At 31.8% G+C, this 144,179-nt stretch overlaps 12 protein-coding genes across 17 annotated transcripts in view; 6 read left to right on the plus strand and 6 right to left on the minus strand.

Annotated features, from left to right (window-relative positions):
* Nucleotides 1-3,037: 3,037 nt before the first annotated feature.
* Nucleotides 3,038-4,666, plus strand: LOC130825145 (protein FANTASTIC FOUR 3-like). Its single transcript, XM_057690213.1, has one exon. It carries the CDS (start codon nucleotides 3,287-3,289, stop codon nucleotides 4,541-4,543), a length of 1,257 nt encoding a protein of 418 aa, XP_057546196.1. The 5' UTR covers nucleotides 3,038-3,286; the 3' UTR covers nucleotides 4,544-4,666.
* Nucleotides 4,667-13,312: 8,646 nt separating this feature from the next.
* Nucleotides 13,313-21,963, minus strand: LOC130825146 (mitogen-activated protein kinase kinase kinase NPK1-like). Its single transcript, XM_057690214.1, has 17 exons — nucleotides 21,461-21,963; nucleotides 21,324-21,368; nucleotides 20,294-20,359; nucleotides 20,108-20,218; nucleotides 19,916-19,996; nucleotides 19,718-19,795; nucleotides 19,535-19,617; nucleotides 18,756-18,834; nucleotides 18,546-18,646; nucleotides 18,362-18,401; nucleotides 18,080-18,139; nucleotides 17,951-18,000; nucleotides 17,645-17,864; nucleotides 17,349-17,567; nucleotides 16,981-17,249; nucleotides 16,835-16,902; nucleotides 13,313-13,918 (listed from the first exon to the last, which is right to left on the minus strand). The coding sequence occupies exons 1-17, from the start codon at nucleotides 21,794-21,796 to the stop codon at nucleotides 13,809-13,811; spliced, it is 2,016 nt and encodes a 671-aa protein (XP_057546197.1). The 5' UTR covers nucleotides 21,797-21,963; the 3' UTR covers nucleotides 13,313-13,808.
* A 2,278-nt stretch (nucleotides 21,964-24,241) lies between these two features.
* Nucleotides 24,242-30,273, plus strand: LOC130825147 (uncharacterized). The gene is made up of 5 exons (XM_057690215.1): nucleotides 24,242-24,655; nucleotides 24,965-25,819; nucleotides 27,369-27,560; nucleotides 28,232-28,450; nucleotides 28,719-30,273. The coding sequence occupies exons 1-5, from the start codon at nucleotides 24,509-24,511 to the stop codon at nucleotides 30,096-30,098; spliced, it is 2,793 nt and encodes a 930-aa protein (XP_057546198.1). The 5' UTR covers nucleotides 24,242-24,508; the 3' UTR covers nucleotides 30,099-30,273.
* A 2,462-nt stretch (nucleotides 30,274-32,735) lies between these two features.
* LOC130825148 (peroxisomal adenine nucleotide carrier 1-like) lies at nucleotides 32,736-37,921 on the plus strand. Its single transcript, XM_057690216.1, has 5 exons — nucleotides 32,736-33,083; nucleotides 35,416-35,647; nucleotides 36,365-36,511; nucleotides 36,609-36,760; nucleotides 37,235-37,921. The coding sequence occupies exons 1-5, from the start codon at nucleotides 32,941-32,943 to the stop codon at nucleotides 37,512-37,514; spliced, it is 954 nt and encodes a 317-aa protein (XP_057546199.1). The 5' UTR covers nucleotides 32,736-32,940; the 3' UTR covers nucleotides 37,515-37,921.
* A 726-nt stretch (nucleotides 37,922-38,647) lies between these two features.
* On the minus strand, nucleotides 38,648-40,644 carry LOC130825150 (uncharacterized GPI-anchored protein At3g06035-like). The gene is made up of 2 exons (XM_057690219.1): nucleotides 40,377-40,644; nucleotides 38,648-39,279 (listed from the first exon to the last, which is right to left on the minus strand). Exons 1-2 carry the CDS (start codon nucleotides 40,459-40,461, stop codon nucleotides 38,780-38,782), a joined length of 585 nt encoding a protein of 194 aa, XP_057546202.1. The 5' UTR covers nucleotides 40,462-40,644; the 3' UTR covers nucleotides 38,648-38,779.
* Nucleotides 40,645-42,907: 2,263 nt separating this feature from the next.
* LOC130825149 (clp protease adapter protein ClpF, chloroplastic) lies at nucleotides 42,908-50,089 on the minus strand. Of its 2 annotated transcripts, none has more exons than XM_057690217.1 (9): nucleotides 49,897-50,089; nucleotides 48,088-48,503; nucleotides 47,344-47,403; nucleotides 46,775-46,869; nucleotides 46,530-46,702; nucleotides 45,101-45,213; nucleotides 43,528-43,573; nucleotides 43,368-43,408; nucleotides 42,908-43,280 (listed from the first exon to the last, which is right to left on the minus strand). In XM_057690217.1, exons 2-9 carry the CDS (start codon nucleotides 48,403-48,405, stop codon nucleotides 43,125-43,127), a joined length of 1,002 nt encoding a protein of 333 aa, XP_057546200.1. In that variant the 5' UTR covers nucleotides 48,406-48,503; nucleotides 49,897-50,089; the 3' UTR covers nucleotides 42,908-43,124. The 2 variants fall into 2 exon arrangements, with proteins under 2 accessions (XP_057546200.1, XP_057546201.1); XM_057690218.1 differs by having other exon boundaries at nucleotides 49,679-50,012.
* A 787-nt stretch (nucleotides 50,090-50,876) lies between these two features.
* On the minus strand, nucleotides 50,877-65,364 carry LOC130825152 (ARM REPEAT PROTEIN INTERACTING WITH ABF2). Its single transcript, XM_057690220.1, has 19 exons — nucleotides 64,889-65,364; nucleotides 64,644-64,801; nucleotides 63,272-63,444; nucleotides 63,075-63,195; nucleotides 62,902-62,976; nucleotides 62,725-62,819; nucleotides 60,119-60,194; nucleotides 59,135-59,242; nucleotides 56,633-56,761; nucleotides 56,444-56,512; nucleotides 55,925-55,984; nucleotides 55,711-55,834; nucleotides 55,470-55,609; nucleotides 54,832-54,895; nucleotides 54,621-54,700; nucleotides 54,131-54,195; nucleotides 53,932-54,049; nucleotides 53,713-53,837; nucleotides 50,877-51,728 (listed from the first exon to the last, which is right to left on the minus strand). The coding sequence occupies exons 1-19, from the start codon at nucleotides 65,124-65,126 to the stop codon at nucleotides 51,644-51,646; spliced, it is 2,103 nt and encodes a 700-aa protein (XP_057546203.1). The 5' UTR covers nucleotides 65,127-65,364; the 3' UTR covers nucleotides 50,877-51,643.
* A 5,919-nt stretch (nucleotides 65,365-71,283) lies between these two features.
* Nucleotides 71,284-77,518, plus strand: LOC130825153 (putative leucine-rich repeat receptor-like serine/threonine-protein kinase At2g14440). Its single transcript, XM_057690221.1, has 9 exons — nucleotides 71,284-71,574; nucleotides 71,659-72,208; nucleotides 73,358-73,809; nucleotides 74,539-74,674; nucleotides 74,959-75,030; nucleotides 75,109-75,180; nucleotides 75,410-75,481; nucleotides 76,864-76,935; nucleotides 77,025-77,518. The coding sequence occupies exons 1-9, from the start codon at nucleotides 71,502-71,504 to the stop codon at nucleotides 77,071-77,073; spliced, it is 1,548 nt and encodes a 515-aa protein (XP_057546204.1). The 5' UTR covers nucleotides 71,284-71,501; the 3' UTR covers nucleotides 77,074-77,518.
* A 1,882-nt stretch (nucleotides 77,519-79,400) lies between these two features.
* On the minus strand, nucleotides 79,401-81,436 carry LOC130825154 (uncharacterized). The gene has a single exon (XM_057690222.1). The coding sequence runs from the start codon at nucleotides 81,146-81,148 to the stop codon at nucleotides 80,318-80,320; it is 831 nt and encodes a 276-aa protein (XP_057546205.1). The 5' UTR covers nucleotides 81,149-81,436; the 3' UTR covers nucleotides 79,401-80,317.
* Nucleotides 81,437-95,921: 14,485 nt separating this feature from the next.
* On the plus strand, nucleotides 95,922-115,218 carry LOC130825155 (chloride channel protein CLC-d). Of its 2 annotated transcripts, none has more exons than XM_057690224.1 (23): nucleotides 95,922-96,458; nucleotides 96,556-96,628; nucleotides 97,301-97,522; nucleotides 97,605-97,651; nucleotides 97,755-97,853; nucleotides 100,525-100,599; nucleotides 101,728-101,816; nucleotides 101,961-102,101; nucleotides 102,187-102,257; nucleotides 102,357-102,436; nucleotides 102,554-102,691; nucleotides 103,728-103,787; nucleotides 103,892-103,966; nucleotides 108,828-108,979; nucleotides 112,333-112,468; nucleotides 112,590-112,721; nucleotides 112,843-112,920; nucleotides 112,990-113,045; nucleotides 113,154-113,240; nucleotides 113,342-113,498; nucleotides 113,634-113,735; nucleotides 113,902-113,945; nucleotides 114,882-115,218. In XM_057690224.1, exons 1-23 carry the CDS (start codon nucleotides 96,282-96,284, stop codon nucleotides 114,970-114,972), a joined length of 2,382 nt encoding a protein of 793 aa, XP_057546207.1. In that variant the 5' UTR covers nucleotides 95,922-96,281; the 3' UTR covers nucleotides 114,973-115,218. The 2 variants fall into 2 exon arrangements, with proteins under 2 accessions (XP_057546207.1, XP_057546208.1); XM_057690225.1 differs by having other exon boundaries at nucleotides 113,902-113,940.
* A 1,337-nt stretch (nucleotides 115,219-116,555) lies between these two features.
* LOC130825156 (sugar transport protein 13-like) lies at nucleotides 116,556-126,879 on the minus strand. The gene is made up of 5 exons (XM_057690226.1): nucleotides 126,499-126,879; nucleotides 123,463-123,788; nucleotides 119,243-119,367; nucleotides 117,606-118,110; nucleotides 116,556-117,281 (listed from the first exon to the last, which is right to left on the minus strand). Exons 1-5 carry the CDS (start codon nucleotides 126,635-126,637, stop codon nucleotides 116,775-116,777), a joined length of 1,602 nt encoding a protein of 533 aa, XP_057546209.1. The 5' UTR covers nucleotides 126,638-126,879; the 3' UTR covers nucleotides 116,556-116,774.
* Nucleotides 126,880-140,279: 13,400 nt separating this feature from the next.
* Nucleotides 140,280-144,179, plus strand: part of LOC130825157 (protein TIME FOR COFFEE) — a 7,552-nt gene continuing 3,652 nt past the window's right edge. For 2 of the 4 annotated variants that reach the window (XM_057690228.1, XM_057690230.1), the window contains exons 1-10: nucleotides 140,371-140,822; nucleotides 140,901-141,317; nucleotides 141,417-141,592; nucleotides 141,680-141,962; nucleotides 142,049-142,442; nucleotides 142,563-142,623; nucleotides 142,707-142,805; nucleotides 142,998-143,232; nucleotides 143,788-143,860; nucleotides 144,173-144,179. The exon at nucleotides 144,173-144,179 is cut by the window's right edge and continues 60 nt beyond it. In XM_057690228.1, the coding sequence (XP_057546211.1) occupies nucleotides 140,717-140,822; nucleotides 140,901-141,317; nucleotides 141,417-141,592; nucleotides 141,680-141,962; nucleotides 142,049-142,442; nucleotides 142,563-142,623; nucleotides 142,707-142,805; nucleotides 142,998-143,232; nucleotides 143,788-143,860; nucleotides 144,173-144,179 (1,851 nt within the window). In that variant the 5' untranslated portion in view covers nucleotides 140,371-140,716. Of the gene's footprint in view, nucleotides 140,823-140,900; nucleotides 141,318-141,416; nucleotides 141,593-141,676; nucleotides 141,963-142,048; nucleotides 142,443-142,562; nucleotides 142,624-142,706; nucleotides 142,806-142,997; nucleotides 143,233-143,787; nucleotides 143,861-144,172 lie in introns of all 4 variants that reach the window. The other 2 variants (XM_057690227.1, XM_057690229.1) reach the window with 2 other exon arrangements.

Below are 144,179 nucleotides of genomic sequence, written 5' to 3' on the forward strand. Positions count from 1 at the left end.
AGTTTGTTATTGATGGTGAACAATGTCAGCATGCAGCTTATGATTAATTAATAATGAAATTAATAAAATAAAATGTAGACTTTAGAGAATGATGTTAACAAGAACCAACCTTGAAGTGAAGTGGGTTCTTAGGTAGATATCCTTAATTTATTATCTATTTTAAGGCTAACAAATGGGAACATTATATTTGTCTCTCTAATAATAATTAACGTATGTTTACTAGTCTTAATTAGTGGTATTTGTCATCTAAAATGTGGTAAACAAAGTTAAATTAAACAATTCCCACCTACAAAACGATCATGATCTCATCTCACTATCATCAAATTAACTTGTTTTCAATTGGATAATTAATTAATATTTAAGTATTAAGTCATCATTATTCAATTATGATTTATGACTTCCTTAATTTTACCGGAGATGTTTAATCATTGGGAAGTTATGCAAATCACTACTCTCTTCTATCTGTGACACGGTCCGTTTGGTTGATGGTAATAAAGTAATGGGAATGAAATGTTGTAATGGCAATAGTAATGAAGGAATGGATATGAGAATTGGTAATGAAGATTCTTTTGTTTGGTGTGCATGACTAAAGAATGGTAATGGAAGATAATATTCCATTGATTGCATTTGGTTGTTAGTAATAAAAAATGGTAATGACTCTTAGTTTCATTATTGTATATTTGTATTTAAAAGCATTATTGTATCTAAATTATTCTATCTAATGATTCTTTTTTTAATAATAATATTTATTTTGGATAATTACATATATTACCTTTTTTTTCTTCAGCTCGAAACAACATTACCTTATTTTATTACCACAGTAATACTTCATTATCATTACCGCCTAATACCATGTTGTTTGATGGTAATGAAAATGGCCTTTTTTGGTAATTTCATTACCTTATTTTATTACCATCCATTACCATTGAAGGCATCCAAACAACCAAAATTTTCATTACTTAATTTTATTACCATTACCGCCCTCTAATACCATGTACCAAACGGGCCGCAAATGTACTCCATATTTCTTTTAGTTTATTGTATCAAATTAGTCCACTAAATACGGGTCTGTTTTATAGCTTTCATATAAACTATCAAACTCGGCTTTATAACACTTGTTTAATTTAATTCATTCATGTTTAATTTTATTTACTTTATTTTATTCTATAGTGGATACAAAACTCAACGATCCGATATTTATCCGACATTGTAATCGGATTTTATTTTATTTATTTTATTCATGTTTTATTTTATTTATTTTATTTTATTCGAAATGAAATTAAAATATGTAAAATTTAATGTAGACACAAAAACCAATTTCAAACAGACCCAAAACATGTATTTCAAAACCAACTAAAATCTGTTTGAACTAATATAATTTGACATTTACTTTACTACAATAATTTACTTTAATTTAATTAATTTGTTTTGACATATTGAAGTAACTTTTCATCATGCCTGAAAGTAGAAATGGATCATGAATGGAGGTAAAAGAATGGACAAATCCCTATCAACAAATATTTGATACAAATCCTTTGTTTCCTGGCCGTCTTCTTTTTGCTTGGTTTTCTTTTTGAAAATAAAGGGTAATAAAAGTGCATAGTAACTCTATTATTCTTTGCATTTAAATCTAAAATTTTTCTCTCATAGAAAATTTAAAAAAGATAAACGACGTATAAAATTAAACAAGCATTCAACTTGTGAGCCAAACTAACATCTACCTTGAGTACATACACACATAATAATTAGGGTTGCACTTAAATAGTGAATGTTATATACTTTTTCGGTTTCATTATACTTGTTACATTTGATTTTTTTACGTAATGTGTTATTTTGATCATTTTTACATTGAAATATGCACATCTAAAAATTATAAAAAGTTAATATTATGAAAGTATGCGATTAGACGATTCAAACAAGATCCTACTTGACTATATTTTTTCTTACGTATTAGCCACAAAAAATAAAATAAGCTAAACAATAAATAGTGCTAATAGCTGTAATGTAGCAAGTATTTCAGAACGGAGGAAGTATGTTATACACGCAACCAAAATTGGCTCAAATTTTACCTAATAATTTCTGGTCCACTCTTGTTCAACTGCGCTAATTAAGTTAATAAAGCAACATATATAAACATGAAAAAGGATATATCATTATTCATTACCTAAAAATATTATGATAAAATTTTCTAACCTATGCATCACGATATATCCTTCACTGAATAAAATATATTATGCCGATTATCTTTATATTTATCCGTGATTATATATTTTATTCTCATTATTTCCTAACGGTTTATGAGTCTAATTCCATAATAATCTAAGAAAATCTTAGGAAATTTGTTGTGAAAGGAAAAAAATAATTAAATAATCTATGTAACTAGTGCATAACTTAAGAATATTCAAATAAAATTTCACTTGCGTACGATATTAATTTGTTACATTATTTACAAATAAATTTTTATTACAAATAGTTATGCATAAAGAAAAACATATTTAAATAAAATTTTATTGTATTTGAATCAAAATTATTTTTATAAAATATGTTTATAACTTTTATCTTTACCCTTGGTTATTTTTCCATGTTTGAAATAATATGAGTATATTCTTTACTTTCCCATGACATATTATTATAATGAAATTTTTTTATTTAATATTATTCAAGGATATTTTTTTAAAAAAAAGAGAACTAAATAGCAAAGAAAAAAATTTTGTAAATGGCTTTTAAGTTAAGATAATTAAAAAAGTTACTCCGGTTAGCTATTTTTGTTGACTTTTGACTAGTTGGCTCACATTTTTCTATAATAAACTGCCAACAACCAATAATTAATTTTGTCAAACATCTCCATAAATAGCTGACTTTTTCAGCTAACTTAAAAACCAACAAAAATCGACAATATTTTTAGCTGGTCAAACAAGTTGACTAAAAAAGCCAACAACCAATAGCTCAATAACCAATAGCTCAACAACCAATTACCAAACACCCCTTATATAAAGCTGTAGTTGCTCTCTAAGTGAGATGATCTGATTCTCAATATTCAATTATTTGGAAAGGCTCCTCAGCTCCCCCCACACTCCCTCATACTTCAATATCCTCTCTCATACGTTGCAAACTTTATGGGTACTTTTCATAGGCTATAAATATATAAGCAACCTCTCCTTCTTCATAACAACGCATGTAACTCAAAGCCCACTACTGCCATACCAATTCCTTCAATACAAAATTCCTTAAGAGCTTCAAATCACACATACACAACTTTTCAACATCATAAAGCTTGATCAAAATCATGTCAACCATTGTTTATCAAGAATTACAATTCTTAGAGTCCAAAACTCTTAGTCTCAAACTCAATAGCCCCAACAAAAATAACACTACATTTAGTTCATTTAATGAACTAAATTCAACACATTCTCATTCATCAAATTATTCAAGAAATTGTAGTTGGAGTGAAATCCAAAAACTCTCAACCAAAAAAGATGATCAAAAAGAGGAAATTTACATTCACCCACTAACTAAAAACTCATCATCCTTCAAACTAAGTGAAAAAGGCTTAGAAATGTGTACGGAAAGTCTTGGTAATGAAACAGGATGTGATTCCACCATGGATGACACCTCCTTCTTCTCACTCTCACCACCATTGTTAGAATCATCGAAGGTTGAAGATCAATCAATGAAATCCACCCATTTGGAGGATTTACACAAAAACAAGAAGAAAAAGATGAAACTTCCATTATTTACACATGGGGATTTTCCACCTCCGTTAACAACAATGAGTGGTTCAAACCCAATTAAAGTTAGAACACATAGAGAAGATGGTAGATTGGTGATTGAAGCTTTTGATTCTACTCCCATTGTTGCTTCTTGTATGAAAGCTGAAAGAAGTAATGGGAGACTTAAACTGTCATTAGTGAGTGATTATTATGATGACATTAGGGTAATCAATGATTATTGTTCTTCTTCTAATACCCAAGAAGTAGAAGAAGATTGTCGTCATCATAACCGATATACCCCGCTGGTAGAACAAGAAAATAATGAGGAAAACAATTATAATGGTGAATATTGTTCTTATTCTAGTACCCCAGAAGGAGAAGAAAATTATTATCGTCATAACCGGTACATCCCACTCGTTGAACAAGAAAATAATAGTCAAACTAAGGATGATTACGAGGAAAATAATTGTTCTTCTGGTACCCAAGAAGGTGAGGAAGATTGTTGTTGTCATAATCATTATATCTCGCTTCAAAATAAGGATGATTATGAGGAAAATAATTATAATGGTAATTGTTGTTCTTTTAGTACCCAAGGAGAAGAAGATTATTATGGTTATAACCAATATATTCCGCTTGTAGAACAAGAAAATTATAGTCAAACTAAGGATGATTATCTGGAAAATAATTATAATGGTGATATTAAAGGTATAACAGTAGAATTGGGTGTAAAATTGGGTTTAGAAAAGATACAAAGGACAGGCAGATGCAAGGAAGGAAGTCAGGCAGGGAATAAGAGACTAATCAACTATAAACCTTTTTGGGTGGCTACTTAAAAAAAAAGATAAAATAGAAAAAAAATTATGATACTTTTTTTAAATGTAACTTTGTCTCTCCTAGCTTTTTGTTCATTCATGTACTTGTTGAATATATATATATAAGAGAATTTTTGAGGTTAATTATTGATTTAATTTCTTGAGCTTTTCATGGTAATTGCTGACTCTTCCTGGTTGTTCTTGTTGTAAATAGACATGTTTATATTTTCCTTTAATACGGCGGTGAGTATTTAATTTGAAAATTTTTCTATTTAAATTGAGATATATTTTTTATGTCTATTTGAGAAAGCGTTATTTAATTTAAAAAACTTTTATATATTCAAATTAAATGGTATTCTTTTAGAAGGACTGAGGGAGTATATAGCAGCCATTATACTATTATTATTGAGTTCAATGAATGATTTTAAACATATATTTGTCAAAACTCAAAAGTCACATATAGATTCTTTGGTTTCTTAGAGTTTACGAGTATGATTTTTCTTATACTTTTTAAATTAAATTACTTATAAAGTTGAAAATAATTTTTTTTTTTGATGTTTTATTATAGTTGATACTTTTTTTTCAAATTCTAGAGTTTTTTTTTTCTTACATGGACTATTTGATTTGCTCTTGATCATAAGTGTATAAATATAAAAGAATAGTCGATGAATAAAACAAATAATAAGAATTAAAAAAAAAAATTAACATGCTACACTTTATTTAGATATTCCACTTATTTCATTGATTTCTATAATTAATTAATCACTTTCATAAATTCCTTGTCTCTCTCTAAAATTCATTCAAAAATTGCTTTGACTCTTCTTTAGTTTGATTTTAATTCCCTTAATTCTTTCCATCAAATTTAAATGAAGAAAACCAACCAATTAAAGAATAAAGTGATCAATGAAGTTTAAGTAAACTGACTAATCAACTAACTATACAGACACATTTTTTCTTTTCATTAAATATATATAGTTATTACGCACAAATATTCAATCAACTATATAATCCCCTTATTAATTGATTTGATTTGAGAAATCAGAATTAAATCCATTTTATGAATTAAGTTTACAATATATTTCATGTCAAATATGAGAAATTCTCAATTAATATTCATTCATGTAATTACGTATAATCTATTTCTAGTGAAATTATGTAACTTTGAAATCCAATGCACTTGATCTATGACACTTGAATGAGATCTCATTACCAATTAACACTTATTTAACTCTTATACAATCAAAACAACCGATATTTCACTCGTTTTTGGTATTATATGTAACTTTACCCAAGTAATTGAATCATATCATTATAGAGATGGTATACACACTTTATAAGTAATGTGAGCCATTCTTTCCATTGCTATATGGTTTTAATATGGTATATCCATATCTTATAAATGGTGTGCATTTCGTGTTTTCCCGATTTTATGCTGGTATTGACAAAAGCTCCAATTCAATTTAACACACAGGGGCAAAAATCCAACACAGTTCAATGCTGTCAATTAACAGCATTTAACAAGTTATATCTCTAAATATACTAATAAGTGTATTATTTAAGATGTTCCATTGACATTGTATCAGAGCCGACAGATTGATTAAAAACTAAATGGCATGTCCAAAAAGAATGGCGTTTCTACTTAATTGATTACTCTCACGTGGGAGCTTGATGAGGGTTCGCATGTGAGAGGGTCTTAGAATAGTTTGTCACACATCGATAAATTATATAAGTCATTGGAACTCTTAGTCATTTTGACATTATATGATTTTAAAACGGTATCTCAATGGCATAAGAATTGTGTTCATCTCGATATCTTGTGTTATCCTTATCATAAGAATTGTGTTCATCTCAACTTAGCTTTAAACTTACACAAAATCTAACTTTTGAAATATGATTTGAAATTGTGTCAACAAAAAAAATCATAATTAGTGAAACATACTTTATAAACATGAAGATCCCAAGTCATGATTCTTGCTGCTGCATGCATGGTTTTGTGTCAAGATGGTGTTTCATTTGTCTAAATATCGTCATCATTTTCATATCACATTGACAATCTGCCTCCAGACCCACTTTCCCTTCCCTTGATTCGCCACCAGTCATTCAATTAAAAAATAAAAAAACAGAAATAGTAAAAAAATGGAAAATCAATCTTTCCATAATTGTTTACACTATCTATATACTTTGACTTGTTTTCCACCTGCTATACTAACTTACTGTAGTAGAGAAAAACCGACGCTAATATTGCGCCATCCGCTTATATTTTTATTTGAATTTTTTTTATAATATAGTATTAAAAGTCAACATGATAAAAAAATCACGAGTTTGAATTCTATTCACTCCTTATTATTTAAATACATATTTAATGTTATATACAAGAGGAATTGTATTCCACTTATATTTCTAGTCCAAAAGGTTTTCTTGTAAGTGTCGAGATAGCATATAATATATTTTAAGGCGTCAACCATCAACTTAATTAAACTTATGGTGGTGGCATCTAATGTAAGTTATATATATTCTTTATCAAATAATTATCCGCCTTTTCTTTCAAGTATGGGCAGATCTACACTTAAACATTAAGTAGCATGTGCTACCCATTATATTTAAAAAAAAAAATTAGTTTTAACATTTTCATTTTCACTGTTTTAGGATTTAGGGTTTTTTTTCCTTTCTTTCTCACGATTTTGTCGGAGTATTATTGTATTATTTTGATTGTATGTAATGAATTTTAGTGGGTTATTCAATTTACAAATAAAACTCTACTAATTTTTTCTTTTAATTTTTTTAATTATTTACTTCAAAAAATCAGTGATATCCATGATTTTGAATCTTAGATCCGTCATTGATTCAAGTAGAATACTTTACATTAGGTACGTGAAGAGTATATATTGCATTTTCAATTTTAGCTCAAGAATTTTCGGTTGAGATATCATAAAAGTTAATAAACGTCGGACTCTAATAACAACTTTAAACTTTTAGCTCAGATGACTATTCGACAACCTTAGAATGCATTAACCCTTTAATGAGACGTTCTTATCGGGTAATTTCCTTCATGTTTAAGAGATTAATTCATGCGTTTTAAAAAACTTTCACGTCCAAAAAGTTTATTGATCAATCTTTTAGAAATATAAGCAAAGAGCATAAAGATACAATGAAAGGCCTCCAAATGATCCACTGAAAAGGGATATGATAGGAGGATTACATTGGTTGGTGAACCTTGTTTTTTGGTTGTTGGAGTTGTTACTAAGTGAGCTTGTTGCTTTCTTTCTTTTATCATGGTCTCACTAACTTTGTGGCAATGTCAATGTTTTTCACTTGACTCATCTTATTTCATTAATCATAATTGTACAAATCAAATTTGTTATTTTTTTCCTTGGGTGAGAATGAATTCAAAAAAGTTACAATCAAAGTGGTATCACATTATAATAATATTTGGTTTATCTTACTTTATTTTATTTTAATTTGTGTATGAACAATAAAGTACAATTAAATAAGAAACATGTACAACAAGATTTATATTTATAATATTTTATGTGTGTTATTTTCATTGTTTAAATTTTGATAATAATTCATGTTTAGAGGTGACTTATTGGTCTCAATATATAGCTCATTCAATAGTATGTATTGTTGATGAACAACATAAGGTGCAAAAGGAATCGAGTAGGCATTGTGATGAAACATCAGAAAAAGGCAAGTAGTGGCCTGACACAAGGTGCTCGAACAAGGTGCCATAGTGCTCAAAGGAGCACCTTTGGTCATAGGCATTCTGATGCAGTTTTGCGGTTGATGTTATTTTTGGGTACATATAAAGTCTTTTTGTGAGATTTTTTTAACTGATTTTATATGCTTTATAAGGGCTTAAAAACTTATTATGGTTAAGATTTGAGAAGCCATTGGCCCTTTAGAATGAGAATATAAACACAAGTGAGAAAGAGCTATTAAATTCCATGTGACACTTGTTCTTGTATTCGGTTGGAGGTTGTAATTAAACTCTAGTGGTTGAGCTTGCAATGATGAGAAATTTTATCTTTAATGAAAGAAAATCACTTTTGAGGGGGGTGTCTAAAACACCAGTAAACTTAGACTCCTCGTCAAAATTAACCATATTAATTAAAGATATAACAATACATAAATGTGATCTCGCATCATTGTAAGCTTTACCTTGTAAGCTCACCTTCTAAAGCTTACAATCTCCAACAATAAAGTCTCTCGTGAACTCAACGCAAGCCTCACTCTATTAAATAACTCACTCTCACTTGACTATATAATCACGTTAAAATCTTCAATTGTAATCTAATAGTTAACCCATATTGCCCAAAAAATCAAAATAAAAATTTTTATAAAAAAATATTACATGTCTCAAATCACGTACATATGTCTAGAAGCCAAAACAACATACCATCAAATACTCTTGTTCATATTGTAATGCATAATTTATATCCATTAATTGTGTTGTGCATTGTTTCTTCTTCCCCATCCCATCTCATATTAGCAACAATAGCAATCGTTAAAAAATGTATTTACCTGAACCACCAAGTTAAATAGCTAATACTCTCTTCATCTTACTCATTTTGCATTAATTATCATTTTAGTCTGTCTCACTTATTTTGCATTATTTTTATTTTTAGACAATATCTCACCACTTTCGTTTAACCTTATTAATACATTTTAATTCTCTTTTGATTTCATTCAGTACACAATTCATTATCTCAATTCATTTATTACTAATATTTAGTTTTTTCTTAAATAATATTCTATTTCCCTTTGATCCAAAATAAGTGGAGTATTGTACGGACATCCCATAATTGAACTCCTTAGATGCAACTATTATTGAAACTAGCAAGTAGCAACCCTAAACAAGCCAAATATATCAAACAACAAAAGAGCAGAGTAAATGAGTAGGAGCAAGTAGTGTACCAAATTTGTTAGAATTTGAGGTTCGGCAAGTTGCGGCAGAATTATACGAGTACTTCTTTGTCACTACAAAATTCATATACTTCCCATTTTAACTGGTATTTATAATTTAAAAGTATTTTTATTTTAGATAGTGTTAGAATATATAACATGAAATTTCAATCGTAAGTTAACTTTTGATTGAGTTGGTTTTTTGACATGATATTAAAAGTCAGCGTAACAAGAGGTTACGAGTTCGAATCTCAACAAGCCCTAATAGTGGAAAATTTAGCGCCATATATGAAAAATACATGGACTGCATCCACACTTTTAATCCAAAAGACTCTCATATGATGGAGCGCATTAGAGTAACATATCTTAAGACCTAAACCATAAGTTTAAACTTTTGATGGAATTGATTTCTCAACAAATAATATTCTTCATTTTTTCAAATTTTATTCACGCATTTAATCTCATTTTTTTTTTTATCATATCTATACAATTTAGTAATTTCAATTAATTTCTTAATATTATTATTATATGGACTGTGTAATTTGTTGGAAATGGAGGGAATTACAAATTTGTGGATAAATTCCAGTGGCTTGGATTGAACATAAGAGTATCTTACTAAAATCTTAAAGGCAGCCTTTTAACAAGAGTACTGTACTCTTATTGTCCTTTAGAGGCTCTGCTTTTAGGGCGTATATTTCTTGGGATATTCGTGCTTACTTACACTGCCCATTTTCAGATACGATCCTATTCCATCTTCAGCTTTTGTTGTCCAGTTGAACATAGATCACTTTTTTTTTTTTCTCAATTTTAGGGTTTACAGTGTCCAATCCAATGCAACACTTGCATGCTAATCTACATTGATATTACACGAAAGGGTTTGATTGCCGGTAATAAATGGTGAAAATTGCAATGAAAAGTTAATGATCGTGTTTGTTATATATTGGTTTTTTTTTTTTTTTTTTTTGCAAAATTAATTTCAATGTATTACCATTTGAATATGTGGCATTAGGTGATAATATAAAGTTTTGAACAATATGATTCTTTTGTGATTTAAGTTTTATTATCATAGAAATGACTGTTTCTTAAAAATTTATGCTATAAATTATTTTCATTACGATCATTTAGTACCAACAACTAAATAATATGTCAACCAGATAGGTGTTCCTCCCATCACTCCTATATTTTCTTATCACAACTTCTCTTTCCATTAACCATTCTTATACCATTTGATTAACTAAGCTTGGGGGGGGGGGGGGGGGGGGAGACAGTCCTCAACTGCCCAACAAAGGCCTATTATTTTCAAATGTTAATCACTTTTGACTACATAAGACCTTAAAATCGTTCAAAATTCATATGGGTTGAGAAAAAGTGGAAGATATAAGAGGAATACAGTTTAACTTTGTGGGATTAGATAATCTATCTTAATGAGTAAAAAGGATAGCTCAATATATAACACATTCCCATAGAGTAAGGGCTTGGAGAAAAATTCTTAACATACCCTGTATTTTTGCGAGAAATTACTTTCAAAAATTAAACTCGTAACTCTGACTTTACTATCAAACGCTATTTCAGATGACGGTTTACTTCTTCATACAAACCGTCATCTGAGTTGGCGGCTTCCTGTCGAAAAAAATAAAAAAATATTTATTCAATGTAGACGGTATTGAGGAAAATATAAATCTATGTTACGATAAAATGGAAATTGTTTTGTAAAAAAATAATATTATGGGAATAGACTCGAGGAAATAAGCAGTGAACCGTGGAGTTTTGATGTCCATTTAAATGAGAATCAAGTAGATTGGCGTCAGAAGTATTCCATTGGTTGATCAAGTAGACCAAAACTCCACAACATCTGAGTACACAAGCTCGTTATCCAATTGATCGTACAAATCTAATTTAAATCATACAAGATTATGAAAGATCATACTAAAATGAATATGTGTCGCATTCATTGTCCTCCTTTTTTTCCACACTAATAATTAGCTTTTTTTATTCATATTCCGGCTTTTATTTTAAAATTTATTTGAATTTTATTTCATAACGGGATATTTTATGGTAAAAAATATATAATTTTTTAAATTTATTGATTTGTATTTTCTCTGTTTGTTCTTTTTAATCAATAATTCTTATATAAAATAGTTAAATGAGATAAATTTGAAAACACAACATAAGAAAATGAATATAACAACTTTTATAGACATCACACTCGCACATTACAAGCTAAGGCTCCATAATTACTTGGCTTTATTTAGATTGGGCTAAATATATTTTAAATTTATATTATTATTATTTTAGCAAGGACTAAACTTTTATTTATTATTATGTTAGGTTTCTTAGTACAGTGTAGATTGAGGAAAGAAGAGATAGCGAGAATCGAATTCATGATCTTAGCTGGAGAAAATAGTGCTCCAATTGATACAAAATTCGATTTTATGATGATAAGTCTTGATAATTAATGTGTTTGTTGCTAACACTATATTATGCATTATTGTATTAAAGACTATGCATCATAAATATAGGATGAGTTCATGACAATGTGACACAAAACATTTTTATAAGAAGATGATGTGAGCGTCTTTTAATTTAGTTATATTTATTTATAGTTTTATTAATATTAAACATTTATTCATTTATATATATAATTAATCACATCACATATATTATAATATTTTACATGATTTATGCAATACTTAAATGTCACAACAATTAATAGATTGCTGAATTGTGAAGAATTGAAGTCAATTTCCTACTTATATGACATATCTATCAGGAATAGTATTTATCTATGATATTTCCTCCATTTCATAATACTTGCTACTGAATGAGACATACTGTGTAGGAAAATATCACTATCAGTAGCAAGTATAAAAATCACAAATTATAAAAATTTCTCATTTTGAAAAAACCCTTACAGTTATAATTTATTTTTATATAGTTTTCTATCAAGATGTCAAATATCGATTATTGGACTATAATTTTCTTTTTTGTCAAAAAATTGGCTGTTTGATCCCTCTTAATTTAAAATTTCTAACTTCGTCCTTGTTGATAATGCTGCGTACAAGAAAGAAATTCCTCGATCTATTTTTATTGATTATGCGCAGCATTCTGCACAAACATTGGTTCCCGTTCTATGCATTTCAGTCCCTCAAATATTGCTAATCAGGAAACCCTTAGCAGGTTAGCATGGGGCAGCAGTGGGCTAAAACCCAAGTCAATCCGAGACTACTACAACGAGCAGCACATCATGGTGCTCAACCTAGAGGCTGAAGCCCAAGATCTCTAAAAATAAGACAATTAAACAACTTATTTCCCAAAATAAGCTCCGTGAAAACTTATTTTCCAAAATAAGCTCCGTGAAAACTTATTTTCCAAAATAAGCTCCGTAAAAACTTATTTTCCAAAATAAGCGTCCGTACATCCAAACTTAGGTTTGGCAAGAGTCGTTGTTAGTAACAGCGAAAGAGAAAAAAAAAAATTAAAAGCCCAAAGTCGCTGTTACTAACAGCGAGTCAACTCCTTAAGTCGCTGTTAGTAACAGCGACTTTAAGGTTAACTGGTAACTCCTTCACCTCATCAGCTGGAATAAGGAAGTAACTGGGAACTAAAAACTTAAAACGCATTAAGTCGTTGTTACTAACAGCGACTTTAAAAAAAATAAATAAATAAAATAATTTTTTTTAAGTCGCTGTTAGTAACAGCGACTTTGGGCTTTTATTATTATTTTTTTTTCTCTTTCGCTGTTATTAACAGCGACTCTTGCCAAACCTAGATTTGAATGTTCGGACGCTTATTTTGGGAATTAAGTTTTCACGGAGCTTATTTTGGGAAATAATTTGTTTAATTGTCTTATTTTTTCCAAATTTTCTCTCGTGGGTTGATTGTAATTTGTCAAATGATTGATATTCAATCGAGTATTGTTCGAGTTTCAACCATTTAATAGAGTATGGTTATTAGTCCATAAAAATGAGAATCTGAAGCATAGACTAAGAAGTTGGCTATCCATGGTCACTACAGAGCAAGCGATCAGCTACTGGCGCCATTATACATCAACCGATATCAAAACCTTTATACATTGCTATAAATCTTCAGAATCACCAAAGAAAAATCCAGAATCGCACTCAGTATTCACGTAAAAACATACAAATTGCGGTTGAGCAATAGAAAATATAAAAATCAAAACTGATTAGATATTATGATCAGTTGCTCGTCATTCATACCCCCGGAACTCTCATGCAATTTATCAACTGGACGATCTGCTATTCATGGCTTGTTGGTTGGCTACCATATGAAATGAAGTTTTAACACAGCTTTGTAAATACATTTGTGCTTGCCTGAAAGCACGTTTCCTCGAATCATCATGGCTGAACACCAATATAACATGTCCTCATTTTGGCGGAGAAGCAAAAGGTAACCGTTCCCTTTGTTGACAGGGTACACGTTTATTTGGGGATGAGGTCTTCCCTCCTGCTTGACGTAATCGTTCTGCAAGTCTCTCTGCAGTGAAGAAAATTAGATGGTCAGGACCAAATATGTGAACATTGATTTGGCAGAGATTGTGCTTTTACAGAAGGACCCAACTTATGATACAAATTCAATACTAGGCAAATTAATTCCTTATGAGTGATGTAGAACATGATCTGATTATGCAGCAGGATTGAACTACTGAACTGATACTAATAGACGATATAATAGGCCGACTGAACTTGGAATATTGCCAAATCTCCAAGTTCTCGGATCGTGCTGTGGACTACACAATGAGGAACATTTTCCCAAAAATTGTGATAGTTTAACGAAAATCAACCCTACAACAAAAATGCTCCCCACTTCAATAAAAAAAAGGGAGTATGAAATACTTCTGCATCATAAGTATAATACTTCTGCAAAACTTCCCAACAATGCAATGGTTTGAATTGACATTTACTTAGAACCATCAAAAGTTTACTTGTCTACCTATGAATTATCTAGCAGCCTCCAAAACACGTGGTCTCCCTTTTATCTTTCTAAGGCATATTAAAAATCCGAAAAAATTCCAACTATAAAATATATGTGCCAAAAACAACCTCAAAATGTTCTTTGAAAAGCTAGCAGCATCTGAACACTAAGAAACAGAGTGTCAGGACATATGGACGAAAAGATGTTATTCATCAACATTCCGTTATCCCAATGTGGGTCCAACCTAGACGGGATTCCGGGGCTCGAATGTACACAACATTATACTTGTTAGTGGATTAAAAAAGCTTTTGATTGACCTTTGGGGTAGCAAACATCATCTAAAAGTTCACATAAACAAGAAGCGCACGTGATTTATTGAGCCAATTATAAACAAAAAAAACTGCAAAATCTTCGAGCCCATTGAAAATGGACAAAAAGAAAAGATATTATTCATTGTAAAATAAAAAATGAAATTCAAAAACGACAAAATTAGAAGAGATTAGCTTCTTGCGATGAACGAATTTGAAGACATGGAGGATAAAGATGAGTGTTAAGGGGCTAATTTTTGCCTATTTGGGTGCTTATAAAGTTGAATCGAAAAAAGGAAGACGTGAAGAGAGAGGAAGGAGAGGATTACAATCTACCCCTCTGTTTCGATTTATTCTTGGGATTTTGGAGTGCATATATTTCAAGATAGTAGAAGGGAACCAATTAAAAAAGAAAATGTAATGTTTTTCTAAATTATCGAGAGTTTTCTCTTTGGATCCCCATTTCCCTTATAAATTGTCATCCAAATGCAGACTACATCACTACAATGTGCCTTGTTTTATTACTACATGCACTCATATCAGATTAGTGAGCACATATTGCGTAACTGTCACCAATTGTTGTCCTCTTATTTTATGCTGTCAAACAATGTATAATCCTAGGATATTTGAGGTTCCTGAAAAAAATTTGAAATTCGAGAAAAGTAACCATGTCAGAGTGTGGCGCAAGTAGACAAAAGAAGATTGATGCATAAAGTGGTACTGGATTCTGTTTGCAGGCCTGATGAGTCAAACTACTTGGATAAAAACTACAGCAGAATATTTACCAATAATATCTTAAAAGAGTGGAGACATCCTCCTTTTCTTAGTTTTTATCACATTCTTCTTTCTAGTTGAAATCCATGGGTAAATAACAAGAGTAATTTTTCACATCAACTTTGGCAAAGTAAGTTGGTTTGTAATAAGATCAAAAGTGGGAAGTAGATTTTTGAAAAGAACTTAATTAGAAAAACAAAATGCTAAACTAAATACCCCCTGGCCCCTCAAACCTTTATCATTTGCACAACTAAACCAAATATGTGAGCTATTTCTTTCGTCAAATGGTGCAACAATAACGGATTAAGAGAGTATTCAAAAAGCAGACTTTCAACGATTGCTCTAGCTGCTCCTGCCCATTAAATCAGGCACAAATGAGAGCTGAGAAGATTTTCAGAATGATGTGCCAGCCTGGCATTATGTTTAGGCCTTTAGAGTGCTTAAACTTTTGATACCTATTAAAGGTAACTTGATATTTTGTGAAAAGAGAGTGAGGCACTTGCTGTATGGAATATGCCTTGCTTTCTAGTTTCACAACTGAATGATTTGCTTGTACGCCCTATTAGTGATATTTCAATGTCAAATGCTTTCTCAGGGTGAGTTAAACAAATTCCTTAGAAGAGGAATTGTCTTCATAAAACGCTCATGATTCTCTTCAGGCTCCGATGAATTCCCTAGCTTAGCAAGTCTCAGTGAAACAGGAAAGTCTAAACTATACTTTTCCTGGCATATCTAAAATTCCACAAAAGTATACAACAGTTTTCTATTCAAAAAATTTTCCTTAAAAGATAGAACTGAAAAGAATAATCTGTTTCCACTAGCAAACAAATTGCCATTGGTGAATCCTCTCAAAAGTAGTCTAGTTCTCCCTCAATCCACCTCAATTCTCCCCACTTTCCTAATTGAATTGTCCTCTTGTCCATCTCATTTAGTGCCCCTTTACTTAATTAGCAAAATTTTCCCTAATTACTATCTGTATCTCTCTCCTCTTATTACTTTCGTCCTCGCATTTTCCCTACCCTCTTAAAAAGGTAAGCAAGCCCAAGGGAAAATGGTGTTGGACAGAGGGTCAAAAATCGTTTGATTTGCTTCATTATTTATACTTAATAAAAAAAGGAAACTATAAATAATGAAAAGTTTGTCTGTAAAACTCCATTTAATTTCTAGAAAGTACATATGCTAATATCAAAAATGTAATTTGGCAATCATGATATCAAATCAAAACAACAGAAAGAAATGTATACTTAAGATGCCAAGTGCAGATTTTGAATGGGACTTTGACAACGAGTAAACCATTTTTTTATATTGGGGATTTTAAAACTTCAGGAACTAAACCAACTCAGTATTTGTGCCTACTAATTATTAATAGGAGTATAAAAGAAATTGTAATGCTTGCCTCTTTCCATCTCAAGTTCTTTGTCAAGTTCTTCCTTCCAAAGCCGTTGCCTCTCAGAGAAGCTTGGACTGCAAACATACATTTGTCAACTGTCAAAACTGTTCAAAAAAATTGAGAAAAACAAGAAACAAATCCCATAAACCAACCTTGAACTAGAACCTTCATTCTGTAGCTCTCTGATCTCAGGGAGCTCTTTTAAAGGTTGTTCTCCAGGACCATCCAGTTCTGGAACAGGACTTGCATTTTTGGAAACATCAGCTGTTGTGGATAATCGTCTGCTAGGTACCGGTGCAGGCGACTTACTTTTGGAAGACAAATTACTTACAGCATCACTTTCAATGACCCCAAAAGCTTTTGAAGAGGCCACATTTAAAGTACTATAGAACTCTTCTTGTAGTTTCTTGAGATCAAAAGCCTGAGTAATACGAAAAATGGTGAATAATGCAAAATCAAAGCCTGAGTCATTCAAGTAGTTCATAGAGAAACTAAGACATTTGACTAAAAACATTTTCACCTTCTCATCCAAAAATGCCCTAATTTTTGATTCCGTAACTTCTTCTTCATCGTCAGCCAATCCTTCACTTGAAAAAGAGAACTCATTTTCTCCATGACAAGATGCTTCAGCAGTTCCACAATCTTCCCTTGGAAAGTCTATGTTGCTTCTTCCAGCCTCAGGGCTATCATCGAATTTACAAGGCCAATCATCATTCGGCTCGCACATGGGGTTGAAACTCTAGTTTATTCAAAGACATGGTAAGTTCAAGATATTTTGAAATTTTTCCATAAAATGACTTTTGAAAACAGCGCTACCTTACAGAAGTCAAGCACTGAGTTATTTGATTGCGCTGTAGCATCTGCTGCAAAATCATCTTTATCATCTATCATACAAATGTCATCATCACTTGTGTTTGTTCCCCAAAGAGGACTTGTACCAAACTTCTCAGGGTAAACTGTTGAGCATCTCACGCTATCCATGTTGCATAGATCATCTTTTAGACCACCACTTATTGACCTCGTCACATTGCTACTCCTGCAGTATCAAATGAATCGTCAGACTGCATAATTTACAAGAAATGATATTGTTGGTTTGGCAAAGAGAAAAGCAAATTCATTTACGTCTTCTTCGGATCTACTGGTGTAAGTGCTGCTTGATTTCCACTATTTTCCTGACGTTGAGCAAATAATGGCTTGTTAAACTAGCAAATAGGAGAGTAAGAGAAATAAAAGTTATTTGAGTTAACTAACCATAACTGAACGACGAGAAACATGTTGAGATTCCCAGAATTCTGCAGTGACAAATGGATACTGCATAATATTACCAAAATCATAGTATGAGTGAAAAAGGAAAGAGACAATATACCAAAAATCTAGGTCAGTAGGTGATTGTGATGTTCAAGAGAGCAACAAAAATTATCATGCCTATCTCCAAGTGATATGACTGAATTTTGGCAGAAATGCATGCTATTTTAGCCACTCCTCTGCAAAAGGAAAGGATTTGACATGAACCACAGAAAGCATGAGAAATACCTGAAGAAGTTCAGAAGCAGATGCCCTTAAGCATGGTTCCCTGTCATCATAATTCAAAAAAGGGGGTAAACAGAAAGTAATAAAAGCAAAAAATTCTAGTTCTTAAACAAATGTTGAAACGGTTTATAAAAATGATGAAAAGCAGAAAGCCAGAAAGTACAGTGTAGGAAAAAGATATTCCTACTTCTGTAAACACTTGGACAGAAAATCCTTTGCTTCAGCAGAAAGGTGCTCAGGTATAGGAGGATGAGACTTGGTGGTCCCAATATGGAATAGTGCTTGCACCTAGATAGAACAGATATTAAAAGTGCAAACATTAAAAACAAACTAGAAATACACTCAACATACATATGCAAAATAATTTACAATTCTGCAAAATGCAACGTAAAGTTACCTCCTGATACTGGCACCAGGGAGGCTTTCCTGTGGCCATTTCGATGATTGTACAACCAACACTCCATATATCAGCCGAGCTGCAGTATGTGAAAGTGACAAACATCAGCTTGAGAGATCTCAGAGAAGTGTAACTTTTTTCTCTAGTAATAGAATATGCATATACTCTATAGATCAATATAAGAACTAGATGTTGATCAAGCACCATGAAATTTGACAAATCTTCATGTAAAGTATAATGATCAATGATGTATGCACACACATGCAGTGTAGAAAGAAAAAAAATATACAGAGTCAGGTCTTGTATTAAACTTCAACATAAGCAATGAAAACTGAAGCAACATTTAAGGTTACGCATTTTGGTATGTGAGTGAACACCTTGACCCTTTTCCATTCTAACAGAAATGTGTTCGTATTATTAACAACTTTAATAATACGTTACACTCTTCATTGCATCTCAAGCACCTGAGTCTAGTCCTCAACACTCCAGCATAGATGTAACACTTTGGGAGTTCATTCTGGAACAAAACTATGGAAATTTTCACAGTATAACCAAGTAGACACTTGATATGTCCACGACTCATGCATATGTACCAAAGAATCAAAGTAACATTGGTACAAAGTTACAAACTATTTAACAAATGTTAAACTTGTATGGGCATGTTGGAATGAACTAAGTTGAAGAAGAGCAATCTAAATTCTAAATAGCTTTTTTAGTAAGTTCTCTATACCTAGTGATTTTGATAAAAATTCAAATACAATAATGAAAGCACTCCTTACAAACTATGGCCAGTCTGAAGAATGACTTCGGGTGCCATCCAGTATGGAGTACCCTTCATTGACTTTGCCCCAGTCATAGTAGCCTGTTAATGCAAAATTCATACAGAATGAGATCAAAAATTTATCACTTCAAAATATATGCTAAAAATAGTTTAAAAGAACAGTAATGAAGAAAAAATGTACCAGCTCAACAACTTTCTTGGAAGCACCAAAATCTGCAAGTTTAATACATCCTTTGTTGTCAACAAGGATGTTTGCACCCTACACGATATGTATTTATTTGAAGACATATCAACAGCAAGCATAACTACCATACACTCAAAAAAACCCACAAAGAAAGCGGCAGCAGGAAGTAAAGAGCATCATGCATCAAAGCAATACCTTGATGTCCCTATGCATAATCCCATTCTTATGTAGGTATTCCAATCCCAGTAGCAATTGCTTTGTATACATTCGTATAACCTGGTCAGAAGGATAGGACAAAATGGATGTTAAGTTGTTCGATAATTCCCTCCTGTTTTTTGATACAAAAAGGAAAGTCTGGAAAAGACTAGAAACACAAAGACAACTTACAGATTCAGGAAAAGATCCGAACTTGCCGAGAAGTGAGGAAATGGATCCACCAGGAACAAATTCCAACAAGATATTTAATGCCTCCTCTTCTCTTGCAGTCCCCAAGTATCTCTAGTAAGAAGATTCAGTTCAGAATATAGTGATAACCTAACTTTTGAAGCAGCAGGAAAAGACACATGTACTTACAACTATATTTGGATGTGATAGATTCTTAAGAAGCTTCACTTCCTCTTCCAACTCCCTTATGTGAGCCTACTCTCACATTTCAACAAAAACAAATTAATTTAATTATGCAGGTAGAATACATAAATTATAATAAATTCCAGAAGAAGAGATTAGATTTTTGTCAAGAAAAGCTTTAGGTGATCGTTTTAGTGTGCATATCCATATACTCGATCATGCCCCCTGAAATGAGTCATTTGGGCCAAAATTGTAGATATAGCACAGAGTATCCTCATACATAAAACATTCCGGTTAAATATAAAGAAATATCTAACCAACAAAAAGCTTACACCCATGGTTGTAGCCCTATCATATGTTATATACTAGTCGGTTTTACACAAATTCTCTGTCAAGGAACCAACTCAACCAAAAGCTTAGGCCGATGGTTGAGGCTCCGAGATAAGTTATATACTCTAACACGCCCTCTCACACGAGAGCCCTTTGGGCTAGAAGTGTGGATGCAACACAGGGCCCTTCTCATACCTGGCGCTGAATATATTCCACTTTAAATGAAGGGTGCTTGAGATTTGAACCCGTGACCTCTTGTCACACTGACTCTGATACCATGTCAAGAAACCAACTCAACCAAACGCTGATGATTGAGGCACCAAGATATGCTATATACTCTAACATTCTAGAATAAGATCGTCTCATTTGAGTTTTATTGGATTGGTCCAATGTACACTTATTGTATTAACGTGATCCCTTATAACAAGTGATCGGATACAATTTTGAAGTGATTATTATTATAATCTTAGATTCATCATTTATAGCTTAAAGTGATCACTTCTATCTTTATCATACAAGAATTTGTGTCAATTTAAAGAATATAACTAGTGGGAAATTTTTATCAAGTCCAATCAAAAGATGGAATTGCGCTATCAAAACCCTCTCAAAACAAGGATTACGTGTCAAAAAACAAAAACACAAATCATCACCCACTCAATCAATGTAGAACACATATCCAGAGTAATTCAGCCTTTTAATAACAAACCTGAGCTTTCTCTCTTGAAGCACCACCACCAGAAGCAATCAAAACCTACAACTTCAAACCAATAATCAAAAACCCGATTCTCAACGAAAAGAAAAATGCATTCCAAGCACCGTAATCAATTACTCAATGTATTGAACCTGCTTAACAGCAAGAAGTTCACCAGAATCGAGATTCATGCCCATATAAACTCTCCCAAACGCGCCGCAACCAATCAACTCACCCTTCCGCCACCGAATAGGAGGAGCATCATCTTTAACAGCGGGAATCGGCGGCATATTCTCTTTAACAGGAGAAAATGGAAGTGTTTTTACAGGAGATTTCTCCGCTAATTTTCCAATTCGCGATTTACGAATGGAAGATCCAATTTTATCGAAAAACCCACCAAAACCACTGTCGTTATCTGTAATTGGAGAAGAAGATGTTGATGTTCGGAATGCTAAAGATCGACGAACTGATCCGAAGACTTCCTGCATTGAAATCAATATTTTAGGTTTACAATTGAATTAGTAGTGGTGAATTAATGGTGGCTTTAGGGTTCTAGTTAAAGTTGGAGTTGAACTTGAGTTTCATTTTCAGTGAAAGGAGAGAGTATAGGATTTGATTTGAAGAGGGAAATTGTTGAAAGGGATCCATTTTCAAATATAATGTCCTTCACGTTACTACGCTTTATTTATTCACAAAATCTCCGATGACACCGTCCTACAAATCACGTGCTCGATTAAAAATTATTAAAAATTAATATTAATAAAAATTATATTGAAATTAATTGTGTTTTACCTTATAGATTATATAAAGTCACATAGACTTAAAATGTTTATTATCACAATTATAAAATAAAAATTCACAATTGTTACAGACTAAACAATTAAAAGTTTGAATTAAACTAAGTTAGAATGTATAAAGATGATAGATAAAAGCTACTCTAATGAAGGTTTTCAAAAAAAAAAATACTTTAATGAGATTACATACCGTATATTTATATAACTACTACAACCTTAAATAAAATATTATAAAAATTAATTTTTGCGTCCAGAGGCATAGATTTGTCACCCATGTGTGCATGCATCAAGATAAGACATTTTTTTCTGCCCAAGATTTAAGTTTTTATCGACTATGTCTTGATTCAGTATTTTTGGCAATAATTAACTTTTGATGATACATCAGGCATTACGTTCAACGAGTCGATCTCTTGACTTTTGTACACTTTGATAATTTAATTCCGCGACAATACTCTGGATGTAAAATTATACTTTTGTCCAAAATCTCTCTAAAACTCATCAAAATATAAAGAAATTAAATCTAAAGGTATATGTTAAACTCAATTCTAACTCAGTCAAGCTTATACCCAATTCCTTGGCAAGTTATATTCTCGGAAAATATCTAAAGTTCATATTGTTTAGGGTTATTCAAAAAGTGAGATTATTGTAGAAATATGAGAGTAATCATATTTTTACGGGTAATTTTAACTAATAAATAATACTCCTTCATATATTGATTTATTGCCTTGAATTATATCACAATTAATTTGCATGAAGATGTCTACTAGAGAAAAAAATAACAAGATAATTTTTCTCATAGATAATACTCCTTTTGTTTGAAAGTATCAACCTTGAAAAATTTTTTTCCTGTAACCTCTCATAAGTCAACTCGATCTATTAAAACAAATTTATCATGTAATATTACCCTATTTTTCGTTTTTTTGTCATCTTTATAAAATATTCATAATGCGAAATTCATTAAAAGTTGAGATTGCTATACTTTTTATTTGTATCTTTCCACAAAATTTTCCCAAATACTAATTATGTATATGATCCACGATCTTTGCTATATTTTTTTCTGTCTTATATCCTAATTAACTCACAAATGATTAGAAAATAACCCATTCAACCAAAATTCCTTATCTTCGTGACATTCCATTTGAGTGACAATACTTACTTCATCTATCTCAATGAAAATGGATCAAAGAGAAATTAAAGTGATTTTTAAAGAAAGTGGGAAAAATGATGAAAATATAATTTTAAAATGAAAAAATAAATATGTGAATAATATTAAAATATTTAAAAGAATATTTGATATCAAAAATCAAACAACTACTTTTGTGATAGACCGTTTCCCTAAGAGACGACCTCAAAACAAGAAGCTCACATCTTTATTTTCTCTTTAATTTGTATTAGTTGGGCTATTTTGTCCATATATCTTATGTGTCTCGAGAGACTGTCTCTAACAACAATTTGTGAATATCAAAAATATTAAAAAAATAAGTAAACTACAATTCATTAAAAAAATTAGGGAAATTTCACGTGATAACCTTGAGGTTTTGGGTTTTTCACATGGTAACCAAAACTTTTAAAAGATCCACGCGGTAACCTTGAGGTTTACCAAATTGTTCCATCGTGTTCTTTTTGTACAAAAACGTTACCAAACGTTAATTTCGAAATTTTAAGGTTGCAGTATGTCTATTTATGTGACTCACCATTTCAAATGCAATTAATTTCCCCCTTTTCCCAACACATAAAGCCTAACTCTACCATCTTTCATCCAAATTATATTTTTTCCCCAAATCCAAATATGGTAGAGTTAGGTTTATGGTTTGGGAGAAAAGATTGAAAATGATGACATTTAAGATGGAGAGTCACATAAATATGCGTACAACAATCTTAAAGCTTTAAAATTAACGTTTGCTAACGTTTTATGCGCAAAAAGATAACGGTAGAACAATTTGGTAAATCTCAAAATTACCGTATGAACTTGTTCAAAATTTTTATTATCACGTGAAAAACTCAAAACTTTAAGATTACCACGTAGAATTTCTAAAAAAAATTAAAATGAAAATGGCGCAAAACTGAATGGATGGGACCCGCCCACAATCTTTATGAGACTCACGATAGATGACAAATCAAAGACCTACGTCCGTGTTTATAGAAACCGTCTTAAAATCTTTCCCCTATAGACTATAGTCTCCGCTGTTGACTCCTACTCACTCTCAAATCGTGGAGCATGCAAATGATCTTGTTCTTCTCTTCAGGTTAAATTATTCCTTTGATTACTTTATATCAACATTCAAAATCATTCAATTTAGGTCAGCGAATTAGTCAAAGAGTCGTTTTCTTTTCTCTTCAAAATCAAATCATTAGAACTACAACTACAGTTTCATAATCTTGTTCTTAGATACTCAAATCATATCAATGGAGGAACTCACTGAAAGAATCAAAAAACTTGTTAATTCCGACCCAAACAAACCCTTAACCCCTTTTCAAATTGCTCTCATAGAAGAACAAATCCGTTTAGCTTTCCCAGTTCGTTGCATTCCTACCCACCCCACTTATGCTTCAGTAAGTCTTTCGTTTCTATTAGTATTGTTTTATATAGTTGATTTTCTGTAACTTTTTTTAGGGCTTGTTTGGTTGCCTATCAAATTTCCTTGGAATTTACGCTTTCTAGTTGAATTTAATTTGGTTGCATAGTAAATTGAATTTCTGTTGGTTTTCCATCCAAAAGTTTGGTTAAAGATATAACTTTCGAGGAAATTAGAAACTCCCATTTGAATTTACTTACTGGGTCAACCTAATAAGCTCTTAGTTTTTCGTTTGGATATGTAATGTTTAATTTTCTGAATTAAAATTGGAAAAAACCGTGTGTAGATGATACAAACTGCGATTGAGAAGTTGAATGAAGAAGGTGGGTCTAATAAGGAGTCTATATCAAAGTATATTAAGGCAAATTATGATGATTTACCATGGGCACATGATACTTACTTAACCCATCACTTGAATAATCTTTGTATAAATGGTGAAATTGGGCTTAATCCTAAAACCAATTCCTACTTTTATGTTACCCCAGCACGGGCCGGGCTTCAGGACAGGAGTTCGAGTAAGAAACAGAAAAGAGGAAGGAAACCTAAGGAGAATGTGATTCATGAAAAGGAGGCAATTTCTGGGGGAGTATATGAAAATGGAGATGGATTGAGAGGGAATTTGATTGGAAGTCAAGAGGTAGATATTGAGGTATATGGTAGAAGCAAAGTTAAGTACAAAAGACAGTGCTCCGTTAACAAAGATGATGAAGAAATTGGAGAGCAGAAAAGTGAGGGTTTTCCATTAGAAAATGGGTTTGAATGTGTTGAGTATCAGAACCATCCATTAACTGTGAAGGAAAAATGTAAGGGTGAATGTGTAGGTGATGATACTAGTGTAAAGGATTTGGTTTTGAATGAAACTCCGCTTATGATTGTGCCTAAGGAAGGAAATAATTTTCCCATTTTGGTAGAAAATAGTGGAATGAATTCAATTTCTGAGAGGATGTGTGAGATCCCAGAACAGGAAAAGGAGTTAAAGTCTTCCTCGGAAACGATCTCAAAAATGTGCCAAAGAAAATGGAAGATCTCTTTCAAGGGCATGACAAAGAGGTTCAAAGCTAACTCGGAGAAAAAGGAAGTCTCTAAGGAGTCGACGTCAACCTTCCCAAAATCTTTGGGTCTCGATGTGCTTGAGACCAAGGTACATCTCTAATCTCTAAAGTTTGAAATGTGAGCAATCAGCCGTTGTCTTGTTTCATTATTTGTTCTATGTAGTTAAGAATTGGTTAATGCAATGTTTGGAAGGCATTTATTTTACCACCTTATCAATATGTATATTGTTTCTCATTAGTTTGAAATGTGAGCAATCAACCGCTCTCTGAAGTTTCTTGAATTTTCTTTGCTAACTTTACATGCTATTTTCACACAAGTCAACTTAGATTTGAGAAGTGGGAAACTTTCAGTCAACCTTATTAATTTATCTTGCTGCTTTAGTTCATCTATTTAGCGATGAAAAATAGTTGGTTGTTCTTTTCGATGTCTAAATGAAATCTTCCATGCCTAATTTAGCAAAGGAAGTGGTAATGTTGTTTTACTGTTGAAGACTTCTAATTTCATAGATCCTCAATAATGGCAGATTTCCCTTGGTGTGATTGTAAAAAGTAATCTAGCAGTCTGCTTGCCTCAAATGATCTAAAATGTAGCACGATATATCAAATTGAGGTTTACCCCATTGTATCTTTGTTGTCCTCTTTGGAATTCCTAGGCTGCTTTACAGCCTTCTATACATAACATGAAAGTTTAACTGCAAAAATTTCATAGGCAAAAATTAAGCTCGCGAAATGTAAGTTTATAGTTCTAATGTTATAGACGTATTTCTATGAAGCAGCCCTGCTCCATAGGACAACAACCAAACACAATGTTATTGGTTATGGGAAATTGCTCAGAATTTAATCTTCAAAACAACTAATAGCAGAATAAGAATTAATGCAAATGCCATGGTGCTCAAATGTTGATTATTATCTAAGGATGAAAGAGGGATGGCTTTGCTTTCGAAGGGAATTGTTCTCCACCTTGAAAAGATAAAGAGGATAAAAAGTAATTGAGAGGAGACAAACGGGAAAGAAAATGTTGATGAAAATGGAAAGAGAGCTTGTATAGGGGAAAACATGATGGGTAAACCATTGGTCTAATATTTGATTAGTCAGGTTATGATTGTTATTAGTGATTCATTGTTGAATGTTGTCCATGTCCAATGGAGCCAAAAAGTTACAGTTTTTTGGTTTCAAATTAAATGAATCATAGTAACACGAGTCAATGAATCATTTGCACTTTGGATTTATATGTAGTTGCTGATGATCTTTGCATTCAAGGATCAATTGGAAATAGCATCTTGTTATTACCAAGGTATGGTTGTGTAAATCCAACCCTAAACCCTTCCCGAGCCACTTAGAATTGGGGTAACGGTATGTTATATTGCTGATAACAACAACAATAACAATGCTAGAGTAGAGCCTTAATCCCAAAAGATTAGGGTCGGTTAAAAGTTGTTACATTTTAAATAATTTGGTTCCTTTTACAATTTAGACCGACTAGATTTGATATTTATTTTTTTGCACTGGTATTGAGTCATATAGTTTAGACATATATCTGTGGCTAGATGTTGTACATGGTATTTATTGTAAAAATTATGATCCTTATTCCCAGACATTAACCGTTTTCTGCTTCATATTTTGGCGGTGGTAATGCAGGTAAGTGGACTGGAGAGTGAAATGGGGCCACCATGGTTAATTCCAATGTTGAAGTGCGACTTCTTTAGCCCCTGCTCAGTTCATAAACATTCAACCAAGAATGAGAAAAATATATTCTGTTTAGATTGCATTGTAGATGCCTTTTGTCTCCATTGTTTGTCTAACCACAATAAAGATCATCGATGTGTCCGGGTATGTAACTGATCATTAGTAATATCACTTTCAGTGTAGTTACCGTTTATCAATAAATATAAATTTTCTTCCATTTATTACGTGGAGCTTAATTTCTTTAACATGTCGAGAAATTGCTATTGTGCATTCTATTTATGTTTTTTGTCCAATAACATAGTTAAGATCATAATTTTTATTAAAATTATTCTTTCAAATACCTAAAGTAAGCTTACATGTCATTATTCCCGAATCTCATTGTCTTGGACTTTGAAACGTCAAATTGTATTCTTGAAGAAAAGGTTGATAAGACTTTTATGAACAGTATAAAACTTATAATAATTTTGTACTGATTTTCTCATTGTGGACTAGAAGGGGGAGAGAATTTTTACATTCTATGATTATTAATTTTCAACACCAATCTTTTGGGATTAGGCTTAACTAGCAGTGTTCATTCTGGTCATCGGATTGATTTCGTATTAGGTTTTTGGTCGGTTTGAAATCGGGTTTTGGGTCCATATTGTTTTCACATAATTGTAAATCAATTTTGAAGTCGCGTCAAATCGGGTTCGGTTACAAGGTCATGTAATCAAGTATGTTTTGAACATCTCTAGGCTCAACCATTAATGTTGTTATTGAATGGTTAGTAATTTATCGACACTAATGGTATCACTGGTAATATGTGAGTGGTGCAGTTAAGGAGGTCAAATTACATGAATGCGGTGAGAGTGAATGACATATGGAAGCACCTTGACATATCACACATTCAGCCATACATCGTTAACAGCTTAGAGGTTCTGCATCTCAATGCACGCCCTCGACCAAAGAATGCTACGAGAATGTGGACTCATCCCTGTGAAATCTGTGGCCACAACCTCAACGATTCCTTCAGATTTTGTTCTCTTGCCTGCAAGGTGTGTAAAATATGTTTCCTCTTTCTTGCTTTTGTCAAGCTAGTTTCTTTTGTTGTTTATATATAAAGTAATGGTATGCCGATCTCCGTAAGTGCAAGGCCTATTTTCCTTTCCTGGAGGTATAGGTTAAAATCGGACCTATAATAGGAAGTGTTCATGGTACAACATGCCATTTTTCTTTGTTCCCTTATAATCGGACACCAAAAAACTACTCCTATAATATTTTGGCCCAATCGAGCATGTATTAATTGGTAATGCTATTTTTTAGCTTCGAGCAACTGTGGCGGGTACTACAAAGTTCATGGATTCACCCGTTGATCAAAGTCACCAGGATTCCAGTATGGAAGGTGGTTTGGACCAGTCGGAACGACACAAGTTCTTGGAATTTTCTGTTGATCAAAGTGAGGCTATATTTCAGGAACAAGTAGGCAAGGAAGATTTAGTACCTTTATCAAATGAGCATGTTCAGCTGCAAGATATGATATCTAATCCCGCAACTTCCCATGATATGAATCTTTGTCTGTGGCAAGAAGGGCCACCTGATCTTCCAAAAGAGGACGCTCGAGGCAGGATGCAGAAACCGACAGATGGAACCGAAGAAGATGCTGAACCTTCTTCAGCTTTGCGTCTTCCCCTTCAAAAAAGGTCATACAAGTCATCGACTGATCAGCATTCTCAGCAACCAACCAAAGTTCGGAAAAAGGATGATCGAGAAAGGTCACAAACACAACTAGGGTTATCTTCTAAGAAGCAATTTACAGGGACTCGAAAAAAGGCTCGAGGAAGACCACGCAAGTCAATAGAACCAGTTGTGGATGATGCTGTAGTTTCATCAAAGTTGGATATTCAGCAACCAGCTGAGGAATCTCTGCCAGTAACTCTCCAAATTCCTCTGCAAGTTGAAAAGCGCAAGAAGGCTGGCCAAGGAAAGCCTCGAAAACAAAAAGAAGGAACCAACGAAAATGCAACCGCGTCTAAGATTCTTCAAATTGGAGAGCAAGAAACACAGTCTGAATCCACAATTTATCCAGGTTTGCAGAAGCTTAAGAAAAAAGGCCGAGGAAGGCCTAAGAAACGAGAAGGCTCTGCCTCCACGGGAAATCCAACAACTCCAATGAAGCTGCATATTCGACACAATATAAAAATAAAAAAGAATAGCCAACGAAGACAGAGTAAGCAGAAAGATATAAACGAGGATGAACTGGAAATGGGGCCATCCGATCAAGGAAAGCAGATTAAGACGGAAATTTGTCTTGGTTTAGAGGCTAAGCAATCAAACACTGAAGTTCAGAATCTTAACCCAAGCAATGAAACGGGTATTCTTATGCCAATAACTTCTTCTGAGCCCTCTAATGTGATTGTGGATCATCAAAAGGAGTATCAGCAACCTGATGTTCTTGTTGAGCCTGAAAAAGTTCACAAAACGGATGAAACAGGAGTCGCCGTGCCACCCTTGGATGAGGATAAACAGGATGATCGGCAGGCTCAGCAGCAAGAAGTGCTACATTGCCCGGAACTGAAATCAGGCGATTCAGAAGGCCAAGTTACACCTGTTACAAAAAAGTCTATAAAGGCTACAGCAATACGGGTTCCCCTATCCTCGAAGGATCAATTGCGCTCAAGGATAAACCGTCAATCTCTAGATTAATTTGAAGTAGACTTACCTATTATGTATTCTGTCAAGTATATCCTGAAATGCTGCAAGTTGTAACGTAATTAGACTCTTGTCAAGTTTAGTTAACTTAATCTCATCGTAGTACTGTCAAGTTTATATTACCTTGTTCTCATCATATTAACTTGAGTAAACAGAGCCGTTTTGAAAAGTTTGAGGTCCTGTGCAAAACTTTTATTTCGTGTCTTATTTATAGAAAATATGTTTATTTTATATTAAACCTAACATATTTTTTTTATTCACTTTTTCATATACAGGAGAAAGAGGAAGCCCTATGTGATCAATCACCTCGCACATCCTCAAAGACTCTCCTGCTTGAGTAAAGTATTGTACGACTAATGAGAATTGGGTCTTGTCGTAGTTCAAGCATGTCTCACTTTCTTCATGAAGAGTTTGAGTTTGATTCTTGCTGCATGTTACCTAGCACTCCTCCTCCCTTAGCCTACCTTGTAACTCCATAAAAAGTAATGTTTGATTGATGATTATATAATGCAATAATCTTGAGCAGTTATCGATTTCTTTTACTTTTTTATAATAAACTGCTAATTAACATATTTGTTTATAAAATAAATCATTATGTGGCTTAGAGATTTATTACTTTTTTTCTTAAAAAATAAAAATTAAAAAAATAAAATAACAAATAGACCTCGAAATGATTTAGCAGTTATTTTATTTGAAATAAATAAAAATTGAAAATCTTGTAGTTTAGTTTGTAAACTTTACTATGACAAATAACAATGTTACAAGAACCATTATATCAACTAGCAACTTATATGAAATATGTATGTTTTCAAAAAAGTTGCATCCTCTATTTTAATGTAATAATAAGCGTTATGTGACAGAGCAATTTATATTGAAAAACAAAACAAACTAAAATGTCATCCTATGTAGACAATAAAGGAGGAAATAATTGAAGGTAAGGCTGAGAATTAATTTATATTCAAAATACAATCATAGAATATACGAATATGCTAAGAAGAACCAAGCCCCTTAATAGTTGGTGACAAAGAATATGACAAACAGGAGAGATTCTCTGATAACTCTTAATAAATATCATAATACCAGTCAGGCAGCCAAATAGAATTCATTATTTATAGAAAATAAAATAAAAATAATCCGTGAAATTGTGAGAAATTATTTTATGAAAAAACTGATGAAATTGTTCATATAAAATTGATTTTTATTTTAATTTTTAAAAATAAAAAGTACTGATAACGTCAATGATTTTGTCAAGGTAAACTTACTAAGATTATCATCAATTATATTGTCTTTAAACAATCATTCAGGTTCTTCCTCTACCATAATACTCCATATCTAATTTTCTAGTAAGATAAAGTCAATGAGTTTGTTGATTTTAAATTAAATTGCTGATAATTTCAGCAATTTTTAACGGTAATACACAATAAAAAATGACAAAGCCCCTATTAAGATAAAAAAGGAGTGCAATGCGAGCTTTTATATATATATATATATATATATATATATATATATATATATATATATATATATATATATATATATATATATATATATATATATATTCAAATTTAAAAATAAGTGTAGCACAATGCATTTGCCCTTATGTAAAAAATTACAAATTATTGTGAAAAAAAATCTCCAACTCAATCGAATTGTTCAATTTGTTTTTTACTATTTGTTGATCACTTTTAATTTGCATTTTATTGTACTTTATAAGTTCAAATATAGTAAAATGTAATTTTATTTTTTTCGTTTTAATTTAAATTTTATTAATACTAACTTTTTATAATTTTTAAATATACATAATTATAGTTTTTTAGGATTAAATTAATAAATAAATGAGACAGTTTGACTGACTTTGAATGAGTAAGATTTTATTATGCATTATTTTTAAAATTTGGAATTATTATAGTGGAATGAACAAACCTATTTCTTACAAAATTTGTTCTACAAGCAATTATTGAACAAACCAAAGAAAGTAGGTGGATGTGATTTTTATAGTGGCGTGAGAGAAATAGGTAATTGAGATTTAAAAGTAAGTTAATTGTGTCGATGAAAATTAATTAAAAAATGTGAGTTATGATAAAAAAAATTTAATAAAACAAATTCAATACGTTTAGAATTTTTTAGAATCAAAAAGAAAAAAGTATGACAGATTTATGTTTGAACTTTTACTCTTGGGTCATGTTTTATAATTGACTGTTTGCTGTTGGCTGTTGATTATTGACTTTTTTAGTTGGTTTAATTAACCAGTTGTAATTGTTAGTTATTTTTATTCACTTTTAAACTAGCTGAAAAAGCCATGAAGATATTTGGTAAATTTAAGTATTATTTGCTACCTGTTTATTAAAAAAAGTAGGTCAACAAACCAAACGCCAAAAAAAAGTTAACTGCAATAGTTTGTTTTTATTCTGGCTTTAAAACTAGCTAGTCATTTAGTCAAAGATTTTTCTTAATCATTTGACCGATCAACGAATCAAAAGTCAAATCAAAAGTCAAGAAAAAAAGCCAATGATTAAATACCAAAAAAAATCAAAATAATGGCAAAAACAAAAAAAAAAAAAAAAAAAGAGGGTGGGTCCACAATAAGTCGATAGTCAATAAGAGTACTATTTTTTTTAAACTTTTAATCCCACACAGCTCCGTAAATACATACTTCTGTAGGAGCAGGAGTTCAATTTATTGCTATCTTCCCTATTTTCCGCCCTACCAAAATCACATCACATCGCCTTCTTCCCAATTTTCCAACTCATTTTGGGAATTTTCATCCTTGATGTTGAATTATTAATTTTCAAAATCAGAATTAGGGTTCATTTGTTGTAATTTTACAAAATTAAGCATGGCTTTAGATTTTGAATCATTAACAGAGGCAACATCTGGAGCCATTGGTGCTCTAGTTAGCACCACCGTATTGTACCCTTTAGATACTTGTAAAACCAAGTATCAAGCCGAAGCTCGTTCTCATCATCAACAAAGATACAGGTTTCTTTTACTTCCTTTCAAATTACCTTTTTTTTGATAAGGCGGTTGTTTTTGTCATCTTGTTGGTTTTGATCTTAATTTATCATGATTATATATGTTTTGTTTTTGGTTTGGTTTGGTTTGGTTTCTGTTATTTGATTAAATGAAGAAGAAGATCATGCATAAACTATTTCAGAATTTTTTTGACCACCTATAACTTATGAGGCTATGAATATGATTTTGGTTGTATTAAAGTAGATCAGTTACTTACTGCATAGCTGAAGATTTGAGATTATTGATCAATATCTAGTCTTTCTTTCTTCATTATAATTAATTATAAATCACGGTCTAATGCTAGAAAAGGACCCTTTTGTGGCTGAAAAGATTGATTTATTAAAAAAAATTAAATTACAATAATCTTTTGGGTTTTTGTTATTTTACATTTTAAAATATTCTAGGGTTTTAAATTAAGTAATTAAACTAATTTCATTTAATATTTGAGAACCTTCGATTTAGAAGGCCGTATGCGACTGCACATCTTGCACATGTCTCTATCTGTCCCTCTATCCCTGATGATGATTTCATGCTGCCCATTTTATGGGTTTATTTTGTTTTTATGGCAAGTCGACCATGGGTTGGTTGATAAAATGGAGCTTTAAATTAACACTCTACTATGCTGATTAAGGAATTTGGATTGTCTTACATTGTTTTTTGTCTTGAATATCCCTTTTGCTTTGATGCTGTGAAATAAGATCAATTTTTTAGTTTTGTGGAGATACCTAGTAATCAAGTACGTTGCTTTCTAGTGTGAAAATTGAGATAAGTCTGTAGCAATCAAGATTTAATTGCAGTTGATGGTGTTAGAACTGTTTATGGGGAAATTGTACAAGGACATTGTATGCATATGGCATTCTTATTTCTTGATTTGCATTGCAATGCCAGAAATGATCGGTCATTGCATTTATGAACGTGCTATGCTTCAATGTACTAAATTCATTATCACTTATAAACTGTTTTCAGTACATGTAATGCTTCTAGGACTTTGGTATTATGTGAGACACAATTGTGTTTGAGCCTCTAACTTGCATCCTTTTCTTTGGGTTAGTTTATGTTATACTTCCATTCATGTCGTAAAATATACCATTCGTCATATATAAGTTGTATAGTGTGCTTAACATAATCTTCTAAGATGTTGAAAATTTTGTACCTCTTAATCCTGCAACCTCCTTACTTCTTCAAATTTCAGTTGCTTTTTGTAGCTTTCAAGTTTCAATTATTGATATAAGGGATTGCTTTGTGAGACACTATAAATTGTGCCATTTATAGAAGTGGTAGACAGATACATACTAGACGACTAAGGAGGTGCATGTGAGACAGGTGGAAGGATTCAGGGAACGGAGAGAAACTAGCAATGAGATAGAAATAGAGGAAATTTGTAAGCGACTATGCTGCCGTGTCTCTAGAAATTGCTCAGGAGAGCTTGAGGGGCTTGCTTATCTATGATTGAATTTTTTGGCTCTCTTTTATTCAATGTCATAAACCATTAGATGCTAGCAGCTTCTTTGTACTTTGATCAAGGTGCAGTCATTGTCTGAGATTATGTATCTCCTAATAAGTACAGCATCATGGGTCATAACTTGATTCGATTCTCATTGCATTAAACTACATTTTATGTATGTATGTATACATGGGGGGACCCAAGTGCCCTCCGACGCCTGCATGCTAGAGCATTGGGCTTCAAAAACATTATAATTTTATTTTAATATAGTTTATGATAATTTTGTATATATATATATATTTTTGTATTGGATTTTTTTATATTAAGAGTAGTTTATTTTGTGATATCACTAACATTTTTCTTGGATCCAACATATATATATATATATATATATATATATATATATATATATATATATATATATGTGTGTGTGTGTGTATGAGAACCGTGAGAACCAATCTCTCTGATAAATATGTTACTTTTTCACAGAAAAGGTCTTACTTTTGGAAAAAGAATGTTACTTTTGTTTTAAAAAAATCAAGTACTTTTTAGTAAAAAAGTGTTACTTTCAGAAAAAAATATAAATACAAAGTAACACCTTATATGTTAAATTAAAAATAACACCTTATTGTGAGTTTTTTCAGAGTTTATTTCTTAAAGTAACACTTTTTTGCCTAAAAGTAACATCTTTTTAGTAAAAAAGTAACTCTTTTTTGTTAGGCAGATTGGTTCTCACGGTTCTCATATAAGGATGGTTTTCACTTGAACTTCTTCCAATATATATGTGTGTGTGTGCAAAATCTTCGTTGTTTATTTTCATTGGTTTCTGAAAATGTTTATGTACTCTGTTGCCAGAAACCTTTCAGATGTTTTATGGGAAGCCATCCGAAATGGTCAAGTTCTGTCATTATATCAAGGTTTGGGTACGAAGAACTTGCAATCTATCATACAACAATTTGTTTATTTTTATGGATATAGCTTTTTAAAGCGGCTATACCTGAAGAGAAATAACTTTAAGTCAATGGGCACGACGTCAAATTTGATTGTTGCTGCTGCCGCAGGGGCTTGCACCGTCATCATTACACAAGTTAGTTATTCATATTTCAATTTTGTAATCTACCTAAATGTTTCATATTTGATGAATTTAATCTTCTCTTCATGTTGCATGTTCCTTCTTGAGTTCTGTATACAGTATTCCAAACGGTTTTTTTGGGGGGGAGGATGGGTGGGGGAGAGGACATTAAAACTCTGCTGTGTTTTTTCTTGTTCATTCTTATCTGATATCAGGAATATGCTGCAAATCTGATCTTTGTTCAGAACTCAGAACCTTCTAAATATGGACATCCATTTATATTAAATATTGAGTTTGAAATGGAAATTGTATGTGAAATCACATGGAAAGTAATGGAAAACAGGGAACAGATAAAGGTGGTGTTTTAAGGAAAAGTAATGTAGGAAAAAAATCGATCAGAACCCTCAAAATCATTTTCTTCTTTAAACAGTCTTAACTTATTAACTTTGAATAGTCCCAACTTTCAAAGATGTCTTACAAAATCGAAATCTGTGTCTTTTTGCCTGGTAAATAGATGAATGTTTTCTTCTCTAATGATCTTGGTATCACCAAAACTTGGCCGCATCATGTATCAATTAAGAAGATGATGACTTAACATGTTACAATTAAGTAAAAGTTTCGAAAATACACTACTCAAAGTCAAAACAAAGTGCTTGCATTTTTCCTCTTTTTTATTTGATAAATCATACGACACCTTTGACTTATCGCCTCATGTGTGCTTTGAGTTTACAGCCTTTGGATACAGCATCATCCAAGATGCAAACGAGTGAGTTTGGAAAGTCAAAAGGGCTCTGGAAGACCCTCTCTGAAGGCAAGTGGAGTAACGCCTTTGATGGCCTTGGCATTTCTCTTCTTTTGACTGCAAATCCATCTATCCAGGTATGTTTTTTCAACTTCTGGTCTGATAATTGTCTTTTGAATAGATGTTTAGGCCTGCTAAATGCTAATAAAGCTAACTTCCTTTTGTGTTGCTTAGTACACAGTTTTTGATCAACTCAAGAACAGACTCCTTCAAACAAATAGCAAAAAGTCGGACTCGTCTCCGCAAGCTCTGTCTGCTTCCACTGCCTTTTTATTGGGAGCTCTCTCCAAGACTATTGCCACATGTTTGACATATCCAGCTATTAGGTAGTTAGTTATTCCTTTGTTTCTTTTCTCATCTTGGTTGCTCCATAATACATGCAATGATAGTCTCCCTTTTCTTTTTCTTGAGATGAACACTTCCCTTTTTAAAAAGAAAATATAGTCATTTGACTACAAACTAGCACTTATGCTAAGGGTGGAAACGCAACAAAACTGAAAACTCGGTGGCTAATGATCGTCGCCATAGGAAATTACACTTGTGCAGCATTTCCACCTGTGGCATAATTGTTGGATGTTGTTTTGTGTTCCTTGGACTTGGGTACTTGTCTTGAGGTGAGGACTCGACTAGTTAGTGGTTCCATGATATTTGTCGAAAGTGAAGTGTCCAAGCACCACCCACTCCTGTCAAAGTGTGAAGGTCTCAACAGGCAACAGAAGTACATCTGGTCTAATAGAGTCTAAGTTTACGGTCATCATTTGTCATTTTAAACATCAAACAACTGGCTAAATTTTGCGCAGGTGTAAAGTCGTGATTCAGGCAGCGGAAATTGAGGAAGAAAATCTCACAGAAGCACAGAAGAAAGCTCGTAAAACTCTGTCGAAAGTATTCTTCAACATCTGGAAAAATGAAGGAATACTGGGATACTTCAAGGGTTTGCAGGCACAAATTCTGAAGACTGTTTTAAGCTCTGCTTTGTTACTGATGATAAAGGAGAAGATTACAAAGACTACTTGGGTCATAATGCTTGCTCTTAAAAGATACTTATCCACAACTAATGCAAGATTGAAAAGTGCATAGTTCTGTCATTCCGATTCCAATCATGAAATTTTTAACGCGGTGGAACTATCGTGTAAATAAAGAAGACTACCTTTGGCCGCCAGCTCAGAAAAATCAGTCGAAATGCGACAAGATATTGCGGGATCATAAGCTAGAGAGTATCCTACAAGTATTAAATTCAATGAGGTCGGCGTAAATTCGTTGTTTACTCCTGTAATACAAGTATTTGTGGATGTTCTTATCAATAAAATTGTATCTGTATGTGATTTGTTTGTTATTCTAAGGTCAAAATCTATAGGAAGGAAATGTATACAGAACTTGGTACACATTCTTTTATTTGGTCCTGTGAAATGCTTTTACTGCTTTTTGTACCTGTAATAAATGTGTTTTTTTTTATTTGAGTTATAATAAAAATGGTTATTTGCGTAGTTTATTGCGTTGCAGACTTGTAGAGTAAAACTTCGTATTCCATTTCCACGAATATGATACAGTTTGCATTATTTAATAACTTTTTTTCTAGTGTTAGAAATTATACTAATCAAAATATAAACAAAAAAATCATTCAAAATAATGCAACCTTTTATTTATTCACATTGAATCATTCAACATTTTGTTTAATTTCTATATGAACTAAAAAAATTAGTTAAAATAATCAACATTTTGTTTAGTTTCTATATGAACTAAAAAATTTAGTTAAAATAATCAACATTTTTTTTATTTTTCAACAATAATCTCATCTTTCAATTCTGCGAATGATTTTAACTATTGGGTCACTAGCCACGAACATTTTTGGTCATTTTGGTAATCGATTATGTCAGATAAAAAGTAACCGTATTTATTTATTCACTATCTTTAAAATTTTTACTTTCTTCCACATATCAACAATGAAGAAGTGAACTGAGAACTTACTGAAAAGAGATATGACTTTTGCTTATCTACAACAATGAAGGATGTCAAGAACAATATGTGAAATGGCAAAAGCTTTGAATATATAAAAAATGAATAATGGAAGTCCAAAAGTTTGTCTAGTCTGGCTCATGAAATTATGTCTCTTGCCAAGTCTAAAATATGTAATATCTTCTCTTTACTCCCAGGATATTTTGAAATAGCATAAGGTAAAATGTCAAATCCTCAACAATAATTTGGAGGCAATGTTCGGTAAAAGAAATCAATTTTCTCCATGCACATATTTAATTTGACAATTAAAACTCTCATAAGGTTGCCTTCAAGCAAGGACATACAAAATGAATGATACAATTGAAATACGTGACCACCCAATTGAGCTTTTATAACAAAAATAGACATCCCATCAAGAATGCAATCAAATAGTACAGATGACTAGGTCTAGAAACGAAACCGGAACCCTTGTATGTTTCGTAGCTGCCGGTTGAAGAATTAGTGGTAAGAACTACGACAATCCAGTTCCCGTCAGAGCCAATACCAGCTCCTGTATAAGTGGACTCGTTTAGACTACCCGAATACTGGGATTTTGTAAAATTGGTAAGCACAAGGTCTGGCTCCAAGTTTGGGACGCAAGTAGGCATTATCATGCCATCTCTAGTGTTGCTGATGTTTAAGTTGCAATGAGCTAGAAGTTCCGGGTAGTTAGGAAATTGATTCTCGGTGCCTGGTACAGTGTTGGCCCCTGTGCTGTTTGTACAGGGTTGGTTCTTGTATTGCTCAGCCATTTCTTCTGCAAGACATGCTGCGTTTTCGTTCTTGGTGAGGGTTGTCAAGTTCTGAGATGCCCTGTACTTGTTGATGCCTTGAAGAAGATCGTCTTCATCTGAGGTAACGAAGATCATTAGCTGATGTGAATCATCCACAAGAGTCCACAAAACTAGATTTAGTTCTAAGAATGCAGCCCTATCTTTGGGCGTATGGGTATGGATTGTCCGTCACCTTCCTTTACCCAGACCCTATTTTCGAGCGTGATATTAGGTTCATGATGAATGCAAATTATGTAGGCAGTTGAGCAATACGATAACTACTTGCTCATTCAGAAAATTGTACAGGAGCTAGTATTGGTTGCTCCAATAACAATGGCAAAGCCTTAACAGGGCTTTTGGTTATTGGTATTAAATAATGAAATGGGAATAAGTATTAGTTTTAGCTTTCATACAATGTGTTATGTCATTCCCAATTTCCCATGGAGCTCTCACCCTCAAATAGGATTTTCCAATATACTAAGCATTTCATATTACCTAAGCCAATTGGTTTTGCATGAGTGATTATTCTCACAAACTCCCATAAACTAAAAGTGTGTTTGGATAACATTTTATAGTTATGTGTAATGTTAAAATTAAGACAGGACAGCTTGATCTACAAACCAAACGATCAAAAATTTTCTATTTCAGACAAGAACATACCATCAAATTAAGTAATTGCAAATTCTTGAGCAAAACTGATTCAGAACTACAAGTAATTTTACAAACAGCTTCTGATTTACTTAACAAGACATTACAGTAATGTCATCTAATTCAGGATTTCAACACAAATCTCACTTTATAGCAATCAATACAGCAATGTCGACTACCTATAGATCCATACATACACCTCAAAATTTCTGCAACAACGCAGATTTCTCCAACAAGGTTAGATTTTCACAACTAATGATTTCTCATTTCCAAAACCTAATATCAATCAGCAAGTATCAATCCAAAACTATACAATGATTAGTTTCTCCATCCAGAAATAACAACACTACTACAAATTAGATTCAATTTCAGGTAGCAGTAGTACTATACTAAACCAGATAATATTGGACTAAATTTAGATCTGAAACAAAAGAAACTGTGAAAGAACACGCAATATATAATAAATATGATCAAACATTAACAAAACTAAACAATGAAAGAACACAAAAAGAAAGGAAAGAGTTACCATCAGATCTAACTTGGAGATTTGATAAGACAATGGTGACGAAGAGTAAGAGCAGGAAATTGGTAGTATTGAAAGATGAATGCATAGTGGGTAGAACTAGATTTGAGATTTTGCGATACAATGATGAAATAGTGTTATCAGTTATGGAATCCAACAACAAACAGTGAAAAAGAATGCGTGAAATCGGGGATTTAATTTCTCCTAACTGTCGAAATCTAGCTTTTGGTCCACTGACTCCATTTTTATTTGGACAATGCTCACCGACTGCTTGGGCTTTTTTTTTTTTTATCCTAATTCATCATTTTTTTTAGGGAAATTATCAATGATGCCATTGTACTATTGAAAAATTACAATGGTACCGAACTGCATTTCAGTGGTACCCTCAATTATATGGTAATTACAACCGTGACCTTAATGATGAATTTTCCGTTAAATTTGAAATTTAACCTAACCATGGTTACTTTTTTCATCTTCTTCCCTTTTCTCTTTCATGGCTGCTCTTCTTCCATGGCAGCTCTTCTTCCATGGTTAGTATGGAATTAGTCTTTGAATCTTTGCATTAGAAATACACTTACAAAACCCCACAATTCCCAGTGTAATCCTAATTTCAGTACAAGCTCTTTCTCGACATTAAATTTCTGGAAATTAGCTAATTTCTTGGCATTAAATTCAGTGTAATCCTTCCATGGGGTTGCTAATTCCTCAAAAAAAATGTGAAATTGTAAAACATGAACCCTAATCTAGTTCATGCCATTTTTGGGTAAATTCTTTGTCTCTCTTTTAATCTGTATTTTTTCACTTTTGGGTAAATTGCAGCAATTTGAGTTCAGCTCTTCAATTTTCATAGTGAATACCCAAAAATAAATAGACAAATTAGGATAAACTAAGAACCTAAAAATTAAAAAGTGCAGAAAAATGTAGAAATTAAACCCCAAATAATTATATAAATTAAACCCATAAAATTGCTAAAATTGAAACCCAGAAATTGAATAACATTAAAAAATAAAAAATATCAAAATTTCAACAAAAGTTGCATAAATTAAATGATAAAATATCAAAGAGTCGTCGACAAACCCACCGTCGATCGGTCTCCTTCTTCACCATCAGATGTCAAGCTAATATGGAACACCAATAATCTTCAACGGTCAAATTAGAAAATGGAAGAAAAGTTGGGTCTCAATCCCTCCTCCATCATCTTCAAACAATTCAAATAAAATATTTAAAAAAGTGGGCAAAATAATTACCATATTTGGTTCAATTGTTCAATCCCTATATATTTGCTCAATATAAATTGCAAATTCATTCATACCGAAATGTTGAATATTGAAATTCGATAAATCGAAAAAAATTCCAGATTATAAATGCAAAAGCCTTAAGCCTTTTCTAATTTCATTTTTTTCTTTTTCGAAAAATGGAAGCTTTTGGTCTTTCCATTTATTCTTGGGTATTCACTATGGAAATTGAAGAGCTGAACTCAAATTCCTGCAATTTGTAATTCCATACTAACCATGGAAGAAGAGCTGCCATGGAAGAAGAGCAGCCATGAAAGAGAAAAGGGAAGAAGATGAAGAAACTAACCATGGTCAGGTTAAATTCCAAATTTAATGGACATTTAACGGAAAATTCATCATTAAGGTCACGGTTGTAATTACCATATAATTGGGGGGTACCACTGAAATGCAGTTCGGTACCATTGTAATTTTTCAATAGTACAAGGGCACCATTGATAATTTCCCTTTTTTTTATTATTGTGTTGTTAGCTTCTTTGGTACAATTTTCAACTTTTATCTTTTTTTTTTAAATCTTTTAACTCATTTATTTCTCTAAATCTCACAAACACTAAACGTAAGCATAATGTATAGGAGTATAATTTTTTTATAATTAATGTTATTTAATGTAAACCACTAACGTAACATAAAAACAAATTTAAAATGTCAATCAATTAATTTTGTTTTACTTTAAAAAATGTATAAAAAGAAAAAGAAAACTCAATTACACTAGTTTGTCCTTTTTATTAACACAAAATTAATTTTTATTATTTTATTTATTTTTATAATGAGATCAAATGATTAATTTAATGAGCTAAAATAGTTTATATTAGAGATACACAACGAAAAATATATTGTCAAATTATAATGCTAAAAAAAATTCAATAATTCAACTCATTTTTAAGTTAAAATGTTCAACCATAAAAAGGAATTTCCCGTTAGATAAGATAGTTTTTATGCTTATTATTAATGTAATCTAACAAATATCTAAGTGGATAAAGATAGTTTTCACCCATAAAATGACATGGTAAAGTAAACTCTAATAGAAGTCGTATATTTTGTTAGTGTAAAAAGTTAATAAACTCTAAATTAATTGCATATTTTGCGAATAAGAATTAATAATAATAAATTACTTTGAGAAATTTATTTGATATTATGAAAATTATAAATTTAGTGAACATTAAGTTAGAAATTTATTTGATATCAGCAATACTTTGAGAAAAAGCTATTGATGAGAAGCAAGAAGTGTATCAAGACTTAAAAGAAGCATAGAATCTGATTAACAAGAACAATTGAAGTTACAACATACCATATAATGATATAACATCAACACTACCAGATTTACAAGGAATATATGATGCAACATTTGGAAAAATAAGACACTTGAAAATATATTCAAGGGAAATTTGTACACTTAATCTGTAATGAATATAATCAGCCACAAATCAAAATAGGAAACTCTCATTCTGATCTAATATCATTAAGCCCCTTCTCTGTCATCTTCATCTTCAGGATCCGAAGGCACTTCAAATCTGGGCTGATTGTACTTCTCACGAAGCTGCTTGATCGGGATGAAATTTCCAGCTGAATCAACTCCATAAAAAAGAAATGAAGCGTAAGGATGATCAAATCTTCCCTGCAGAAGACAATATCGAGGTTTGGTTAGATTTAATCGGGATTATACAGAGTCCGCGTACATTCCACTTATGACTTGAATGGTTACCAAGTCTGGCTTTTCTGGTGCTACGAGATTTTCCTGTGGAACTGGAAATGAAAAGTTAACATGTATTAGAACGAAAAAGACAGGAAGACATAAATTGTTATGTTCAAAGAAGAGGAGAAAGAGAGGACCAGAAAATATAGCTGAGATTTATATATCGTACCATATGCCACAAGCAGCTCGGGATCTTCATGAACATCCACCAAGACCTGTAATGCAGTACTGTGAGCGATTGAGATACTTAAGATGAACCAACCAAGAGTAAAGACAAGATCTATTCAAACTAATATAACGATGCTAAAGCCTTATTTGAAAAGAGCTCCATGAACCGAAACATATTTTTGTAGGAAAGTGAAGAATAGAGAGTTTGTAAGAGGAGAAAGATTGTATTTGTTGTATACAATGTTGAACACAAGATGTCTTTATAAAGGGGTAGGAAGAGGCGTACTAGTAAATGATGATGAAGACCTTTGAAGAGTCACAACCTTTGGCTTTTAACATACACATATAACTCTAAACCTTTCTTGTTCTTTTATGAATCTAGACATATTCATATAATTTTTTTATTAATAAAAGCATACCAAGGAGTTGATTGGTAAGACAAATGGAAATGTAATGAAAGGGGATGCATAAAGAGAGTTAAGGGTGATGTTAAGTGGTATAACTAGTAATTAGTTAGTTGGAGAATTAAGATCTAGAGGTAAATAGTATAAATAGAGGGGTAAGGGTAAGAGAAAAAGATATTCATTTGTAATAGAATTGGACTAAGTTTCATGACTCATATTGGAGAGCCACGGAGAGCCACAAGCCTCTCGAAAGATTGTATTATCATTGAATTGTAATCAATCTTGAGTAAAATATTCTAGGATCTACATAAGTTCCATACACATTCATTCATTCATCCACATTCACACAGATTCTTCTAATCACACATTTATTATAATTTGCTGTACAATATCAACAGAATCTGCCTTGTTACTGATCATTAACATCAGTGGCTAACTCAATCCATAAGAAAGTGAGCAAAGTGGGATAAACTAAGATAGAAAGTAACGCAAAAGCATAGGGACGGAGGGAGCATATATCTTTCAAATTCTATGCTCTAAATGTGGAGAAGATTTGAGCCTTTATTACATCCAATCATTGAGAATTTAGTATTACTGACAGTTTTCAGTGCCTTATTTAACATTTTGTAAGGCATTGATAATGACAGTGGTTGTTTAATAACATCAAAATCAGTCAGTTTGTACAAATCATGCTCAATTTGAAAGCTGACAACAAAAATAAAGAAACTGATTTTCCTGGTATCCAAATGTTTTGCTTCACATTTTGTGACTGAAAATATATACTCCCACTGTCCCACTTTAGTTGTTGCATTTTTCTTTTTGGGTAGTCTCATTTTACTTGCATGTTGCAATCAAACGTAGTAAATCTAACCTCATTTACTCCATTGGTCCCACCAACCCTATTTTAGGGGCATTCACACAATTCATTTCCTTTAATAAACAAGTTCGATGCATTGACACCATCCAACGCTCATTTTAACCCTTAAACAATAAAAATTAGTCAAAATCCTTATGTATCAATCAATTTGAGATGAAGGCTGTAGATGTTCTTTTTCCATACAAAGGAGGATATATGGAAGCATAATTTGCAACAGGAACAGAAATTTATTTAAACTTTAAAGGAAACAAGAAAAAGAAGGGGGAGAAAGGGGATAATAAAAAAATTTTGACCTGGTAGAAAGGTTGATTAGAACCACTGGACAAATTTGCGACATTTGCAGTCTCCATCCACGCTTTTGATTCACAACACACCGGATCCATGCCACAAATTACACCCCGGTACCCTGCATTTTACCAAATATTTTAAGTAACATGAATAGCTTATGGAAAAACTATGATTTAACAACTAACAGTTCACTAATTTGGAGCATATACTCCTCAATCCCAAACTGCCAACGAATTCGCTACATAGTAGCAAATGTATTTTTTTACAAAAAGTGTGCAAGTGTGCAAAAAATAAAGCAAAAAGTTTAAATTGTGTGGATGATATTGAAAGAGAAAACAAATGTGGATGAGAATCAAAGAGTGATGGAGACTCCAAATATAGAATGTGGCAAATTAATTGGAACAAACAAAAATAATAAATGTAGCAAATTGATCGAGATGGAGAGAGTATACTTCAACCTTCAGGCCAAAATAGGATGAGTCGTTCCGATTACGTACCCTAGGGCCTAGACTCCTCCCTTAGGAGCTTTCCACAAAACTTGGAGTTCCTATGATAGCTTAACAAGAATATCACCAAGATCCTCAGAGGCTAACCACTTGGAAGCCAAGACAAGAGTGAGAAACTACAATTTTTAGTAAATTTGAGGAGTCAGCGTAGTGCTCATGCTACCTCTAATGACCGGAAGCCCAACTGTCTACTTAAAAGTCAAAATCTATCTTTTGTGGCGCTTGAGTAGATTAATTGAATGACTAAAGGGTACAGTAAAACTTAAAGGCATACAGCTCAAAGTTAGAGAACAAGCATATATATCCCGTGCCCCTTTGAAAACCAAAACATACGGCTCATCACTAATAAAGTCTGTACAGGAAGAAATAAAAGAGTCCACAAGAAAACAACTCATCGTTTTCAACTCTCAAAAATCTCCCTTAGAAATGCATCTAGTTCAAGTACTCTACCAGCATGGCTGTATAAATTTACAATTTTCTACCTAGGTTCATCAAAATTACCCTAAACCCAAAATATGTAGTGTTCCGGCTCACTATTGGCCATGGAATTAGCAAAACAGGATTCACAATAAACTGGTTTATAGCTAACAGCTTGCCAGTCAATCAAAAGCATATAACTTTCAGCTACCCTTGTACTCACTTCCCAGTTCCCAACTAACCGAAGCAAATACAATTTTAATATATGGATTATTGAGGTCTCTGTCTGTTACACTAAGATATAAAGAAAAACTATGTGAAGGTCTCCGAATCAGACCTTGTCCATAACCTGAAATAGAGAACTTAAAGACAAGAACAAATACTTCAGCTACAAGATAGCAACAAAGTAAGTTGTATCTTTGAACTAGATCATATGAAATCCCAGATTAGGCACAGATCATCTTCTAAAAGAAACAAGACCAAAGCGACAAAATAAATTCGTTTGACTTACCAAATATCTTATGTCTCACTTTCTGCCCCAAACGGAATGCATATTGAACATTCTCATATGCCAAAGCTTTTGCTGATGCAGCAAGAGACTCAGCCTCTATTTTAGAAATTTCATCACGTAATTCAGCAGCTACAGCATAATTCTCAGTGTCAATTGCGTTTTGCAGTTCAGCACTGCAGGAGACAGATAAATTGGAGATAAGCAAAGATAGTCGAACAGTACTTGTAAAGAAATAATAAACTAACCGTAATCTTAGTAGACGGATGCCTTGATCCTGAGCGTCAACTTTTGAGGTCGAACCCTTCTTTGAATTCTGTTGCCTGATGACCTCTTCTTCAACCTACAGGAATACAAAGTACAAAGTACTGAATTACTAGGTGGAAATTGGGCGAAGTGGGTGACTTTGTATTTTTACACCCATTTCCCCAAAGTCTTGTATCTTTGGCTGAGCTTGATTTAATAGGATTTCCAGGTTTCTTTCAAAAAAAAAGTACTGATTTACTACTGTGGAAAGTTTCAAAAACATCTTTATCAGAGAAGAAACATAAGTTCAAGGCTCAGTTAGTTACTGGTGCTTGCAGAAATAAAAAATTCTATTTCTTAGGGCATGAGACTCATATATATATTTCAGGATTTATTTATATTTTCTCTTTTGCCACTATGCATCCATTTTCAAAACAAAAAACCAATTGTTAAAGTCAAATGCATATATAACTGCTACTGAGAAAAAATAGAACTGTACTTTGATCTGCACAACAATGCCTGATAAAATATGGACCATAGACAATACGCAGTAGGAATTGAAGAACCGTACCTCATCTAATCTGCTTCTCAGCTGCTGAGCAATATCGTACTGCTCCAAGTTCAAAGCATACTAAAAACGAAATTCAAGATGCAAGTTAGAAGAGGGAAGAAAAAGAAGGAAATGCTTCTTCCAACAGAACAGTACATATCAATAAAATTTAAATTTTAAGAGGTAATGCCAAAAGAACCAACATATTTAACAAAAGAGAACAGTATCTGAGCTAGGGTCATTATTGTTAGGCAATTGCAACCGCTTGACAGATTTCACTTAATGAAAAGCAGGAAATTCAACAGCAACTGAACGATGCTTAATTAACATCCAGTTCAGAGTAAATGTTAACTGAATTTTGATTGAGATAATTGGTCGACCTTTTAAGAACATTTTCAGGTATCCCATACTTTTATTGCATATCAAGTCCATTATTCGATTATTAGAGTTTTCTTGATGAGGTTTATTCATATGTCAAAAAGAATAGGTACCTTTGGAGAGAACTTTATGCTATTTTTTCAGTTTAAAAACTACACATATATTGCAGAGTTCTAGTTTCAAGAAAATATCCATTAGAACACATGTCGAAGATCTAGGTGTTAGCGATCACTCTTGAAGAGCATTTATTTTCTGCACAACTGATGCTCAAGAAAAGTGGAACATCCATAGGCCATAAGTACAATACAATACTGAGCACAGTAAATCTGATCATTAAAGATCCTAAAATGTTTTGCACAAAAATGAACACACGAATATGAGATCAACCTGGACTCGAGTAGCCAAATCCAACTGGAAAAAGAAAATCAATATATCCTCGTTCGCACTCTCACTATGCTCAATACTTGCATCCAAGCGCTTATCACTCCCACTTCCTTTGAAAAACCATCCTGCTTCAACCCTCATTCCTTTTTGTTTCAGGATATAAGGTTGTCCTCTAAGGAATAGATTCTGTACACCATGATTCCAGAGACAATGTCTTTCAGCCCCGTTAAGTAATTGATATCTTCTCACATTTCTTCGCAAGAGAACAGTCGACTCATATAGTGCAGTGCTTCCTGAATTTGTCAATGTGCATACTGACATGTCTAGTACGGTTGCCACAAAGGCAAGAGCTTTTTACCTTAAGAACAATCTTCACCTCGCTACTTATCTGAAATGACAGATCTGATGCTGCAGTAAATCTGCCAATTCAACATCAGTGCATGACTAACAAAAATTTTCACTCAAAAAAGCATCTAGTTCAAATATTATTTAATCCAAAAGTTAATTTGTACCCAGTCAATGAAGTCCTTATATTCTTGTTGATCACCTCATCTTTTTTACATTTTACTATGACATAGTAATGCCACAGGTACTAAAAGAGCAATTAAGATGGGCCAAATAGATCTAGTAGAATACATGATGAATGTAAAATTTAAAAGCTGCATAAATATCTTTCTGTCCGAGGTGATAAAACAGCAGATGTAGCCTCCATCTCAAGCTAATCACGGCTTCACCAATATCAAACACGTACAGATAAACACCCAGTTGATTTTCAAAGATGAATCACAAGAGAAGTCAAAATCCCCTAGTAAATGCAAAGTCATTCCATATCCGTACCTAAAGGCCTTTTATCGCTTCCCCCTCCCCCTGTCTCCTCTCATAACCATCTTTATAACAAAATGAATCTTTTCCTAGTGACATCTCTCCTCTCCTTTGGCCAACAAATAGTTAGTTCAGGATGAAGCATGTAACCTAATAATTGTGGATGACATTAGAACATTACAATTCAACTGTCACTCAAAAAAGAGATAAGGGAACTCCATCCAAAGTTAGTTGCAACATATTTGGATGTTCCCCTTTGGGTCATCCCAAACTAGTTGTAACATTTCCTTCTACGGTAAACTTTTGCCTATCAACCTTAAAACCTAACCTAATTATTATCAAATCCTACTTGAATGCATTTAACCCATATAATTATGAATTACCCTTATTTAGTGAATTTAAGGTTTAAAATGTCCAACCATAAATTTCTTTACCATTGCTACAAAAAAATTAGCATAAAACCCTATATAGCAACTAATTTGGAACGGTAGGATTACATCATACTACTATTTCCAATTGATTAAAAACAAACAAACAAACAAACAACAACAACAACACATTTCCCCAATACTATATAAGATTATCCCACTGACCCAAAAACGCTCTCACAAATTTTGGGCAATTCACATCGTCCCGGAAATTTCTGGAAACTAAAAGAATGGTAACTCCTATTAACCAAAGAATGTTTGGAAGAATAAGCCCATTATTCAGTACTCAGTAGTTGAATTATAGCATTAGAAAACTCCAGTGCTCTAATTTTGCAAGAACTAACCATTAATACACAATATGAAGTTGAACCACTGAAAAACAGTTGAGAAAATCAAAACAAAGCTGGAAAAATAAGATGAACACAGATTGACAAATGACTGTGATGATCTTTGCATAAACAACACACAATTTGATTCAATCTGTTGGTGAAAAAGGTATCCTATTCTTTTTTTGATGTTCAAATAAACAAAGATAAATGATAAGAGAAGTAAATGGGCGAACCTGATCAGAAATTTCTAGGACTGGAGAGCTCTGTTCGAATCTGGAAAACCATTCAAATTTTTGTGGTTGGTGGAGGGTGCTTGTTCTTAAGCTCCGTCCGTCACTAACTCACTATACTAATTTGTCTCGCTCTCTATTTTAATGTGTCTACAAATTTTGTTATATTGAAATTAACACCAATTATTTTTACTTTTTATATTTCTTTTTAATTACAAATTATTCAACCACTTTAAACGATTATATTTATAATTGGGTAAAATGACAGAGGTAAGGAGAGGTTAAGGTGATGGTATTAAACAAACAAGACATTAATTTAAAAAAAAAGAATTTGAAATGACACATATTATGTATTATATAATTTCTTACTTTTAAATACTTTATTACACTCAGAGTAATTTTGCGTATAAGAATTCAAAAGTTGGATATTAAAAAAATATATGAGAATGAAAAATTATTATTATTATCTTACTCAGTATATTTTGCTTAAAAAAAATATAACCAAAGATTAAAGAGGGATGAAAAACTAACAATTATACCTATATCAAATAAGATAAGAAGATTACATTTCTAGGTGTTTAAGATATTTAATACTTTATTTATGTCTAAATATTTTTATTGTATATACCTACTCAATTTAGCTTTGAATAATAATATGCTAAGCTTTCTAATTAATGCTAAACTTTCTAATAATCAATTAAACATAATCATATCATCAATATAAAAGAAGAATTGTAAAAATAATAAATAACAACTTATTAAAATTTTACCAAATATTTTAATCTATAGGTCTTGTATGAACTTAGTTCACCCAAAAACAGTATCTATGAATTGTTAAATTTAGCCTAAGGTTATAACCTTTCCACACTGACATCTTCTAATTTTCGGTTAGTCTGATTTAAAGGAATGGCTAAACTCAAGAAAATACATTTTACCGAGAATGGGTCCATATCAATATTTTTGAGGTGTTTTAAATCAGATCAAAATCAACAAATCTTGTATTAACATAGAACACAGAATTCACATTCATCACTATTGTTAGAATAAGACGTGCAATTTCTGGAAATGCGAAAATAAAGAACGACTAGAGTTACATTCCCTCGGAGATGAAGCAAAAGCAGATACTGTTTATATCAATACAAATTTTCAAGTTATTTGTGGAAACCTTCAGCCATCGATGATTCTTGTATGCATTCAAACAGCAGCATCCTAACTCCTAAGTTTCTATCAGTTGAGCTCGTACATCTTACAATATCAACAAGACAAGAACACCGTTCCATTACATCTTACAATATCAACAGTGAAAATTCAGCTTGGTTGCTCTGAAACCCAAATCCAAAGACAATTTTCCTGTGACATCAATATGAACCCTAATGCCTCGGCAAGCACAATATACCACAGCCTACACTGTACCTGAGGAACCAAATTAGGCTCGACACGTAATTGAAGCATTTCTAAGTTAAGATGTCAAGCTCTATCCTTTTATTGCTTGTTAGAATGTTAGCATATATGACTTGTTTCAGAAATCATCAGTAATGCTCCAATGAGACTATCAAAGATTGAAATTGAGCAAGTTCGTTAAGAGCTAAACTCACTGTGATGACTCATGAACCAAGATAAGATATATGCAACGCTTTAGAGATGACACCTCCACATCATATACTGGAGACACGGCACTCTAGCTTGTCAGTCATCTGTTGCTTCTACTAAATCACACTTCACAAATCAAGGATGAATATTTGGCAGCATACTAGTTCGAAGCATTATGCTTAGTGAGTAATCTGATAAAGTAATTTCTGATTTCCGGAAAGATATGCTGCATCAGAGATGAATGCCTACACATTTAGAGTGAGAAAAGTTAATTTCCTGTAGTTTTGTTCAAAAATCATTGCTACTACGTAAGTCAAAAATTTTTTACTACTTTTTACAAAAAGAAATCATAATATACTTCCTCTGTTTTCTTCCAGTCACCAGTTTCCTTTTCGAGAAATTTGGAAGACTACTAAATACAGTAGAGATTTCACTGATGCAGAATACAGAACTGTGGCAAAGACTAAAACACCCCTGTTTTAAATGTAAAACTATCAAACAGCCACTCCTTCACGCTGCCTTCTCTGGCATCAGTCATGAGTCGTGACTCAATGGATGTCTAAGCTCCATCACTCTCGTTGCAACTTTAAAAAAAATAATAATAATTTTGTATTGAATCAAAATCCGAAAAATGGGCTATTGCAATCTAGAGAACTACGGGAAACTCGAGAAGGTTGTCGTTGGTCCAAACTCTAAAGCAAAGCACATGTGATGCCCCTTCTAACCCACAAGATTCAAGTGAGCTTCTTAGACATTCGGGAAATATTTTCAGTGATCTAGCTAAGGCACTGCATAAAGTATCCGGCATTTAACTAGAGCACGGGATAATCAATTCAATACTCGAACTAGAGGACCGGAAATCTATCGTCATTCAAGCTAGAGGACCTGAAAATGTATCCAATTCTCTAGTTAAAGGACCAGATAATATAGCCCCCCATTTTTTTTCCAAACAATCACATATTTATGAAGTTCCTAAAGAAGACTACCGAATCAGAGAAGCGAAACTTCTCTCAGTCCCAAAGGTTTCTTAAAGAAACATTGAAAACTCTATCTGATGTTATTATGGTCTGTGCGTTAATTCCCATCAAATAATTTTCAAGATGTTGTTAGTATGTTGCTCTTTCAAACTGTATTAAGGGAAATACAAACTGCATAAAAGACTAATCTTTCAAATAAGTGCACCATTGCCTTTTATAGAAGTCTCTTTGAAAGGAATATACAAGTTCAGCCATATTTATACCCCACATGTGTACAGGGGAACCATTCCCGTTCCTCTACGCACATAGTTACTTTAGTACATATCCACAATTTCTCCTCGCTCCTTATTTTGCCGTCTAATCCAGATATCACGCTTAAGAAACAGAGGAATTACTAAAGACTTGCATGACAGTCAACAAGTAACCTCATTAATTTGATGTCAATAACATTTTTCAAACAAACATAAGCAAATCTATCTTTCATGATATCATATGGATACAATGATTTGTTATGAATCATGATGATAATCAAGAATCAGCAAATTTCTCTTAAAAGAAATTTGTGTGGTAAATCATATTCCATTGTATAAATCCATAACTTTAGCATTTTCTATCATTTTTTGGATAGCTTGCCAACAAAATTTCAAATTTCTCTATTTCTAAGTTGCTGCATTTTATTTTATTTTGCATAATTGAAAACTGCAGCCTTGCATAACGCAATATTTTCAGCCAAACTAAGAGACGAGGAGTATTCATCAGCATCCAGTTCTTAATTGACATAGTAATCAACTCGGAAAACTTAACCTAACAATTTGACTGAGAAGTTAAACCAGAATAGGTTTATAAAAAAAAGTAAATTTATTTAATTAGACGCAACGAGCGAAAAATTTATTATATTAGAAATTAGATTTATACATCAAAAAAATAATGTAGATTTAAAAATATTTTCTACTTGGAAACAGCTGACACTAATCATATAAGCACAGACAATAGCCGTTAATCTAATGATCACCGATTCTAGGGTACCATACTACCATATATTCTGACACAAGCAGAGATTGCAAAATATAATAAATGAAGTACACTAAAGTTTCAAGTTTCAAACTGAGCAAATTTTATTTTAATTTTTGAGTAGAAACTGAGCATAAAATTACTTGCATTGGATAGAATATCATAATGAACATATAGATTCATATTGAAACAAACAATAGCAAAATGACTGGCCACGAGAAAAATTAAATAAAATGCTTACCATGGCCGACTACTCAATTTATCATACTGCTCCAAGATGAAAAGGATGCAAGCCTGCCTTAAGGACACAGCATGAAATGCCTCAGAGAGCTCGTACATGCTTGACACATTATTCAGGGAAATATCCTTCATATATCAGATAAGCAAGATGTCACATGTTATCATCGAATTTAATAGAAGCAAACATACAAAATAATATAAGATACTCCAGTGCGCTTACCTGGGCTATGGTATACTCGCATAGGCGTTTCAGCCCCTCTAAAAGATATTGATCAGCAGCCCTAAGGAGATCTTGTGCAATATCTGGCTTTATATCTACTGATCCAGTATATATGAATCTGCAACAGATTGGCCCAAATAAACCACATAAATTACATTGGTACAGGATATGTGGTTACAAATGTAGATATTAGAATGACCTCATCATCAAATCAAAAATCTCCCATCGGATGTTAGGAATCTCTATATCCCGGGCATCCTTCTCCTGTAACATTATGAAAACATAAATCTTACAAGCAAAATATCCAAAAATTTAAATGTGCTGATGTTCCTGGCCACTAGAACAATATAACTGATGCATAGTATTTTAAAAAAATATTGATCAGACAAATACTATGTCATAATATTGAAGCAAGCTTGCATTCCAACTTCCCAGCAAATATACCTTTTCCCATCCGTGTTTTTTTCCCTACATCATCTTTCATTGTGAACGCCATTCAATAACTGGTACATTATACATTATTTTATAGGTTTCCATAAAATGGAATAAAAATGACGGTATGCAGCAACAGTTAATGCAAGCAGGTTTCCAGCTCATGATACCAATACAGAGGAGGATATCTTAATCATGAGTTACCAAAAAACAACAAATCCATGGAAAAAGGCCATAATTAGACACATAAAACTCACCCGATAACCACCATCAAACATTGCACGGAATGCATCAGATGACGCAAGAAGGCAGATTCGATGAGCAAAGAACCGTTTTCCTGACATGTGGGCAAACAACAAGAAAAAGAAAGACACATTCAATTTAGAACTTGGTCAATTATGTTAGAATAAAGGGATCCGTCCCCCCAAAACAACAAATTGCAAAATTTCATAAAAAAGGATCTTTAACCTTGAACTAGAAAAGTAACATCTGAGAGTGTCGCATTATTTACATACTGTTCTCCCAAGTAAACCTGCAAAATTAAATGTTATTTATAAGAGCCTTAACCCACAAAGTAATGAGCATCATTTCGATAAAACAATCGATAATAGTCCATGCCTCTACAGAGACAACCATAAATGGGCTAGGTGGGTTCATGCTTTAGTATCTACCCACTAAAAAGTATTAACAGTTAAGTGACCGACATATATATACGGACACAAATATGTATGTATATATTGCACACACACTTAATTATCAAAACAGACATGTTTCCACTGTCGTTTCTCATTTGTTATAACAAAGAACAAAAGGCAATAGACAATGTATGGTATTTGACAAATGGATTCCTCTGAATACTTGTAAAGAACGTATCAAAATAGATATAACAAATAACAAAAGCCAGTCTCCCCAGGGGAACCGTCCAGAAAAGCAATAGTAGAAAGCTTTTTGAAGATGACATCCAATTAAAAGGCAAAAGAAAATTTTCAATGAGTAGATCCTCGTACACCAGTTTACTAAAAGAGCTAACAGAATTACTCAAGTACAGCAACGTGCAGTGACTGAATTCTGCAAAATATATACAGCATCAAATCAGAAAACCATACCTGCGATATGGGAGAAGGAGGAGCTGCATCAATCGGAGAAAGAGTCATAGCTTTTCCAGCTAACCTACAAAGGGCCACAGCACCATCATGCTGCTGCTTTGTGTTCGAAGATTTGAGAAGCCCAAGAAGCAATTCCAACCCTAGAAAAAACAATAAAACATGACGTCAATAGTGGAGAAAGATGAAATCCAAATGAATAGGATGAATTTCAAATACATCCAGCTCCAGGTACAAGACATGCCATTGTTATCAATAAATATTGATCTCTGGTCCTCTGGAGAACATAGATGAGCAAGAGCCAATGCAACCTGTCTCTGAATAGTTTTCTCTCCCACACGCATGAGGTACAACAAGTGGGTCAATACCTTCATCAAACCATAAAAACTAGGTATAAGTGCTTTCTAACAATTGTTTGTCGAATGGCATGCAAATCGATAGTGAACCACTTTACTTACCCGACCATGTATCTTCTCCTCCAGTCGTTTCAGGGTCTTGGCTACACAATCTTTGGTCGCCTGAAAGTATAGGTTTTGATTAAACAGACAGAAATCAGAAACAGGCTAAAATTGAAGCATATAACAGATTGCTCTAAATCCTTGTCTAAACCATAGCAACTCATTTCAACTTGCTGAGATAATTGAACAATAAGCAGTGACATGTCCTAGCACTCCAAAAGAAAGAAACTAATGATTTTTAAGGGAAGAGCACCCGCTCATCAAAGTTATGTTATCTTAAATTTTTTTCTGTTCTTTTCTTTCATTTTTGAGGCTATAGTGTGGCTGGAGTCAAGTACTAGGTTCTAAAAGAAGTTTCAATTTTCAAGAAGAAGATAAGATGTTATGGCTCAACCCTCAAGGGCAGAAGTCTTTTTCTCCTAGGTCATTCTATTGTGTGTGCTTGTGTGTCTGTGTGCTTTGTGTATATGTAATATATAAGTATACAAAATATATATGATTCGCAATCGAAAAACAAACCTGAACAATAAACTCTCCTTCCTGCAACTTTTGAAGACCACCCACTTTGATAAAATCGGCAACATTATCCTGGAGATTTAGTAAGCAAAGAAGGTATCATATTTAGTCAAAACAAGAATCAAAATCTAGAAAGCTGAAAAGAAATCTCATTTAATACAACCCCGAATCTGAAATAAAAAATGACGATACCTCGTTATCTGCAAGACCGTAGAGAGCAAAAGCAGCATTATGTTGAAGAGAACCATTTCTTGCATCAAGAAGCTTTAACAGAGGCACCAAACCACCGCTGTGAGCAATCCCTGCTTGATTATGCGACTCCTACATAAAACCGAGAAGAGACTAACCACAATGCCCAAACAAAGGTATCAAAAAACCAACTCAAAATTAAACTTTAATAAAACTTAAACGTGAGGAGAAAATAGTCTCATATCGTAACAGAGGCCAGAGTTAGAATAACTGTAGAAAATCGTTCATTCGTTCTGAATAAAACAGCTCCACTGCATATAATACTTTCATAAATCGGATTCTTAATGTAATTCTATATCAACCAAATTTACAATATAGCTTGAGAGCATGAATGTTTTTACCATAAACCTCCTTTTTCACATTGGTGTTGTAAAAAAATTACTTGTCAAAAGGTATGCTAAATCTGAAATGCATAGCTACCGGAAATGTGAACATAAAGATTAGCAATAAAAGGCTTGTAATAATCATCAACATTAATAACAAAGGAATAGCATTAAGAAAGCATACATTGAGCCACATAGGGAAGGATATTTAGCTTAAAATTAATTAATAAAATAAAAATTATAGAAGACTCTTAAAACATTTGACAGCATAGCAGCATATAGGACTCTAACAACATTACATTAACCCAATGTCGTTAAAGTGGCTCCTATCTAGGCAAGATACGGGGTTTGGATGTACACAACATTACCCTTGTAAAAACAAGGAGGCTATAATCTATGTAGTATACCGGACACTAATTCCAAGAATAATTAAGGTAAACAATAATTCACTCGGTCTAAATTGTGATACGGACTCGAAAGTCAAAACTATTTCGAGCAAGTGAATTATTTTTTTACTTTTAAGTATTCTTGGATACCACAAGTTCAAATTATTTTTGGATTTTTTTGGGAGCAACATTGGTAATCATTAGATACAAGAGAAAATATCCAATAAAAGGATCAGAAATATAAATTTGCCAAAGTATCAACAAGTCAATAATTTTACAAGGATCGAATTCAAATTATACCTAATGGTAATTTGGATAACCATAAAACACAACTTGATTCTAGAGTAGTTGATTTCGATATTTGTGGATTTTGAATGCAAGCTCCATGTGGACTATCATGTTCAATACCATCATCTTACTTATATGTTGTCATAACATTTCCCACTCTTACCATCGACCTCGTTGGCTAACCATTCTCAAATATAGCATAACTGCATAACTATGGTATGCCACATACATACAATGTGGTAGTTTGTATGTATCTCATGTGCATACTTCTAGTGTAAAATTGTAGAAGATAGCATACAAAACTAAAAGACTTGTGATAGACCTCTTATTGACAAACTTATAGTGGGATGATCATTTTGTTTCACAAGATCTGATTACTCAAAATACATTGTTTACAAACATGTTAGCGATGAATATTTTACTTTCATTCTTTGATTTAATTTTACAAAGCCTTATGGATGTATTTTCCATACTCCAAAAATTATCATTGCCGCCGATTTAAATAATGTTGCTTTTGTTTTTGGTGGCCTAAAAAATTAATTGTTTCTACCTTTATTCACTAGTCCCTCCTATTCTTCTTACTAGTCCCATTTACTTTCTATTACTATTCACTAATCATTCTTAATTTATATTTTATTCTTAATGTATAAGTTAAAATATAGTCAAGTGAGATCTTGTTTCATTCGTCTCAATGCAAAGATTATTAATATCAATTTTTCATAATTTTTAATTATGCACAATTAGAGATATTAAGGGTTAAAATGTTGCCTCGGCAAGTGTGAATAGGAGGGAGTATTATGTAACTATTCTAGTTCAATAATGGTGTATAACATAAATTATTTAAATTAGAAGAGGTCAAATTGAAATAAATTTGCGGCATTAGCAAGGTCTAGCACTTGCGATTATATGCGCAACTGATGAGGGATTTATAGATCAAATTTTCTCTTTCACCTATTATACTAGTCTTTTGGGATGAGCTCCTCTCATTGGTGGTCTACAAAGTGGTGGACTTAGTAAGACACATTATCCCAATACTTGCAAGATTTCATATAATCAGCATCAAAGCAGTGAGTGGCTCACATAACAGGGACTGTGATGGGACTGTGACAAAAGGCTAAATAACCTTCAATATAACGACTTGAGACTGAAATAAATCAAACAAACTTGGTTATGCTTGTGCAGAATTGTTCACATAACACAAGCCATATAATTTGTATTTTGACGTTTTCATAATTGTTTGAAGTTTTCTGATAGAATTCTACCTATCAAACAAACCCTACCACTTCACAAAATGAGAATCAGATCTGTAAACAAAATGTTCTGTTCTAACTCACAATACAATAACAACTGATGTATCCACATCAAGGGTCAAGGAAAACAAGCACCATCACCAGTCATCACCAAGAATTTATAACCAAATCGAAGGAACAAGAGCATTGGTAAAAGACCTGTGCTAGCCTTCCCAGAGCAAAAGCTGACATTTCCCTCAACTGTAAATCAAGGGATTGGAGCATTTCAATTAAAGGTGGAACTGCACCTCTCTGAACAATGTGAACCTGGAACAAAGGAAAATGTGTTAAGATCTCCAACAAAGCACAAGTGTATATGAGACAAAGTCAACAAGAAAGATGGAAATCCTTCAGAAACTCAACAAGCTAACAAGAGAGCAAATACTGAAATGTTCAAGCAACAAAATCACATAACAGATACAATATTGTAGTTACAACTCTTGTTCACTATTTTCATTTTTGAAACACACAAAACATCAACTAAAATATGTTTTCATCCTTAGAGTTGGCTTCTCATGGATATGTCAAACCCATTTGCCGACTGAATCAACACACAACAACAAATCAACACAACAACTGATACATTCACATATTTCTCTCCCATTTTCATGAAAATTCATAATTATGTTTTTCAACTTTCACTGAAGAGCGTGAAAACTATATGCAACGGTAACTAAAAACACCTAGAAAAATCAAATCTCTTTGAGTTATATCCATATTTGTACCATGTTAATCAATAAATTATCTTGCAACTTATACCATGCTTCTGATTCAGACACTCACATCTGTAATTTAATCCTTTTGCATCAACATGACCACATTTGACAAGTTAGCATATGAATCCACATAACTATACACTAGTTACTCCAAACCAAGGCCTATCTTTAAAACAAACTACAACGATTGCACAGCCTACCATTAATTGTCTCTATAATGCCGAAGCATAGAAGATTCAGACAATACTGAAGCACAAGGTCATATCCTATGTAGTTCACACACCAAAAGTGACAACCACCCATCAGTACAAGGAGCAATACGAATAGAGAATAACACATATGAAAGAAAGTAAACTGCATGACAGACCTCTTGTAATAATGCTACTACCTTATAGGCAAATAACTAAGGATATACTCCATGAAATACCTTGCAATCGGAATCAGTTGCGGCAAATTGTCCTAGCAATAAAGCTGCCTCCCTCTGGCTTTCAGAGCAGCTTGAACTGTTCCCCAGAAAATTCAATAAGTGAAAGACCAATTAAAGACAAGAGAAAGCATTCAATGATGAATCAACAGCAGAACTACAAAACTCATTATTTTGACTGGTAAAACTGCTGCTGTCCTCTTATCTTATAAAAAAGGTTAACGCATTTTTGCTATAAACAAAAAAAATATGATGGTGGTCTGGGCATGCTATATGCAAGTATAAGTCCATTCACGACAACACGTAATAAAAAAAAAGTAAGGCCCATTCCACTTCGACAAAAGACCCACACCCAAGTTCCATAGCTTTGGGTTCTCTATCCCGATCATAATTTTCCTACTCCCAAAGGGGAAAGGTCCTTCCCATTGGGGTCGGTTGTGGGCAAGGAGGGATTCGAACCCCCAACACCGTGGTTCGTAGCCACGTGCTCTAATCCTCTGAGCTACAGGCCCCACCCCGCGTCCACTGGATCTGTTTCCGAGGGTATCCTCAAAAAAAGGAACCTTTCCTCTCCCCAGCCATTTCGAGTTACGAAGATGTGAAAGTGCGTTTCTCTCTACTCTATAAGAATAAGAACGGTGCATTCCGAGGTGTGAAGCAGAGAAGGAATGTCATAATGGGGTTGAATAAGACGTTTACCACAAATACAATTCATCCAGGAGATAGAAAATTTTCACCTTCTCTTAGAAGCAATGGCACTATGGCAGATGAGAATGATGCTAAACCCTTAGTTCCAAAAGGACGTAAAAGCCTTCCTATCAAAACATCAAATTCTATGATGAACCAACCAAAGGAAAGGTACTATTGGAAGAGCAAAATAATACAGTTAGATGGTTTGAAAGAAAAGACAATTGTTTAAAGGAAAGAAAGGGGACCAAAATCCTATCCAGAAGGTAGCTACGGGGAGAAAGCATAAGAAATTGTAACTGTTAATTTAAGCTTGCATCGCAATTGGGCGATTTAAGAAAACTCAGGCCTCTTCAAAGCCTGTAAATTTTAATGATGACACAATTTCTGTTTATCAGCCAAAATCACAACATTCTTCTCTTTATCAGCATCTTCACAAAGTGGAACCGCGAGTTCGTTAAAGTTATTGAGACTTGGAATAGAAAACAAAGAGTATACAAGAAACAGCCATCATTCAACCAAATTCGCATAAGAATCTAAACACATTACGATATTAAAAGATGAACAAGAGAAAACTTGTATCAATAAAAAACTAATAACTAGAATCAAAACAAAATTGAGCAAGAAAACACAGTAGGCTGGATTTGATATCCAAAGCAGGCATATACTAAAACACCAATAGTCACAATTTTGGCAAATAATGGAAAAGATTATAGTTTTTTTTCTTCATTCACTTTTTGAACAAGTAAAGCAACAATGATTCCAAAGCCCCTTAATCCCAATAATATACGCTGTGCTAAATGAGCCAAAACAAATATCCGTGAGAAATCGACACTAATTAAACATTATAATTTATTTGTCCCTATTTGATACTAATATTGTTCTTGTATACGTGTACATGGAACACGTAGTACAAGACACAAGGGTCACTAACATGAGCTTAGAAACGTCAGCTTGCTATCAATTGAACGAACAAAAGTGATTGTTGTTGAAAGGTGGAGTGCAAGAGGCCTGACTTCAAAGGTATGGTTTCCGTCAATGGTCAACATTTATTAAAAAAAAAGGTTTGTAGTCGTGGTCATCTTCATTCTTGTCATTCTTCACTCTTGTCCAGATCATCTTTTCTTTCACTACTAAACTCATCAAAGTTTCAACCTTTCACTTTTGTAATTGGTGCGCTATATTGTTTTCTATGCACAAAGCTAGACCGATGAAACAATTTCTCTTATTTTGTCTTCAAAATTTCTCCTTTCTTTTGTCTTTTTTCAAATATTACCTTTTATAATATACTCACTCATTTATCTTAACTTATACATCTCAACTATTTCGATCTTCCTATAATGATCTCTTTTGAAAGCTCAAAATTATTAGGTAGAATTTTCCATTAAACCTGGCACACCTCAACCACATATATTTCGGCCACACCTCTCTCTTTGAGCAACCTAAATCATATGATCATCATTTTGATCAATAATGTGAAAAATCTATCCTATGTACTTAAAACACTCATTTAAAAAGAGTTCTTTTGAATCTCATTTTACAACACCTTATGATCCTTCGCTTAACACCTTACATATATTATTTATTTATGATGTCATACTATAACTTTGTTTAAACCTTCTCTACTCTAACACCTGCCTCCACATCTCTAATTTCACCCACTAATATGATAAAAATCGGTAAAACATTCCTCTAAAAAATGCAAGGAAATATAGGTAAAAGTGCAACTAATAACTTGAACTGCCAAGGGAAAAGACCCAATATTTCAATATCATAATCGTACAGAACAAGCAAACATAATACGCAATAAATCGCAACAAAATACATTATACAGAAATATAAGAAAGAATAAAAGTTGTATGTATCAAGCAAAACACAACAAGACATAATACCACATATTAACAACGTAGAGGGGCAATTACCCGAGTAAACCGATAACAGGCTGTAAGGCTCCAGCATTCAGGACTTCTTTTTTGATGTTGGGCGATGAATGTACCAAATTTCCAAGCACACCAACCTGAAATAAATCAGAAATTAAAATGGAAGAAATATAATACCTCCAACATACTGAAAGTCACTAATGCACTCAGGTACTATACCGCTTCATAATGTATACCAGGATCCTCGGATCTAAGCATCAGGATAAGAGATGGAAGGGCATTACATTCAACAATCTGCACCAATTTAAGTCTGTTATCAACAAGAACTTTGGAAAATCTTGAAAAGTTGTTAAGGACAACATTCATAATCTGGTTCCAGGAAGGTCCATCACCTCCTTCTTATTTTCATCATTTTTGAATGCAAGAGTCCGCAATGCCCCAGCAACTGCTCTCTGTACCTTTGCATCACTATATTCTAGTAGTTCAACCAGAGGTGGAATGCCACCGTCCGTTCTAGATAAAAAGGCCAAGGACCAGTCAGACAAGTACATATGAATTTTCAATTTAGTAAATGAACACATAATCTGACCTAACACGGGTTTTAATGAAGCTATTCTCATGAGCAAGGTTAGTTATTGCATCGGCAGCCCTTCGAATGACACCAGTGACAGCCCGAGAATTCAAGCCACTCTTGTGCCTCTTTAGAAGATCAACGAGAAGAGGTAAGGCACCTGCGTCAACAATGAGTTGTTGATGCTCAGGCTGCCAACAGAAAAATATAATAAGTGATAAACTAAGTAAGGGTTGAACGCCCATACAAAAAGAAAATCCACCTAAACAGTCAGTCCCCAATCAACTTGCCGAAAAAAGAATTCGATACATTATAAATGCACAAATTAGTAAAAATATGAGTTACAAGGTGCTATAAAGGTCACATGACATCACATTGACCACCAATTTTCCAAAAATGGCAATTCACACTTGCCGCATCATTCATCATCATCCCGCTCCCAACATTCAACATTCATTTCTTGAAATTCCTTATTTTGGTTTCTTTGGCAAAATCTATTAAAATTCCTATTCCTCCTTCATTTTCACTTAATGGCCATGTGATTTGCTCTTATTTTAATTGTAATTTGTAGACATTAAGTTATTATTAGGATTATTGTTACGGAGTATTAGTTAATAACTTTTTGCTCACCTTCTTATATACATGGAAATAGGATATATTATATTCTTTCTTGCATTTAGTTATGTAGTGATATGATGAAGACATAATTAAAGTCTTCTAACTCGAGTTTTGGAGATATTCCAACTGTTTAAACAAATGGTATGACCCTCCATTACTTAGAGCTATGTTTTGTCTTAAAATTATAATCTTATATGTATGGCACAAAACTTATTTGTCGTTACTCTGCACCTGATCAACATGTTCATCAATAGTCCAACCTTTATCGACAAACAATTCAACAAGACAAACCCATTCTATTCTATTATATTTTTGAATAAACAACACGCTCCTTTGCTGGGTTCCATGTCACGCTAAAATCTAAAATTCAGTATATTTCATTTTTCATAATGAAAAAAACTCCCTGTTGATAATTGAAATTCCTCAAAATTGAATGGTGGTGCGCAATTAAAAAGTGCAATAGATGCAGACAATAATTTCTGGTCCAAAAACCCTTTGCGTGAAAATTTATCATCGTGTCCGATCAACAACGTCCGCTCTCTCAAATAAAAGAACTCATCATTTCTAAAAATTAAAATCTTCCGGTAGATGCAAAATACAAATTCAGTCACCAACTGCTTTCATAAAACCAAAATCACAGCCATGTTTCCAGACTGTTCAACTCATGCATCAACTTTTTGGTCAAATTCCAAGCTAAACAAAGAACAGTAGCGGAATAATCAAGTAAATTGTGAATCAATATAGCTATAAATAAATAAAAATCTGCACCAACCTTAACAGCGAGAAGTCCAAGAGCAAAAGCACTAGCTTTCTCAACCTCATGTTCAAAAGGCATAACATCATCATCAACCATCAACGACGGCGGTGCTTGTAGATGCTTCACCAGTAAAGGAACCGCACCACCTTCCACAATTGTATTCACAACTTCCTCTAAAAAAAACGCACAAAAAATCACTGGTATCATCACACCAAAACAAAAAACCTAAATTAACAAGGAAAAAGAATTCGAAATCAAACCATTTTTGGCGAGTTCGGCAAGAAAATAAGTAGCGCATTTAGCAGCAGCTCTATGAGATTCACTCCATGAATAATTATCTTCAAGAATTTGAACCTGATCAGCGATCTCCCGCCGAAGAGAATCTCCGATAACAATGGAGCTTTCTCTGTGTTCATGATGTTGCTCTAATTTCCTCTTTTGCCCTTTCTTATCGCTCGAATTTTCTTTTGATTGCCATTCTTTGGAATTGGACCCCATTGTCTTGACTCTTGAGGCCTGAAGGAATGAGGAGAGTGAACAGCTGTTGGGAAAGTAGAAAGATAGATTGGGTTTTTGAGGGCTATTTCTGGAATTATAAAATAATATATAACTATCTGTTTTGATTCCGACATTACTCTTTTCCTTTTAAAAAACAAATTGATTTCTTTTATTATACTCGTATTTAGATGGTCTTCTAAGATCTAACTCATGTAATTAATTTATTTTTATAGTTGATCACTTTAATAGATTAATTGTATATATCAGTTTATCATAAAACTGTTTATTTAAGAATTTGTGTAAAAATTTACAAATGTTATTTTGCGTATTTACCTTTTTCTTGTGGGAGATAAACATTTTTTAATATGCGTAGGAATATTAAGTTTTTAACTTTTTCGCTAATGTTTAATTAAATTTACGTTATTATTACGCATTTTTCTTAGCCATATTTCGAAAATAAGTTCGAAAAAAATATTTAATTTAACAAAACAACTTTATTATTTGTCTAACACGTGATAAATTGGACAACCATATAGCTTTAAAAAATTATATTTCTACCAAGTGAAAAATCAAAAATTCTAGATTATTTTGATTTTTCACATGAAATTCCCAAAAAAGAAATAATTAAGACAAAAAAAGAAAAAAACACAACTTTAAGAACTTTTTAAGATAAAACGTGTTCAAAATAAATTTTTAAACAACTAAAATAGATGCTTTTAACTTTTAATATTTAAACTGTCAGTTTAACATTTGAAATAATTCATAAACATTAAATAATATATTAAAAATTAATATTTTAAGTATGAAAATAAATGTTTTAATCAATTTTATTGAATTATTTTAACTCAATTTAAAGTATCTCACCATGTTGAAACCATAATTGGTGAGAAAAAATTGTTTGCGTCTACTGTTTCGAGACCACGTTAATATGTTGAATAGATGATTGGCCACTTTGCTACTCTTTATACATAATATATATATATATATATATATATATATATATATATATATATATATATATATATATATATATATATATATATATATATTTATTTATTTATTTATTTATTTATTTATTTATTTGTGTAAGTTTTTATGAAATATGTCATATCATTTTTATGATGATGAAACATTAATTAATCATATAATATTAATTGTTTACAAATTTTCAATACAATCTGATACTAGATCTCTAATTGATAATATATTGTAATAAATTTTTTATTTTTTTCTTAGTATATAAATTAAAATATAGTCAAATAAAATTTTATTTATATTATCTTATTGTAAATTTTATAAAAATAATATTGCTTTTATAATTTTTAATTATTCAAAATAAATGATATTAACAACTATAATATATGTATTGACAAATGTAAAAAAAAAAAAAGAGCAAATAGAAACATGTTATCAAGATAGTGGGAGTATTGTCATTTCGATTTAGTTGCTCTGCCGTTCGCACTGTTTTTGGCGATTGTCATAGGTATATTTTAGAGTTTAGCGATATTTATCCATCAGACAAATTATCCACTATTAATATATATTAAGCTGTAGTGAAATTGAAATTATTGATGACTAATATTAATATTTTATTTGTCTATTAGCAGTGATTAGTTTACCCATCAAGTCAATTAAGTTTTTCCTGTACTGCAAGTGTTTGACAAATGGTTACATGAACAAAGCAACTGTTTCACAAGATATTTGCTTAATTAAGTATTAGATATTAATTATTTATTTGAAAAAAAGGCCAACAAGCTAAAAAAACTTAACCCATTTAGTTTTTTTAGCTTAAAAGTCTACTTTTTAGACATAAAAGTAATTTACTAAATTTTATTTATTTATTTTTAACTATTCAATAAGTTAAAAGTCAAAATACAATAGTAAAATCATTTACTCCCTTTGTTTTCACTGTTCTTCTTATTCACTTTTTCACGAATCCCTATACAAATGTAAAAGTTGAATAATTTTAATTAAAAGTTTTTAAAACTTCAAAAAAAATGATATTTAGAAAGTTTATATTGAGATGAATCTATTAAGGTTCCACAATAACATGTTTTTTCATATATAGAATGATGAGAAATCATAATTAAAATTTGACACTAAACTTTGTAAATTCTATTTCAACATATACTCCCTCAGTCCCATTAAATTTGCAGCATTTTCCATTTTGATATATCCCACTTAATTTTCATCATTTATAATTTTGGATAATAGTTTATCACTTTCTTTTAATCTCATCCATATATTTTACTAACTCTTTATAATTAAATCTACACATTTTATTTTTTCTCCTTATTTGTTACCACTTTTTTAAATTTATTATATTTCTTTTTGACGCAAATAGAGAAGAGAAAATATAATTAGAGTATTGGTTATTGGTTATTTATTAGAGAAAATATATGTCAACAAATCAAAAGTTAATCAAAAAACCTAACTGGAATAACTTTTTCATTTTGCCTTAAAAGTCTGCTTTTTAGCTGCTTTAAAAGCCATTAACCAAATAATTTTTTTTGTCATTTGACCCACCAACAACCCAAAAGCTAACTAAAAAGCTAGAACCAAACACCCTCTTATATTATGATAAAGATGTTACTATATATTAGGGCTACATGTTTAAGGAAACAAAAGTTAAATGATACAAATAAAGATAAAAGAGATGTATTTATATAAGAGATGAAAAACAAAGAGTTATACAATCTATTAATTTTAATGTAATAATAACATGTGGCATGCTTAAGAAGCTTGTGACATTTGTTATTTATTGATTGGATTGATAATTTTGACATTACATTTCTTATCTAATTACCAATTCTATAATCATGGAAAGAATAGAATCAAATTAATAATTATTTCAACTAAATAATTACGCAAATAATCCATTGCCATTTATAATTTTGAAATTCAAATAAATACAGAAGGCAAATAAACAAGTGTTTCAAAAACTATAATTTTTTATTAACAATCTATTTTTTGTTTTGTAATTGTTTTATTATTCACCTCTATTTAATATTTTTATTAGTCTTAATTTTCTTAAATATACTAATGTATTTAAAAATCCGTGCATTGCACAGGGTTTCTATCCTAGTACTTCTATAATAGTGAGAAGAAGATATCAAAAAGGAAGATCATCCACAAATTCTTGTATGAGATGATCTCACTGTGACACATATCTCATGCTTGGGTTAATTAAATAGCCAATAATAAAAACTTTTAGATTATTAGCTTCATGTTTTGAGGTCTCACCGTGAGACGGTCTCATACAAGACGGTAGGACTGACAAAAGTTGACCTGATCTGCTAACCCGACCTGAACCTAACCCGAAATAAGTGGGTTTGGGTTGAGACTTTTGACCCAATTTATTAAATGGATCGATCCGACCTAATATGTTTATTAAATGAGTTAGGTTCAGGTTAAAATTTTAAATCTGAAAAAAACCTGTATAACCTATTTAATCAAATATATTAATTTTGATTTAAATCAATAAGTATAAACTAAACTTAGTTTATTTAATTTTCTTATTTTTCATAGTAAATAGAAAATAAACAACAAAAAAAACATAAAGTTAAAATTAAAGCCTAAAAATTTAGATTTAATCATTGTTAAAAACCTTAAAACGAAAACAAAAAAATATAAACGGGTTAAGTGGGTCGAAATCAGGTCAACCAGATTTGTTGCACTTACAGGTCGGGTCAAGGTTGTGATTTTCGATCCAATTAACTAAATGGGTTGGGTTTGGGTTAAGGATTTTCTAACCAGTTTATGTATGACCTAAACCCGAACCCGACCCAACCTAATCTGTTTGACAGACTTACAAAACGGGCTGAAGATCATCAAACCTTATTTTGGAGATAATCAGAGAATAGTGGAAATATTTTCATTTTATGTCACTAGGATAAATATTTAACACAAAATAAAGAGACTAATTATTCTATTTTTATTCTTCGTCACTTTATAACTATTTCTGAAATATTTTGTTTTTGATTTTGTGGTCTAATAACCTTAATTTCTTAATTTATCTTTTATTTTTCTTATAAATAAACGTAATTACTTTCAATACATGATTTTATTATAACTTAACACTATTATTTATGTGATTTCGAGTTGAACAATTATTCTCCATTTGAAGAAGTCGTGATCTATCTATCAACGTTAGGGAAAGTTTTTGATTACTGGTTTTTTGGTAGAAGACGTTTATGGCCTTTTGAGCAAGGTGGTCTCATACCTCAATTTAATAATTTATATTATTAGGAAAAATTACTGTGAATAATATAATTTCTCGTTAATTTTTCTAAATTAATATCAATTATCAATTAACCATAAATAATACCAACTAAGCATAAATCACTGACAAATTTAATATTATTTGAAAATTCTAGTTAATAACATAATCACTTTAAAAAAATTTACACTTAGTGATAATCATAATATATAGGGATCCAACTTTCCTATTTTGTCAAGCACCTATCAAATAAGAAAGTAGTAAATCAATTTTAGGTATCTTTTATTTTATAAGAGGACTTTTTGAGAATTTATATTATTTTTTTTTTATTTTGTTTATTTTATATTTTATCTTTACGTTTCACAAATTCAATTCCGTTTTTTCTTACACTTACACAAATTATTGTTTACGTGGTATTGGCTTTTAGGCTGGTTGTTGAAGGAGTTCAATAATATTATATTTTGATACAAATGGTGAATAAGGGCATGATTAAGACTGTACGGAGTGTGCTTTAGGATTTTTCTTCTTGTCTTGTCACTTACATCTTGACTTGAAGACTTTTATTTCTTTTCATTTAAATGATTTTTTTTCTCTACACGTACAATAATGTAATAAGTTTTCATTTTGACTTGAACACAAGATTTTCATCTAGTTTAAATAAATAAAGCAAAAGTCAAAATTTAAATAAAAAGTCAACAAAAAAATCATTCACCAAAAAACCAAATAGACAAACACTCATAAGCCTGATTTGATAGTAGATTAGTAGGTAATAAACGATGAAAATAACAATAAAAATTCCGTGTAATCTTTATGAAAAACGCTATAAATAAGTTTAATGGTCATATGTATTTAATTTATATTATCTTACTTTTCTTCACATAATTAATTTCAAAGCGTTATTTAGAGATGTAGTATTTAATATTAATGAAAAATTATACAATAATACCAAAATAATTAAACACATTTCTTAAAAATTTCCACAATTAAACATTTTGGCTATCAATATTTATATTGTACGAACAACCAAACATAGTATATAAGTATTGTTGTACCGGTAAAACAGCTTCAATTGTGAAAGTATACGCCTTTCACATTACGACAAATTCTTTCATCATACCCCTTTTCCAGTCCCACCGTCTCCACCTTCCACTATCTTTTCCAATCCAAATTTATGTATCCTATACTCCCTCTATAAAAAAAATTAAAAAAAAAAAAAACACCATTTCCCTTTTATACGTCTCACTAAATTTGTCAAATTTATACTTTTTGTCACGATCCACAATTATTTTTTAATTTTCGTCAAAACATTAAAATTTTTTTTTTATTTCATGTACGTATTTCTCCTATTTTTTTTTTTTTTTTTATAAACATAGTAATTTTTCTTTTACACTTTTCACTTATTTTCTTTATTTCACCGATTTATACTTACCACTTCTCTCTCGCTCCCACTTGTTTTGTACTTCTATTATTTGTTATTTTTAGTCCCTTATATTAAATTTGCTTCGTTTTAATTTTCAAAATTTCTTTATACTCAAAAATCAGTTATCATCCCTATTAAAGCACATATGTCTTTCTCATGCAAAGTTCTCAGATCAAATCTCACATAGTCCATCCTTCTTTCTACCTACCCTATAATTAAAAAAATATCAACACTTTCATCCAAAAATACGCTATTTCTGTTTGATATTAATTTAACGAGATGAAATATTATTTCATCACAAATTATTATATGAAACGTTCTACCAAAAAACTCTCTTTATATTAGGTTAAATAGCTCATTTATATGTATTTGAGATTGTTTCACCAAAAGACGATCTTAATAACTCTTAACTGCCACCCTCATTTGACCTGGTTCCTAATTTCCCGCGTAAACCCAGTCAATTCTTTTCTTCATCTTCTTACGAAATCAATCAATTCCTCAATTACCCAAATAAATAAATAAATGAATAAATCAATTACTTCTCCCTCAACTAACTTCCACTTTCACTTCCGATTCCTTCCTTCTTCAACCCCTCCATTAAACAACACCATATTGACTCATTCTTATTCCTTTCTTTTTTCCTTCTCATCTATACCAACACCCATGTCTTCTTCTTCTCCTTCTTCTTTCTTCTGACCAATTTCTCTCTCTATTCTTCTTCTGGAACGCCATATCGATGTCTTCTCTCCTTCTTTTCTTCTCTCTTTTCTCCCTTTTCCCTAAATTATCTCTCTCGCAACCCCCTCTAAGTACTTTCTCTTTTCCATTTCCTTTTTATTTCATTTTGATTTTCACTCACATTTATTTTGACTAATTTCTTCTTTAATCTGCAGGTTTTTACATTAATTGTGGTGCTTCGTCTCCTGTTGACTTCAACGGTCATCAATGGATACCAGATTCAAATTTCATATCTGTTGGAGTAAACAAAACGGTTTCTGGTTCACGGGTTTTGCCAATCCTATCAAGTGTTCGGTCATTTGTTCAAGAGAGAAATACCCACAAAAAATTTTGCTACCAAATTGGACCTGTAATTCGTTCCGCAAGATATATGGTTAGAACTACTTATTTTTATGGCGGTGTTAATGGGAATAAAAATCCACCCGTATTTGATCAAATTGTGGATGGAACTTTGTGGGGTTTGGTTAATACAACGGAAGATTACGCCCATGATATGTCTACTTATTATGAGGGTGTTTTTCGTGCTGTTGGGAAAACTGTGAGTATTTGTCTTGGTGTAAATCAGCTTACTGATTCTGACCCTTTTATTTCCGCTATTGAGATGGTTATGCTTCAGAATTCGGTTTATAACACCACTGATTTTAGCAAATTTGGATTGAGCTTGATTTCTAGGAACAATTTTGGATATACTGGACCAATTATAAGGTAGGTTCTGAGTAATTTTTAGTTTTGCTTAAATTTGTAGCACTTTTTTGTTTTTCTGTAGTTACTTGATGAACATTTCTGGCTGTTTGGTGATCAATTTTCTGTCTTTTTCTGGGTATTTGGTTGTTTGATTGCTATTGATGAGCTCTGATTAGTATAAAGAAAGTAGGTATGGACTTAGATGGGAACATTGGCTGTACCCTAGAAATTACCTTTTCTTTTGCCCTTATATTGTTATACCACACTGAATTTTTATTTATTTGAAAAGTTGAATTATTTCACTTTGCTCTACAGCAGAATTCATCAGTCGGTAGTGTTTCTCAAAAAATGGTTTAGAAGGTAGTTTTTGACCCAACAAAATGTAAAAGATAGTTTTTAACAAAAAGTGAGTTTTTGTAGGTAATTTCGGATCATTTTTTCACTATTTGAAAGGAATTTGAAAACTTGGAGTATGATACTAACGAATTTAATGGAGATTTTTTCCTTTGCCAAAATGAATTTAATAGGTAAATAAGGCAATTTCTTTCCAGTTCCCACACAAAGGAAAATGTTTTGCTGCCTATTAGTGAATAGCTCCCTATTTCCTAATTTTTGAAGCTGTTAAATTTTGTATGGCTCTTTTCTTGGTGTTTGGCTTATGGGCATATGCTGTTCCAGTAAATGTCTTGTATCTTGGTCGTTGAGATTACATGTTGACAATTTAAAGATTTGTACAAAACTTGCTTTGAATTAATGAAAGATTTTTGATACATCATATCATACATATTATGAATTGCGCAACAAATTTGAAGCAGGGATCTCTCCACCCGAAAGTTAATGAAACTAACTGCATGCTTATGCAGTATACATCATTGAGACAAACCAAAAGGGCAATAACTGGTTTTCTTAGGGTTTTACTGAATTCATCTACATTTGACTGTAACTTTTGGAATATGTCTGGTTTTTATACATTTAACATGTAAATGTGCAAAAGTCTGTTCGATGAGCTAGTAGGAGTAATACCAAACAGTTGAGTGAACGAGTAAAAATCAGATACAGGCTTACAGCATAATCTTGTAAACAGCTGTAAGCCTGTAACATCAATAGCCATGTCTGATTGGAAGAGCAATTTGTTATGCCTTACTAATTACAATAATTTTTGTATTTCAGTTTACCAGATGATCAATTTGATCGCTTGTGGCAACCATTTGGACCTCGTCAAGCTGCTATGCAAGTTCCAAATGTGTCTGTTTCTGGATTCTGGAATCGTCCACCAGCTAAGATCTTTGAGACACGCCTAACTGTCAATGCAGGGCCAATGGTGCTGCAATGGCCAGATGGACCTCTTCCGAGCTCCACATACTACATTGCTTTATATTTTGCTGATGACCGTGTTCAATCATCTGGGCGAGCATTTAGCATTAGCATCAATAATGTGCCGTATATTAGAAACCTGAATGTGACATCATCTGGTGTAGCTGTATTTGCAACCCAATGGCCACTAGCTGGTCTAACAAGTATAAAGTTCACCCCAGTTGATGGATCAGATGCTAGTCCTCTCATCAATGGTGGGGAGATTTTTAATGTCTTACCAATCGGAAGAAGAACACATGTTCGTGATGGTATGTATCTGAATTCTGAAACCTAAGTGTTCCGGTCCTTTTTTATTCTCCTCATCTATTTTTACTTGTAGGACACATTATTTCTCAATCCCCCCAACTAAATTGTGAAACTAAGTATCCTGAGCTTTTGCACTGCAGCTAGGGATAAGTTATCTGAACTTTTGTGCAAAATCTTAAGCAGGGGACACCCTCAAACAAAACAAAAACATACAACTATTCAATTTAGGGCTTTGGGTGCTTTATTTGTGCTAAGATGTACTCTAAACATACACCCTCAAACAGAATTTGGTTTAACTGCAGCACTTAAATTAGGAGAAACATATCTAAAGGGAAAGTCTAAAGATCATGTGATGATTTAATCATGATAAGCTAAGGCATTAAGAAGAGCAAGCTATCAGTGGGGGGAAGAATTTTTTGCATTTAGGAACTTATTAGCACAAAAGAAATCCAAAGCGTATTGTATTATTATTTGATAGCTGCTCTAGATAAATGTCTAGCTAGATAAATATCTAGCACATACAATAATCTCAAAAAGGCTCCACTTAAATTACCCCTACAACATGCTAATCTTAAGAGTGATGTAGTGAATTACATTCCCAGTTCCCATGCTGGCTGCTCCTTTTAGATTGCTTTCAACTTTAAAGTAGGGCAGGGGGTGGTTCTTTACTAGAGTTTCCTTGATCTCCATATAAGCTACAATTACACTAAAACTTTTGCTTTTTGCCGCAGTGATTGTTTTAGAAAGAATCAAAAGCAGTCTCTTGTATCTTCCAGAGGATTGGAGTGGTGACCCTTGTTTCCCAACTGGTTACTCTTGGACTGGGATTACATGCTCCAATGGTACTCGGGTTCGCATAACCTCTATGTGAGTCATCATTGAAGATCAAAATATTTTTTCTATCAATTGACTACTTATATATGTGAAGTTGGACATGACGTTTGCGGTTTGCTGTCATGGATCAATTCAGAAATAACCTCTTTGTTATTTTATCATTAGCAAGGGTAAGGTTGCGTACATTCGACACTCCCGAACCCCACCCTAGGTAGGAGCCAACTAAATGGCATTGGGATAATGAAAATCTTGTTGTTGCTGTTGTTGTCAAAGGACTACTTATCCTCTTCATCACTTACTTTTATTTCTGTCTCCAGAAACCTGATGAATATGGGTGTTTCAGGATCCTTGTCTCCTGACGTTGCAAATTTGACGGCATTGACTACATTGTACTCCCCTGATCTTTTTGTCATTCTGTTTGTCAATATTGACGAGATACTTACTGTTGTGCTTTATTCTCTTGGCAGAGTGCTTGCAAACAACAGCTTGTCAGGACCTATACCCTCAAGTCTTGGTAAATTGAAGCATCTGGAAGTACTGTAAGCACTTTTTCCTGCGTGGGTTTCATGCACTATTATAATATTAACTTGTTTATGTGTGTATTAGCATAAATCACTATCCATCATTTACAGGATGTTATGTTTTTTATGTAGGAACTTACACATTTTTGTTCAAAATTCTATTTACCATGTTTCTGCCTTTCTGGCGCCAACTTGGGATGTGAAAATATACGATTATATCTTTTAAATGATGTTGCAAATATTTCAGGGGCTTGGAAAATAATCGCTTTATCGGAACCATTCCTTCATCACTTGGAGGGATTGGAAGTTTGCGTGAACTGTAAGTTCCTTCTCGTTTGAAGCTTTTACCCATGACTGCTAATAATCAAATTCATTGTTTGTTCTTGTCTTCGATGAATGAATTCATTAATTCTAATAGAAAAATGGTGCAATAAATTATGAGACAAATTCTGTGGAATGGTAAAGACATACATTATAAAGGAGGGCTGAGTCAAACAGTTAATTGTGACCATCCATAAGCATTTTATTGGAAGCTTATTTGAACTTCTTAAAATACATGATTTTTAGTTTTCTTTTATCCACAAAATGCCAAAAGAGACATGGAATCAAACATTGACTCTCTTGCAAGAAATCCCTAAGCAAGCACAAACAAGACCAAGCCATTAATCTACAATCTACATGTTTTATTAAGACTATGAAGACCTTGCTATGGTTGGGATTGAAGATTGAACCAAACACACCCATAGCTCACAATTACAAAGTGATCATGCACATATTCTCAATCAGCAAAACGAGCATTACACTATACAAAATGTTTGAATAGAATGAAATGGAGAGAAATGAAGAGCAGGGAAATGGAAGGATGACATTTTCCTCATCTAGATACCAAAAAGGAAGTGGAGCAAATTGGAGGGAATAAGTCACTTACATTTTGTAGTTTGTACTAAATAAATCCTTCCAACATTGAAAATATTTGAAAGGATAACTCAATAATCTTTCGTCCCCCCTCTGCCCCCTCCTCTTCCCTTTCCTTCCTTTTCTTCCTAATATGTTATCCAAAGTCTCCAAATACACCCTTTACTTATAAAATCTGTGTACTTGTTTACATTTATGGCGGCCAAAACTGAGGTACTTAGTAGTCATTATCTAAATGGAGGTATTTTTTTTGGCATATATGAGTAAAGTCATGGTAATTTCTTAGATGAATGATTGCCCATCGGCACTGCTGTTAAGTTAAATGAAAATTGACTTGGATTGACATTTATCGTAGTTGTTTTTTTTAATCTTTTGTTTGTAGTTGATGAAGCTTTTGGCATGTTGATTGATGTGCTTCTTTATCAAGGCGTTGATTGTACTTCTGTAATTGTATCTTCTGTTATCTTTTTTGTCACTACCTACTAATTTACAGTCTGTTAGATATTCCTCTTAATGAACCTTGTTACAATCATATGTCCACATGGGAGATATTAGTAGGTCAAAAATCTGAGCTGGTATAATGTAAGGAAGGAAAAGCAAAGGAGTGGCTAGAATTTCGAGCGAGGACATATTGACCTTATTCATTGAAGCTCAAATCTGTTAAAAAATTGATGGCACATGGATTACTTTCATTGTCTTATGTATTCCCGAGTACTCTCGCTAATGAACCGTAATAACTCTCTTTTCCTAATTCGATATTAACGCAAAAATACTTCTACTTAACAGGCATCTGGAGAACAATAATCTAAATGGAACAGTTCCGAAAAGCCTTCTTCAAAAACCCGGGCTGCACTTTACGTAAGTCTAAAATCCTCGTACGATGTATCCTTATTTCTTAATTGCTTAAAGTGAATTCTTTTACTTGAGCTAAACTGTTTTCTGTTTAGGTTTACACCCGGCAATCGCCTTTCACTTTCGTCTGGACAAAAAACATGATCCATGGCCGTCCTCCATCAACGACTATACGGTGTACGTATTTGTGTAATCAGTGATTTGATTAATATTTTTTGATAACTTCAAATACAGCTGGAAGCTGCATGGATACCCTTGTGTTCTAGCTCCAGAGCTAGTTGTCTGAATTAGAGTAAAGGCTTCTGTGTTTGAAGTACTTGGTATAATTAAACAAGCTCCTCTATGCAGCCTGAGGGTCAGGCTGTCATTTTGTTGTACAAATTTTTTTCTGATATAGGGGTGCTTCTGAGTTCTGACTTTGTTTAGCTGTATATGGTCCCCTTTACCTTCTCCCAATAGTGAAAATGCTAAAGTAAAGCAAATTCTGGTTTTGTTTGTATACTACTATACTATTTATCTGTTACATTAATCACTGTTTTTCTATAAATTATATTAATGAATTGTAAATGCAACTCCTGTTTGCTACAAATGTAAATCTTGTAAGAATCATATTTTACTTGTGTTTGTTAACAATTATTAACAAAACAGTGCATTCTTGATAATTATGGGATAGTCTGGTGGTTGAAGACTTTTTCTTTCACTTTTGTGATAAGGGTTTGAAATTCTCACCACTTGCAGGAAGCATAAAAGGGATTTTTTAGTCTTATTTGACCGAACAAAATTAGTGTATTGTTTAATCGTTTGATGCCCTTAATTTGATGGGGCTAAAGATTTATAGTTTTTTGGTCTCTGATTAAAGCTACTCTTGTGAGAGATTGTTTTTCGGTGAGACGACCTCAAACAAAGAGCTTATATTTTCGTATCATGTATTAGATGGACTATTTAACCTATGTATGAGACAAGTGTCTCGGTGATATTGTTTTAAACAACAAGTTATGCTCAGATTATAATGAAATATACTAAAAATGACTCATTAAATCATATGTAATTTTATGTGAAAAGTTGCAGATGCTGTTACTATTGAAAGTCAATCGAAAAGAATCTTTTTGTTATCACTAACAAATAACAGGGTTAATTTTGTCTATATTCGATGCCTCAAATCTGACCCTAGGTTGGACTTACTTAATAACATCGATTTAATGGAAATGTGAGATGTTGATTGTTTAATCACTTTCCTAAGAACAATACAATAATACAGCAAGTATATATGAAGATGGATTGGATGTCTTAAGAAGAAAAGACCCAAAAGTTTAGGGAAGTATAGAATATGGATTCTGGTACTTTAAGTGCACCCTGCTTGTGACTTGTCTCCTTTCCTTGAGGATAATTAAACTTTACAGTTCATACAATACCTTTTCAGTTTTCCCCCATGAATATACTCCTCTTAACAATATTTTCAGCTGTTGTTCCCTTTCTGCCAAAAGCTCAATCATGGATATTTCTCTGGATGTAACAAGCCATTTAATTTTTTAAAGGAGGGGAGTATTTCAGAAAATAGATTTTGGGCATATTTTCCCTTTTGAGTAGCTTGATCTCATAATTAAACATGTGAAACTGCAGCACAGTTGGCTTATATCAGAAAGAGTTAATGCTCTCAGGTTAGAAAGTTATAGCTCTACTTTATGCTATGATTTTCCTCTGTGTTTATTTGGATTTCGAGTTGATTTTGAATCACGTATTTCAGATCGATTTAAAATTGAATTTTGTGTTCACATCGATTTTTACATAATTTTAATTCATTTTGAAATCAGGTCAAATTGGGTGCAATTACAAGGTCAGGTAAAAATTGAACTATTGAGTCTGTTTTGAACACCTCTACCTCCAACTAATACTTTGTTCGTTTTAGTTTGTTGGTTATACTTTGACCAAAAAATTTGCACAATATGAGTTAAAGTTGACCAACAAATTGAGACGGAGCGGGTATACTTCATCTTCAGAAATATATTTTTTTGTCTGTCAAAGTTGGCTACATTGTGATGTTTTTGTTGTTTTTTTCACCGCAATGTAACAAACTCAAAAGGAATTTACTACATTGTGGTATTTAATTTGAGTTTGTTTTTTTACTGCAATATAACAAACTAAAACGGACATACATGTAAATATTGTGAAGTGTAACCTACTTTAACGGTAATTTCACTAGATGTTTTATGTTTTCTATTCTTCTCCTTGAAAGGAATTCTAAATCTTAAGTCAACCAAACATTTAGGAAGTAACTAGTAGTACAATTGTAAAACTTAACTCCAATATTCTTCATTGACTTGGCAACAAATCTTTGGTATTCCTCTTGGCACTTTGAATTTACTACTTCTGTTCCGTTTTGAAATACTCGTACCCAATTGTAATATATTATGTAGGAAATATTACCATCAGTAGCAAGTATAATAAAACAGAGATAGTATGAAATTATTTAAATTACATGTAACAAATTTAAAGAAACGAAGCGAGCATTCAAACAAAACCCTGATTTTATTTTTGATTTAGACTTATGGTCAAGCTCATCAAATGCAATTGCAGTAAAAAGGATGACATTAGTAATGAATACAAACATTAATTGTGAATACTATCCAACACATAGACAATGTCAGTCATGTACATGGTAGTGATACACTGATTCAGATCCACTAAAACCAAATTTCCTGAAAAACATCAATAAAATAGGGAAAAAAAATAATATACCTCCAAATAAAAGAAAATGGGGTAGAACTGAACTAGAGGGAAAAGAGGGGTCAGAAAAAAAAAAAAAAAAAAAACAGTAAGACAGTTCATGAACATGATCATCAAGAATCCTACAGATTCACAACTCATCCAAAACTAAACCCCAAAAAATAATAAAAACAAAAAAAATTAAAAATAATTAAAAATAAGAAAAAAAATGGATTTAGACTAGTGTTTCCATTCCCACCACCATCTACATAAGAATTTATTTTCCGTCCCCCTTGCCAGGATTCTCGAGATTTTCTAGCTTTATCCCAATAAAAAAAATATAATGCCGTTTAGCAAACGATTGATAGCCGGTAGTTGACAGCTGATTATAGTTGATAGCTGATTACGGTAACTGATTTGACCAACTAATATTGTTGATTGGTTTAACTAGCTGATTTTAAATTCGCTACTATGAACATCTGGTAGTTGATAGCTGATTACAACTAGTTTGACTAGCTGATTTTAAACCCGCTACCATAAGCAACTTATTCATAAGCAACTTATTCATAACAATAAGCTATTTCAATCAGCTAATTAACAAAAGTTTGACTACCCAACCTTCCATTTGCCTCAAAACAAGCTAAAATTACCCGATAAGCTATTTGCCAAACACCGGTACTCCATTTTACCTATCAACCTTATTTTGCCTAAGGGGAAAGAGAGGAGGCAGGGAACTAGACTTTCCGGTTTGAGTACAAATGGGAACATTAAACATAGGCCTAATCCTAATATTAGCTGATTTAGTTCTCTCTAATCCCTTTTTAAGTCTCCTAATATGTTTTTCTCTTGTACTCATTCCTTTTTCCTTTTCCTTCTCCTTCTCCTTTTCCTCCATTGCAGCAGCATCTCCTAAAGAACTTGAAGATGAAGATGAAGATGAAGAAGACGAGGACGGCGACAAAGTAGAAGATCTTTGTTTCTTTAACCTCAATAACTCTTTCCATAAAACTGTACATTTGGGTGGTCTTGGTGATGGATCATCATCAACAAACCATATCCTTGGTTCTTGAACTTCTCTTCCTAATAATATCGCACTTCCGTTATTTCCATTTTTAGAAACCTCAACCTTACGTTTCCCATCATTTCCATTTTGGGTAAGTTTATCTTCAGTTTGTTGATGAGATTTAAGGTTTAGTTTGGAAAGTTTTTCAGCTGCATGGTTGATTTGCCAGTAAGGTAAAAGTTTACCTTCAAAAAAAAGTTCATCTGCTGTTAACATTGTTGAATGACCTGCATCTAAACTGTTTTTACTTGATAAAAACTCAAAATCTGCACCATTTTTAACCATTTCTCTTTCAAGTTGGTTTATCTCATGATCTTTATCAATGGATGAAGATGGGCTTATTGAAATGAAACTGTCATCATCAAGAAAATCTGCTGAAAATGAGATTCTTGGACTTGATATTGCTGATGATGCTTCCCCCACCATTGATTTACTTCTTTCAGGAGACACCATTTTTTAATTTTTTTGTTTTTTTCAAGGAAAACCCAAAAATAAAAAGATTTTTTTGAGTGTTTTTGGGTAAGAGAGAGAAAGAAGAGAGAAAAAGAACAGAGAGAAAGAGGGAAGAGGGGTTGATTAATGGTGGGTGAAGGTTGGTTTTTTGAAGTTTATAGAGAAGGATCGAAATGAAACAAATTAAAATAGAGATGGTTTTGTTTTGGAATTTGGGTGTTTTTTGGGTTAGTTTTTAAAATGTGATTTGGGTTATGATTAAGGAGTGTTAAAATAAACTTAGGTGGTCTAGTAAGGTTGAAACAAATGAGTTAGGAGTGTGCTTAACTCTTTGGGAACACTTCTGCACATGGACAGCCCCTTGGGAGCTAAAAGACAAGCTCTTCACTGCTTTTTTTCCTTTTCTTTTTTTAATATTTATTGCTTTTTATGTTTTTAAATACTCGCTATATTTTAATTATTGACTATATTCATCTTTCAAGCTTATTTTATATATTGTAGCTAATATATAAGAAAAAATATAGTTAAATTTGAATTGTCTAATTGCATACTTTCATAATATTAACTTTTTATAATTTTTAGATGTGCATAGTTTATATATAAATGATCAAAATAATACATTAAATTGCGTGAAAAGTCAAGTATAATGAAACAAAGTAAGTATTATTTTTATATATTATTGGTTATTGTAACTTTGCGGTTTGGATGGTTAAATGTACGTATAGCCACCAGATAGAGCTGTATTAGGGTGAAGTTCGGTCACGGGTTACAGGTCATACGAAATCTTAACCAAAGATATTTTTGATTACCCTCCTCGTCTATATCTTAACTTGCCTTTTAAAAATATGCAATCTTACCCATGTAATAATTTAATAAAAAATGTTCTCGATTAGCCTCTTGAAATTAGTTCACACAATAATAGATACAACCTGTCTCAAAGAATTTGCATCATTTTTTTTAGTTTGTCGCATTGCATTTGGCGTATTTTTATTTTGGTCACATATAACTTACATTTTCATCTCATCCACACATTTTTTCACTTTCTCATAAAATATACTTCCTCCTATTCTTCTAATTAGTCCCATTTGACTTTTTACCAACTTTTAGGTTGGCTAAATGGAACCACTTAGAAAGAAGAGAGAAAGGGTAATAAGTAAATTGATAATGGTTCTTTATTAGATTAATTGTAATAAGGTAATGTGAGTAAGAGTAATAAGGTAAAAAATACATAATATAAATAAAATTGGGACTAATAGGGTGACTTAACCCTATTTGAAAATGAAACTAATAAGAAGAATAAGAGGGAGTAATTTTTATCATTTTTATTCACATTTCTTGATTTTTCACATCATTTGTACTTGTGACCATTTTAATTGAACAAAAGGGGTTGTAATAAAAAGTACACATAATGTAATGTGCATGTGTCCCTTAATTTGCCCCACCTACTATTTTAGTATATCACTTTGAGTTTGTCTCATTACTATTTTTAGACACGACTCGACTTATAATACCCTATATATTAAAACCTATGATTTATTTTTTTTACAATTTTTTTGTTGACTAAAGGTAGGCTAAGAGATGGATAAAAAAAATGAGAACTAAACCTATAGCCTATTTAAAGAAAGTGATACGTATTCAATTCAAACAATATCCAATTCACCTTTGATCCTTGGTAAAACCTACAGGTTACAAATACAATTACCCCTTGTAAAAGACATAAATCCAAATGAATTAGGATCCTCACCATTACTTAAAATGTAATGGAGAGTCCATTATTATTTAATTTAATAATTATAATTGTTTGATAGATGAAAATAAAAGGGATTACAAGATTTTATTTTATTTTTTAAAAAAAATATCAAAATCTTTACATGGATTATAGAGAAACATAATAAAGATAATTCTAATACAACCCAAATACCCCATTAATATACTCACTCATCCACTTTTCTTAATTCTTATACATAAATTGGAGTATTTTACAGTATAGGAGTAATTCATTATAAAATTTTCAAAAATAGTGTTTCTTTTAGAATCAATCTCTGTGACAGTACACTTTTGCCATGCAGATTTCTGTACTGGTGCAGGGTTAGTTATAATTAATTAATAGTTTCCAGAAAATAAAAGAATAAAATAAAAAAGAAAAGGAAAACCATTAGTAAAAATAATAGGAGGATTAAAGGGGAGTGGTTTCCCCTAAATCATGGTAAGAGAGTTATGATGGATCCATTTAGCAAATAAAATAATGGTAAGATTCCTATTTTCCACTGATTCCAAGACCTAAGATTATTACACACTGAAATTGCTACCATAAGCTGTCTCTTCTCTCCACACTAAACAATAAATTTACAAGATATTCATATGCCCATATATTCTTAGTAATTTCTACTTTTAAATTTTGTTCATTTCATTATTTTATTTTATGTGAGAGTTTTTTTAATTAAAAAGTATAAATTTTAAGAAATATAATTTATACAGGCTTTTATTTTCGTTTTTTAATGATTTCTTTACATTTTATATTGATGAATACTTAACTTTTTGAGGGGTTATCCAAGCTTTCTTTAAGAGAGCTAAGTATATTTGAGTCAAATGGGTGAGAAAATGTATTTAGATCCATGTTCTCTTTTTTTCTAATTTTTTTCTAACTAAAATAAATTGGAGAAAAAATATTATAGAGATAGTAGCTCTTGAGGCATAATGTTGTAGATATTTATCTAGGAGTGCACTTGTTCAAGTACTCTAGCATTCTATGTCTCTTCATAAAGTGGTGTTTTGTTTTGAACTGATATTTATGTCTGTGCAATTATAAGCAACGTATAAGGGATAATGGTTATACAAATAAATTTTTATAAAATAAGGTATGTAACGTTATGGTTATACAAATAAATCTCTATAAAATAAGGTATGTAACGTTATGGTTATACAAATAAATCTCTACAAAATAAGGTATGTAACGTTATGGTTATACAAATAAATTCTCTATAAGACAAGATCACTCATATTGTATTCTAGTGCTAAAAATATAGAAGCGTTTAATTACATTTTATTGTGCTTTTCATCATCCTTGTTAGAGATATATTAAAAAAAACAATCTTCAAATTCACAAACATACTTTTGTTCAAAAATTAAATCAAAATTTTTATCCGATGTCCATAATATAGTTTAAGCTAGCGCTCTAAACATAAACTAAGACGTAATATCCTAATAAATTGAATTAATCATGATAAATTAAATGATATCTTATAATTAATCCACTACCTTACAATTCCGTTAATAGTAAAAAAAAAATATATTTTTATCACATGTATGCATTCCCCAATTTAAAAGTAAAGCATAATTAAAGACTTAATTAAGTTACATCAAAATAATTAAATATGGTTTAAGAAGTTTGCGATCCAAAATATATCATTTTCCTCTTCTTGAAAGAAACCTATCCTCAAGTTCCACGTCTAATAAATACTCAAAATAGGTATGACTTTAATGATAGAAATGTTACAAACATTTACACAGATAAACACAAACTTAAACTGATAGTTGAAGTTTTATTATATAATATGTCCTTTTACATGTGAGTCTTTTAGGCTTGAAATCTAGAAGCAATACGTACTCTTCATACATAATGCTAAATATTACACTTAAAATAAGAAATTAATTAGATTAAATATGTGATCTTTCTATCACATTGGCTTGTGATATGACTACTATAAGGATAAGCGGGTTTTCACGCAAGACCCTAAATTTTTTAGGGACCAAAATAATATATATAATCAACCAAAAACTTAAAATATATTATATACTCTTTTATTTTTAAGTTCGCCAACAATACTAAACTTCCTCCATTGCAAAATATCTCATAATAAAGAACTTTTGTGACATCGTATTGAGACTTCTTTTGCCTTCATAGTTTTATTTTGAAACTAATTCAACTTCTACAAGCACTTGATGAATTTGATAAGTAAAGTTTGTTTTAAAGCTAACTCTCAAAAATTAAAATGTTGTGTTTTCCATTCATTCATCAACTATATATAGGCTTAGCCCAACACTTAAGTTAAAAGTAATAAGTAGTTACAAACTAATTAATAAACAATCTTAAGTATGATGGTCACAAATACCCAACTTGTTTAAAAAATAATAAAACGGATAATTTGTTTTGACGAGAGAGCAACCTTGGTGAAGATATCCTCACACTGCTTGTAAGTTGAGGCAAGAGAGGAAACAAGAGTACTATATAGCGGATTGCTTAACATACATAATAACAATAACCTTAATAAATATTGTGTGCTCAAAAAAGACAAAATAATTGACAATACGTAAAGTAGTTAGCCAGCCACAATATAACTTCATTGGCTAGGTGGCAATAATTTTAAAATCTTAACAACCACATCACCACCATTTAAGTAAAATTCTCATACCCATATATTATTTACCTATTACTCATTTGTTTTATGTGAGTCATTTTTATAACTATATTCACTCATTTGTATCCATATACTTCATAATATGAAGACTATAAAATTTTATGTGTTTGTTATTATCTCCAAATCAATACCACACATATAACATAACTCTTTTTACAAAGAAATGTTAAAAGGTACATCAATAACTAGTTGGAAATTTTGTGACCAAACCACCTATGTTCATTTGTTGCATATAGATCTACAAGGACAAGTAGATCTCAAGTTATAGATATTATTATATTATCCCAATATCCTTACAAATATATTTCATCATTAATTAAACAATTTAGCATCAATAATGATATAATTTTATAAACTCAAGTAGTATTCATTTGTGGAGACAAATGTTGAAAAAGCTAGGGAAATAAGATAAAAATGAAGGAACACAAAGTGTACTTTATTCTTGTAGATTTCAGAAAAGGACAAAATAAGCAGGTGATAGAGGAGGGACCTCTACAAGTTTTAGATTTATTATAAGCTTTGATCCATTTATTAATGGAAAATAGCAAATGACAATGGATGTCCACATAATAAAGACTTGTAACATATTGATATTAGTCAAAGCTAGATAAGGGTTTGCCAGTTTGACCATCCCCCAACCCTATAGACTGCCCTTATGGTATATGGTCTCTCTCCTCTTAAGGGTATACTCCCAAATTAACATTAATAACATGGTGAGTATCCCTTAAGCATGTGGTCACATGATACTTAATTTGTTTCCATGTGACTTCCCCATTCTCCAACAAAACTCTTGTTTTTTTTAAAAAAAATTTAAGTATTTTAACATTATTATTATTATTATTATTATTATTATTATTATTATTATTATTATTATTACCTACTCTTGCTATAGCAAGGGGTTTTCTTTGTCATCTTGTAGTCACTCTTGCTTTAGATCTACGCAATAAGTCTGAATAAGAGTCGAATTTGGTTCAAATGAAATTGATCGAATTGGGCTGAACTTAAATAAAAAAAGACTCAAGTGGACATTAGACAGGGCCTTCTCGGCCCTCTATAGTCCTAATCAATCTGCTTATTATTTTGTTGATATAGGCTTCTATTGAAATAAGTATATTAGATTGATTATAATGTCTTCTAATTTAATTATTTATTTTTGTGAATTATAATGACCATATCAGTTTAAATTTAAATTTATAGTAATGTATCATAATTCAAGCAAAAAATATAATAATAATAATAATAATAATAATAATATAGAGCCTTTTTTAACACCTTTCATTTATGTAAATTAAAAATTTTTTAAAGCCCGACTTGTTTATTTAAAAGTTGAATCCAGGCTCTCACCTGTTGCAGAGCTTTGCTCTTGTCAAATTTTCTTTTAATTTAGTCAAAGTAAACTAGAAAATTAATCCTTTATGTAGATGGTGTGAATTAACACAAATTTTTAAATGAAATATTTTTATAGTAAAATTATTTCTATCAAAATGACCCACATAAATATATTATATTTAAATATTCACTTATAATTTTAAAACGATTAATTAAAAAAATAAACTAACTATATAAGCATGTCTCATAATGAGACAATTTTATAACTATTGAATTAAACACCTTAAGCATTAAACTCTTACTTGATTCTCTACTCTTATCAAATCCTGTGAAACTTGAAGACAGCTACAAAGTTAGCCGTTAGGCAAACTTATACTTCTATATTTAGATTTAAAAGTTAATGTGTTATGGCAGTAATTAACCCAATTCCTGATTAATTAGCTGTAATGACCAACTTCGCAGTCCTATAAACAATCTTTCTGTTTCTGATTAAATGCTCTACACTACTAGTCCACCTAAATTTTGTTATAGTGATTGCAACATATTTTTAGTTATATCTCTATTTAGTTTACTTAATTTTTACTCACTTAATTGATTGATTTTTACTAATTGTAACATATTTTCAATTATAAATTATATTTAAGTTTTATTGATCAAAACTGATTTTTATTGATTAAAACCGATTTTCTAATTAAAACTGATTTTAACTTTATAATTGATTTTTACTAATTAAAATTTTCTTTTTACTAATTACTTATTCATAAGGTGAAATAAACAGAGTATAAGCATAGCCATCGATTAGCAAGTGCAAAGCGGTCTACCGCACAGGGTCACATTATAAGAGCGGCCTTAAAAATCCATTTAAATTTATGTGATTCATTATTTCAATTACCGCGAACATATGTACATTAATTTTATACGAGAGTAACAATTAATAAGATTAAAGAGTCGAATATTATTAGTGTAATCAATGGAGAAATTTCATAATATACTAACATTTTGATATTTTCCTTTAAATTGTAAGGGTCTACATAAATTTAGCACAAGAGTCCCAAAATTTACAAGATGACCCTATAATATACTTTCTCCGTTCCATTATACTTGTTACATTTGACTTTTTATGCAACCCAATATCTTATTTTATTCATTTATATGTTGAATTATACACATCTATAGAAATTATAAAAAGTTAATATTATGAAAGTAACGATTAGACGATTCAAACAAGATTTCACTTAACTATATTTTTACTCACACATTAATCGCAATATATGAAATAAGTTTGAACGATATATAGCAGTCATAACCGAAATGTAGCTAAGTATTTTAATATAGAGGAAGTAAGATCCATAAGTATATACATTTACTTTGTATGTATTTCTATACTAAATTTGAAAAGTGAGTGATGAATTGTGATAATAATTTAAGTTGTGTTACCCCATATGGTTGGTGCTTCCTTTGAAGAGGCAATAAGTAAACCCTCAGACTTGAAGATAAATGGTTTCAGAGTTGAGACCCACCCGCCCCACAAAAGACATTGTAAAACAACAATAAGTATGGAGTAGAGGTGGAAGAAGCAGATGAAATGAACCCAAAATATGAATAAAAACGAACAGTCCTTAAAGAATCTGGTCAGACGGGAGGAAGACGATTAATGATTATTAAGAAGAAGAAATTAAAGAAAGACTATGGTTATTGTAATGATAGAGCATCCGATCCCATCTGACATAATGTGATTCATATAGATTCGATGCTGAAGTTAGAAGGATCATCATCATCATACTTAATCTATTTCTCTCATAGGAAAACTATGATCAAGGTCGGGAAGGAAAAGAAGACAACAACTCATATCCATAAAAAAAGTGTGATCTTTAAAAAAGGGTGAGAACCTGCAACTACCCGAAACGCCCCCTAACTCTTAAAAGAAGGATATGAAGATGAATTATGAATGCAGAATAATGACCGTTGCACTCTTTAAATACAGAGTATGCTGTCGTTAGTCGTCTGTCATCCTGCTCACTTGAATCAGAGTTCAGGCTTCAGACACGCTCGTTACAAACAAAAAGAGTGGGCTGAATCCAATAAGTGTTTTTTCATCGGTTATACCATGACAATTCGTCATATGATCTTTCATGGGCTCACTTATGTGGTCGGCTCGGGCTCATAAATCCACAAATAATAAGGGTTGACTTATATATGTTAGAGTATATAATATATTAGAGCCTCAACTATCAACTTAAACCTTTGGTTGAGTTGGTTCCTTAACATCATATCAAATTGAATATGACAAAAGGTCACTAGCTCGAATCTGAATCACCCCTCAAATTCAAGTGGAACATTCCGCACCAGGTATGAGGAGGGCCTGTGTTGCATCCATATTTTTAGCCCAAAGAGCTCTCGTGTGAGGGGGCGTGTTAGAGTATAATATATTTTGGGGCTTCAACCATCAGCTTAAGCTTATGATTGAGTTGGTTCCTTAATAGCATACAACACTTGATGAGTTTTACTCTTTTCCAAAATTATATGGTATTAGGAGGATTACTCACTAAGAATTACATATAAATCCACAATCCAGTATTTTAGCGATAGAAAATTTTTCTCACATATAAAGTATTTCCAACACCATTTCAATTAACTACAAATTTAAGAATCGAATTTTATTTCAATCAAAAAGCGATAAAATTTCAAAAAGGAATATGAACAACTCAAATAAAGAGGAGAGGGGGCAAGACAAGTCTACTAAAGGTGGTTTATTGCCCAGATCAATTAATACAAATCTTTAAATATATAAAGTGATTTATATAGACAACCAATGATAATATTCACTTTAACAAGGAAAAAATATCATTCTTGGAAAATGTCAAATATTTAGTTCTCACTTATCAAGAAAACAATTACATATGGAAATAAGGAAATTAATGGTAAGTATAAATTGGGCCGCCCAATATAGCAAACAAATGAAAATAATCCATTTTCATAATTATTTGATCCAATTACCTAAGAAGACTTCAGCCTATTTTGTCAGTCTTATAATGAGATGAACTTATATAATTAATTCATTTTTTTAATTGGTCACTTTAAAATTATAAGTAATTACTTTAAATATATATGAACTAGTCCAATAAAAATAGTCTCACCATGACAACGTCTCGTTTGAGAATTTATGATAATACTTTAATTGCTATTTGCCAGTAAATTATAAGTTGCTCTAGTGATTGAATGTTTAACCTTATCGTTATAAAAAAGATTTTTCATTATCTATAAAATGATTAGATTCTCTTGTTTGCAAATAATTCTCCGACATTACCCCGAATCAAAAACTTAAAACTTTGGGCACTAGTGCCCCGACTAATGTTTGGTTAATGCTTACTTCTTTGACCTGAAAATAGTTAAATTAAATATAATAAGAATAAATAATATTAGAGTACTAATTAAATGAATATGAAGTAAATAAATAGCACAATAAAAAAAAGTAATGAGTTTAATTGAACTAAAATTAAACTAAAGTACTTAAATAAAATTGAATTCTAGAGTCTAATCAAAACAAATCTTGATTAAAATAGCTCAAATTAAACTCGTAATAAAAATAAATTTAAAACTGAATAGAACTTAATGGACTAAAGCTACTAAAAAGAAATAGAGAATACTATAGTTATAAGTTGCTCATTCCTTACAATAGAGTAACATCCCATAAAAAAAACACAAAAAAAGGCTGACATCCCATAAAAACCACAAAAAAAAGGCTAAAATAGGGCTGTTTGGAAGTCCAAAATATAAATTCATTCTAATAGCTAGCTAGATAGATAAAAAATAAGGGAAAATCTCAAAACTAGGGGTTTGAATATTGATATTAGTTTCCTATTTGTAAAATGAACTCTAATATACAAGCTATTATTTCATCATTTAGTTCATGTTTTGTAAGAAATAATATGATGTGATTATTTTTCAATTGAATTTTAGATCGCAATATTAACAAAAACGTGTTTATTGATTAGCTTACTAACTTTCTATGTACCTGTCTTCTTTATCATATTATAATCATTATTTCATCAACCTTCTTCATATTTATGACACCAACATGCAACAATGTAATCATCAATTAGCTAACACTATTGTTAATATATATCATCTACTATGGTATGATACGCTCAACGAAAAAGTTTTTTTTTTAGATCCATAAAAAGGTAAGTCATAAGCCATACTTATCAACAAAGGAGGGGCTTGATTAGGTTTGTTCTATACACTCGTAAGTTAAGCTCTTTTAAGTTCGTGTTGTATATAATAGTCCACTACCTATTTATGGGTATGTAAAGCAAGAAAAGTGAAGTTTAGTTGCACACCAAAAAAGAATAAATTTGTCTTGTATTTCCTTTTTTTCTCTACACTTATTTTTATTTTAGTCTGTTTCACTAATTTGACAATTTTTTTTTTTTTGCATATGTCCCACCACATAATCCACTTATAATCTTACTTTTTTAGATAGATTAACTCCTTTTAATTACTCTTTCTCCCTTCTCCACCCAATTAATTTAATCTATCACACTTCCCCATATACTCTGTCGTCCCTCTTATTTTCCCATCTCAATTTATCTCTGTGTCGTCCGTTCACCATTAATGGCAATTTCGGGTTATACGGTCCATCTTTCAACTTTCAACTACACCATTTATTTCCATCTACCATCTATTTGGTAGGGTATATAAAAGGATCCATCTGTTTTGTTCTTGAGTTCCTAAGATTCTAAGAAATTTTTTGTTCTTGAGTTCCATTTCTTCTTGAATTCCATCTGTTTTGTGTTCCATTTGTTTGTGGTGAAATTTGTTCTTGAGTTCCATATGTTTTTGATTTTTGAGATCCATATGTTCTTGGTCAGATTTGTTCTTGAAATTTTCGGTTTATATGCTTGAGATTTATTCTAAGTTTTATTCTTCATCTTGATTTTGAGATCTGTTCTGGACTTGAGATCTTGAACTTAAGATTCGTAATTTTGTTCTTTAGTTCTTTTCACCGTTTTTTGGGGGAAATTTGTGAGATCTGCTTCAGTTTTTTGTGCTTTAGATTTTGTTCTTCATTTTTTAAGATTAGATCTTCTTTATTTTCTTTTGTTATTTTGTTCTTTAGATTTGTTCATCGTTTTTTTTGTGAGATTTGTTAGATTTGGTTTAGGTAGTTCTACATGCATGATCTTCATTTTAGTTATTCATTTTTTGATTATAAGATTAGTTGTTCGTTTTTGTTTTCATGGTCTGAGATCTATTTTTGTACATGATATATGTTCATCATTTTGTTCATTTTTTTGTGAGATTTTAGAGATATGTTCATTAGTTTTTGGGTAATAAGATTAGTTGTTGATTGAATGTTTGTAATTCGTTACATTGTTGTTTGCCCTATGATGAAGGAACTCATTTGATAAGCTTATTTACCAATTTGTGGTACATGATGATATCTAAATTGATTCTTGAGAGCTTGGTGTAGATTGATTTTTGTATGCCCTATGATGATGGAACTCATTTGATAATTTAAATTGTTTTGGCTAATCATGTTAACATTTTATGAATTAAAGCCACCTTTAAACATTGTTTAATTTGTGCGGTTAGGCCTTGATCTTATGTTAAATGAATTTGTCAAAGCAAAAAATGAAACTGCATTTTCCCTGAGGGCCCAAAAAATCAAAAGGATTCGTTTAATTGTGACATTAGCTCCCTTTCTTTACATATACATCTGCCATAATGTACCATATGTTCCTCACCAAAAGGTCTCAAAAATAAGGAACATATATTACATCACTTATATTGATGGTAAGTTGTCTATGACTAATCTACTCTAATGTTAGCCATGTTGCACCAATTGATTGTTCATTTTCCACATCATCTTCTCCTGCCACTAATGGAACTTGATTAGCATTTCTTTGTGTTGCTTGAATTACTTCTTCAACAGTTCTTGGTAGTTGTATTGCTCTTTTCATTGTGTCTAGATTAGTGCACACTTTTCTTAATAAATCCATACATACTTCAACACTAATTGGTAGACATCCTTTACCTGTCCTGTTTTTCTTTGCCATGGTGCGGCAAATTATAATTGTTACCCCCTGCATCTTCTATTATTGCATTCATTACATATTGTAAGCTTAGAAAGACATAATTGATTTTCCTTGGCTCAAATACCTCATATGTAAATTGTACGGCCTTCACTAATTCAGCAGTATTCTTTGGTGCTTGTTGGTGTTGAATTGCTCTAAAAAAAACCAAGGTCTAAAACATTCAAATCTGGACTGTTTGGGGGTTGACATACAATCTCAAATGTGAATTCATCTCTATTAGCTACTTGAATAAATTTAGTATCATAGACATTCATATGTGGGGTTGCATTGTCTTGTTGAATGAATATTGTCTCGTTGTCATCTAAAGGCCATTTTACCTTTATTGCTGGAATTAGCTCTTTGATAAATTAATGCTTTATGATCTCCTTTGTGATACTTTGAATTGGTTTAATTTCTGGTGTTCCTCTGGGTCTGTTTGCACTTGATCTTATTGCATTAACTGTCTCCACAAAAGGGAAAACTCCAATCTTTCCATCAAATGTACAATTGCCATCACTGTTGAATCTAGACCTTGCAATTGCCACTAAGAACATCACTTTTCCAATAAACCTTTTACTTTTGCATGTCCTATATGGTCTAGTCTCTTTTGGTGCTAGGTAGTACTTTCCACTTGTTTCTGACAAGAAAAACCATTTCTCATCAACGTGGACTGTATTGTACATTGGTAGATATCTAAATGAATCAACATTCGATTCAATTGATTGTGGTTGTATGTGTGATAATTTCCATCCAAGTCTCTCAAACTTGTTGTATGTTAGTGCTGGTTTAATGGCATTCATGTCTTTTGATCTTTCCCCATTTAACCCATTTATGTACAATGCTTTTTCCAACACCCAGTGCTGCTGATAATGACCTTATATTGCACCTCTTTCTAAGAGGAATCCTTTGAATTTCTTCCATATTTATAGGTCTTCCCTTTGACCCTTAGTATTTTTTCTTAACTGAAATTTTGGTTGGACTTCCTAAATTGTTTTTTACTTTCTGCCATACTCTTTGCACTCTCCACTTGGACACATCATATTGCCTACACAAATTAGATATTGTGTTCCTTTTAAGTTTTCTCCCACAAGAAGCATGAAATAAGGCACCAATTAATTGTAACAACTTTTGTTCACTTAAATCTTTCCTCTTTTTTTTTCCTGCCATTGTCTTGTGAAGCATTAACATTTGTGGTGATTCTATCTTGTTCAATTTGAGTTCCTTCCAAAGTGAATTCAATTGTTGTAGCTTGTGTTCCTGCATTTGATAAAAAAGGTGCATAATTTTCATTTTCATATACATGTTGACAAATTAAAAGATGAAGCAAAGTTTTCAAACCATTTGTGTCAACTTCATTGTTGGTGAAGAAATTATGAAAGGTAATCTCTTGAGTTCCATTCAATGCCCCTTGATCAGAGTTAAGGCTCCTAATGTTGAGATCAGAATCGGTATCGAAGGCTGTTGTATTCTGCTGAAGCTCTTCTGAGTTTAAAGTAATCTTGAGTTCCATTCAATGCCCTATGGGCTATGATGTTGATCAGAGGGCTTTTAGTTATACAGAAACTTTTTGTAAGGCTGTAATACTATTATGGTTTGTAATTTAAAACTGTAATTTTGTGGTTGTAAACTAAACTTCAAAAAAATGAAGTGAATGCTCCTATTTATCGTTGATGAAACTGAATTTTCCCTCTTGAATTTCAGAAAAAGGAGAACCCTTTTTTTGGAGGGAAAATGAAACTACTCTTTTTTGCCTCTAAAATTAATCACAAAGGACAAAATGCTTACCAAACTACGTTTCCACTAAATTAATTTGTACGCTGTTGATACTAATATGCGTTTGAGTTCCTATGTGACATCACTTATTCAAGTTTGAACCTTTGTTGTACATTTTTATCAAAGTGTTTTAAACAATTAATTTTTATTTGACTTTAATTTAATATTATTTGATTTTATTGTTACCCCCCTACAATAAAGGTTAGGTGGTAATGATTGTTAGTAAATTTTCAAAAATCATATTGTTTTGATGTAAATATTGGAATGAAGGTGTTAAGTTGAAATCGAATTACGTTCTCAAGCAAGCAATAACCAAAATGCAAGTACTAAATAGTAAGGATTAAGGAAGGCCACGTGATGCACATTTAAGAGCAAACAAATAGCATCCGAATTCTAAATCATAGTTTCAAGTAGACTACTTCCAAGTACCAAACATCAACTTCCAGAAGTCAAATTAAAGAATTTTTATTGATAAATAAATGCAAATAATTCTTTTTATAGATAATTAAAATCAAACTCTTATCACAAGAATAAAAGAAAGAACTCTCAATTACTATACTAACATTATTCTTATATTTCTAAAATTTTAAAAGTATTTCTATTAATTGAAAAGATAACTTAAATGTTACTCTGATTCTTACTAATGCATCGATAACACTCGTATTTTGAACCATGGAGTTCTTACAATGTACAATAGCACCTTGTATGGTGCTATGCAAGTCTTCCATGGTAAAACTATCTCATGAATATGACTTGCTACCATAACTCACTAAACCCGCACGGTAATCCGACCCAAGTTAATGTCTCTGAGCGAACGAATAATAGATTCAAATATTTTAAAGAGATCGAACAAGTTTTAATTTATCAAAAACCCAATTTGGAATTTAGGTTTTAGCATGCTAACACATTGTACATCATTTCTCACTAGATTTTTAAAATTGTCGATTTGACAAGTTTTAAGTTGGGTGATTTTATCGAGTCATTTATGGTTCAATATTTTCTAAGTAAATTCAATGACTCAAGGTTTTAAAAAAATTTTTATCAACTAAATTTTTCTGAATTATAAAAGGATTAATTAATTTTTTATAATTAATTAATTAATTAACTATGGATAATTTTCCTTTAAAAAATATGTCAAAATGACATGATTCGGTTTACATACATAGGTGGTTTTAGACTTTTAGTTGTGATCAAAATTTTCGAGTGATAAAAAGTTGACAGCTCTGCCGTCACCACCATATTCCAAACAAGCAGCAGCTTATAACAGCGGACAGCCCAACCACAGACTCATCGAAAGGAACATCGAGCGATCACTTGCGAATTGCGGCTCAGTCTGCATCTTCTCTCGATTTATCTGTCGTTGATCCCAGCATAATTCGTGATTCTGATTTTTCTTTGAAATTTACTAGTCTGATTCGACTGTAAACCAGTTTCGCTGCTTCGATCTGTGATTCTAAACCTTCAATGGTGAATGAGATCGAGGAGAAAATATTATTTTGAAAGAAGACTGGCAATTTTTGATTAAAAATTGAGGAAATGTTGTCGAATCATTTCCAAAACGGTATGGAAACTGCGAAATTGGTGTGGTCTCGATTGCCAAATTCAGAAGATGGAGAATTAGATGAGGTTGGAATTTCAAAAAAGAATGATTCTAGTGGTGTCGAAAGCCTTGATTATGAAGTTATTGAAAACTATGCTTACCGAGAAGAACAGGTTCGATTTTACTTCAAATTTCGTTGATTTTTCGTTTTTTAGGTCCAGTTATTTCTTTTCTGTAACTGACATCTTTTGATGGCGGTGTTCATGGTAGGAAAAGAGAGGGAGCCTGTTTGTTTGTTATCAAGTGTCCTTGAAGTGGTTCCTCGCGCTGATGATTGGCATTGGTTAGTTTTTTCCAAAACATAAGCAATTGAGAAATTTTTTTATTTAATTAGTCGGTTTCTCTTGTTTTCTTGTTCTATACACTATTCTCTTTTATAATTTTATCATCAAACTGTAGTGATTGTTCAGTTGTTCTTCTGCTTGATACATCATGTTTTGGCAGTTTTATGATATTGAGGAAAAATTGAAAGTTTATTTAATCCTCAGGTCACTTGTAGCTATTGAAGTAATTGTTAGGAGAGAAATTCTACTTTTTTTCAAGAATCAAAAGACTGTCAGACTGATGCTTCAAGAGCTCAGTGTTGTGTCTTAAACTTCTAATATTGAATTATAAGGACCTTAATCCTGTATGGGCATGATTGCGTACTAATATTGCCTAATTACCTCAAATCTTCAAAAATTTGTCAAATCCTTTATTTTGAGCACTTGTATACTGCGAAAGTCATTTGGTGCTAAACCCTGGTGTCAAATAGCTTGTGATTGCTTTAACCTTTGATACAATAATTTAATGTCTTAATGTGTGTAACTATGTATGCTTTTTGTATATGTGTTATATTGTAGTGGATTAACGGTTACTTGTTGCATAGTCATTAGGACTTTATTTTGATGGTCAATTATTGATTTTGGGACTTTGTGCTCATGCTAATGGTTATGCCTCTTTATTTTGTTGTCAGGCACGGGGCTTGCTGCTATATTCATAAATATCTCAGTGGAGAACTTTGCCGGATGGAAGTTCGCATTGACTTTTTCAATAATTCAGAAATCATATTTTGCTGGGCTATTGATTTATGTGTTATTCAACTTGGCACTAGTTTTTTCTTCTGTGTATATAGTTACCCATTTTGCACCAGCTGCAGCTGGATCTGGTATTCCAGAAATAAAGGGTTATTTGAATGGTAAGCAAACTTCGTCCACTAAGTTTTACGACATTTTATTGATATCTCATTTGACTGACACAATTTTGTTTGTTTGTTTTAGGAATTGATGTTCACGGCATACTTTTATTTAGAACTTTAATTGGGAAGGTATGTTCAGAATTTAGTAGGATATCCTATCTTTTCTATTCCATTGTTTTGTTCATTTTACCATTATTTCAATCTTCATCCTTTGTTTTCATTTTGATTGAAGATCTTTGGAAGCATTGGTTCTGTAGGTGGTGGGTTAGCTCTTGGTAAAGAAGGACCACTTGTTCATATTGGTGCTTGTATAGCTTCACTCCTGGGACAAGTATGTGATGCTCAATGTAGCTATAGTTCTCTCTCTCTCTCCTTTTCCTAAGTTGCATTTGATATGACTATTTCAAAATTTCTTTGACTTGAATTTATGCATTTTCATCGACCACTTTTTTTTTTGTAAATGAGCTTAATGTATATTTATTCGCTAGATTATACAAAATTTATTGCGCAAGTGAATGCCTTGCGTTCTATTTTAATTTTTTTAAAATAGTTAACTCATGAAATTCTAGATAAGTTCCAAAGGAGGGATTGCATTGATTTTAAAAGTTCAGCTTATTTTCTAATGTTAAATAGCTTGGCAAGTGGTTGTGGTGGTTTCCAATCAAGTTTATTTTGTTGGACATCATTTATAGATGGGTTTTTCCCCGCTCACCCCTAAAGAGCCCCTATAGAGGAGGTTTACAATCAATTCAATTGTAAGGCCTTACCAAATTAATGGAAAGAGGAACATTTTTGCTGGGGAAGCACGTGGTAGGGGGCCGCTGATTCAAAATTGAAATTCAAATAGCAAAATGAATTATGTAACGCATGTCCAATGTGATCCAAATTTGAGTGAAGGAATGAAGGAAATATAAAAGGAGTTGTGGGTTATACATGGTGAGAAGAGTAATAGGGAACATGTGATTGGATGAGAGGATAGTGATTTACTTACTATGGCTACAGATAGTTAGAGGAGGAAGAGCTCATTATTGTTAGGCAGGGAATTGTATGCACTCTTCAATATCCCTACTCTTATTGGACTTGTAGTTAAAGGACTTAAAGTTAAAGGGGGATAATATTGTTGAATTTGTAAAATAAAAATGTAAATTAAGAAGGTGTTGTGTGCACTTTCTTACCATTTGGGTAAAGAGGAGTTTGAAGCTGCTGTGTTGAGGAATTACTGGAGCTTATTGATGATTGATATGACTCATTTCTTTATTTTGTTGCATTAGGTTTGATTGTTAGGATTCTCTGGTCCTTTCAGCTTTTCAAGAGGTGGATTATTTGTTTGTAGCGTTATTGACCCGTTGAATTAATTACATCTAGTTTTTTTCATAAAGCTTCATATTATTGTCTTTTCTCGGCTTCCAGTTAATTTAGATTGATGACTAGATTTTGGCTATCCTTTGAAGAATGTTGTTACCAACATTCTTACATAGTGTAATGGCTAGCTACTATGGTTGGAAATGTTCTTAATACACCAAAATTCTTATGGATATAGGCTACTTTTGGTTCTCACACTCTCCATGGCTTCAAATCGTAGTTTTTCTCTAGTTGGCTCAATATAGATTGTAAGTCGCACAAAATAAGGATATTGCATCGACATTTCATTTTTTTCCAAGGGTGGGGAACTTAGTTTGTAAAAGCGCGAGGCGAACCGAGGTAATTCATAAAACACCCCAGGCACAAAGTGCAAGCATAAAATCAATTTCATATATAATTCATAAAACAACTGACATTCATATTATAAGAGCTATAAGCCGGAAAATATCCATCATCATTGCAGTAAAACACCCTAGCATATAACTATTATAGTGCAAAAATGCGGTAGCGATTGCGAACACGGTAACGGAACGATAATGCCGTAACGGGGCAATTATTGTAATGCCAAAATATCGGTCGAAAGCATGAGATATCCCTTGAAACGACCTAATACATTACAACGCGAGAATAATCGGTTCTTTTTTTAATAACTTTACAATGTGATCGATGCGATGCGATGCAACCCTGTTTTTGCACTATGAATTATTTATTACAATGAGGATATGAAGAATACCCAAGTTAATTTCTTCTTCACATGGTACTAGCTCTCGTTTTTATGGAAATAACTATTTCTCGAAATTTATATGCAAGATAATTTGGTTTTCGAGTTTTGTTTCTTTTTCAAACAAACAAGCTTAAGTTAATCACCCAACCAAATGAGGAGACACACTTGGTGCATAAGGCGGGAAATGCTATAGTGCACAACACAAAAAGGTTAATTTGGACTTCGAGTTTTGTTTCTTTTGGATGGAAAGCAAAAATATACCCTTTTTTTTGCCCTATAGCAAAAATATAGCGTGAGAAACGAAAGAGCAAAAATAACATTGAAGTGTCTTTACTGGTCGACTTATGATTATGATTTAGATTAATTTTTTGTTTAAGTGTGTCACAAATCATTTCAAGCATCAAGAACCACTGTTTTCTTTCTTTACCTTTGTCTTTGTTTTATTCTTATTTCTTTTGTTGACTCAAGACTATGTGATTGACTTATGGAGTTATCGTATGACTTTATGTGCTAAAGTAGTGTTTAGCGTACTTATATGTTATTATGGTATGAATTTCATGTTGTTTTAACTTTTTAAGTATTAAATATGTTTTAAAATTGATTTTGGAGTTTTTTAGCGAAATTTTGCGCCTCGCATACAAAAAGCTAGCGCCTTGCAACTTAAAAAATGATCTTTTGCGCCTCAATGCGTCTCGTGTCTCTTAAAAATAAGGGGATAGATTTAATGGTTGTAAAATTTAGTTTAAAGTGAGTACCTTGTGAAGCCCATTTATTGGTTTTTCCATTTCAGTAGAAATATGAAAAATTATGAATTTCCCTAAGATCTTATGCCCAATCACACCATTATATGGTAAGGTGTTCAGTAATTGATGTTATAAAATTGTTATTTTTAGTAAATTTAGATGTGTTATTTCAGGGTGGATCTACCAAGTATCATTTAAGTTCAAGGTGGCTTCAAGGATTTAATAGTGATCGAGATCGCCGTGATCTAGTAAGTATATACACTCATGAAATTGTATTTCTTTCGGTTTTTTGGTTTATCCATTTCTTATTCATTTCAAAAAAGATGTGGTTTAGAATGGTATTTAAACTTCTTTGAAACATTCAAGTGATGTGGTCATGATTTTTTAATGGATTTGTGCCCATTGCTAAATCATGGGACTTGTCTCACATTAGTTATTTGGGCAACTAATGTGGGGTTTATAATTCAAATGAATTCCGTCATATACTAGATTAGTCTTATGGTATGAGCTCTTCCATATGATCTATAACAATGGTATCAAAGCCAATTCAGAGTGGTGGCTTGGGCTAAGCCAACCTTGACCAACGTGGCCTTTACCAACGTATCGTGAGCCCTTGACCAACGAGGATCTTGGGCCTTATGGGGGATTGAATGTAATAGATTTATCCCATTGCAAAGTTATGGGACTTTTCCTTCGTTGGTTTTGTAAACTAATATGGGGTTTGTTCTTTATGGATCAAATCGACTCCCTCACCTTCTATACTTGTCATTTACTCTTTTGGGATGAACTCTACCATTTGGTCTATAACACATGGACCATATGCTATACAAGTCAACAATTTTTGTAAAATTATAAAAGTAGGGTTTTGTTTATTTTGTGTACATTTACGAGTTATTCCAATAGTTCAATTATTTGAAAAAGATTATATAAATTCATGTGAAAGGTGATGTCATACTTGAAAAATTGTTCTATTCTTTCTCAGTCATTTTTTGCATACCAAATTGATAATTTCTATGTCATATATATGTTACTGATGTATAAATATTGATAATTGTATTCCACAAGCTCAGATTTCTCTCTCCACCATTGGATGTAGCCATTATAAACTTTATAGTCAGGATAATAGGAAAGCTTATCCTGCTTTTTTTCTTAAGTATGTGATCCTTGTTGATTGTTTTATCAAACATCTGTTATGATCATTTACTTTGTGGTTTATACACCGAGAATCTATTTTGGGAAAGCAATTTTTTTCGGAATAATTTTAACATTGTGGTGGCCTTGGTTTTGTTTGCTTTTGGTTTTTCCTTGCTGTTTGAAAAATGTTTTGATATTCTTCAGTATTTTTTGTACTAATTTTTGTGTCATATTTTCAAAAGGTAACCTGTGGATGTGCAGCTGGAGTTGCGGCTGCTTTTAGAGCTCCTGTTGGTGGTGTCTTATTTGCACTTGAGGAGGTTACATCATGGTATTATTTTAACTCTAGACTAGATATAAGTGAAATTATGTTCATTATTATATATATCATTTGATGGTTTGATTTTATTTCTTACTCTAATGCTTTAGTTTTAGTGTTAACCCACATTATTTTAATATTTTTCCTTGCTTGAAGGTGGAGAAGTCAGCTTATGTGGCGTGTCTTTTTCACTTCTGCCGTTGTTGCTGTGGTTGTACGTAGTGCAATGGCATGGTGTAGGAGTGGAAAATGTGGACATTTTGGTGCTGGTGGCTTCATAATATGGGATATATCAGAGTTAGAAACTGAACTAATCTCAGTTTTAATGTTATCAGCTTTATTGCTTTGCTTTTTTTTTTTTTAACAAAGTTGGTGATGATAGTGGTCAAGAGGATTACTCATTTGCGGAGTTATTACCAATGGCAATTATTGGCGTGATTGGTGGTCTTCTTGGTGAGTATATCTGTTTAATCTAGTATTTTTGTTACATATTCTTTCTCTAGGGGAATGCGTTCCATATTTTTAGGTTTCATGACAACTGAAATATTATAGGGGCGTTGTTCAATCAACTCACAAGGTATATTACTTATTGGCGTCGCAATTATTTACACAAGAAAGGGGCTCGAGTTAAAGTAAGTTTATTGTTGATCTTTTTGATGTGTTTTTTAAGTTTATGCATGCAGCATGCCTTGGTTTTTAAAGAATTTTTTTTCCTGATTTTTGGTTTACATGTTCTGTTCACCTGACAGATTATTGAAGTTTGTATTATTTCTATAATTACCTCGGCTATTTCTTTTGGATTACCACTCTTAAGGAAATGTAGCCCCTGTCCTGCATCAGAAGTTGAATGTCCTAATCCCCCAGGAATGTATGGGAATTATGTCAATGTAAGTACTCTTATCATTTTTTTTACTTAATCTACAGTTCTACAATTTTTTCGAAGCTTTTATTTTTGTTAAAACAAATCTCGCAAAGGTATTAATTTTGAGCTAATTATTCGTAATTGTAATTGTAATGGCATTTATTCCGACGAAGCTTTTTCTGTGAGACTTGTGTGCTGATAAAACGAGTTTCTTGAATTTGATTTTTGGTCTTGGTTATTAGGTCTGTTTTATTGATGTTATGCTTTATATTTTAGCTTTTATTTTGAAGCATTTAACATCTTGCTACAAGTGTTGTTTGAAACAATTGAGCTTTCAGGTTGTCTAGAAAGGAGTGGTGGGGTTGTGCTTGTTCGGGGTATTAACTATCCTTTTTGATAGTACCTTTGCTAGCCGAGAGGTGGGAACCATCTCCACTTTGTCTAAATACAAACTTTCCCTTTTACAGTCATTTATGGTCAAGGAGGCGATGAGTGGAAAGACAATTCCGAGTGTATTCCGTGATACAAGAATTCCAAAACAATATGACCCTTGAAACGATCTAGCAATTTTGAAATCTGCACATGGAGTGTGGACTGTGGAGGCTTCTCCATGGTTCTTTGTGCAATGATAGATCTAGTTTCGAAAAATTTGTTACTTGAACTCAGCTATCAGAATCGGTGTCCCAACTTGGCAATTTAATGAAAATTTCGCCTTTTCTTTTTCGGTCTAAGAGGAAGTATACTATATTGGAGTATTGAAACATGGCAAATGGGATAAAATGAGAATCACATGGATGAAGTAAAGAAGTCCATCATTAGTTTATGATAAGTTGAATAAGCTGATCATTTTAGGGTAAAGACTAGAACTGATTGTTTTTTTTTTTTTTTTTTTTTTTTTTTTTTTTTTTTTGTGGTAAGGAGGAATGATAAATGAAGCAACGCTAGGGCTAGAGTGAGGGCAATTGCAAGTTAATTGACTTTCTTTGCACGCTGAATTTTGTGAAATGATTCTCTTGTAGCCTTTGATTATTTTTATTGAATTTCTTTGTTGACACTTGCAGTTCTACTGTCGCAATGAGAATGAATACAACGATCTAGCAACCATTTTCTTCAACACTCAGGTGAACATTATGCGCAACTGTTAATGTTTTCACTTGTTTCTCTTTGTTCAATTTTAGTAATTAATTCAATCATTCTTGTGAAAGTGTTTTTGTTTTCCATGCAGGATGATGCTATAAGAAATTTATTCAGTGCAAAAACAATACACGAGTTTAGTGCACAAAGCTTATTGACGTTCTTGGTAAGACATTTGTTCTCTTATATATGTTTTTTTACAATAGCTTGAAACTTAAGGAATTTGCTTCACTGAGATGGTGTTTTGTGTCTAAAGTTTGTAGAAATGGTGTCATATCCATAAATCTTCAAATAGGAAACTTATTTGGGGCATGTTCTACCTATTGCAATGCTTTCCCTTATTGTTTGTACATAATAAACATAAGATTATGAGAAAATTTAATCTTCATTTTGATACCAGTTCCATACCTCTTATCTTTCATGGATTGGAAAATGATTAGGAATTGTTCATAGAAAATAAAGCTAATTAATTTGTAAACTCAATTGGAGTTTATAAATGTCATGTAAAAATTATTAGGATTACTTAATAGAAATTAGAGTTTATAATAAGATAAAACGGATAGTGGCCTATTTGGTTCCATTACTTTGTTATGATTTTTTGTTAAGGATGAAGGTATATGCTCATTGGAAATATCATTGTCCATTTATGTGTTTGGCTATCTTTGGGGCACTACCATTGTGCAAATTTGCAATAACGGTCGTGATCGCAGTAATGACATGACAATGCAGTAACAATTGATGTAATTATCGTAACGCCAAATATCGGCCGAAAGTGTGAGATATTCCTTGAAACGGAGCAAAATGTGTTTTCTTAAACCTTTACATGGGAAATTTCGGTTTTTTTTTTTAAATCTTTACGGTGTTGTCGATGCGATGTGACCTTATTATTGCACTACGGGCTCTAAAATTTGATTTGTTTATGGGATTCCCATCGCTGCCACAGAAGAAAATAGAGATGTTATGTGAAAAAAAAAAAAAAATCAGAGGTTGCAAGGGCTTTGGGGTAAATGACGCTAAAGAACGCGATGGGGTCGGATGGTTTATTGAAGTAAGGAGATGCGTAGGGCTGATTGGAATGAATTGATTTATTAACAAGGTTTGAAGGGAACACAAGATGCCCGAACGAATGGAGAAGTACTCTAGTTTCCATTTACAATAACAAAGAAGATATCTAAGATTCCACCCAGAGGAATAAAACACATGGGCCATACTATGAAGTTATAGAAACAGTGAAAGAAATACATATGAGGAGATGTATATTACTAGGAAGTTATCGGAAAGTTGATGCCCGATGACTGGAGAAATACTTTAATAATTAATATCCATTTACAAGAACACAGGATATGTCTAAGATGCTCTAAGAGGAATAAAGTCATGCGCCATACTATGAAGTAATGGGAAATAGTGATAGAAATACGAGTCATTTAATATAGTATTTTTGTTACATATTCACTCTATTGGGAATTGCATTTCATTTTTAGGTGTCGCAAACTTAATTATTTTCTTTTGGAAAAAAGTGATTTTAGTTCTCCAAAAGGAACTACAAAGCGCAAGGTGGATAACCCGCTAAACTAGATGCCCAAAACACACAATATCACAACCAAACAACAAAAGAGGCCAACAAACATACAGCCCCAGCCTACCAAGACAAAAACAGAACAACACAAAGCAAACAAGCACCTAATTCCTTCACGGCAGCGCTATACCACTCTCACAACATCTAGCTACCGTATTAAACACAATACTCTTAGCTATACATAATGAGTAATGACCCTTGTTAAAAATTCAATCATTTCGGAATTTCCATATGGCATAAATCATCTTGATCCAAAGGATAACCAGAACTCTAGCTTAATGGAAACCAAACACAGAATATGCTACGAGGAGAAGCTCTATTTCTACACATCAGACTGCTGAACACAAACTGATCCTCCCAGCAGGTTATAAATTTTCTTACTGATAAACATAGAGATGTCATTATTATCTTCCCACTCCACCACATCTCTAAAGGTATCACGAAGGCTAAAAATTTTGGAAAGAATCAAGGACATACTACTAGGAACTTCATGTTCCACACATTTTGCCCTTTGATATAATAACAATGAACCCAAGAAATCTAGAGCCTATCTTTTTTCATAGAAATAACCCATAAGTGTTTCAACATCGCAGCAAGGTTCCACAATCTAATATTAATTAGACTCGGGCCCCTAAAATGCTTAGTACTTCACAACTGCGCCCAAGCAATAGCAGCTTTACGAGAAGGATTATAAGAGCCTGTCCACAAGAAAGCCCTACACTTAGCTTCAAACAACTTGATAATTTTCATAGGTAAAGGAAAAATTGAGCGCAATAGCTATTCATGTCAATCACCCTGGCAGTCTTACACTTAGGATGGTAACCAAAGGAGTCCTTATTTAAAAGTTCCTACTAAGATACTCCATACAAATGGCGAACAGAAAAGGGGATATAGGAGCTCCCTGCCTAAGACCCTTAGCAGCTTCGAAGGTTTTAGAAGGAATGCCATTGATGTTAATAGAGTAGGACACTGAAGAAACACAAGCCATCACCCAATGCACAAAGACCTAAGGGAAACCCATCTCATTAAGAACACACTGTAGAAACTTCCAATCCACCGAGTCATAATTTCCTAGTATCTACTTTAATGAAACATCTGGACTAATGTTAGCCCAAGAATACCCTTTGATAAGCTCAGTAGCTAACAAGATATTGTCACTGATAGCCCTTCTCGGAATGAAACCAGCTTGGGCCTGGTTGGTAATAGTATGGAGCCATAACGCAACCTACTCGCAAGAATCTTAGAAATAATATCGTATAAAACATTAAAAACAAGAAATAGGCCTAAAGTCCTTCAGCTGAGTCACATTAGACGTTTTGGGAATAAGGAGAACTTGAGTGATATTGATAGGCATAAGCAGCTTACCATGGGGAAAAAAATCTAGAACTCCTTCGTAAATATCCTCCTTTTCTAAAAAATCCCACACTTGCTTGTAGAAATAAGCATTGAAACCATCAAGACCAAGACTTTTAGTGTCCTAATATTAGAGATAACCTTATCCACCTCCTCCTTAGATACCTGGACTACAAGGAATTGAGAATACACAGTAGAAACTTGATTACTAACCCTTTTAAAGCCTGAATGTTCCTAACTCCTAAGAGTACTTTCATGAACATGTAACCAATGATTAAGAGAGAGGAGAGACTCCTTCTCTTTTGCAAGAAGAGTGTGGTGATCCGAATCATTAGCAAGTCATCCTTGGCCAACCTCTAAATCGCTTCTGCATTGATCCACTTTATCTTCCAACTCATAGGGGCATTATTCAATCAACTCACGAGGTAAAGAACCGATTTAGACTTATGTCCGGGAGATCTACAACAGAAGCAACTTATCTTATGAGACCGTGGAAAAAAACTGCAGTTGCGGACTTAGTTTTAAAAACTGCAAGGCGCAATAGGTCCTTAGAGCCTAGGCGCAAAGCGCAGTGAACGTTTTGTAGACGAGGCACACTTTTTCCCTAAAGCTTAAAAATCAACTTTAAAACTTATATAATACTTTAAACAACAAGATATTCATATTTTAGTATCAACAAGCTTGAAAACATTCATTATCTTTGCAGCAATCACCACTTTAGAACTTTACTATTATAATGAAATATGAAGAATTTCCCAAGCTATTTTCTTCTTCTTCGGAGGCTTTTTGTTTTTCTTAAAGAAGCAATATTTTTCGAACTTCATATTCAAGTAAATTTGTGTTTCGAGTTTTATTTCTTTTTTGAGCAATCAAGCATAAGTTAATCACCCAACCCAAAAAGGAGGTGCATTGGGCGCACCAGGCGTGAAGCGCATTGATGCATCTAAGGGTCACGCCTCTTGTAGTGGGCTTTGCCTCACCTAGCCGAGGCATTTTTAGTTGAGCTTGAGCTCAAGATGCACAAGGCGCAAAGTAAGGCACGCTTTTCAAAACTAAGGTCGTGGATGTGTTCAACAGTAGCGGTGTCGCAAAAACATCTATAATAGACCAACATCTTTCTTTTTTTAATCCTTTTAAAGTTCCGTCCTTCCATTTTCTTGTCCATTTTTCAGGACATGGGCTAAACCACGTAAAGTTTCTCTCGTTTTGTCTACGACATGTGCGACTCCATGACCTTTTTTGAGTCTTCATTTCAAATTCTATCCTTTAGGGTTTGTGCAGCTATGCATCCTATCATACACATCTCGGCTACCCCTATCTTTCTACAGTGATCTCTTGTGCAATTCTTATCTACATGGTAGTATTGGTAGAATAATTTCTTTCAACCTTAGTGGATTTATCAAATTGCCCAACAAGATAGGCCAAGCAAACTATCAAATTGCGTACAAATTCATGTGAAACAACTTTTTGTTGGGATTGGACACATTCCAAGTTGAGATGATGTAATGTTTTCACTATGCTCAAGGTTTCCTATTTTATGTGAAAGGAAAGGGGTGAAATTATATTTTATATACTGGAAAAGTTTTATAGATTTGAACATCACATGAATTGTGTATTTGTGGTGATGAAGGCAGAGATACAATTGCAGATATTTAGATAAAGTTGGTAGAGGAGAACATACCTGTCTATAATGACCTAAGGTTCTTTGATGTTAGCTTGTTATCCCTATTTAAAACCTAGGCAGTGGACAAACTTTTTTTAGACTTCAAACTTGAAATTAAGAGGGAAATTGATTGTTCTTCAAACAAATCTTTATTTTCTATTGGTGTGATAAAATAATTCATGGATGAGAGTAAAACTTGGATATCATTTGCATATAGCAGTTTTCGGTACATTTTCATGTTTGTGATTTAAAATGAAATGTGAAGTGTTCGTACCCTCATTGAAGTTTTCAGGATGCAACATGGATACTTGGGGGAACTTTGGAGTTTGAGTGAGATAGTGTTTCTTCTAACTGTAGCCGAGGACAGTATCCAATAGAAGTCTGATGTTACTAGCTGATGCCATTGAAATGATAGTTTCTGTCTTGTGTTTGTAGATTATGTTCTACACTTTGGCGGTGGTTACGTTTGGAACAGCTGTCCCTGCTGGTCAATTTGTACCTGGAATCATGATAGGATCAACTTATGGTCGTCTGGTTGGCATGTTTGTTGTTAACTTCTACAAAAAACCTAATATCGAGGAGGGCACGTGAGTTATTTTTTCTCTCATTGTTACTTTTACCTTCTATATAGAGTACCATGAGATTTGCTTATAATATGTGAATATACACTAATGGCTATTGTATATATAAAAGGTCATACTAAGATGTTATCAGCTTCTTTGATTTTAAGGGGTAAATTTGCTCAGCTCCTTTTTCTTTGGTTTGTTACTGCCTTGACATGAAGCATGAAGCTTATATACTGGCATTGGAACGATGTTGATGCGTCTGCAGCATATATGTGTACTTTATAATTTTTTCAATTTTTATGTAGAATTGAAATTCGGACGTCATTTGTTGAGCATTTATATTTATTAGGAACTGTTGCCATGAGACTAAGTTGAAGCCACCATTAATCATCGGTGTAAGGAAAATATGTTCTTTGAAATCTTTGATACACCTACATGTAGACCTATAAATTCTGACCCCAAACCAAAATAGACCAGAAAGCCGATCCAAAACCGCTGGTTTATAACCAAAAAACTTGATAAGCAATCCGTAAATGATCCTACCTGAAAAACTGAAAAATGGGTCTAAACTGAACATGACTGTCTTAACTCACTTTACCAACTATATTAATTTTTTCTGTTCCACGTATCAGTTTTGGTCAAAACCCGCTATTTGTTTTGTTAATTTTGTATGTTGAGTCAATATTTTTTTTGTTGTAGCCTTAAAATAAAGAAAAAAATAGTGATAGAAAAAAAATTTTTAAAACCCAATGGATCGAACAAAACAGACCGAATTTGAAACCGGAAACAACCTAATCCGACTCAAAGTTGAGCCGACCTGAATGGCCCAATTAGAAAGCATGTCTACCTACATGGATCATGTGTGATGTGCATGAGTCAACATACAAAAAAACTTTTTAGACTTTTTTGATAAGAAAAAGCTTCAAAATGAAAAGGACCTTCGTGCCAGATTGTTCAAGTGCTGAATTGTTAGCTTCCAATGATGCTATTGCAAGGATAATTATTTCTTTTCTTGCCCCGTGTTTTGAGCTTACTAGCCGGACTGCTGGAAGGACAAGCATGACCTTGAGATTAATGGATGCGTAATGGTGACTTCTAAAACTTATAGACTAGTGGGTTTTTGTGCAAAAATGGAATTAGGTCATAAGATCTAGCTAGTACTCAGAAGCTATGAACCTAAGGTTGCCTGACCCATTTAGTTTTGTTTGGGAATAATGCTACATAAAATGAAGGACCTAATCAATTCTAAGAATAAGCTGTCTCTGTATGGATTTTCCTGTAAACCCTTATTATAAATGATTTCTTTTTACACTTAAAATAGCGAAAAATAGGACCAACATATATCTATGATATTCAGTAATCTTAACTAATCAACTACTTTTGTGATAGATTTTTGTTAAGGGTGTCTGTGATAGGATTACTTATTGGGATATAATTGGGCATAAAGAAAAGACTTGACATCCTCGACCCCATAGTGTTTAACCCTAGCCTGCGCTCTACCCATTCTTTAGAAGTGGTACCTTTATTTTGGTACATCTGAAAAATCTAAGATATGAATGTGACGACTTAAGGTTAAAAATAAGGTGTTGATAGGTCAGTTCTCATTTGTAATGAACTGTTAGATTTTCATATTAACTTTGGAGAAACATCAGTTTTAGGCTCTTGGCAGTGGGATGAAATTTCCAAATGAAGATATACTGATGCTGGAGAGTATGTTATCTAGATGCATGTAAGCAGCCTTATACTTTTCAGGATTCATCGGTCCTGCTTTCTTTTATTTTCTCAAGTGCGACAGTGATGAAGCAAGATTAAGTAATAATTTTTAGTGCTTTCACTTCTAAAACCTTGAAACATCAAGCTAGCAGCCTAGTAGTGTATAGCTTACTCATTTATCGACTACTTCATTCCTTTGGGAAGAGTTTCTGCTATTGAAAAGACTATTGTATCTCGGATTGCGGAGCAGATTACCAATCTCCGGCCTAGAACTTTTGATCCACATTGCGGAACACACTACCCTTGTTGCTGTGTTCGCAAACTGGTTTGTTGACGTCATTGCCATCATGCGATCTAGGTATTTCCGTGGTTCTCATTGGAATAATGAGAGGGAAAAAAGAAAAGGGTACCCTCAGAACCTGAAACGGGAGAGAAGAATAAGTGCAAGTAGAAAAAGGTTGTTACTTGGACACTGCTAATTTTGGTCTTTAAGCAGAAACCATAGAGAAAACGAGAGAGCAAGAGCATCTAGATGATGAAAGAGGAAGAAGACTTACTGTTTTTCCCTCCTTGTTATTATGCACTTGTATTTTGTTTTCAAAGACCCATCACGTGTTGCACTGACTTACTGTTTTTATTTTTCCTTTCTCTTTTTAACCTGGCTTACTCTCACTGTTTGAGTAAACCATTAATAAATTCAATGGGCCAGTGCTCTGTAAGCTATCATATATACCCCTTCCAGCCCCTTAAACTGTATCGTACCGTCATTCAGGTAATATGCTTTAGACAACAGATTTAGTGGCTTATGGCTTTATGAAAAAAAGATTGTTAACTTTGCCTGTAATTCTAATTGCCAAGTAAAGTGGAATGTAATAATTCTGATTGCTAAGAAACTTCAGGTAAAGTGGAATGTGAATTTCCTTTGTCACCTACTCGCCTCTGCATTAATCTAATCTAGTTTTTCTGCAAAAGCCTGTTTTGGACTGAGTTAGCCATGAATGATTGAAGTTAGGTATAGGATCAAGAATAGCAGAAAACTATATTGAAATGTAAAGATTAGTGTAGATCATAGTAAATGTACATCTATATCGAAGATTGATTATAACCTAAGAACGATTACAATGAGATAGTAGTCAAGCAATTCGAGATATTGAGGTCTCCCTAAATGAGTCATAAACTCATCTCAAATCTATTACAAAATGAATGCCCTTCTCTTTCCCTTCCTCTTCTATTTATACAATTTCTCCCTACATATTATCCCCCAACTAACTAATTTCTAAGTATTATTTATTATTTAATTCCTATATTATCCCTCACAGCCATTCATGACAAAGCCATCATAAATTAAAGCTAAAAAGACCGCTCCTTCTCTTTGGATTAAACTGAGCAACATCAAGTCGTGCAGCAATTAGTGACTTTCCAATGTAATTAAATGACCAGAGCTTCCAACCTTATGGCAGTAACACTTTGTAAAGATGCCTTCTCCATCTAACCATTGTTGTAATTGTATGAAATGACAAACATAATTTTGTTTTAGTCTCGAGTGAATGTGTGTGAATTTTTGTGAGAATTTATTGCAAGTATATGTGCCTAGGAGATTAGGTTGTATCTGATTGTTTTTGGTGCAACCTTTTTAATACAGTATGTGTTTGTGGTTACAGATATGCTCTTCTGGGTGCTGCCTCTTTTTTAGGAGGTTCAATGCGTGTGACAGTGTCCCTTTGTGTCATTATGGTTGAAATCTCAAATAATTTGAAGTTTCTTCCACTTATCATGCTGGTTCTCCTTATTTCAAAGGTATGATTCCCAGGATGAATGTGGATAGCAAACCAAATTTCAACTCTTTTATAACCACTCAACGATAGGAACGGGTGTTATGTACTTATTACTATACATTGCCTATTGAAATGATATGCAGGCTGTCGGTGATGCATTCAATGATGGGTTGTATGAAGAGCAGGCTCGGCTTAAGGGTATTCCTTTGCTAGAGTCAAGACCTAAATACGAAATGCGGCAGATGACTGCAAAAGAGGGTTGTCGGACTCGAAAGGTCTGTCAAACATAAAACTTCCACCCTTAGACGCTTCATGTTTAAACCTAGAACTATGTGCTGTTCATAGGTTGTGAGAGAATTCGTTCTTATTTCATGCTTTTTACATTTTTTCTTGAAGGTTGTCAGTCTTCCTCGTATTGTCAAAGTTTCAGATGTGGTTTCCATTCTGAGAAGTAACAAGCACAATGGCTTTCCTGTAAGTTGACTTGTCTGTGACATAATTATTTTGTAAAGTGGTTTACTCAATTGTGATCCTACTGAATAGGTTATAGATCACACAAGGAGTGGAGAGACACTAGTTATAGGACTGATGCTTCGGAGGTATGGATGAATGTTAGTCTTTTGTTTTATTTTATCTTTATCTGGTTGCTGGTCATACTATTTGTTTAACTTAAAAATGTTGGAACTGATGTGATGCGCCAAATACAGTCATTTAATGGTGCTTCTTCAGTCCAAATTGGATTTCCAACATAGCTCTTTACCTAATGATTCAAGAAGCGGTTCCCTCCCAATAAGGCAAGTGATTATCTACTTATTCAGTGTTGGTTTGTATTTATGATTTTGAATAATTTTAATACAAAGGATGGATGAATTGATGATGGCTTCCTGTTTCACAGGCACAACAACAGTGAATTCATCAAACCGGTTTCGAGTAAAGGGCTTAGCTTTAATGATGTTCACCTGAGTGAGGATGACTTAGAGATGTACATAGATCTTGCTCCCTTTCTAAACCCATCACCATATATAGTTCCAGAAGACATGTCTTTGACCAAGGTAGTATTTTCCATTCTTCTGGCTTCATGACTAATTATGCTCTTGAGTTTCTTTAACCCAATTTCAGCTTATTGTTTGTTATGTTTTTAGTAAAGTTCACTCTTTTGAGAATCTTACATCTTCTGGCTTCTTTAGGTGTACAATCTATTCCGCAACCTAGGATTAAGGCATATATTAGTTGTCCCTCGGCCTTCTCGTGTTTTAGGTTTAATCACGCGAAAGGATTTGTTAATTGAGGTATGCTACTGCCTTCTTTTTAGTTTCTTCATTATACTGATTTACTTGATATATACATACCCCCGACCCCCAACCGCACCTAGGCAAGCATCACGTAGAGGCTTTGGGGTACCATATTGTTGTTCTATCTAAAATAGCTTAACAAGGATTGCCGGATTTATTGCAGGATGATGATGATCATGAGACAGAACTTCAATCGACTAGTGTAAGGTCTCTTTTGATGCTTCACTCTTTTATATTAGCTTTGACAATTAAATGATAATTTGTATTAGAGGTCATGTGCATGATATCTATTTGCTAGTGATTAGAAACACACATTGAAGGAGTTCTCTGTTAGATCCGTTTAGTCCAGTGCTCACAATCAACTATTTCCAATGGAAAAGAAAGCCTTCCTAACCATTGGGCAATGTTCTATCTTCAGTTGACCGTTCATGACTTTTGTTTCACCGTTCTTGTCATGTTACTTTCTGTTTGAACCATGGTGCTAAAATTTGGTTTCGGCTGCTGCAACGGTCGTATGGATGGTTTTGCGGTCGTCTCAATCTAATTTCAGTCGCAATAAGATCAAAAACCTTTACCATGGTCACAACACAGTGATGCTGGCTATTTAGTTCTCTATAATATGAACAGCTGCAAGAGTTTGTTCTCTAATTAAGTCTCCACTTGTTTTTCTGCTCAGTCTCGGTATCACTTATAAAACTTCCCTTTTCTTGTCTGCGTATGGTGTTGCACTTCATGAGAGACATGATCTGTGAGTCAGGAAGAAAAATTTTGTCAAGTGAAGAAAACTAATACGTGGTCTTGAGTTTCAAAATTAGAATCTTAAAAGGCATTTTGCATCAGCATAGAAACAGTGACAAAAGGCTGTAAAGCCTGTAACTAATATCTAATTGGAATATTGGAGTGTATTGTGGCTTATTTCGGCTTCATAGGTTTGGCCAAGTAATAGGGCAAGTATTTGCTTCATTGGCCGGGCCAATTTATCGGACAAGATAATAGACCTACTCATTTCTACTGTACCATGTGCCTCGCCCCAAAAGATTAATCAAGTGCAGAAGTCGGACGGATAAATAGCCGATAATTTGTTTTTGTTTCATTTTTGTTTCCGGGCTCTCTCAACTTATTACTTGTTTGTTGTTTTAACAGAGCTCAACACCGTAATGGGCGTTCAGGATCTGGAAGTGTAGATGTGGAGCAGCCTCTTTTAAATGGTCTTCTGGCGCAAAATAATTTATAGCACTAACATTGATTAGATTTTAGTATTTCGTGAAGCTGGAATTGTTATTTGCATCTCAAACATTTTTGTGAATTCCATTTTTATTTTTGTTCTCCTATCCAAATTTACAACTGCTTAAGAGGATCCTGTAAAGCTCATAGGGGCCTGTATCACACGCATTTATGTTGTACATTGTATAATTGTATAGACAGAAAAGTCTGATAGAATGAAATGATAAAATTAGTGCCTTCAAGAGCTTAGTAAACATGAGAACGGGATTTGTTCTACACAGTGTACGTATCCTCTATATTCTAACAATGGATAGATGTGATAAGGGTAATATATTGATGTTCAAGATATTGGGTTTGTTTGGCATAATAATTTGAGTAGTTTGTGGTGCTTTGATTAGTGAAAATGACACTTAATAGAAAATTAGTTTGATAAGTAGTGTTTAGCGATGAGATATGTGCTTTCAAAATGTTAGCATGTTAAAATTTTAAAGCAACCTTTTTAAATATATTGAGAAGAGTGTTACAAGAAAGCCCGGGGTGTCCTCCCGGTTTCAGAATTTTTGAAAAAGGTGAGCGAAAAAAAAAAATTAATTGAAGAATCTATTATTCAAACTTTTTTCAAAATTAAGCGTGAAAACCTCAGACCTATGGTTTGGAGAACAGGTCAAAAAAAGACAAAATAGCTGTTTGCAGTTAGTAACTACGAACAGAAAAAAAAAAAAAATTTTTTTTTTTATAGGTCAAATAGCTGTTCGCAGTTAGTAATTGCGAACAGCTATTTTGTCTTTTTTCTGTTTGCAGTTACTAACTGCGAACAGCTATTTTTTCTTTTTTAACCTGTTCGCAGTTAGAAACTGCGAACAACTCCAAACCATAGGTCTGGAGTTTTCACGCTTAGTTTTGGAAAAAGTTTGAATAATAGTTTATTCAATTAATTTTTTTTTTTCGCTCACCTTTTTCAAAAATTCCCGGTTTCATGGACAACCCGGCTACAAAAAAATTTACACTTACTGATTTTTTTGCACATTTAGTTGAGCCTTCTTAATCTTATTTTTGTCAATAGCTCTACATGAAATTGATTCATTTTCAGATTCGATAACTCAAATTGAATCTCTAATCAAGCCAATTTAAGCTATACTATTAGGTTTTCTAGAGTTGTATCTAAGTAGTAAGCACGGTTGATAAGAATTGAGTTCAAGATTTGAGGTCTATACTGAGTATCATGAGATTTGAGTTCAAAAGATCGATAAAGCATGAATTTGGCCAAAATTTAACAATATGTAAATCAGATCTCTCAAACTAACTTATCACTTTTTCGTTATCGCAATCGTGAACGTTACTGATTTTGAACTATGCCGAGAAAAGGTATTAGTGGAGAGAACTTTACATTTAGTACAAAACAAATATTTCAATATTGAAATAATTTAAAATAAAATACATCAACTTTTTTTCCCTCCCCTACCTTTTACTTTCCCCTAAAAATTGTGAACCATTAAGATACAAGTTTCTTATAAAGGTTTCATTCAACATAATAATGTTAATAATGTCCAAAAGCATCAGTATTATTTTCTCTTTTTTACTCCTTTCCAAAAGAATTCCAGAACTATGGAACCTGTTCATTCATTGTAATAAAATCCTACAACATAAAATATAGTATCAGTATGGGCACTATTTTTGCTAGTCATGTACCCAAATTATCAATACTAGCCTATTTACCCTTTGCATTTAATTTAAAGATACTGTAAAAGAAAATAAGAAATTACTACTAAACAATGATATGATTTCTTATCATCCATCTACACTTCACCAAAATTAAGGTGCAGGAACAGACCCATTACTAAATTGCTTGTTCTTTTTAGCATCTTTGATACCATTAACCTCAATACCATCCATATAGCCATCTTCATCATCCATATATCGCTTCCAAAACCAATGCTTCTTCCAAACCCTCTCGGTCATCTCCTCAATCGGGATATTCTTTGTCTCGGGAAGCAAGAAAACCACGAAAAGAGACATAATTAAGACCCAACCCGAAAAGAATAGGAAAATTCCATACTTGAACTTGCAAAGCATAGACAAGAAAGCCTGTCCGATAACAAATGTGAAGAGCATGTTAACACAGACTGTCACACTCTGCCCTGCTGACCGTGTTTCCAAGGGGAAGGTTTCCGAAGGTATTAGCCATCCGAGAGGGCCCCATGACCAGGCGAAAGAAGCAACAAAGGTACACACCATTATAACAACAAAGATGGCATATCCATGGGATAGGTGGTTGGAATGATCCTTGAGCTTGAGTCCGAGGATTATGGCTATGATCACCTACACAGCAAAGCCAGAAAATAAAAGTTAGGAGAATCGGCCTCAAGGATTATGGTTGTGCCTACTGTCTAGGGGTGTTTAATAGTCGGCGCCCATTTTGAGCCCGCATCCAGCCCATTTTTAGAAGGACTTTATAAGGGCTGGGCCTAAATGAATCGGGCCAAAAACAGGCTTTTGGGCCCAGCCCATTTGAAGCCCATATTCTGTTTAAAGGGTTCAAATCCAATCTGGTCCATATTACTTGAGCCCGGCCCAGACCTAATCCGCTCCATTAAACACCCCTAGTTCTGCCCCAATTAGCTCCCCTTGTGGGTTCGTCCATACCTGAGAGAAGAACATTTGAACTCCGGCCTCAAGGAGAAGGAGACGTCTTCCAACTTTGTCGACAGAGTAAATCGAGACAACAGTCGACAGAACATTAACAGCACCAGTGATGACAGCAGAGTAAAGGGATGCATTGCTTCCAAATCCTAAGGTGTTGAACAAGACTGGTGCATAAAACATGATTGCATTTATACCTGTAAATTGCTGGAAGACTTGTAATGCAATCGCGATAACAAGTTGAGGTCGATTTCTTCGCTTAAGGAGATTTCGGAAAGGGTGTTGGACTTGTTTAGCCATACGACTAGCTTCGACTAGTTCTAAGAACTCGGGTTCTATGTTATCAGTGCCCCTGATTTTTCTAAGGACTGCTTTGCCTTCGTCTAATCGCCCTCTTTCGATCAGGCTGTTTGGGGTGTCTGTAACTAGAAGAGCTCCTAGGGTCAGCATAACAGCTGGAACTCCTGCTATTGCTAATGACACCCTCCATCCATTTTCTCCTTTCATCCTACATTAGACATACACATTCATTAGACTCATTGTTAGGGCAAGCCACTATAATTCTACTAATTTATTGTACTTGTACTAACAAATCATGAGTGCTTTTTATTAAATCAGGTTTAATTTTTTAATGTAGAGGTTACGGGTTTATTTGGAACATGACTTTTTTATTGAGTTTTAGTTGATTTTTGGGTTTTTTTTGTTGTTGATTAAACAACCAATAAAAGTGTTTGATAAATGCTTTTTAGTCCAACAAAAAGTTAGCTTCTAAATCTAAATCTAAATTAAGGTATTTGATTTATCAGCTAGAAGTTAATACTTTTGACCGGTCAAACCAGCTAACAACTCCAATCGACAGTCATTTATTAAACATACCATAGAGTTATGAGAACATTTTGGGTCACTAGTAAGAATTTAAAAAGAGTATGGGACAGAGGTAGTATTGTATAACACACAAAAGTACAATATAGTAAGTTTGCAAACTCAAGGTAAATAAAAAAAGGGAATCAAAGAAAAATGATGTACCCAACACCTCAAATCCTTAATTGCTTAATCATCTCACCATTTCAACGTCTAAATTAGTTTGAAAGTTCTGTTATTTAAATTAAACCAACCACTTATCTCATAACATCTAAGCTCCCATACTTTTCTTATTGACTAAAACTAGAGGGACCACGTTATAATATCTCCCACAATAATATCTCTATTATAATACAACAATCAAGCCCTAATGATATAGAAGTAATTCTATATGATTAACAATTAAATCTTATCAAAATAGAACTGATTAATTAAAATTGAGTACGATTCAAGCTTACTTATGTATAAAAAAAAATTTTAATTGTCAACAACTCAATATATATAAACATATACTCAAGAATCGAAATCGATCCAACGCAAAATGTTATAGTATTAAAAAAAATTTAAAGATAAAATTATATACAACACATAAATAAAATATCGAATTATTAATATCAATTTAATATTATATAAAATAAAAATAATATAAGTCATTGGTTGTAGGGGGTATATTACCCATTTTCTTCACTTCAAGAATACTCAATCGATAAATAAAAGTACTTAATTAAAAAGAAAAAAAGAAGGTTGAAATGAGGACGGAAAGTGAAAAAAGAACATACTTATCGGTGCCATAATTGACCAAGCTGGCGAAAAGAATGCCGATTGTGACGTTGAGTTGAAATAAAATATTAAGGCCTCCTCTTATTTGGGTGGGTGCTATCTCTGATAGAAACACCGGAACTGCCTGTTTTACATTATCCATCAATCAATACACTACATTTTTAATTATTTTAATATTAAAAATTTCTAATTAATAACTGTGATATGTAAATCATTACAAAAAAAACAAAAATTATAGTAATAAAATAAACAAAATAAAAAAAAATAAATTGAAATAACAAAACTCTCATCCTATCAAATCCTACCTCATAAGGGTAATTTGTTAACCTTACAAATAACAGTTATTTACTAAGACCTTTTCATTTTCATACTACTAGAAGTACCATATGATTAAAAAATATTTATATATTTTAATATACAATAATGTAAATTCGAAAGGACAGAATAATAAATAATAATTAAAAATCATTATGATTTTGAATATCATTGTTTAAATGACTCAAAATAGCATGATACACTGGATAAACAATGATAATGAAATAACTCAAAATGAATTAATCTTAGTTTAAGTGGAACACCGAATATGTTACATATCTACTGCACAGAATAAGTCATTTTTATAGGTGGAGATCGGAGAATATAAAATCTTTGTCACAACATTAAAAGACCTTAATCACTAAATCAACATATAGTTGTCAAATAATATGTAATTATCTACTTAAAGTATTTGCTTGAATGATTTCTGCAATATGTATTATAATTACATACTCTTTCTTTCTTATTTTGTGCAAGTGTACCTTTTTTTGGCACAAATAATCGCCCACTCCTAATATATTTTAGTTTAATATTAAAATATTAATATAAATTTTATTAATTAGAAATAGGATAAGGGAGTGAAAAGAAAGTTAAAAAACACGGAAGTATTGTGAATAAAAATTCAGAAATAAAGGGAAAAAAAAGGTGGTCTTATTCTAAAAAGTGAAAACGTAAGCAAATAATTAAAGATTTTAGGTCCACAAGGTTCCCATAAAGTAAAGTGGAATGGAAACGCATATCATAAGCATCTAAGAAATTGGATGAACTGGGTGGGACCCTTTAAGGACTAACTGAATAAAGCCAAGTCACATTATATTATTATTATTATTATTATTATTATTATTATTTTATACTGCTTAAAATCAGCAATATCTAAAAAGAGATTTATTTATATTTATTCTCTATTCATTAAAAAAGTGTATGTACATCAGCTGATCGCACTATCACATGTACGTACTCATACAAGATACTTCTAGGTCTATTCCTATGTCATACTCCAACTTTACTTGGAGACTTGGAGTATTATATTCAATTTCACGTCTAGTTGTAGTTAAAAATATTTTTTTTTTTTGATAAATTGTTATTGGTTTTTAGTTAGTTTTTTTTGGTAAATAAAATTTTTTTCATTCATCAGAAAAAATACTATAAAACCTAACTTTGAACTCAACTTTTTTTAATGTGCATCAGTATGAAAGTAAGGTCCACCTTATATAAAGATAATGTTTAATATATCATGTATAAAGAAAAGTGAGTTAACAAATTTAAAAACTATAAAAAAAGATAAGTCATACTTTTTCATTGACTTTAACATGCTAACAAAATATCATCTATTAAACATTTTTTTAATACTTTTAAGACATACATGTCGATTGTAAAAATTTTAATTACTTTTAGTTATAAGTACAAATTATAAGTTAATTCATAAAAACATATATTATGATGAAGTATAAAAATTTTATTTTTAAATGTGAAAAATAAAAGTCATGAAAAGGACAATGGGTAACGGTTGAGATTTTGGGATTTTTATATATACGACTCATGCTTAATCATGTTGGTCAAATGTGCAACAACGACAAGTTTATTGGGGACCAAATTAGTAAACAAGTAACAACCCTTGAGTATTTCATTTCTTCAAATCCATCATGTTTTTACCTTTATCATTATTTAATTACGTGGGTCCATTCTTTTTGTTTTTTTGGACAACTCACCGTATTATTTATATTACTCCATTTACAGTTTTTAATTTTATGTTCTAATTTAGTTGTAATATTTGCTTTTTCATGCAATTTAATGTATTAATTCAATTCCTAATATCTCTAATTATGTATAATAAAAAATTATAGAAATTTAATTTCATAATCTTTGCAATGAAACGAATTAAATAAATTTCATTTGACTATGTTTTAACTTATAGATTAAAAATTAATCACAAATTAAAAGTGATTAATGAATAGTATCATTTGCTTAATGTTGCAACTAATATAGAACGAAAGAAGTATTTAAGATTAGAGGGTTTTCATTCAGGTCATCGGATCAATTTCGAGTCACATGTTTCGAGTTAGTTTAAAATGGGGTCAAGGGTCCACATTGATTTTTACATAATTTTAAACTTATTTTGAAGTCGGATTAAGTCGAGTTCAGTTACAAGGTTAGATTGATAACAAATTAACAGATCTATTTTAAACACCTCTATCAAAGATTGTCATATCTTTTTAATCCTTTTTTTTACTATATTAATCTTTAATAAAAATATTTCTAAACCCTCCGTTTCTTTTCAAATGTTTCAGTTGGTTTGGGCATGTTTGCCAACAGACTAACATTATCCTTAATATTTCTAAATGTGCATAATTAAAATTATAAAAACTAGATATTAATAAACTTTAAGGTAGGATGAATCAAATAAAATCTTATCTGACCATATTTTAACTTATAAGATACAAATTAAAAGTAAATAATAAATAGCATAAAAACTAAATGACACGTTTAAAAAAAATATCAATGAAAACTTATTCTCGATTAAAAGTGGGAAGAAATAAAAAAGTGGGACTAGTAGTACTAATTGCTTAGTGATTCAAGTTCAGAGCTATCAAGTCAATTTCATCATCAATGATCAAGACTTGATCTGCTAAATGGATTGAAATCATTTTGAATCACACGTCCCTTATTCTTATATTTATAATTGTGAGATACTCATTAGTCATTACTGTGATGGTCAAATCAAAATATGCTTTTAAGACCCGTTTTCAAATAATTAGACCGAAACATATTTTAAATATATCAATATCAATTGATAAAAAAATACGGACTGTGATCAAAAATTAAAACAAGGCAATTCTAGGGGGACAAACAAGCACTTTCTCTATTTTGTAAAATTTTTTTTTTTGAAAGGCTATTTTGTATATTTTGATATACTTTTAATTATTGTGTATTTGATTGTGGCGCATTTTTATTTTTAATTGTGATATGAGGCTTATTAAACATATCAAGTTGGGTAGGATTTAGATTTAGGTTATATATAAATAGGTTAGGAACTACATAACCCATAGTTCTATACCAACATGTTTAGTTAATTGGGTTAAAAATCACAATCATGAGTACATGACCTGACCTTCAACTGATCAAGTCGACTAATTTCGACCCACTTAACGCGTTTATAGTTTTTTATTTTTATTTTTATTTTAAAGTTTTTAACATTGATAACATAATTTTTTAGGCCTTAATTTTAATCTATAATTGTTTGTTAGATGTTTATTTTGAATGTACTATGAAAAATAAGAAACTATTAAATAAATTAAATTTAGGTTATACTTATTGATTTGACTCAAAACTAACTAGCTTAATTAAATAAGTTATACAAATTTGTTTTATGTTTTAAAGTTTGAGCTAAACCTAATTCATTTATAAACAAATTAGATCAGATCGACCATTTAATTAATTGAGTCAAAAGCCTCAACCCAAACCCATTTATTTCCAATTAGGTTAAAATCGGGTTAACAGTTCAGGTTAGCTTTTGTCATACCTACGGTTTTTACATTCGCTTCTAATCGCATTCTTCACAAACTCACACGGTCTTTGGGAGATGTTGACAAACAATTGATAGCTTATAGCTTATATAATTGATTTTATCAACTTATTGAACATGTGAAGCAGTTTGATGTTATCACCAATTAATTTTAACCAACTAAATTACCAAATATTAGTATTAAATGGTTAGACTGCTCAACCAAATTAACTTGGTATTTTGTTTTATTCTTCTTCAACTAATTAATATACTAAACGTTTCCTGTTAGTAGCATAATCAAAGAGATAGTATGAAATACGTATATAATTTTATCTACAATTCAACCTAATGAATAAATTACTAATAACGTCCATAAAAATTAAAATTTTAAAAAAAAAGTACCTGATTGGCAAAACCAACACCACAACCAAGCAAAATCCTACCAACAATAAGCATAGCAAGATCTTGAGCAGCAGCATTAAGAACAACACCAGCAATAAAGAAGAAACCAGCAATGAGCATAGTGAGTCTCCTTCCTAATTGTCTTGTTGTATAAGATGCAAAAAATGTTGCAACTAAAGCAGCAAGGTATAATGATGATGTGAACAATTGTAGCCCTTGGTTGTCATATTCACAATAGTTACTTTGATTCGCATCCGGTGAATTCTTTTTTCGGTACACCACTGGGAAAAACTTCTTCAAAAATGGGTTCATTGATGTCACTCCTCCTGCATTTTTATAACATTTAATTGTTTATTATTATTTCCTTAATTAATTTAATTAATCAAAAAACACCCTTTTAATGCTATATTAAGGAATTACATCTCAACAAGCAATATTACTTCTATTTATATGGTGTAACATAATTTGGCTTTTAAATTCACAATTTGCATGCTCAAAATTGCTATAACATACAATTATCTCAAATTGACCATTATTCGTTTTTTACAATTTGCGTTCTACATGGAGATTAGTCAATTATGTGACGTTAGACTTGAGATCAATCATAATATACAATTTTCTCTTTGTTGGTATTTCTCTCTAGGATTGAAGAAAATTCTCTTTTTCTCATTTTATTTATATTATTCCTTTTTCACTTAATCTTGCTTCATGGATTTTTCATCAAAACAAAAGAAATTAATATCAATTTTCATTACAAATAAATTTTATTTTTAAAAATAATAAAATTATCAATAATAAATAAATATTTGCTTAATATGTGAAAAAATAAATATAATAATTGTTTATTTAAAAATAAAATGACTTATTAGATATATTTGTTAAAAAAAAAAATTTAGCTATTAGTTATTCCTAATTGTTTGACTTACAAATAAAAAATGAAAAAGTTAAAAAACAATAAATAAATAATGAGTTTAATTTTGCACTATAATTTCCTAAAAGAATCTCAATTTTTTCTTTTAAGAAATATTCACATAAGAATAAAATATTCTTTTTTACTTTAATCACATTTGTTCCAACCAAATCATGTGAACATCCAATAATATAGAAATAGTTGAAATTTAGGAGTACTAAATTGATAATGTATTATGTTGAAAACTATTGCACGTCTTTGTAAATACTCTGTTTATGTTAGCCATAGGCAATAGAATTACGCAAGTATGCTTAAAAAGTGGACTAAAAAAACTATTTTGAGTTTATTGATAAAAGTACTTCTATAATATACACTTTTTATGTAGAGTCCAATTTCAAAATAATGAAACAAACATATCAACATATTTTTAAAATATATTTGACTAATCCGGAGTAGGTGACCAAATACAAGTTGCATACAACATTTTTATTTTACACTCTTTGCTACTACCAAGAGTTATTTAATGGTAATCAAATTTAACAACACTAAACACAAATTACCATGTACTTGAAAATTATTTTATTCTCTCTCCTTTCCTCAATAAAGTTCCAATAAAAAATGTTCATCAAAATTTAAAAAAATGAAATATTTTAGATATTAGATATATTATTTTATTGAATAATAAATTTAACCTAGGAAAAATAGAGATCAAAAACATTAAAAAAAAAGCTGGTGAAAAAAATATATGTATTACAACTATATAAAAAAACATTTTTATAAAATTAGTAGGAGACATACGGAGATCATAATGAATATAAAATTGTTAAAATAATGTTAATAGAAGATATGTAGAGACATAAACATTATTAAAATATTAAATGATGATGAAAATGTTATTTTGTTCAAAATTTATGATCTGAATAGAAAAATTTTTCATGGGAATAACAAATAAAACACCAAAAATGTCAAATGAAAACTTTTTTAAGACACGGAGAAAGTATATTCTAATTTAATTTAGCTACATATATCTACAAATATAAATGATTTAACAAATACATTAATAAAATTTATTTGGAGAAAAGAAAAAGTGTTTTAATAAAATTTATGCTATTGTTTTTTTTTTGGAAAAAAAAAAAAGAAATCTGACGGCATGTTCCGCATGGACCCATCCATTGTTTAACACAAGTACTTCTGGCCCTGCCCCTGACATCTTATCAGAAAATAAAAATAGTGACCTTCCTGAACGTAATAACTCAAGGGCGTATCTGTAAATATAAATATTTCGTCGTACTATTGGTGGTTGTCCCCAACTATGCGGAAAATCTACTTTTTATCACAAGTTTACAGATTATTACACAAAAAAAATTGTTTTTCAATGTTTATACTATATTAATCTTTGATGAGCAACTCTAAAATTTTACTTCAATTTTGTAAGAAATGAAAATTATTAGTCTAAAATAATCCTAATATTAAATATTTAAAATTAGTGAAGATTAAAAATAAAGAAAAACATCTTATCTGATACTACCTCCTATTCAGCTGAATTGTCCCTTTTTTTTTAGCACTATTCACTTATCACTCTTAATTTGTATTTTACTCTTAATCTATAAGTTAAAACATAGTCATACGGGATCTTGTTTGATTTGTCTCAATACAAGGATTATTAATATCAACTTTTTATAATTTTTAATTAAGCATAATTTGAGATATTAAGAGTTAAAATGTTGCCTCGACAAGTGTAAAAAGTCAAATGGGACAGTTCAGCTGAATAGGAGGGAGTATTATAATGCAAAAAAGATACGTTAAAAAAGGAAACATGATATTCACATTTACAAATAAATGCACAAAAGGAAAAAACAATCAACTCTTCAGTTTCTGTCAAGATTTCAACCGTAACATCCCTTATAAATTTAAAAGCAAAACTGAAACAGCATAAAAAAATAAAATCACAAATGAATAAAACTTCTATTTTTTAAATTAATTTTTTTAATTCAAAAATTAAAGTCACCAACAATATCATAACCTTAATCAAATAAATTGAGATTGATTAAATAAATCAACATCCATTTTTCCATTTATTTAACCTCTAAATTTAAATTAAAAATAAAAGAAAAATATAAAATTACCTGAAATACCGACGTCATAACCAAACATTAGACCGCCGGTGGCAGCCATTATACAAGAAATAATGACGATCGGCGTAATCTTGGCTTCGAAAATAACTCCGGCGGCATTCGCCGGCGCGGAAAATCCTCCGGCAGGCATTCTATTTTCTCTCTCTTGAATTAGATTTGTCTCTTCTGTTTTGTGTGAGTAATGAGTTGTGAAGGTGAATAGAGAATCTTAACTGAAGGTGTATTTATAATAGTAAACTATAAGGTGGACTGATAGTGATTGTGATTGGACTCGGATACGGGTCTAAGTTCGGATTTGGGTTTAAATAGGAGAGAGAAATAAATGAGGTTAATCCAATCCAAATGAAATGAAACGAATTAGGAATAGAAATTAGAATACTGTTCGAAAAGGTATCAAGTGTGAAAAGGTGTATAATTAGGGTGTGTTCCCACTGTTTAGGATTTAGACACGTGGTTTTCTTGACCTGGACTTTTATTTATCCTCTTTGTCTATTTAGGCGGCTTTCCAGTTCCTCAATCCTCAGTTTGTGTCGTATTTGTATTTTTCTCCATCTCTTTTTCTTTTTTATATAAAAAAATCTTTTTGGAATAATTTCACCTATTATCCATATGTTGTTAATAATTTTTAATATTGATTATTTCTACATAATACAACCTTTGTAAATTATTTATTATACCTCTTTTCACATTTTAAGTGGCTGTTATAGATACCTACCACCAAAAAGAGTAGGATAAGACCAAAGAAGAAATTAGTGTAATGGCTGATAGATACCTATAATAGCCGGTTAAAATGTAAAAAAGATTGCTGTCAAGAAATAATATACAAATGTTGAATAATTTATAAATAATCAATGGTAGGAATTATTGACTACGGAGGAGCTATAGGTGAGACTATTATAGACAATATTTCCTAAAAAAATTTATTTTGATAATACATTGTTGACAAACTTAAAATAAGCTCGTATAAATTTTAATTGTATTAATTAGGTTATTTGATTAGTGAGACCATATCATACAAAAATAAAAAAAATAAATTACTAAATGTTTTATAAAAAGTAATACCGGATAAAGCCATAATTTAACATTTATTACAATAACATCCACGTTAGTTTAGTTATTTGTAACATAATGTAACAAACAAAATCACAAAATTTTTCATCATTTTACATTTATAAAAATAATATACTTTCTCCGTTTTAAAATACTTAAATATTTGACTCAGTGGTACCGTTTATCTTTGAAGCTTATTGTATATATTGCAGCTAATGTGTAAAAAAAAATATAGTCAAATGAAATCTTATTTGAGTCATCTAATCACACAATTTAATAATTTTAAATTTTTTTAATTTTTAGTCAAGCATAGTTTAAGATGTAAATTATCAAAATTAAACATTGGATTGCGTAACAAAATAAATTGTAACGAGTATAATGAAACAGATAAAGTAATTACAATAACTAATGAATTTCATTAATTTTACTTTACATAATGATATTATTTAGGAACGACGATTTTATTTAAAATCTATAATTGACTTGAATTTAGTATATAACAAATTAAAAACTTTCAAATTTGAAATTAAATTAATTTTACCAGAATGAGTTTATAAACATTATCATTCTCAAATTTATTTATAATTTTATAAATAAAGTAACAATTTCAAATAAAATATTCCTCAAACACAACCTAAATATATATTGAAAACCGGTAAGGATGCCATAGTTATACCCATAAGGCCATAGATATAGCAATGGGTAGAGGGACTATAGATGGTCATATATTTTGCTTTGTATTATACCGAAAAAATAACATGTTTTCTTTGTTTAAAATTAAGAATGTTTAATAGGCTTAATGTAAAGTAATGATGTTAACCAAAAAGACACATATTTTAGGTTAAATGTATTTCCTTTGTCTTATTGATATTAAATTAAAAAATATATAGTTAAGATTAAAAAAGAAATAATGAAGATTGGGTGGAATTTATTTTCAAAGAAGGAAATTAGTCAAAATATATGTAAAATAACCTAAAATGAAAATTAATATAAAATTAATTAAATGAGTTGTTAATAATTTTCTTTGAATAAGGTAACAATTAAATTTAGCTATATTATCTATCTACTAGATAAACAACTTATTACTATTATATAAGACATTATTAAATAGTGAAATTTAAATCACCACTAATAAATATTTTTATTTATTTATTTATAGTGAATATTTTATCTGTTAAGTCAACGGATTTTTTTTATATAACGATTATATACAAGTTTGAAGTTTGTATAATTATAAATATCAGGACGGTGCTTTTTAAATGCTAGTTTATTGTGGCATTATATTATCATGGGAAAAAAAATTCCAAAGCATGGGTTATTTTCCTTTATTAATTTTATTAATTATTAAATTCATTAATTGTTGCGAGTCAACCATGAGACCGCTGAAATTGTGTGACACGGATAAAGGCACACAGAACTTGGCTACCTTAGGGAAGGATTATTATGGTAATAAATATCATTGTTGCCATTGGGAAATTGTCATAAATTAAACTCTCCTATTTTATTAATTTAATTTTCCATTATTTCAAAAAGATTATGTTTGACCAAATGAATGGTTTTTGATTTTGTATTTGTTACCTTATTTTTCTCTATTCACATTATATTTAGAAAAATACTTTTTTTTTTTCAATTAGCATCACGTTCTTTTTAGATGAAAATTAATAGAAAAACTAAATATAAAATAAGACAAAAACGAGTAAATTAAATAATGAAAATGTGCCGTTAAATTGGAAAAAAGAGTAATAAGAAAAGTGAAACTATTGTCAAAATAAATGTAAAATAAAGAGGACAAATAAAAATAACAATCCGTCCTCTATCAGACCGTCTTATGATGGGGACGACTATAAAGTAAAAAACTTATAAACTAAAAGTTTCTATCATTAGTCTAATTAATTAAAAATAAAAAGTGATGCTAAAAAAAGTTAGTCTTAGACAAGATGGCCTCATAATGAGACCGTAAATTTTGGATCAGCCCAATTCGCACGTGTAACAGTTTGGGCATTTTTTTCATTTTTTGGGCATTTTTCAATTTTGATCTTAAAATATATCAATTTTGACCTTAAAGGTATCAATTTTAGATGCTCAGAAAATTAAAATATTGTTACATGCACGTAAAATGAGTTGGCTCACACTTTATCTTAACTAGCGACGATCTTGTCAAGTTTTTTGAAAAGAAAATAGGATCAAATTGAGTAACTGTTTGCCTTTGCATACTGCATTGTGCCGAAAACGGCAATAGGAATTCCATCTTTGTTGACTATATTATCATACGTCCGTTTCATTACGGCGTCAATAATATTTTACAACCAGCATGTGTTACCTTTACTAGAAAGATAATATATAATACTATAATCAACAAATCATATTAGGATCGGTGTTGACCTGTTGGGTAAAAATAACAATTCAATTTGAATTAATTTTAATTCGACTCAATTTAAAAATTTTAATCGATTTAAGTTGGAGTTGAATCTCATAAATCAATGAATTTAATTTTATATATTTTTCATAAATTTGTATTTTTTTTTAAAGATTATATATAGAAATGAATGTTTTTTTTTTTTGCATTCATCAGTACAGTTAATCATGGACGCATCATAGAAGAGTTTTACTTGAGACTTAACACTGATAACGATTTGATATACCTATTCGAAAGACACTATAATTGTGACTAATTTGCTTTTCGTTTTAAGTAGATTTGAGCAAATAATAACATATTCAAGTTATTAAGTTGGATTGGTCACATAAATTCTCTATGTCTATTACAATTTCGGCAAATTATGGCTTATCATAAAGAAATTAGTGTTGCAAGCAGCGAGTTTGCATATCGCTAAACAAGTTCGATTATATATATGTGTGTATGTGTGCGTTTGTGCGCGTGCATGCGTGTGTGTACACAATGAGACCGGTTCTCTTGATGTTCTTTGATTTTTGAATTTTTTTCCTTTGGCTTTTAATAACAATAAAAAATTTAAAATACAAACGAAATAAAGCTAAAAAATACATTGTATTGGCTCAAATTCTCATTCAAGACGGTATCGAGACAATTTAAATTGGACTAAATAGTCCAACTTATTTAAATAAAACATCACATGATCGTTTTTATTCACACTTAGTTATTGAATGTTAACACGTCTTTTTAAATGTTAAAAATAACACTTTGATTATTAAAACAACTACTAGAGTTGTTTAAAAGAGCTTCATTGAACAGGTTACCGTCTAATCGTGAGACGACCTCAAAACAAGAAATACATAAGGTAGAAGTTTTTATTGTTGGACTATTTAATCTAAATATAAGGTACATCTCACAATGAGACGTCTCATACAAAAATTTGGGAGAGAATGTAGGCTAATTTGCTATTTCAATTGGCCATATGAGACACTGTCTCATTGGTAATACACTTGGGTTGATTCACTAACCTCCATTGGGCTTATAGACACTACAAAATGTTGGTAATAGAATTTGGGCGCATTACAAAATTCTTTTTGGAAGTATGAAACTTGGCTGAAGTAGAATATAGACTTAATGGACAACGCAAATTTCGTAACTCAAAACAAATTTTCAAATAACATAAGTGATTATTTACAAATTACAAGTTATATTACTTACGATTTTTAATTATTCATTTTTTACAGTTTTAGAGTCATCACTTATAATATTAAAAATGATCCTTTACAGTTTCAATGCACCATTTTTTATAGTCTTAAAGTGATTATTAATAATCTTAAAATGATTACAAGGCTCTAAGAAGTTGTCATTTGCTATTTTTCAGCTTTTTTATTAATATTTATGATTAAGATGATAATTTAAATCAATATATTTTTTATAAATAATTTCGTACTAATGTATAGAATATTTTTTTGAAACATAATATAAAAATATATATTAAATACTTAATTTAACTTTAAATCAATTTAGGATAATAAATTATTGCCATGCACACAATCAATTATAATCCTATCAATTAAATTAATACTTCAATATTTGGCAAAACTCTAAGAAATCGTCATTGTCATTTTCCAGTTATTTTATTAGTATTATGATATCATGATTACGATATGATGATATGGTTTATAATTTATGATTAATGATTATGATGAGTTTTTTAAATCAATATATTTTTCAAAAATGATTTCTTTTTTACGTATAAAATATTTTTTTAAAACAATTAATCTTTTTAAGAATATTATTTAGATATAAAGAATTAAGTAAAATATATTATAAATACTTACGAATTTATGCTGATTATGATATGATATTTGCTATTATTGCACTAGATATAAATCATAATTATTTTCAATATTTGTTTATTCCTTTTATATGTCGATCATTAATAAAAATAATGCATAATTCCAAATTTATATATAGTAGGATATTTAATTGTTTCTTTAATTATAATGATACTAAAATAAGATAATAAGTAAAGGATGACACAGAAGATATCAAATAACCAGTAAATTTAAACCACATAAGCAATTGCTAAGAGATCGTCATTTGAAATTATTGCTTTATCTTTATTAAATAGTATGATTCAATGAATTTTATTTTATTTTAATTAAATTCGCAATTAAGTAAAGAAATACAGAGTGATTTGCCTAATTGGGGTTGAAAAATAAAAAAATTTCAACTTTAGTGTTCTTTAAAACATAATTCCCAAAATGGTGTTCATATAATAAAATAGTTTTACTAAGCTACATTTTTTTGATTTGGTAATTCCAAACCTGCAAGAGGATAAAGCTGTTTTGTCAAGCAAATATATGCGTAAATAAATTATAAAAAATCCCACAAGTCTTACAGAAAGAGTAAAATATCCTAAAAAGTACTTCAACCAAAAATCTCAATAAAGTCCAAAAGTCAAAATCAATAAAGATGTTTGTCGAAGAAAGTATAGCATTGTGATATGTTGTTAGCATCATCCTTGTGATGAAAATCAATCAAAAATATAGATGAAAATCTGAAAATTATCTCAATTGCACATTGGAAAAAAAAATCTCAACTAGAACTGTGGATTTAGACTACGGTTATTGGTATAGGTGGCGGCTGTGGTGGAAAGACGGCGGTTGGCGTGGATGGTGGTTGTCATCAGTCTCTTCAAGTACTCCGTCGTCAGTCTTACTGATGTTTAGTTTAGAGATTTGAGAAAATAAATAGGCTTGCTATTAGAATTGAAATTAATTTAATTTTGGTTAGGTTTTGCTTGGGACAGATTTAATAGGTTTGAAACTTTTCAAACCATAATCAAATAGAGTTAATTAATTTTTCTTTTATTGAACACTAATTTGGGAAAAAAAAATAAATTTTGGTGAACTCCAAATTGAAATTTTTTTTATTTTCTAACACTACTTAGGCAAATCATTCAGAAATAGTCCAGTAGGTTTTTTAAGGTATAAATTAGGTGAATGAGAGATTCTTAAGAATAAGAGTAGGTATTTTTAACTATTTAAAATAGGTGTTTTTAAGTACTATAATAGGTGTTATAACCATTTAATATATGTATTTTTAAGTATTAAAATAGATTTTTTAACCATTCAAACGAAGTTTTTTTAAGTTCTAAAATAGGAGTTTCACTAATAAACCCAACTTTACATACTTTAAACTTCTACTTGAGATACCATAAACTCTACTTAGACATAATCTAAACACCTATTTGAGATACACTAAACTCCTACTTCATAGATTATAAACCCGTACTCTACATACCCTAAATACCTACTTGTTGTAGCATAAACCTTTCTATCATAAACCTCAACTTGACATAGCATAGACCCCTACTTGACATACCCTAAATACATATTTAACAAACCATAAACCTTATTTGACATACCCTACACCCCTACTTTACATACCCTAAACCCCTATTTCATATACCATAAATCTCTACTTTACATACCCTAAACTACTACTTGACCTACCATAAACACCAACTTGACATAAGATAAACTCCTAGATGACGGACCATAACAATTAAGAGAAATTATAAAAATATTATATATGCAATTTCATTTGTATTGTTTATGGAATTGATTTGAGATGTAAAATTATCAAAAAGTATCAAATCTTTCATTTTTATTGTGATTGAAGATTAGATTAGCGATGAATGAAATGGTTTGAATTCAGTTATAAGGAATAATTTGGCGCGTTGAAAGAAATAAGTTGTTTTGAAAATCGTACGCATATTATGAAAGAAAGCTTGTTTATAACATTTTTTATTTTTAAAAACTAAAGAATGGCTACGCCTTTTATAAGAGTTATCTCTCAAGAGAATTGTCTCTAACAAGAATTGTTAAATGTTATTTACACATTATAGCCATTTTAGACTTATTAGTCCATACCACACCCCTTAATACATTTTAGACTCAATGTTACTTCAAAATAAATAAAAATAGATTAGTAAAAGCAATAAGGCTAAAATTTATTTGTTTGGAGCCTAAATCCATTTGATCTAATTAGTTTGGTCCAAAATTCCAATCCTATTAATTTAGCTCAAGATTTATTATTTATACTAAATGAATTTGAGTCTGAGTCTAAAATTTTGAAATTCGAAATTCAAATATATTTTTTCATGAATGAAAGGATTAATATAATTGTAAAATATTAAAATGTAAATAAGCACAGCAAAATATTAGATAGAAGTAAAATAAAACTTTAAATCTTTACTCTCTATTGAGTTCTCCATAGGGTGGCAATGGGAGAATAAAGATTAAAGAGCATAGAGGATCTAAAGCATCCCAAAATTAAATTTTCAACTTGAAAAGCTTTAATATTAAAGGAGTTAAAGGGAATGTTAAAGTTTTCATCTAAAAAGCTTTGGACATGTAATGTTACAAAAGATTTTAGATAGCAAGTGAAGAAAAAAGGCAACACAACGGCACACATTAAGTGATTTTATATATTTAAAGCAAGTTGTGCATAATAGATTAAATTGGTGTTTTATTTTAGAAGAGCTTAATAATATTTGAGTAGGTTAAACGAGATAATAGTTTCAGCCAACAACTTCATGTAATAATTATTTATTAAATAAGTTCATTATAACTCTAACTAGTATAAAAATCCCGTGCAATGCACAGAGTTGTGAGTATTAAGATAAATAAATAAAAATTTTTAAGATATGTAATATTGAAATTAATTTAACCATTTGTTTTTATTAACTTGTATGACATGATTTAAAAATTCAATTTTAGTATTCAAATTAATTTAACCATTTATTTTCTATATTAGGTAAAATTTAAGAAAGTATAACTCATGTTATTTTTAACCTTATTTATATCTTTCTATGCAAGAAAAATTTATAATTGATTAATATTATAAAAATATTCAAATTAGTTACTTTATAAAGTTGATAAATTTAATATATATATATATAACAAATTAATTTAAAGTTTTTTGGTTTAATCTTCAGATGATCCTTATTACCTTATCCTAACATATACAATAAAATCAATCATGTACAAGCTAAGCATAGATCCAAAGATATTGAGGGGCGTTTGGTTCGCACAAGGGAATCGGAATGGAATGAGGAAAGGGAATGAAGGAGAAAGGAATGGATTCCCCTAATTTAGCCTAGTCGTTTGGTTGTGTTCAGGAAACGGAATGAACTGGTCATTGATTCCCTTTGTGACTGTTTGGTTCAAGTTGGATTAATTGATTCCCTTTCAACAGAGATTAGGAACAACCCAGAAAAGGAACCAAACAATGGCGAAGAACTTCAATTCACTCGAACAACAAAACGATGTTCATCAATGGAGGTACAGAAATCTATGTAGAACAACCTAGAAATTCAATTCATCCTACAAATCCAGAGATTAGGAACATAAATCTGAATGGCGGTACAGAGATTACAAAATCCAAAACGATGCAAGTTCATTCACTCGAACAGAGATTACAACAATGGCGGTATAAGTCATAAAAACAACAAGAACAACGGCGGTAGCTAGAACAAGAACGCAACAGAAACGAAATTACAACAAGAATAAAAAACGCAGGCTTTCATCAATGGCGGTACAACACAGATTCAACAAGAACACGAATCTGAATTCCAATCCATCAAAATACCAACATAATTTGGGAAAAGGAGTGAGAAGAAGAATGCTTCGAACAATGGCAGCAGGCGCAAGAGCTTGAGGAAGGACGCGTGAAGAAGAGAAGAGAAGTTGAGGGAGGAGGCGCAGCAGTAGGGTTTGAGAGAAGAGGGTGATGAATGAAGGGGGGAATGGAATGGTAAAGTGAGGGGAGGGGTGGGGAATCAGGGTTTACTAATTTTGGGTAAACCCAAAACTTAAATGGGGGAAAGGGAGTGATTGAAATTGGGAACCAAACAACAACAAAGGGAATGGGGTATTTTCATTCCCTTTCCCTTTGATTAATACCCCCAACCAAACGCCCCCTGAGTGTGTTGAGAAGTCACTTTATGCTTGAGTTTTTAGTTAACTTTTTGTTTTAGGTTGCCAAATAAAAAAAATATTAAATAGTTTTTTCATTGATTTTGAATTTTTGACGAATATTTTTTATGAATATCAGGATGAATTTGAAAAAGTTTTATTCTAAATATATTACTAATAGATTTCACGTTCATATGAATTCGATGAAATGGTTGTATTATTTCTTTAACATTGCAAACACTCACTCGACCTATGAATACTCACCTCGGATATTTGTTTGTATAATTCATGGCGAGTTTATAAGTGTATATATCATAAGCATGTAATTGCTTTAACCGAAGAAAAAAAGACTGATATCAAAACATCCATTATCATGCTAAGAAATCACATACACCATGATATACAACCATTAACTTTGCCCACTCCTTGCCCGCAATTCTTCTCCGTTTTAGATCCTGATTTGTGCAGTAAACTAAATTGCTAACTTTGATGTTAGCAAAACAAGAATTGTAAACTCTTGTTTTTTTATTCCAATTTTATAAAACTACACATTATAATGCTAAGATATTTTATACGTAGATCACATTAATCAACCACATACTTTGCTTGTTATATATCTACTTTACTCTATAAAACATCTAAATTGCTTCCGTATAATTAATATCCAATTTCAAATACACTATCAAAGACAATCTACTTTATAAAACACCTACTTTACTTATTAAAACTCATAATTTACTTCATAAATATCTACGTTGCTTCAAAGAATATCAAATTACATATTCTATCAAACATATTTTGTTTCATCAAACACCTACTTTTTCTATTGTGCAAATACTTTGTTCCTTAAAACACCAACTTTGCTTCATAGAACATCAAATTTCACATACATAATCAAACATACAAAGATTACATAAAACACCTACTTTCTCACTTTTTTTCCATAGAACATCTACTTTTGCTTCATAAAAAAACAATTTGACATACACAATTAAATATATATAAATTACATAAATTACTTATTTTTACTTCATAAAATACATACTTTGTTTTGCGATTTAAATTAGTATATATTTAGTACATTTTGTAAACCCAAAATAAGGATTTAATATCAAAAGATGAGTTTACGCACATATACTGTAAAAAACTCTTTAAAAAACATAAAATGTGACTATTCGAGTAAAAAATAAAAATATATACTTTTAAAAAAATATAAACACTTTATTTGAAATACGCTACAAAAATAGCCACAACTACTATTAGTTCAATACTCACAGTTAGAGGACCTTGTTAACTATTGGCGTACCCAATAAAAAGCCTAGGCGCAGCATAAGAAAAATTATAAAAAATGTTGTGTACCTTAATTACAATACTTCATGTTATAAAACTCTAACTTTTTTGCTTTTATTTAATTTATAATTTATAATAATCAATAATCAAAAATTATTGGTCAGCCACCACTACTAACTAGTTTCGACCTTTACGGCTACTAGCTTTAATAAAAGCTCTGCTTGATGATTTCAAACATAAAAAATGAATTTATGTTTTTTAAAATTTCTCACGATTTGGTCAAAATATAATAAACAATGTAAAATAATAAAAATAAAATAATGCTCACTTCATTTTTTTAATATTGTTTCACAAAGAATATTCACGGTAATTTTCAATGTTTTTCCCGCAAAAAATATTCATGATAATTAAGAAAAATAAAATCGTTTGGATGGTAAATAGATTATTTTAAATAGTAGATATATTATTTTATTTGAATAATAAATTTGATAGGTTATAAACATTTTAAAAAAATAAAATAAAATAAAGTTATTGAAAAAAAATATAAGAATCACAATTATAAAAAAAGCTTTTAATAAAATTAGCTATATATATATATATTTTTTTATTTCTATGTGTTTAATTTAATTTTAATTTTATGATTAAGGGTCAAGCTTGTGTTGTAAGATGCAGGCTTGCGAAGTCACTTTCACTCGGTTTTTTTCGTTGCAGTAACATCTCTTTTTGAGGTCTTTTCTCGAGCCGATGGAAATTTTGGCCGCAGCATCCTTTATGAGTATGAATTAACGCCATCAATCCCTTTCCAGATCTTAATCCTAGTTTCCATAGACGGAATATAACAAGTGCGATGATGATGATTTGGAGGACCATAAGTAATATAAAAAAATATATGGAAACCATAAGTATGATTAAAATATTAAAATGAAAATAAATAAAGTTAATTATGTCCAAAATTTATAATAAAGAAATAAATAAACAAATTCTTTATAAATAATTAAAACAACTAAAAATGCCCCACAAAGGGAGTATCACATATAATTATTAGAAAAAAACATTATTTAAATCCATGATGGCTCCATTTATTTAGCCTATATTTATATATTCATTTTCCTTTTTTATTTCCGGTCCCGGTCATGATCCTAATTCTTTGTTCCCCACTTAATCCATTGTTATATTTTAATTAATTATAGAAATTTGTGAAATTAAATAAAACAAACAAGTACTAATATTATAATTTAAAGCATTTTAAATTAAGATGTGTTGTTACTATGTATATTTTTTTTTAAGTAGGTCCGATTAATTTTGTCATAGTTTTATTCTTGATCTTGACTTACAGTTTTTTTAAAAGGAAAATTTGTCATCAATAATACAACTTATTTGTGATCCGCTAAGAATAAATCGACATGTGGTTTATTTTTAATAAACCCATTTTCCATTTTTCGTGTTGTATTTGTTGTTTTCATAGGTAATTTTTCTATTTAATATTCATATACCTTCCACTAACTTTATTTTAATAATATTTTTATATTCCTTATGGTTACATATTTTTTCACTAAGTTTCTTTTAGTAATTTTTTAATATTTATTGTAGTTCTATTTGTTGTTTTCATAAGGAATCTTTCTATTTATATACATATACCTTCCATTAAGTTTATTTTAGTAATATTTTTATATTCCTTATGGTTTACATATTTTTTCCACTAAGTTTCTTTTAATAGTTTTTTAATATTTATTGTACCCCACTTTTTCTTTATTAAATTTATTATTTAATAAATTAACATATTCGCTATCAAAAAATATTGTAATTTTCTTAATTCCTGCAAACATTTCTTTATTATTAAGGAATAAATTAATTCCCGCAAAATATTGTAATTTTCTTAATTCCCCAAACATTTCTTTTTCCTCTATGAGTGATTCCATGTGAGTCAGATGGGTGCGTGGTGTTTATACAAAGGGTGGCAATTGGAGGGTTTTCCATGCCCCAATAACTTCAAGCTGGGCTTTTAAGAAGATATGCAAGGTTAAAGATAGGTTTAGTCAATGAGTGCATATTGGAACTTACTCCATCAAAGAAGTCTATCATGAGCTTTTAGGGGTTGGGGAGCGAGTTGACTCGACGAGTTTTGTATGGAATAGAAGTTCTTAAAGCTAGATTTATATAATGGCTTGCTGTGAACGAGAGATTAAAGTATAGGGACAAATTATTTGTATTAAGGATCATCTCTATTAACGTTTGTCCTTTATGTGGTTTGGAAATAGAATCTATTACTCATCTTTTATTCGCTTGTGCTATAGCCTTCAATGTCTTAGAGACATTTTGAAATGGTTGTGTATTAGGATTATTAATGACTCCCTTGTTGATCTTGCATCTCGGAAGTCGAAGTGTGCTACAGCTAAGAGGAAGAGATTGTTGTTATCGCACTATGCAGTCTTACGTATGAGATTTGGTGTGCTCATAATGATGCTGTTTGGAATTTCAAAGTTCCTATGGTGAATAGGATTTTTCGACAGGTGAAACTTGCAGTTAAAAGTAGAGTTTTGCATATTTCAATCAAAGGTGTTAATATACAACACCTTTTGAATTAGATTCTTTTTGATTTCAAGTAAATAGCTTATACTGTATAGTTATTTACTTTTGACATTTTTCTAGAGTTTTATTTTTCCTTATGCACATGAAGAGTAAAAGTTGGAAAACTCTTTCTAAAAGATATGCCTTTCTTTCATGCTAATGCGAATTCGAGAGATGATTCTTTTATTATTTTGTACTGTTTTGTTTATGAAATTTTTTTACTTTGTCAAAAAAAAAAATAAAGTACTTTTTTCTCTCTTTCACCTTAAAAATCTAATAGGACAGATGATTATGTATCATTCTTGATTTTATATATAAAATTCATCATTTATTTTTTTAATTGCTAATGGGGCAATATTTACAGAGAATACCAAGTAAAAAATTGGAAGCTTATGAGAAAAGAAAGATAGGTGTGCCACGTGGAAATAGGTATTAAAAGAGGAACTCCACTGAAATACATGATCTACGGAGAGCATTTCGCCATGTAGGTAAAGAGTAGATGATAAATAAAATCAAGGGCTGAGAATGAAGATAGATCCAGCTTTCCACGAGGCTATAGACTATAGAGGTGGGTTAGGCAGAGAGAGCTGAATGAAATGAAATACTCTTCTACTTCTTCAGAAAAAGTTAGATGAGGTAGGACTTAGGAGTAGCTGTAGCCTGTAGAGAGAGAAACACTGAAACTAGAGAGAGAAATCAATACTAGAGCAACCCAAAAGTGAGAGAACAACAAACCAAAGGAAGATCTTTCTACTTTATGATTATCGGAAAGATCTGAAGAAGAAGAATAAGTAATTCAATCAATTTACTATTAGCCGTTTGTCAATTGAATATCTGGTTTCCGGCGAGATTTCTAAGAAGACAAATCAGGAGTCAGAGATATGAGATTGATTAGCTGATTCATTTCTGTATTTGAATAATTAAGATGATGGATAGAAATAGAGAAGCTAGAAGAACGGCGGCTATTGTTAATGGGTTGCCTAGAAGAAGACATAGAACCACCACTGGCGGCAGTTTAAGAGAGTCTCCAGGTTCAGATCTAATACCCATGTTGATTTGTACTTAAATTTATTGATTTGGAAGTTAATTTGTTATTTGATTTGTTACAGATGATGTAAGTCCCATGGAATTACAGGAGACGGCGGCTCGATTAAGAGATCGACCAGGTAAAAAAGATAGAGATCGAGACTTACGGGAGAGGGATAGGGATAGAGAAAGAGAACGGGACAGATTGGGGACAAAACGAAGAAGAGGGGATAAATACTCACGGAATAAAGAAGACGGTGGTGTAGATGATGACAGTTCTGAAGAAAGTATAAATGATGAAGAAGATGAAGACGATGATGGTCGGCTACGCTATATACCGCCGGCTAATCAGATTCCGATGTCATCGTCACCGGCTGCTTCAAATCTGACCAGTCACCGGAAAAGTTATCCTCCGCCGTCTAAGGCATTTCGAGTTGCTCCCACCTGGAAAGCTTCTGATGAAATGATCGGAGTTCCTATTCCAAGAAAAGCTCGGTCAGGTAAGATTTTGGGAGCTTTTCATTTTTGGTTGATGTTTTGTTGATATACTTTTTTGTTTTGGGGGATTTTTGATTTTGGGGTGATTTTGATGTTTGCAGTTTCAACAAAGAGAGGACATGATTGGAGTTCAGCAGCCGTCGGGGAGCAGATACACCGGCAACCTTCATCTTCTCCGGTGAGTTTAGCTGCAGCAGGAACAACGACAGTTCCATTACCATCACAAGGACCTCATATGTCACCGTCGTCATCAACTGTTTCAATCAAGAAGAAAATTGTCAGTTTTGTTCTTCATCTTCAGTCACAGTACTGCTTTCTCTATCTGTTTCTGTGGATTTGACTGTGTTCTCTTCCGGTGTAGAAGGCTAATGGACCACCCAAACAAAGGCCACCAAAATTTGCATCAAAATCTTCATCACCTACAACTCAGGATGAGATTGAAATTGCAGAGGTTTTATATGGTTTGAAGAGGCAATCTCAAGCACCGTCTAAACAAGATGGAATGATGCCAAATGATTCAGCCAAGTTGGATTCTAGATCTGTTGTTGATTCTAAATCCAGAATATCATCTCCTGTTCCAAATTCATCATCTGCTTCAGGTCTTGCTAATAATTCTTCTTCATCTACTCCTCCCTTAACCACCATTGGTAAGTTGAGAAGCTTAATGAATTTGCAATTTTCATGTCAATTTAACCGGAAATTTCACTAATCATGTTCCGATTTAATTTTGAAGCTCCGAAGAGAAAAAGACCACGGCCATACCCGGAAGAAATTCCAGGTGGATTGGGTCCTCGGAGCAGTCCCGTTTCGTCAGCTGCAAAGGCAGAAGTAGATCAAGCTTCAAAACCGGAGGTAGCATCTCCAAATACAGAGAAGAATTTGGGATCCACCATTCAAAACGGAGGCGATTTGGCGAACTCCCAGGAACATACGGCGGAGACAATACCGTCGGCAGTCGGAAATACTAGTGTTATCCAATCAGATACAAAGCCAAATTTGGTAGAAGAATCAAAAGGGATAAGAAATGGGGTTGTGAGAGCTAAAGTGGAGGAAGCTTCCTCAACCCCTAAATTGGAATCTGCACAAAATCACGATCGTGTTGAATCCTCCACCACATCCACTAAACCGTCAGTGTCAATCAAATTATTCCTTCATACTTTTATTTTTATGATAACATTATATTTTCTATATTTTTTTTTCTGGAAATTTTTTTAAATTGACTTTTTCAATTTTTGTTGATCATGCAGAACTTCATCCCCAGTTGAGCCAGAAAATCACAAGGAAGAGAAGTTTGAGATAGATCTTATGGTGAGGATTTAATATTTTAGTAATTTTTTGATATATTTGACAATTTTTGACATAATTTTTTAATTTTTTTGTGGGATTAAAAGGCACCACCACCACAATCAAGAACATCACCGGAGAGAGAGGAAGAAATGGCGGAAAACGGAGGAGCAGGTGAGAAGCCTATGGTCATGGATAGGAAGGCGGTGAGTAAGAAGAGAAATGGGCCCACCTATGTTTTGTCTTTTTTTTTTGTTTTTGGTATTTTGTACAATTATTTAATTAAATCTGTGATGTGGTATTTTTTACTTCAATTGATGTAAAAGTTTATTTGTTTTTTGATTTTGATTTTGACGGGGTCAATTTATTCGGTGGGATTTTTTATTTAATCTTCACAGGAAGCAAATCCCAAAGAAGATGATAACAAAGTTAATGGTGGTGATGTGGAATCACATCTAGCTTTGGGGGGCAAATGTGAATCCACAGATAGAAAGGAGAAACAAACAACAATTGATCTTCAGCTTGATTTGCAGAAGTTTAGTGTTAATGACGACAAGTTAAATAGTCATAAGCAACAGCCTTCACCCCCCAAGATCAACAGAGATGATTATACCAATAACACAAACAAGCATGGTGAGTCTTTTTGTGTTATTTGATCTGGGTTTTTGGGATTTTGGGTTTTTAATGATATACCAATAACACAAACAAGAATTGTGAGTCTTTTTTGTGTTGATTGATCTGGGTTTTTGGGTTTTTAATGATTTACCAATAATATAAACAAGAATGGTGAGTCTTTTTTGTGTTGGTTGATCTGGGTTTTTGGGTTTTTAATGATTTACCAATAACACAAACAAGAATGGGGAGTTTTTTTTTTGTGTTAATTGATCTGGGTTTTTGGGTTTTTAATGATTTACCAATAACACATACAAGAATGGTGAGTCTTTTTTGTGTTGATTGATCTAGGTTTTTGGGTTTTTAATGATTTACCAATAACACAAAACAAGAATGGTGAGTCTTTAGGGGTATTTGGCCAAAAGGGGTAATTTTTAAACGAAAATCAACTGGTCAAACCAATTAATAAAATCAGCCACTGAAATCAGCTATCAGCCGTTTGCTGACACCCCATTGTGTTGATTGATATGGGTTTTTGGGTTTTTAATGATTTATTATTATTTATTTATTTTACAGGTGGCCAATCTGGTTCAGCGCCTCTGGCAATGTCAGTACCTGGAGTGTATGGAGGGCTTGCACCACCCATGGGGTATGGTCGGATCTATTTCTCTCATATCTTATATTTGTTTCACTTTTCTATTTATTAATACCTCTGAATTTACAACTTCATGAAAGGACACAATAATTAATATTTTGCCCTTTTTGTGGATGATATTAGAATAGGGATAAAATGTGTAAATAAAAATTTAATGAAAGGATTAAAAGAAAAAGTGATCATGATTTATGATATTAGACTAGAGATAAAAAGCCGTATTCGTAGTTTCTTTAATTTCATCCCACTAGAAAAGAAGAAAATCTAATGGAAAGAGGGCTAAAAATTAACTCAATTATTTATGAGCAGATATGTG

The sequence above is a fragment of the Amaranthus tricolor genome, chromosome 10 (assembly GCF_026212465.1).
Source record: "Amaranthus tricolor cultivar Red isolate AtriRed21 chromosome 10, ASM2621246v1, whole genome shotgun sequence".
NCBI lineage: Eukaryota > Viridiplantae > Streptophyta > Magnoliopsida > Caryophyllales > Amaranthaceae > Amaranthus > Amaranthus tricolor.

Bases quoted from the DNA above. Each gene is read 5' to 3' on its own strand.
- LOC130825156 (XM_057690226.1), bottom strand. From the start codon at position 126,637: ATGCCTGCCGGAGGATTTTCCGCGCCGGCGAATGCCGCCGGAGTTATT. The intron at 123,789-126,498 runs GTAATTTTATAT...ATAAAAATGCAG, and splicing joins TTATGACGTCGGTATTTCAG to GAGGAGTGACATCAATGAAC. The intron at 118,111-119,242 runs GTATGTTCTTTT...TGTCTAATGTAG, and splicing joins GTCAATTATGGCACCGATAA to GATGAAAGGAGAAAATGGAT.
- LOC130825154 (XM_057690222.1), bottom strand. From the start codon at position 81,148: ATGGTGTCTCCTGAAAGAAGTAAATCAATGGTGGGGGAAGCATCATCA.
- LOC130825146 (XM_057690214.1), bottom strand. From the start codon at position 21,796: ATGCAGGAAGTCTTCGGATCAGTTCGTCGATCTTTAGCATTCCGAACA. The intron at 17,865-17,950 runs GTAAATGAATTT...TTGATACTGCAG, and splicing joins CCAGTAGATCCGAAGAAGAC to GAGTAGCAATGTGACGAGGT. The intron at 17,250-17,348 runs GTGAAAATGTTT...CGTATTACTCAG, and splicing joins GGGCATTTTTGGATGAGAAG to GCTTTTGATCTCAAGAAACT.
- LOC130825152 (XM_057690220.1), bottom strand. From the start codon at position 65,126: ATGGGGTCCAATTCCAAAGAATGGCAATCAAAAGAAAATTCGAGCGAT. The intron at 54,701-54,831 runs GTTAAAGATCCT...CCCACATGTCAG, and splicing joins TGTTACTTTTCTAGTTCAAG to GAAAACGGTTCTTTGCTCAT. The intron at 51,729-53,712 runs GTAAGCATTTTA...CTAAATGTGTAG, and splicing joins AAATTGAGTAGTCGGCCATG to GCATTCATCTCTGATGCAGC.
- LOC130825153 (XM_057690221.1), top strand. From the start codon at position 71,502: ATGTCTTCTCTCCTTCTTTTCTTCTCTCTTTTCTCCCTTTTCCCTAAA. The intron at 71,575-71,658 runs GTACTTTCTCTT...TTTAATCTGCAG, and splicing joins TCTCTCGCAACCCCCTCTAA to GTTTTTACATTAATTGTGGT. The intron at 74,675-74,958 runs GTGAGTCATCAT...TTCTGTCTCCAG, and splicing joins CGGGTTCGCATAACCTCTAT to AAACCTGATGAATATGGGTG.
- LOC130825148 (XM_057690216.1), top strand. From the start codon at position 32,941: ATGGCTTTAGATTTTGAATCATTAACAGAGGCAACATCTGGAGCCATT. The intron at 33,084-35,415 runs GTTTCTTTTACT...CTCTGTTGCCAG, and splicing joins CATCATCAACAAAGATACAG to AAACCTTTCAGATGTTTTAT. The intron at 36,512-36,608 runs GTATGTTTTTTC...TGTGTTGCTTAG, and splicing joins CTGCAAATCCATCTATCCAG to TACACAGTTTTTGATCAACT.
- LOC130825155 (XM_057690224.1), top strand. From the start codon at position 96,282: ATGTTGTCGAATCATTTCCAAAACGGTATGGAAACTGCGAAATTGGTG. The intron at 103,967-108,827 runs GTAAGACATTTG...TTGTGTTTGTAG, and splicing joins AAAGCTTATTGACGTTCTTG to ATTATGTTCTACACTTTGGC. The intron at 112,722-112,842 runs GTCTGTCAAACA...TTTTTCTTGAAG, and splicing joins AGGGTTGTCGGACTCGAAAG to GTTGTCAGTCTTCCTCGTAT.
- LOC130825150 (XM_057690219.1), bottom strand. From the start codon at position 40,461: ATGCATTCATCTTTCAATACTACCAATTTCCTGCTCTTACTCTTCGTC. The intron at 39,280-40,376 runs GTAACTCTTTCC...TCGTTACCTCAG, and splicing joins TCTCCAAGTTAGATCTGATG to ATGAAGACGATCTTCTTCAA.
- LOC130825147 (XM_057690215.1), top strand. From the start codon at position 24,509: ATGGAGGAACTCACTGAAAGAATCAAAAAACTTGTTAATTCCGACCCA. The intron at 25,820-27,368 runs GTACATCTCTAA...GTGGTAATGCAG, and splicing joins TCGATGTGCTTGAGACCAAG to GTAAGTGGACTGGAGAGTGA. The intron at 28,451-28,718 runs GTGTGTAAAATA...GCTATTTTTTAG, and splicing joins TTTGTTCTCTTGCCTGCAAG to CTTCGAGCAACTGTGGCGGG.
- LOC130825149 (XM_057690217.1), bottom strand. From the start codon at position 48,405: ATGTCAGTATGCACATTGACAAATTCAGGAAGCACTGCACTATATGAG. The intron at 45,214-46,529 runs GTAAGTCAAACG...GGTAAAATGCAG, and splicing joins AGTGAGACATAAGATATTTG to GGTACCGGGGTGTAATTTGT. The intron at 43,281-43,367 runs GTAACCATTCAA...TGTCTTCTGCAG, and splicing joins CACCAGAAAAGCCAGACTTG to GGAAGATTTGATCATCCTTA.
- LOC130825145 (XM_057690213.1), top strand. From the start codon at position 3,287: ATGTCAACCATTGTTTATCAAGAATTACAATTCTTAGAGTCCAAAACT.